This window comes from Haliotis cracherodii, unplaced genomic scaffold, assembly GCF_022045235.1.
Source record: "Haliotis cracherodii isolate W230 unplaced genomic scaffold, xgHalCrac1.p SCAF_4, whole genome shotgun sequence".
Classification (NCBI taxonomy): Eukaryota; Metazoa; Mollusca; class Gastropoda; order Lepetellida; family Haliotidae; genus Haliotis; species Haliotis cracherodii.
The window spans coordinates 4384422-4506317 of record NW_027266297.1 but is presented as its reverse complement, the minus strand read 5'-3'; the positions used below and the strand labels follow the sequence as shown (position 1 = coordinate 4506317).

At 42.2% G+C, this 121896-nt stretch overlaps 2 protein-coding genes and 1 long non-coding RNA gene across 3 annotated transcripts; 2 read left to right on the top strand and 1 right to left on the bottom strand.

The window, feature by feature from the left end:
- Positions 1-499: 499 nt before the first annotated feature.
- Positions 500-87164, top strand: LOC139480512 (multifunctional protein CAD-like). The gene is made up of 47 exons (XM_071263605.1): positions 500-580; positions 687-902; positions 4669-4938; positions 6589-6647; positions 6922-7005; positions 8485-8626; positions 11681-11852; positions 12673-12858; positions 14024-14125; positions 14519-14675; positions 15064-15195; positions 16928-17161; positions 17521-17742; positions 18285-18473; positions 18932-19165; positions 20154-20291; positions 20685-20852; positions 21942-22024; positions 22863-23109; positions 25393-25491; positions 25919-26020; positions 26780-26902; positions 27820-28002; positions 28791-29009; positions 29329-29496; positions 31412-31594; positions 32590-32694; positions 33397-33639; positions 34770-34851; positions 35714-35880; positions 36620-36784; positions 37500-37631; positions 38640-38841; positions 39780-39895; positions 40340-40555; positions 42447-42657; positions 44197-44238; positions 46157-46189; positions 54378-54532; positions 56423-56500; positions 57188-57329; positions 57628-57698; positions 58785-58910; positions 60789-60944; positions 66860-66961; positions 82950-83044; positions 86011-87164. The coding sequence occupies exons 2-47, from the start codon at positions 815-817 to the stop codon at positions 86111-86113; spliced, it is 6726 nt and encodes a 2241-aa protein (XP_071119706.1). The 5' UTR covers positions 500-580; positions 687-814; the 3' UTR covers positions 86114-87164.
- On the bottom strand, positions 86584-87393 carry LOC139478400 (uncharacterized). Its single transcript, XM_071260844.1, has one exon. The coding sequence runs from the start codon at positions 87391-87393 to the stop codon at positions 86584-86586; it is 810 nt and encodes a 269-aa protein (XP_071116945.1).
- Positions 87394-114735: 27342 nt separating this feature from the next.
- LOC139480531 (uncharacterized) lies at positions 114736-118354 on the top strand. The gene is made up of 4 exons (XR_011654423.1): positions 114736-114793; positions 115444-115574; positions 116948-116980; positions 118184-118354. It is a non-coding gene; the product is annotated as an uncharacterized lncRNA (long non-coding RNA).
- Positions 118355-121896: the final 3542 nt, after the last annotated feature.

Genomic DNA, 121896 nt, shown 5'->3' with positions numbered 1-121896 from the left:
TGGGCTTTTGCACTATTCAATTGAGTGAGTGAGTGAGTGAGTAAGCATGGTTTTACGCCGCTTTTAGCAATAATCCAGCACTGTCACGGCGGGTGACACCAGCAATGGGCGTCACACATTGTCCCGATAGAGGAAATCGTTTAAAATTGATACACTGTTGAACCATCGCCCCCAAAAGTCCAGCTGTATGAGAACATCCTTTAAACAATCGAATCCAGACAATCCAGCGACTGACATCATGAGCATCGATCTCCGCTAATGGGATACGACAAGACGATATGCATCACTATTCAGCGATCGAGTCTTACCACCCGATCATTTTCGACAGGCGAAATTTGCTGGTGAGATTTGCGGAGGCTAATGTAATGTGTGTTCATATGTTTTTATAGATGACTTATAATGTGCTCTTTATTAACATTTGAGTTATATATTATGGTTAGATACTATAATAATAGGAAAACCCGTCGGGGCGATTTCACATGAGTAACCTCCCTTCCCTGGCAGTGATGGCGGCTGTTTACCATGTGAATGTCTCATTTTGAGTAGAACCGACAAAAAAGTACTTTTTCGTCAATATCAGGTGAGGCGTTTCTTGAGATCATTACACACCTTCAAGATAGGAAACAAAGCTATAATCTGACGACATTTTTAACGTAAATAATTCGATTTTGTGGATTTTATTGTAGATATCGAGAAACCCCATTTTGTCAACAGAGGCAGCGCACTGGTTAACCACGTGCTGACTCCCGCGCTGGTTTGTTCAATCAAAACTACAAACATATTTTAGTTGTCATCGAGGGGTCTGCCTTGCAGCATGGATATGGCGACTTTACATCTAGAAGATGGGTCGTCGTTCCGCGGCCACCTGTTTGGAGCAGCTGTTAGTGTTCCAGGAGAAGTCGGTAAGATGTTTACTTGTTCTCTGATGTTGGCCTTGACTCGAGTAATAGACTTTGTCAAGTCTCTTAATGTTTTTCACAACTTGTCAGTCTCTTTATCTGTTTGTGTTTGATTTTCGTTTCTCGATAGTGCGGCTGTCATTGATTGGAATTTGAGTTTTCATATGTATGAAATGAAAAAATATCATGTTCGTCTACAGCAGTAGTCCTAAAGCGAACCCCTTTAATCTGGACACTGCTATCAATGGACATTTCGTTTATATAGGCTCTTCTTCTCGAAGATTGCTGTTGAGAGTGCCTTTACTAATAGACATGGATAAAGAAGACTATACCAATTATATTTGATAAACCGGAAACTTACTGTATGTGCAATTTGTAATGTAGACAGCATACATTAATTATTTTTATCCATTAAATTGAAAAAATATCAAGATCTTATTTGGTTTTGTTCTAACTACTCTAATACTTTGATCAGTCATATACTTTTATAGGGGAAAAGGCATATTCATGTAAGTGGAAACAAAGGAACCAAACCGAAAATAGATGTACTTTTAAAACCACTTAAAATCATACATTCGTTCGATAAATATTTTGCTTTAAAAATTATGACAAAAACAACTTTAACGAAAAATGGTCTTTTATATTCTCAGCATTTGATTCTTAGCTCTCTGTTGATGCATGCCATGTTTGAGTCTGATTGTTTGTTGCAACCTTTTTGGTTTCAAATGGATACAATGTTGAAAACCATTACATTTTTAAGGAGTGTATTCCAAACCATTACATGTTTAAGAAGTTTTATATTCTTATATTATTATATTACTGTATTACTCTTGGAACAAAAATATATTTATAAAAAAATAAATTATCCAGATAAAGATTTTCATTGCATAGTCATCAATGTATTAAATGATACCCTATGGAGAAGAGTATCATTTCAGAGCATAGGGTATCATTTCAAAGTATGAACTTAATTCTTTGCTTGTGCTGGAGTTGGTGGAAATAATCATTATTTATGCTAATATATGTCTTTTCTCTTTTGGTATCATGTTTGTCATTTTTTCCTTTGCATAATTACAAGGATTTCACACTAGTAATGGATGCTATGAGACTGAAACATTGTCAATCTTTAAATTAAACTCAGAGACTATTGGTGATGATTTGAAATTGTACGAAAGGTTGCATTCATAGTTTCCTTTGTCGAACCACATGTCCAGAGTGTGATATTTGGTTATATTTGTGTATAAAAAAAGGTTAATTCAGTAACAAAGGCCCCATGGCCAAGAGTACAACACATGAAATGAAACTTTTGCACAAATGCTATACAATCTCATTTCAATAATTATAATGCATTAAATATGCAGATATCATTTCAAATATATACCGTATTCGACGTAATAAGCGCCCCGCTCTAATAAGCGTCTATGGCGATATTTATCTTTCAACGCTGTTAAGAGCTCCCTATTTCTAATTTTGAGAGCGGCCTGGGTGCTTATTACATCGAATACGTCAGCAATATTGCTAAAGTTGCTTTGTTGCTAATAGTTATTTGAATCTTGTTCATGATAGATTTATGTTTGTTTATTTGTTGTTAAATGTTGCACTCAGTAGTCAGCGGTCTGTAAGTAATCGAGTCTGGCCTGGACGATCCAGTGATTGACGTCATGAGCATTGATCTACGCAACTGATATTCAATGACATGCATCAACAGAATTAGCGAGCCTGACCACCCGATCCCGTTAGTCGGCTTTTAAGGCCTGCATAGGTTGCTGAAGACCTATTCTAACAGGATGGATACTTGTATTTACAAGGGGTGTCACTAAAAGGAAATGGTATTCATCTTCTGTTGTATTATGGTTACGTGTCATGGCTTGATTTAGCTATGTAAGACGTATGCACCAGTGCAACCTACTGTTGAAAAATGCAACCTAGTATGAAAGTCTACATGCAACAAATACATGTCAATTTTTTGGTGTCTGACTAACCCTGTCTTGTCCAAACAACATCGACCTTTCATCACACTAAATACTTCAAATCTCCATTTACCATTCGACATCACTCACCCCTGTGTAAGCCTGTGAAAATCCGGGGTAGAATACCCGTGCTTGCTGCGAAGGGCGACTATGCTTGTCGTAAGGGGCGACTAATGGGATCGGGTCGTCAGACTTGCTGACTTAATTCATGCATGTCATCATACCCAATTGTGAAGATAGATGCTCATGATGTCAATCACTGGATTGTCTTGACCAGACTCGATTATTAACTGCCATCATGTAGCTGGACATTGCTGAGTGTGGTGTTAAACAACAAACAAACAAACAAACATCCCCTGCAGCCTGGTATCTCAGTGGGCTTGCTCTATTTATCGGCTAGTACAAGCAGACACACACAACACACACACACATGTGCATGCATGTCGCTATATAAGCGCAATTATTTTGGACATGACGTTATCTCCACACCTCATCTTTAACGTCCACATGTTCCTTTAGAACGTGACGCCACATTCTCCATCAGGTAGCAATAACTCATCAGTGTTCCTCTCACAACTTAGTATGATTTGATAAGACTGGTTTGGTTAGAATCACATTTTTCAATTCAGTGCAGTTTGTGTGCAGTTTGAAGCTTTGTTGGCGGGTATGGGCATTTATCATAATAGAGATGACATATATTTCACTGGATTATCGAGGATGGTTTAAAGCAATAACCGCCTGTCTGTGGCTGGTAACTTTTCTGTCGGACTGCATGAAATTTTCCTCCAACTGCCTGACTGTCTGGCACATGATTTTAAGCCTACTTACATATTCAGTTTTATTATAACTCCTCGTAGATTCTCAACTAATTGTTTACATTTTTTCAACTGAATCAAGATGTGATTTTTCACAATTTTGCAATGTGTATTATGTCTCAATGCAGGCAGGTCACTTTGAAGATGGGCAGGCAACATTTATGGGTCACCTGCCTGACTGACTTGATGGATTTTAAAATTATTTCAAACACTGTTCATCCCACATGAAGCTGACATGCCGTGATATGACTGGAAAACTGTTCAAAGCAGCGTTAAACCCAACTCACTCACTCTTATTACAGAATGGTGAATTGCATTGTCAGTAAACAGGGAAAGACTACATGATCTTGGCAGGGAAAGTTTTTCTCACTGCCAAGTTATAATGGCACCATTACCAAAGATCAATATAAATTTCAAACTATTAAAGTGCTTTTGGCAGGCAAAATGATTTTTAATTTTTTTCTTCTTAAATTCAGATGTAACATTTCATTCAAAGAATAGTGTAACATTCTTTCATTTTGTTGATCCAATGAAATGCTCATTCTCACTATAATAACAGTGGAACATTTTTGATACAAATTTCTGAATTTTTTATGACATTTCCTGCAGACTTGGAGTTTGGCTTTCTGAGCAAGTCTAGATAAACACCTGATTACCGTATTCAACCCAATAAGCGCCCATGTCCCAATAAGCCCCCCCCCTGACCTTTTCCCGGATGCCCAAGTAAGATTTACTCACCTGTTTTTTACGGTTGCAAATTAAGTGTTCACCAGTAAAACGTAAATAACAGTATCTCTAGCCCCCCAGCAACAGAAGAATATCGATAGGCTTACTGATGAATTTACGCCAATTTGACTCTGAATTGGTCCCAATAAGCACCCACCCCTTCTGTCTTTATTTAAAGCACCCTGGGCTCTAATTGGGTCGAATACGCTACTTCTCTTCACGCCACACATGTACATGCAGGGTATCTTTGTTTTTCAGTGTTCCAGACAGGCATGGTTGGTTACCCAGAATCCCTCACTGACCCATCCTACAAGAAGCAGATATTGGTGCTGACGTACCCACTGATAGGCAATTATGGCATCGCAGATGAAGAAAATGATGAGTTTGGACTGAAGAAATGGTTTGAATCATCAGAGATCCATGTTGCAGCCTTGATAATAGGAGACTTGACTGAGAAGCGGAGTCATTGGGCTGCTGTGAAGTCCCTAGCAACGTGGCTTGAGGAACAGCATATCCCAGCAATATGGGGTAGGTACTGACGATACGATTCATATTGCATAACTCAAGTCATGATATGATGTGTATCACAATACTCAAGTCCCTTCTTAATTTGTTCCGTTTTTACAAGTACGGTCTAGTCTTGTTAAGCCATCACTTGTTAAGCCGACAATCAGCTTTATCTGACACTGATGATAGGAACCGATTAAATCAGTGCTATTTTGACCTGTGAATCCGACAGTCTCGCACTCTGACTCTAACACACTTAATTTGCAACGAATTACCGAAATCACTCATTAATCAGCCTTGTTACGTGTTTGTAGGCCTGTTAAGATCCGGGGTAGAATAGGTCTTCAGCAACCATTGCTTGCCGTATAAGGCGACTATGCTTGTCGTTAGAGGCGACTAACGGGATCGGGTGGCCAGACTCGCTGACTTGGTTGATGCATGTCATCGATCCCAATTGCGTGGATCGATGCTCATGTTATCAATCACTGGATTGTCTGGTCCAGACTGGATTATTTACAGACTGCCGTCATATAGCTGGAATATTGCTGAGTGAGGCGTTAAACAACAAACAAACAAACAAACAAACAAAACATGTTTGTATCGTTATCTATCGTGTAGCTCTCAAATTTTCGATCACAAACATTGATACTACTTACTTTCGTTTATCCGACAACCTCGTTAATCCAACGTAATCATATGCAACCAACCATGATGGATTAATGGGACTTGACTGTTCTTGTAAACACTTTAGCAGTCTTGAAATGAAATTTGGTAGAAATAAAAACTATGGGTGGTCTGAGGTGTGCAATTACAAAGTGTTGACTCGTGTAGATCAGGTCTACAAATGATTGATTAGAATCCTGTTTCCCATGGTGCTCATCCATGATGTATCCCCACTATACAGTGTTCCCGCTGGTGGTCCTGGTGGACTGTCAACTCCAAAAATTACCATTTCCCCCTAATTTCTTTTAGTCCTAACTTTCAATAAATAAAAAACGTATGAAATTTACCCGGTTTTAATTCCCTCAACATTATGTTCAATGCAATGATGTCATCTCTGCAGTAACATAATGAGATCTACCTGCATTCACACAAATTTGAATATTGCTTATGTTTTGTTCAACAACAAAGATTTTTATAAGGTACTATATTTGCCGCTCCATGGGGACTGGCAGTCACATGAATTACCGGTCCAAGCCTAATTTTACCGGTAAAAAACTGGTACTTACCGGTAAATGGGAACACTGCTATACCTTAGCTGTGGACTTCCACTGAAGTGGTACATGTCTTCCATTGTTGTGTGCAGAGTTGTGTCCCTTGGGCACAGCGAAAACCTTGGATCTTTTAAATCCTGGTTCGCCCTGATTATGTTTGTAGGTTTGTCAGCACCATACCTGTGCTCGTAGGTTTGACCAAAGTGGTAAACGTCTGAGGTCTGCATCGGGCTTTCCTCCCACGTCAAGCTGGCCCGTTGAAATACTGTTTAAAGGGACCTGCTCACTCACTCCACTCTCGCTCGTGTCCAACATGCAGCCATAGCTGCCACTATTGTAATACCTTCCAGTCATGCATCTTGAGACAATTCACATGTAGAGTTATTTTTACAAAGCCCTTTGTTCTCACTGAATATAGAAAGTGCAGGCTTTTATCTGTAATGTTGCTTTTTTCCAGGAGTTGATACAAGAGATCTGACAAAAAAGATCCGAGAAAAAGGCACCATGCTAGGGAAGGTAGGGTTAATTCTTGAAGCAAGAGGCATTTTAAAGCAGCTCACTTAATATGTTGAACACAGTAATTATGGAGGTCACTTAATATGTTGAACACAGTAATTATGGAGGTTAATTATTTCAGTCTACTACTTGATTCTTGTTAGTTTAAAAAAAAAAAATTCATCTTTTATTATCATAGGTAAAATATGGTTGTAATAGCAGTTGTGTTGGTTTAGATGAAGTTTGAGCATGCATTTGGTTCTATTCTTCTTTTCTATTCCGTGAAACTCTTAAGGTTGTCGTGGATGGCGAGGATCCAGAATCTGTCTCCTTGCTGGACCCAAATGTCATCAACCTCGTCAAGGAAGTGTCCATCCAGGTGAGACCCATGCCCTCGATACCTGGATACCTGAATACCCAGTGACAACTCCTGCTTGTCTCCCCTTGGAGAGTCTGTGGATGAATAAGTCATGCTTGTCTCCCCTTGGAGAGTCTGTGGATGAATAAGTCATGCTTGTCTCCCCTTGGAGTGTCTGTGGATGAATAAGTCATGCTTGTCTCCCCTTGGAGAGTCAGTGGCAAGCTCCTTCCCGGCATGTGACACCTTACACTCTCGGTAACATCGCTGCCACCAGTGTGGGCACGGCCATTACAAGAATCTTGAAATTTGCGCCCTCTAACCCAATGTGTAGTAACGTTTATACTTTTGTTTCTGTCTTTGGAAATGCAATCATATTTCATTTTGAAAAGGTTTACGACTGACCATGATTTCCAGATGAATTTACTTTGTTGTTTTAGTAATCAGATTGGTTCGAGATTGCAGACTGACGGAAAATCAACCAACTTCTGCCTTACATTCTTACTATATCTACGATAGTTTTAATGAAATAGAAATTCAAATCGACAAACAAAGAAAGTAATTTATCAGCGGTAAGTGTATTTGGTGTCACGACAGTCGTCACTTGTTTATAAACTTAACGGTCATTCGGTTGCGAGTTCAACTCCAAGCATGTTTGGGGGCCACCTATCACAGTGGGGAGTTTTGACTGGTGGCAGCGATTGTATAGAGAGCTCCGCGAATGGGCTATCGCTGTGAGGAGCTTGGAGTCTGTGGATGAATAAGTCATGCTTGATTTACTTGGAGAGTCTGAGGCAGAATGTGTCCCCAGATACTAATCCATGGTTAAAACCATGACACCCCCCATCCCCAATTTTTTTATACATCATGTTTCAGAAGCCTGTGTGTGTAATAACAGGTTTTATTATATACCTGTCTGTGATATGAGGCATTTTGCACAATCTCATTAAAGTTAGATTTTAGTTAACGCTACCGCTAAACAGCAAAAGTCTAATTTTAATAAGATTGCATTTTGCATGTGCGATAGAGCCAACATAGAGACAGTTATATCACAGGGATGTAATAACCAGACCCATATTCCACCCCTGCTGGGCTGATATGGTTTGTCAATACATTTTGAATGGGCGATTGATATTAGCCCAGGTGGTAAGAAATTTGAGTTATGTCCCTTGTTAAGTCATCTGCTGGGCTGGCGTTTCCCATAACAATGTCTTCCGAACAAGCTGAAAATGTATTGCATTCACTTGCAAATAGACACATTGTACAATTTGATGATATGGTATATGAAAACTGCCATACAATGACCTCTAAATACTTTCACTTTGCAGAAGCCTGTGGGGTGTAATAACATGATATACTTTCACTTTGTAGAAGCATGTGGTGTGTAATAACATGATATACTGTCACATTGCAGAAGCCTGTGGGGTGTAATAACATGATATACTGTCACTTTGTAGAAGCCTGTGGTGTGTAATAACATGATATACTTTCACTTTGCAGAAGCCTGTGGTGTATAATGAATCAGGAGATGTGAAGATCATGGCTGTGGACTGTGGCATCAAGTACAATCAGATCCGCTGCCTGTGCCAGCGTGGGGCTCGGGTCACTGTGGTGCCATGGGACCACCCCATCAACAGTGCAGGTGAAGATGATGAACAACAGTCATATTTGTTAACTTATCCTGCATTCACTTCTTACCTTTTGACGTGAAGTGAAGCTGTGATTGATCCTTCCGAAGAAGGTGAGGTGAGGTGAAATGGGGTTTAACGTCGCGTCCAAGATTATTGCACTTATATAGCGACGTGCATGCATGTCTGTGTGTGTGTGGCTGCTTGTACTAGTCCGTACTGATGCCGATTTATAGTGCTAGCTCACTGAGATACCATGCCGCAGTTTAACATGAATACCCCACTCACAAAGCATACTGATTCCGAGCCGACCAGTCCTTGTTTTAGCCCCTTAATGCCGAGCACCAGACAGGGTAACAACAAATACCATCTTTTAACGTCTTTTGGTATGACGCGGCCGGGGATCGAACCCTGGACCTTCCGCTCTTCAGGCGCACGCTCTACCACTAGACCACGGAGGTGGTCACCTTCCGAAGAAAGAAAAGTGTTGTTCCATTCTGAAACAGGACCCTCCCAATCACTACCTGCCACGTGATACCGGAAGTGGTAGACGACTGATTTCTTCATATCATTGTTTGTCATCATGCAAAACACATGCAGCTATTTGGTCCTCAAATTTCACTGTTTCCTGTTCTTGTGGCTTTCAGCACTTCCGTCTAAACATCCATGTCCTATTCTGTCACAAACAGGAGTAGGGTAGCCTATTTGTTTTTCATTAAACTGAAGAGTGCAAGCAGCCACCCACACACATGCATTTATGTTGCTGTGAAAGTGCAATCACCTTGATCATGACGTTAAACTCGATATAAGCTCACTTCACCTCACGTGGGGGCACTGGTGGCCCAGTCGTCTAAGGCACCGTGATTCGCTGTGCAGAGTTGCGTCCCTTGGACACGCCAGAAACCTATGATTGTGGGTTTGAATTCCGGTTCGCCCTGATTATGTTTTTAGGTTTGTCAGCACCATACCCGTGCTCGTGAGTTTCACCGAAGTGGTAAAGGTCTTGAAACCTGCATCACATTGGGCTTTCCTCCCACATTAAGCTGACACGTCGCGATATAACTGGAATATTGTTAAAAGCGGTGTTAAACCCAACTCACTCACTCACTCACCGAACCGAACCGAACCAAACCGACGACCCAGGTCCAAATTCTCTCATGGGTACAATGTATGCACCTGTCCCTGGTTCCTCATGGTAGTCACTCTCTGATGACTCTTGTTCAGAAAGGATTTAAGGCAAAAAGTTCATTGAACTGAAACTTGATAATTGTGACTGAATATCCTTGCTTACATTTTGACTTTAATATTTTTTCAGTGTTTTGGAGGTTGGTCCTTGTGATGTGACAAGAAGCATCAAATTTAGTTAATGCTAACCTTTAGCAAGGCTGTCTCAGACAAATCTCATGTAACCATATGTTTTACTCTGATACACTTCCATGGCTCATCATGGCTGGTGAACTTTCTCGCATCCTGACACAGAGCTGGAGAGATCTCATACAAGGGTGGCTGAATAGGCTGAATAGGCTGTGAAGGATGTACAGTACACCCTTAACAGTTTGCAAGTCTTCAGTACACTACTTTCATGCTTGCAGGCTGCATATGAACCAAAGACACCACCAGTCAGTAAATTTACCAAACGTGAAACATACTCGATACACTCTGCATGACAAAGCCTCTCAAGACTGGGTGCAGAGATCAGAGACGTTCCAGGTTCCAGCTGATTTTGTAAGCATGGATGAGTCTAGTGTGCAAGTAGTGGAAACATCCAACTTGTCCACTGAGATAGGCATACCCTGTTCCATCAGCTGGCAAGGTGAAAGCTTTGGTTTTCTGGGATTCTAAAGGAAACCTGCTGGTGGACATCCTGCAAGTAGGTCCGACCATTGGTGGCCAATATTGTGCTGATCTACTAAGGCACTGCATGACAATATCAAGGTCAAATGTCCTGGAAATCTCAGTTAAGATATGTTGTTCCACAAGGACAGTGAGCCCGAGCACGAGTCTGTTGTCACCATAGCTGCTAGGAATGACTGTGGCTTTTAACTCATTGGTCATTGGCACCGTCAAACATTGGCACCGTCAAACATTGGCACCCAAACTTGAGAACACAACTGCCAGGCAAACGTTATGCAAATGATGATGACATAAATTCTGCTGTGGAGGACTTTTTACACCACCAGGAGGAATACTTCTTCACATGTGGGATCAAGACACTCCAGCATTGTTGGCACATAGTGTGGACCTTGGAGGGGATTATGTTGTAACATAGTTCGCAACCAACTCCATCAAGGAAGTTAATCAGTCAGGTTCAGTTAGTTCGCCACCCCTCGTGATGGATTAAAAGAACTGATTTCAATGAGAACCTGCAATGTTTCTGTGTTTCAGATTTCAGTGAGAACCTGCAATGTTTCTGTGTTTCAGATTTCAGTGAGAACCTGCAATGTTTCTGTGTTTCAGATTTCAGTGAGAACCTGCAATGTTTCTGTGTTTCAGATTTCAGTGAGAACCTGCAATGTTTCTGTATTTCAGATTTCAGTGAGAACCTGCAATGTTTCTGTGTTTCAGTTTCAGTGAGAACCTGCAATGTTTCTGTATTTCAGATTTCAGTGAGAACCTGCAATGTTTCTGTGTTTCAGTTTCAGTGAGAACCTGCAATGTTTTATGTTTTTCAGATTTCAGTGAGAACCTGCAATGTTTCTGTATTTCAGATTTCAGTGAGAACCTGCAATGTTTCTGTGTTTCAGATTTCAGTGAGAACCTGCAATGTTTTATGTATTTCAGATTTCAGTGAGAACCTGCAATGTTTCTGTGTTTCAGATTTCAGTGAGAACCTGCAATGTTTCTGTATTTCAGATTTCAGTGAGAACCTGCAATGTTTCTGTGTTTCAGTTTCAGTGAGAACCTGCAATGTTTCTGTGTTTCAGATTTCAGTGAGAACCTGCAATGTTTCTGTGTTTCAGATTTCAGTGAGAACCTGCAATGTTTCTGTGTTTCAGATTTCAGTGAGAACCTGCAATGTTTCTGTGTTTCAGATTTCAGTGAGCACCTGCAATGTTTCTGTGTTTCAGATTATGATGGTTTGTTCCTGAGTAACGGACCGGGTGACCCAACAATCTGTGGTGCAACAATCTCAAATGTCAGGCATCTTCTCACTGAATCCAATTTCAAGCCAGTGTTTGGCATCTGTCTTGGCCACCAGCTCCTTTCCCTTGCCATCGGCGCCAAGACGTTCAAGATGAAGTAAGTATAACTGGGAAACGTGTTTATTTCTTGCCACCAGGTGAAGGGAGTATCATGTACGGCTGGGTCGGGTAGCTCGGGTACCGCTGTCGGGTGGGGCCTGAGTTGGATCTTGGTACCCCGGACCCGTGGTTACTCACCTGATATTTTGTTTAATGACAATAACAATAAAACTCCATGGTTACACTGCAAGTCGATAATGTTTGCTTTTTTTTCGGACTAAGCACCAAATCCTTCTGACTTTTATATCTTTGAATAAAGATAAAGCTTCAGTCAAATTCAGAATGTGCATGAACAGATCATTTTATTCGTATGTAGAAATAATTTTTGACAATACCCAATTGGACATTTCGTACCCAACTCTTGAGACTACGGCGGGTACCCGGGTAGGGTTGCGTAATAAGGGGTCGGGTACCCGGGTAGGGTTGGGTAATAGGGGGTCAGGTACCCGGGTCGGGTTGGGTAATGGGGGGTAGGGTACCTGGGTAGTCAATTTGTCGTCTCTGCCCTAGTATCATAGTTCATTATTGGCGCCAAAAATATGGTACCTTTGAAGTGACGTTTGTCCCTTGCAATATTCCTACCATAATAGGGGTGTTGGGGTAGCCGAGTGGTTTAGGTGTTCGCTCATCACGACGAAGACCCAGGTTCAATTCCCCAAATGGGTACAATGTATGAAGCCCATTTCTGGTTTTCCCCGCCACGATCTTGCTGGAATAATGCTAAAAGTGGGATAAAACCACACTCACTCGCTCACTCTATCCATGATAATTTTTTGGATCATGGAAAAGTTGTTCATTATCATCCCCTCTCTCCTCAGATACGGTAATCGTGGTCACAACCAGCCCTGCATGTACGCAGACACCATCCGTTGCTTCATCACAACACAGAACCATGGATTTGCTGTCGACCCTGACTCACTCCCCGAAGAGTGGGCACCATTGTTTACCAACGCTAACGACAAGACAAATGAAGGGATCATCCACACTAACAAGCCCTTCTTTAGGTGCGTAGCTACTGTGTCCATGCTGTAATGGATAGAGCATCTACCCAGTAGTGGAAGTGGTTTGATTCCCTGGCCATGTCATATCTAAAGACGTTTTAAGATAGTACTTGTTGTTACCCTGCCTGGTGTTCGGCATGAATAGGAAAAGATAAGATCTGGTCAGCTTAGAGTCAGTAAAATATGTCTGAGTAGAAGATCGTTGTTAAACTGCACAACCACTGGTCTACAGTGAGTATCTGATCAAAATTACATGATAGACAAATATACCGTATTCGATGTAATAAGCGCCCAGGGCGCGCTCAAAATTAGAAATAGGGGGTTTATGCTGACACACTGAAATGTTTATATGCGACAGATACATTTTTCCAGAATTTAATTGCCCATAATTAAGAATTCATATGACACACGACTGCGTATTATACGCGAATTAATAAGTCTTGTGTACATTGTCAATAGGAAGGAGTGCTAATTGGGATTGTTCACTGGCCAATATATTAGCAAATATCGCCGTGGGCGCTTATTAGAGCGGGGCGCTTATTACATCGAATACGGTACTTTTATTAAGTACGTTTTGGCAGTGTAGTTTAACAGTATAAACTGTGTATATATCAGCTTTACTTTGTAATTGAAGGGCCAGCTTTCTCAAAATAATAATAATAATTTAATATCTTGTATCCCAGGAATATATTGTGTGTATTTTCAATCCCTCTTGACAACACTTTCCCAGTGCCTTTCAATTGGACAACATTATTTCTACCAGACTTTAATCAGAGCTGCGATACACTGTGCAGGGTTGCGTCCCTTGGGCGCGCCAGAAACCTATGATTGTGGGTTCGAATCCCGGTTCGCCCCGATTATGTTTCTAGGTTTGTCAACACCATACCCGTGCTCGTGGGTTTCACCGAAGTGGTAAACTTTGGAGACCTGCATCACCTCAGGCTTTCCTCCCACATTATGCTGACATGCTACGATGTGACGGTTAAAGGCGGCGTTAAACCCAACTCACTCACTCACTCACTTATCAGAGCTATCTTCAACAACTGATCAACCAATCAGTTCACTGAACAAAGGGATGTCTTGGGAATATGCTTTGTTGGGAGATGAAGGAAGATCAGCAAACTATACCCAGTGATCCTAATTGATGGGCTGGACTTGTCTGTTACAGTGTACAGTTCCACCCTGAACACATGGCAGGCCCACAGGACCTGGAGGTGTTGTTTGACGTGTTCCTGGAGCAGGTCAAGGCCCACAGGCAGGGCGAGGTCAGGTCAGTATATGGAGGTCAAATTCACAGGCAGGGCGAGGTCAGGTCAGTATATGGAAGTCAAGGTCACAGGCAGGGCAAGGTCAGGTCAGTATATGGAGGTCAAGGCCACATAATGGTGAGGTCAAGGTCACAGGTAGGTGAGATCAGGTTACTGTATGGAGGTGAAGGTCAGTGTGGAATTATTGTGCATTCAATCAACATGATGATGATTATAAAGCAGAATTGTTGCAGTTGCCTTTATATGTTTAAATCTTACTTGTATATCTTACCCTATATATCCCTGGAGAATATACATTACGGACTACTATTCAGTAAACACAGCTGGGGTTGCAAATGGTAAGTCTTGTGGCAAGATCTACCCCAATTTTACGAGATTCTTTTGTCTGGCTCCAGCCCAACGGTGAGAGAGAGGTTGTCTATGAAGCTAAAGAGTCCAGGAATCCCACTGAATGTCCAGCAGACAAAGTCCAGGCCCAAGAAGGTGCTCATCCTCGGGTCCGGGGGATTGTCCATTGGCCAGGCAGGAGAGTTCGACTACTCAGGATCTCAGGTAGGGATCATCCAGGGTTGGTGGAAAGGCAGTTCTGATCCTGGTGCCAGGTGGGGTTTGAAGGGGTGGTGTGTGAGAAGGGTTACGGATAAGAAGTCTAGTTCTGATCCTGGTGCCGGGGGGGGTGGTAAGGTGTCTCGAGATGTATCTTTCTGTTCCTGAAGTGAAAGGATTGGAGTGTGAGGGGGATGGGGGTGAGTTTACTTCTCATCCAGGATTCGGGGGGGTGGGGGGGGGGATGCTGTCACACTGGACAGATCTCCTCTAGGAATGGCCAACTGGAAAGCATCCTCAGGACACAGGAGATGTGTTGTGGTCATGGTGTTAGGAGAGTTGAAGTCGTGTGTTCATCAGCCATGCATGTACAAGCTCTCTCCTATCTGTGCAGGCCATCAAGGCTCTGAAGGAGGAGGGCATCCAGACCGTCCTTGTCAACCCCAACATTGCCACTGTCCAGACGTCCAAGGGCCTGGCCGACAAAGTATACTTCCTGCCCATAACCCCAGACTATGTATCCCAGGTAAGGGAAGCACTATATCGACTCAGTATAGATCTTACACGGACCTTGTATTGACTCAGTATAGATCTTACATGGACCTTGTATTGACTCAGTATAGATCTTACACGGACCTTGTATCGACTATGTATAGATCTTCCACGGACCTTGTATTGACTATGTATGGATCTTACTCGGACCTTATATTGACCATGCGTAGATCTTACACGGACCTTGTATCGACTATGTATAGATCATACACAGACCTTGTATCGACTATGTATAGATCTTACACAGAACTTGTATTGACTATGTATAGATCTTACACGGAACTTGAATTGACTATGTATAAATCTTACACGGAACTTGTATTGACCATGCGTAGATGTTACACGGACCTTGTATCGACTATGTATAGATCTTACACAGACCTTGTATCGACTATGTATAGATCTTCCACGGACCTTGTATTGACTATGTATGGATCTTACTCGGACCTTATATTGACCATGCGTAGATCTTACACGGACCTTGTATCGACTATGTATAGATCTTACAGGGACCTTGTAGTGACTATGTATAGATCTTACACAGACCTTGTATTGACTATGTATGGATCTTACTCGGACCTTATATTGACCATGCGTAGATCTTACACGGACCTTGTATCGACTATGTATAGATCTTACACAGAACTTGTATTGACTATGTATAGATCTTACACGGAACTTGAATTGACTATGTGTAGATCTTACACGGACGTTGTAGTGACTATGTATAGATCTTACAGGGACCTTGTATTGAGTATGTGTAGATCTTACAGGGACCTTGTAGTGACTATGTATAGATCTTACACGGACGTTGTAGTGACAATGTATAGATCTTACACGGACCTTGTAGTGACTATGTATAGATCTTACACGGACCTTGTAGTGACCATGTATAGATCTTACACGGACCTTGTAGTGACTATGTATAGATCTTACAGGGACCTTGTAGTGACCATGCATAGATCTTACACGGAACCTGTATTGACTATGTATAGATCTTACACGGATCTTGTAGTGATTATGTATAGATCTTACATGGACCTTGTACTGACCATGTATAGATCTTACACGGACCTTGTATTGACTATGTATAGATATTACATGGACCTTGTACTGACCATGTATAGATCTTGTATGGAACTTGTATTGACCATGTATAGATCTTACACGGACCTTGTAGTGATTATGTATAGATCTTGTATGGACCTTGTATTGACCGTATATGGATCTTGTATGGACAATGTCTGAACTTTGTATGGGACTTGTATTGAGCTTGCAAGGATCTTAGTTGGAACTTGTATCAAGCTTGTATGGGTCTTGCATAGACCCAGTATTGATGGACCTTGTATGAACTGTGTGTTACAGTGAAGACCATAATTATCTCCCACTTTGTCTACAAGGGGCAAGGCTGGTGTTGGTGTGGCTGCCTGTTGGTCACTGAGAAGGATAACACTCACTGTGGGTGAAGCCCATTCTCTACCCAACTGATAGATAGTTTGACAAGTGCTGGAAGCGGTGCTTAACACAACTCACAACTCTATGGTGTGTGGGAACCTGCCATTTTATGCAACACTAGCACTACATATTATCAGTGTATGAATGTTTCAGCGGTAACACATTGCTTTTATGTAGATTTTGAGTTTTTGATGAAATTAATAACAACCTACCTAGTGATTACGCTGACAATGTTCTGATGTTCCCTGCAGGTTATAAAGAGTGAGAGGCCAGATGGGATCCTGCTGACGTTCGGTGGGCAGACCGCATTGAATTGTGGGATACAACTGACCAATCGGGGCGTACTGGAGAAGTACAATGTCAGGGTGTTGGGCACGCAGGTGTCGTCCATCGAGTGGACTGAGGACAGGAAGATATTTGCCGAGAAGATGGCGGAGATTAAGGAACATGTGGCCCCTAGCGAGGCCGCCTACACCGTCGACCAGGTGAGTGGTGGTGAGGGGGTCGTCTCGTGTGAGGGGGTCGACCAGGTGGGGGGGTCGTCTCGTGTGAGGGGGTCGACCAGGTGAGGGGGTCGACTATGTGAGGGGGTCGTCTCGTGTGAGGGGGTCAACCAGGTCAGGTTCGTCTCATGTGAAAGGGTTGTCTTGTGTGAAGGGGTCAACCAGGTGAGGGGGTCGACCAGGTGAAAAAGAAGGCAATTATTTTTAATAAACAAGTTTACCATGATATGTGTATCAGAAGAAATGACAATCAATGTGAAAATGAAAATGTTTCTGTGAAAATTGATTATACTTTGGTGTTAGGAAAATAACGGTTGAAGATTTCCAATCATTCCATACAGGTTGTTCAAGCAGCGGAAACCTTGGGTTATCCTGTACTGATCCGAGCAGCGTTTGCCCTGGGTGGGCTGGGGTCTGGGTTCGCAGCCAACAAGGAAGAGCTGCTGGTGCTGGCTAATGCCATCTTTGCCCACACCAGTCAGGTGCTGATAGACAAGTCCCTGAAGGGGTGGAAGGAAGTGGAGTATGAGGTCGTCCGAGATGCGTACGACAACTGCATCACCGTGAGTGAAGGTCGTCAATCACCTCAGTGCCACATCATTAATGCTGGGCCCATATTCTGTGTCACTTCACCATGAGCGCTGGGTCAATATTCTCAGTCAGCTTGCCATTAATGCTGAGCCAAACTTCTGTGTCACTCGTAATAATGTTGAACCATGGTTGAATGATAGAGGAAGTGTTCATCCTTGGCTATTTCCAAACTTATCAGGGTTGGTAGCCAAGTGGTTGAAACATTCACTTGTCATGTTGAAGGCCGGGGTTCAATTCCCTACATTGGTGCAATAAATGAAATTCATTTCTGAGTCCCCCAGCCATGACAATGCTTGATTTTTGCCAAAAAACACTACAAGCAGATCCAGCATTCTTTTTGTGTCTGTAGATGGAGGTGAACGAGGCAAATTTATTGAAAGATAAGTTATCATTGCTCTTTAACTTGGAAATGTACTTGAATGATGTGGTTAAAGTTATGCTTGATTAGTGCTGGCATGTGTTGAAGTTATATTTGCTTCTGGTCATCCAGAATTGACATGTCTGTGTGCTGTAGGTGTGTAACATGGAGAATGTGGACCCGCTGGGCATCCATACCGGGGAGTCCATAGTCGTCGCTCCCAGTCAGACTCTCACCAACGCTGAATACAACATGCTCCGAACAACGGCCATCAAGGTCATCCGCCATCTTAAGGTGGTTGGGGAGTGTAACATCCAGTATGCCCTCAACCCGCACTCACAGCAGGTAGGTCAAGGTCACTTGGCATGTAGGTCAAGGCCACTTGGCAGGTAGGTCAAGGCCACTCAGCAGGTTGGCCAAGGTCAATCATCTGGTAGGTCACCAAACATTTGGAATGGTTGTGTTCTTCCCTGCCTAATGCTGGAATATTGCTGAGTGCGGTGTTAAAGAACAAACAAACAAACAAACTGCAGTGGATTAACTTGTAGACATGTCTAATGTGATTACACATAATATTAGATAGTCAGTCAATATTAGGGTGGTCAGTTGCCTGGGAGACTGGTCGTTGGGTGGCTTTGACTGAAAAATACTGATGGCTTTCGACCAGATTCACATGTAAGTTGAATAGTTTCGTATGTCCCTCACATGACAAGAATTAACTTCTAAATGAAGAATTGACAGATCATAACTTTGACACAAATTGTTGGTTTTAGATAAACATAAATGAATCAATTATGTTTCAGTATTACATCATCGAGGTGAATGCCCGACTGTCCCGTAGCTCTGCTCTTGCCAGTAAGGCCACTGGGTACCCCCTCGCTTACATCGCTGCCAAGCTGTCACTGGGAATCCCCCTCCCCGAGCTGAAGAACTCTGTCACCAACTCCACCACAGCATGCTTCGAGCCCAGTCTCGACTACTGTGTCGTCAAGATTCCTCGCTGGGATCTGCGCAAGTTTTCCAGGGTGTCAACCAAGGTGAGAAAGGATATTGTTGAAAATTACCTGACATCTGATATTTCTCTGAAGTGATTAAGATATATAGCATAGGCAAGCACAAACACCACCATTGACATGGACACTGTGTAAGTCTGAAGCCTGTCTACAGAGCTGCTGTGAAGCCTTTGTAATGACACAATGGGTGTTGGAAGTCACACACCATGTCTTCATAGCAAGTAGATTCTGCTGTCTAACGTGAGCATTAACGCTTGTTGTTTGTATTAAAGAGCCGTGTTCAATGTGCGCCCAGTTGTTTTTGTTGGTTGTGGGGGGAAACTTTGTAGTGTTCATCCTCATCACTTGAAGAAAACAATTAAAAAATCCTTCCTTCCTCCTCCCTTTTGAGATGAGTTTTTTTAATCCAGCATACATTGTTCATGCTAAGTGTGTACTGTGGTTGTGGGGGAAAACTTAGTAGTGTTCATCCTCATCATTTGAAGAAAACAATTAATAAATCCTTCCTCCCTCCTCACTTTTTATAATCCAGCGTACATTGTTCATGCTAAGTGTGTACTGTGGTTGATTAAAACATAGGGCATAGTAGTATAATGGAGATATTTGAGCTGTTAAGACAAGGAAGATTCTTTTCATTTTTATGTGATGTGTGAAGAGGAAACGTTGTGACTGTATCCCTCTATTTGTAGGACCCGTGAACATCTAGGTTAGAATTGGTATTTAGCAATCATTGCTTGCCGTAAAGGCAACTATGCTTGTCATGGTCGGGTGATGAGGCTTGCTGACTTGGTTGATGCATGTCATCGAATCAGTTGCGTGATTGATGCTCATGATATCAATCACTGGATTGTCTGGTCCCCGACTTGATTATTTACAGACCGCTGTCATATAGCTGAAATATTGTTGAGTGAGGCGCTAAACAACAAACAAACAAACAAACAAACAAACAATCTGTGTGTAGATCGGTGATGTGTCAAGAGGTAGTGATGTGACCGTACCCATCTGTTTGTAGATCGGCAGCTCAATGAAGAGTGTGGGGGAGGTCATGGCCATTGGCCGCAAGTTCGAGGAGGCGGTGCAGAAGGCCCTCCGGATGATGGACGGAAGCGTGCTGGGCTTTGATCCGTATCTCAAGACTGTGTGTGAAAATGTAAGCTATTCAGTCAACTCACAATGGAGGAATCTCAGTGGGTGTTCAGTTGAATGTGTTACACCATTTGAGATGCTGATCAGCAACCTGTGCCTGTGTTGTGAGATGTGGTGTAATGGATCAGGAGTCCAGACCTGGTAACGTGGTTAATAGGATGTCAGGGTATCCTGATCACGTGGATCTTTCCTCATAGTATCAATTACTGGTCTGTCTGATCTACCGTCGTATTACTGTGGTGTTTAACAACAAACAGTCAAGATGACATTGTTTGAAACTGAGGCAAGGAGGGTGAAATAATCTAAACAATTACCCTGTCCATTTGAGGTCTTAGTACTGAGGCATGGAGAATAGGAGGAGACTCCTGAGGGTATGATACTGACTCACTGTTTTCAGGAGCTCCGTGAGCCCACAGACGAGCGCATCTTCGTCCTGTCCGCAGCTCTGAAGCAGGGATACAGCATAGAACGTTTGTATGAGCTGACCAAGATTGACCACTGGTTCCTGCAAAAGTTCAAACACATCACAGACCACATCACCACCATGGAGCAGTATAGGGGGAAGGTAGGTCATTCAGGGGCAAGATGGGTCTTTCGTGGGGAATGTAGGTCATTCAGGGGCAAGATGGGTCTTTCGTGGGGAATGTAGGTCATTCAGGGGCAAGATGGGTCTTTCGTGGGAAATGTAGGTCATTCAGGATCAAGATGGGTCTTTCGTGGGGAATGTAGGTCATTCAGGGGCAAGATGGGTCTTTCGTGGGGAAGGTAGGTCATTCAGGGGCAAGATGGGTCTTTCGTGGGGAATGTAGGTCATTCAGGATCAAGATGGGTCTTTCGTGGGGAATGTAGGTCATTCAGGGGCAAGATGGGTCTTTCGTGGGGAAGGTAGGTCATTCAGGGGCAAGATGGGTCTTTCGTGGGAAATGTAGGTCATTCAGGATCAAGATGGGTCTTTCGTGGGGAATGTAGGTCATTCAGGGGCAAGATGGGTCTTTCGTGGGGAAGGTAGGTCATTCAGGGGCAAGATGGGTCTTTCGTGGGGAATGTAGGTCATTCAGGATCAAGATGGGTCTTTCGTGGGGAATGTAGGTCATTCAGGGGCAAGATGGGTCTTTCGTAGGGAAGGTAGGTCGTTCTTGGTGAAGGTAGGTCATGCAGGGGCAAGATGGGTCTTTCGTGGGGAAGGTAGGTCGTTCTTGGTGAAGGTAGGTCATTCTTGGGGTAGATAGGTCATTCAAGGGGAAGGTACGCCATTCAGGGGGAAGGTAGTTTGTTAGGAGGAATTTAGTTTGTTCAAGGGTATGGTAGGCCAGCCATGGGTAAGCTATGCCATTCAGGGTGAAGGTAGGCTGTTCGGGGTAAATATGAGCTGATTTGGGGAGAGGTAGGTCGTTGAAGGTAAGGAAGGTCATTGAGGGTGAAGCTAGGCTGTTCGGGGGGTATGTAGGCTGTTCAGATGGAAGGTAGGTCATTCATGGGAAAGGTAGGATGTTAAGGGGAAGGGGAAGCAATTCAGGTGAAGGTAGGTCATTTAGAGGAAGGTAGGGTGTTTAGGGGAGTTTATATTTTCTAATAAGATTTGTAAGATTTGATAACTTCTGACTTATGACTAGTGTTGTTTGATATTCAACTCTTGCGCTTACATATGTTCCAGGCAAGTACTGTCCCCAAGGAGACTTTGCTATTTGCCAAACAGCTTGGCTTCTCGGATGAACAGATCGCTGTAGCCATAGAGAGGTTTGTTGCTAATTGTTAACATGGTTAAGCATGAACAAGTTAAATATTGAACAATTAAACGTGGCCTTTAAATGAACACGGACTTGTTGAAAGGATTAATTAAACAGGATAATTATATGTTACAATCTTTATAAGGCTAGAAGTATTATCGGATACTATGAGAATCAATGGAACTGTGCAACATTTTGCTTTGTTATTCCTCTGTTAAGAATCTTGCAATTCCTTTGGTTAATCCGTAACGTGACGAAATGAAACATTTCAATGTAGACCCTGAAATCATGTGACTGACACTGACCTCAATTATAGAGTCGTCACATGATCAATATTGACCTGTCACATGATGAATATTGACTCGTCTCCTAGAAAACAAGATGGCGCCTGGTACGAACATTTCACGGTTCGCAGCTAAGTTACTATAATGAAACAGAGCTTTGTTTAATGACTTAAACTTACTGTGGACTTCGGTATAACAAAACTAATAATTACTCTTGAGGAGGTAAATATGTGAAAACCAGCACCCTTGGCGGTCTGACCGGACTTCAGCCTGTGGCCTCGGTCTGGACAAACCACCTCAAGGGTTGGGTCCACGGATCCTTGTCTTCACATATTGACCTTGTCAAGAGTAATTATTTGTATAGTGTGAAGAATATGGTAAGTTTTTTCTGTAGACTTTTGGAATCCTTGGTGATACCGGAAACTCTGAACAATAACAACTAGGTGTGGGTTTGCAAGATGGAAAGCATTTTGCTGAATTAAACTTGTTTCTATTATCTAAAACTGACATGACTGTAACTTGTATCAAAATGGGAGATATATTATTCATCTCCATTTTTTTCAGCACGGAGCTTGCAGTGCGTAAACATCGTGAGTCTTTAGACATTACACCGTGGATCAAGCAGATCGATACAGTGGCTGCAGAGTGGCCTGCCCAGACAAACTACCTTTACCTGACCTACAGTGGCCAGAGCCATGACCTTGACTTCCCTGGGGGCTACATCCTTGTTGTCGGCTCCGGCGTGTACCGCATCGGCAGCAGCGTGGAGTTTGACTGGTGCGCTGTCAACTGCATCAGGGAGCTTCGCTCTGTAAGTGAGGCAGAGTTTACGAGTTGTCATTGATCCAACTAATTGGGTGTTACATGTGGGAACCCAGTTTGGAATAGTTGGGACCCAGGTTTGATTAGTGGGGACCCAGGTTGGAATAGTGGGGACACAGGGTGGAATAGTGGGAACCCAGTTTGGAATAGTTGGGACCCAGGTTTGATTAGTGGGGACCCAGGTTGGAATAGTGGGGACCCAGGTTGGAATAGTGGGGACACAGGGTGGAATGGTGGGGACACAGGTTGGAATGGTGGGGACACAGGGCGGAATGGTGGGGACACAGGGTGGAATAGTGGGGACACAGGGTGGAATGGTGGGGACACAGGTTGGAATAGTGGGGACACAGGGTGGAATGGTGGGGACACAGGGTGGAATAGTGGGGACACAGGGTGGAATGGTGGGGACACAGGGTGGAATAGTGGGGACACAGGGTGGAATGGTGGGGACACAGGTTGGAATGGTGGGGACACAGGGCGGAATGGTGGGGACACAGGGTGGAATAGTGGGGACACAGGGTGGAATGGTGGGGACACAGGTTGGAATGGTGGGGACCAAGGGTGGAATGGTGGGGACCCAGGTTGGAATGGTGGGGACACAGGGTGGAATAGTTGGGACCCAGGTTTGATTAGTGGGGACCCAGGTTGGAATAGTGGGGATCAAGGTAGGAATAGTGGGGACACAGGGTGGAATGGTGGGGACCCAGGTTGGAATGGTGGGGACACAGGGTGGAATGGTGGGGACCCAGGGTGGAATGGTGGGGACCCAGGGTGGAATAGTTGGGACCCAGGTTTGATTAGTGGGGACCCAGGTTGGAATAGTGGGGACCCAGGTTGGAATAGTGGGGATCAAGGTAGGAATAGTGGGGACACAGGGTGGAATGGTAGGGACACAGGGTGGAATGGTGGGGACACAGGGTGGAATGGTGGGGACACAGGGCGGAATAGTGGGGACACAGGGCGGAATAGTGGGGACACAGGATGGAATGGTGGGGACTCAGGTTGGAATGGTGGGGACACAGAGCGGAATAGTGGGGACACAGAGCGGAATAGTGGGGACACAGGGCGGAATAGTGGGGACACAGGGTGGAATGGTGGGGACACAGGGCGGAATGGTGGGGACACAGGGTGGAATAGTGGGGACCCAGGTTGGAATGGTGGGGACACAGGATGGAATGGTGGGGACACAGGGTGGAATGGTGGGGACACAGGGTGGAATAGTTGGGACCCAGGTTTGATTAGTGGGGACCCAGGTTGGAATGGTGGGGACCAGGGGTGAAATAGTGGAGACCCAATTTGGAATAGTGGGGATCCAGGGTGGAATAGTTAGACTCCTGAGTTGGAATAGTGGAGACCTAGGGTGAAATAGTTGGGACCTAAGATGGAATAGTGGAGGTTAAGGTTGGAATAGTGGAGACCCAGGTTTGATTAGTGGGGACCCAGGTTGGAATAGTGGGGATCAAGGTAGGAATAGTGGGGACACAGGGTGGAATGGTGGGGACCCAGGTTGGAATGTTGGGGACCCAGGTTGGAATAGTGGGGACACTGGGTGGAATAGTTGGGACCAAGGTTTGATTAGTGGGGACACAGGGTGGAATGGTGGGGACACAGGGTGGAATGTTGGGGACCCAGGTTGGAATAGTGGGGACACTGGGTGGAATAGTTGGGACCAAGGTTTGATTAGTGGGGACCCAGGTTGGAATAGTGGGGACCAAGGGTGAAATAGTGGAGACCCAATTTGGAATAGTGGGGATCCAGGGTGGAATAGTTGGACTCCTGGGTTGGAATAGTGGAGACCTAGGGTGAAATAGTGGGGACCTAAGATGGAATAGTCGAGGCTAAGGTTGGAATAGTGGGGACTAAGGGTGAAATAGTTGGACTCCTGGGTTGGAATAGTGGAGACCTAGGGTGAAATAGTGGGGACCTAAGATGGAATAGTCGAGGCTAAGGTTGGAATAGTGGGGACTAAGGGTGGAATAGTGGAGGCTAAGGTTGGAACAATGGAGCCCCGGGGTTGGAAAAGGTCCTCAGTACTGTACTGCTTATCATGAGAGGTGATTAAGTTGGGTTGTGTGATAATACTGTGTGACTTGGTTGATTATGTGCTGCTGTACCCTGACAGCGTGCGACATTGCTCGTTTCGACCAGTGGTGTGCCTGGCCAAGACTTTATTATTTACAGGCCACTGAAATATTGCAGCATCTTAACACCACACTACATTGTTGCTAGTTTATCGATCAGCCCCACATCTACATGGTGGTGCATGTTGCAGATGGGGTACAAAACAATCATGGTCAACTACAACCCGGAGACGGTCAGCACGGACTACGACATGTGTGACCGCCTCTACTTCGATGAAATATCCTTCGAGGTAAGCTCTGATTAAAATACTGACATCAATTCATGGATTATTGGATAAAGGAGAAAATGTTGATCGTCTTGCAGCATTGTGCAGTAACAACATTGGTGGTAGGCTGGTAGGGAATCTTTGGGTATAATGCAGCGGGGAAATCAAAATAAAAAAGTAACTCCAAAAGGCTTGGTCAAATTATGTTTGTTGTCACATGATCAATATTTACTTCGTGTGCTACAAAACAACATGGTATCTGTGAGTGTCAGTTCACTGATCTTTCATTCAAAAAGGTGAAATTTATCCGTGAATTTCAGTAATGTCAGCCTCTGTCCAGACACACCACCTCAATAGTCTGAACAAGGGTCCTTTTTTTGCATAAAGACCTCATCAAGAGTAATAATGTTTTGTATAATTTCAATCAGTGTTTCCCTGTCGACTATTTCAGACTGTGATGGACATCTACAACCTCGAGAACCCTGAGGGGATCATCTTGTCTATGGGCGGTCAGCTGCCAAACAACATCGCCATGGGGCTGCACAGACAGCAGGTACACATATACGTCTCGGAGTCCATGCTGTGCTCTGCAGGACTTGTGTTTGCATGTGCTTGAAAAGAATTTGAAGTTTGAGTTCTCTCTGAAAAATTTCTGTCCTAGTTATTAATAACCTGTTGAAATATGTAAACAATTTGGAAATGATCTATGGGTGGTAACTAGAGTTATCCCCCCTTTCAATGACCATCTGCCAAACAAATTAAACAGAAGGCCCAAATCATACCATGCTTTCATATGCAAATGTAAGGATGGTGTTTGCTTTGTGTCAAGTGTGTCACATGATTTGAGGCAAAATGAGTGAAATTGGGAAGTAAATATGGAAATTGTCCCAGGTATGTTTGGGTGAAGGAACACAAATCTTGCTTGTCAAGCTTTGATATTGCATGGCCTCAAATTTGTGAAGGTTTTTAATGGAACTTGGGGTGATGGGTTATCCTTGGGTTAATATTGACAGGTGTTGGCCTTTCATGCTGAAGGCCAGGTTTCATGTTTCACGTGGGTACAATGTGTGAAGCCCATTCTTGCTGATCCCTTGCTGTGAAATGATGAATATTGCTAATAGCACTATAAAACCAAACATCACTCACTTCCTGTCCCCAAATGAAGTTGGACAAAATATTTTTGAATATATTTTGGTCACTATCTCCTAATAATTAGCAGAAGAGTCCTAGAATCGGAACACTTGCAGCAATATGTGTCGATTACTTCAATTTCATTGGTGTAGGTAGGTCATGCGATTTTTGTGTTTTCTAGGCTCGGATCCTTGGCACTTCTCCAGAAAGTATCGACAATGCTGAGAATCGTTTCAAGTTCTCGCGTATGCTGGACAACATGGGGATCAGTCAGCCGATGTGGAAGGAACTCTCCACTGTGGAGGTACATACAGTAGCCGTTATTCTGAAGCCGCATTCTGGTAATATGTCGTCAGCTAATAAGAGTGCATATAACGCTAAAATCTGCTGAAATTATCCGAAGACACAAGTATGGGCTAGAAAACTAAAAAAATGGTACTCCTTGTTGCTATGCTTGGCACTCAGCATTACAAGGAGTATCATTTTGTAATGTCCAACCAGCAACATTCTGCTCTCTGAGGAGGGAGAGTCCTTGGATGGGTGACCGCATTTCGGCAGTTTGGCTCCAGAGAGTAGTGTCTCCTTGGGCAGGTGACTTTGTTCGAAATGTGCTTCTGTTCACCCAGCAGTGAATAGGTACTCGTTAGAATGAGATGGCAATGTGGTTGTTAACCTTCTAGCGCTTAACAGGCAGCTTGGGTTGTATACTCCCCTGGGAGCTGAGAATGATTGTTGATTACACACTTATCCAGTGACCGGGATTTGAGCCCTCCTGTTGCCATATTGAAAAGGGCGGTCGGGTAGCCTAGTGGTTAAAGCGTTCGCTCGTCACGCCAAAGACCCGGGTTCGAATCCCGACATGGGTACAATGTGTGAAGCCCATTTCTGGTGTCCCCCGCCGTGATATTGCTTGAATATTGCTAAAAGCGGCGTAAAATCAAACTCACTCACTCACTCACCATATTGAAAATGTCATTTTGGCCCATTCCTCAATCATCTGTGCTTGTATTGGTATGGAATATTTTGCTGGTCGTTGTATCAAAACTATTGCTAATTTGTCACATTCTTGTTACAATTACTTTTGATCTTTTTGATCTAATGTTGCCAGTTTTTCAGAAATATTCATGTCATCTCCATGCTCTGTTCTTAAACTTCAAATTGTGGTAATTTTGTCAAACATCAGCTTTTTGGAGATTTAAGTCTCTGTGTGTTGTGATCCAGAGTGCCAAGAAGTTCTGTGAGGTAGTGAGCTACCCCTGTCTGGTGAGGCCGTCCTACGTGTTAAGTGGTGCAGCCATGAATGTGGCTCACACTCCACAGGACCTGGAGACATTCCTCACACAGGCCAGCGCCGTCTCCAAGGAACATCCAGTTGTCATCTCCAAGTTCATCCTGGAAGCTAAGGTAATGGTAATTTATTATACCCCCGACCTTTTAGGTCGGATGTATATAGTTATACCAAGGTTCCATCCGTCCGTCTGTCCGAAAACTTTGTCCGTGCGATTTCTCTTAAACTATTCAGTGGATTCATCTCAAACTTAGTACATGTAGTCTGTGTCATATGGAGGGGTGCAGTCAAAAGAAAAAAACGAAGGGCACAACAGTGTTTTATTGTACGATAAACAGACTCTACAATAAACAACGACCACGAGTCATGCGACCAAATGTCATGCATGTCATATTATGACACCTGATGTGGCACTGATAACGTTCCTCCCATAGCTTGTGTGTACTATTTCCTACTACGTCTGGTATAACTGCCAGTCTTTCTCAGAGTACAGTATTTAACTGTATTCCAGTTATATCGCGGCATGTCAGCTTAATGTGGGAGGTAAGCCCTAAGAGCACAGATATGGTGCTGACATACCTAGAAACATTATGAGGGCGAACCGGGATTCAAACCCATAATCGTAGGTTTCTGGCGTTCTCAAGAGATGCAACTCTGCACAGCAAATTGTGGCAACTGATGACTGAGCCAACCGTACCTTTTCCAGCCCCAACCCCCCATCCCCCTCCAACTCCTTTTCCACTCTTTCAGATGCTTATATGAATATCAGTCACATATATCAGTCACATATATCAGTCACATATATCAGTCACATATATCAGTCAAGGGTCTGCATGGTTTGGAAGCATGAAAAATGTATCATATTCTTGTGATAAATGTGACACCCTAAACATAACTTGTGCAGGAGATTGATGTCGACGCTGTCGCCTGTGATGGGGAAGTGGTGTGCATGGCGGTGTGTGAACACGTGGAAAATGCGGGCGTACATTCAGGGGACGCAACTCTTGTCACCCCACCTCAGGACTTGAACGATGAAACGTTGGCAAAGATCAAAGCAATCTGCTGTGCTATTGGTCGCGCCCTGGAGGTGACTGGACCATTTAACCTTCAGCTCATTGCCAAGGTAACTACAACGTGATTATTATAGCAGTAACTCATTTGGTTTCATCATAAGTTGTCAAATAATATTGTCACATGTCCTTCATTTTCATCACATGTTCAACATGTTCATTGGCAGTTCAGAAATAATAATTTATTGTTGTAATGTAAACTTGTTTGTAGAATGAATGTCCATATATTAACCATGTAATATATTTATGGTAATAAAGTTCTTGAAACGGAGCCGTCATATATAGCTGGAATATTGCTGAGTGCGGCGTCATACAACAAAGAAACCTAAAGCAGAATAAGTATGTGACTTGATGATGTCATTCTGTTACCAGGACAACCAGCTGAAGGTCATTGAGTGCAATGTGAGAGTCTCACGGTCATTCCCATTTGTGTCCAAAGCATTGGACAAAGATTTGGTTGCCTTGGCAACAAGAGTTATCACTGGGGAAATGGTTGACCCAGAAAACATCCTTCAAGGCTGCGGAAGAGTGGCAGTCAAGGTAGGCAGCAGATAGATATTCACAAAAAATATGTTTGTGCTTTTAACTGCATGATGTACTTGTCTCTACCCATGAAGATCCGAGCTAGAATAGGTCTTTAGCAACCAATGCTTTTTGTAAAAGGTGACTATACTTGCCGTTTGAGGCAACTCACGGGATCGGGTGGTCAGACTCACTAACTTGGTTGATGCATGTCATCGTATCCCAATTGCATGGATCGATGCTCATGATACCAATCACTGGATTATCTGGTCCAGGCTCGCTTATTTCCATATCGCCGTCATACAGCTGGAATATTGCTGAGTGTGGTGTTATAACAACAAACATACTTACATACTTCTCACATTAATTAACGAGGCACATTTATAGCAGTCCAACATGTTCCTTAGTCACTGTAGTCGCAGGGACTTTTAGACCTGCTTCTAAGTCTTCAGCAAATGTCAGTGAAAGACCTGAAAATGGAATTTACCAAATTCCTAATTCCTAATATTAAGGTTATACCTAATGGAGTGGCTAAGCAGGAGTGGCCACCAGATAGCAAACTTTGATGCCAAAAATAATTTTCACGAATTTATTTCTCCAGAAATTATATTCTCGGAGACTGAAACTTAGTAAGTGAGATTGTCACCATATGAAACTCAGATCTGAGTGCTTCACATTGATCTGAGGACATTCCATTGTAGGTCATGTCAGAACTTACTTTCATCCGACCAGTCAGAGTGTCGCTTTTGAGATTACAAAAACGAAGGTCCAAATGTGTCTTTCCATCATGCAACCTCAAAACGTTTAACATGGGGCAAAAAATTTCAAACCGTAGTTTCAAATTAAAATCGACATTTTGAAACTAAGCTACTTTCTAATATTGATTTCCTGTTAGTAGTTTCATTGGTCAGACCAGCTTCACGAAAGGTCGTTCTGACATGACCTGTTGCGAGATGTCCACATGGTTTTGTGAAGTGCTAGAGAGCGCTAAGATCAGATTTCATGAGATTGCTGTGGAGGGTAACCAAAGATTGATCCCACTATTCTGTTTTGCCCGATTTGATTAAAAAATAATCAGTTAAAGATCAATTTTAATCTGAAAACTAAAACAATATCTAATCTGTCTGATAAATATTGATCACTGGAACATCACTATAGACCAGCATATTAGTCAAACCATGGACAACCATTTAGGCAGATGATAGAATGTTCTTGCCTTCAGGTGTGTTGGAGTATTGTGACCCGAGTTTGAGATAAACTGCATATATTTGCGTAAAATAAGCATTAAGTAAACTGAAATACGCAGACAAATCAAATCCATGTGTATCAAATGCACAACAGAAACCATAGATACGCTATTGGCATAAAACTAATGCGTATATTACAACGATTAGATACAACGATTGCTTACATTACAACGATTGTGTATCGGCTGGTCGAGAAATTAAATTACCGACAGTTACATTTGAAAATGTTTGTGAGACAAACAAACTCAAATACCGATAAATTCCAAGCACATCGTGCCAAGTTAATGCACCTTAAACAGTCACAGATTGGTGATTAATACAATAGCGCCTTTCTTCCACTGTTTTGTAATAAAAAAATGGCTTCCCAGAGAGGGAGCTGCAAGCAGACGCAGACGGAAATACTACTACTTATATAGTTTTAAATGTTTTGCAGGGATTCTTACGAAACAGGTAAAATACCCAAATGTCAAGAAACAGAGGGGTAACAATTCTTTTAATACCCTCTGAGAATTGTGGATACCCAATCAAAATCAAACCCCTGGTTAATATACCCAAATAACCAAAAGGTTATCTAGAGGTGTGGTGGCTCTATGTGACACCCTGTTTAACAGAACAACCACTGAAGCAGGTGACGGAGTGTTGTGGTGTTGTTCCCGGATGACGGAGTGTTGTGGTGTTGTCCCCAGGTGCCGGTGTTCTCCTTCATGCGACTGCAGGGTGCTGACGTGCTCCTGGGGGTGGAGATGGCCAGCACGGGGGAGGTGGCCTGCTTCGGAGAGGACAGGTACGAGGCCTACCTCAAGGCCCAGCTCAGCACAGGCGTGAAGATTCCCAGGAAGAATATCCTTCTGTCAATTGGGAGTTTCAAGGTTTGTCTGCCGACTGTGGTGGAGAATGTGTTGATAGCGGTGGTGTTGTTATAGTTTAAGGGCGATGTTGGCCAGTAGAAGTCTATTTCTTGTATTGAGCTGTGTTAGCTCCTGTTCGTTCAATTGAAGCGATACCATGTATTTATTGACTATGCTTAATGCTCAAAAAATCTTATTTTACAAAATACTGCATCCCCTTGAGATCGGAGTGAATTATGTTTGGGTGCGCACTATAGTCAAGAAAATATAGAACAAGTTGAGGGGAAGACATGGAGGTTTCTATTCTTCTCTTCTGTCCTTTTGTTCTGTCCTATTGTCCTGTTCAATTGACTTGTTCAATTGTCCTGTTCAATTGTCCAACTGTTCTGTTTTTTCTGTCATGGTCTTCTGTTATGATCCAGTCCTATTGTCCTTTCCTGCGTTTTTTCTGTTCTATTCTACTGTTCTATTGTTGTGTTCAGTTTTTCTGGTATATTCTATTGTTCTCTTATGTTCTATTCTATCCTACTGTGTTCTACTGTTCTGTTGTTCTGTTCTACAGTTCTATTGTGTTCTACTTTTCTATTGTCGTGTTCTACTGTTCTATTATTGTATTCTACTGTTCTATTCTATTCTACTGTACTATTGTGTTCTATTGTTGTGTTCTTCTGTTCTGTTGTGTTCTGCTATTCTTTGTGTTCAATTGTGTTTTACCGTTCTATTGTTGTGTTCTACTGTTCTATTATGTTCTATTCTATCCTGTGTTCTACTGTTCTGTTGTTGTGTTCTACTGTTGTTCTATTGTGTTCAATTGTGTTCTACTGTTCTGTTGTGTTCTACTGTGTTTTACTGTTCTATTGTGTTTTACTGTTCTATTGTATTCTTACTGTTCTATTGTTGTGTTTTACTGTTCTATTCTACTGCCCTTTGTTCTGTCCTGTTCTACTGTTCTATTGTTGTGTACTGTCTATTATTGTATTCTTACTGTTCTATTGTTCTGTCCATGCTGCCTGCAGTACAAGAACGAGCTTATCCCCACGGTACGGACCCTCACCGAGATGGGCTACAACCTGTTTGCCAGTATGGGAACTGCCGACTTCTACAATGAGCATGGTTTTCAGGTATGGCTTGAGAAGGTTCTTGGTGGCCACTAACAATGCAGCTCCATATCAGCTGGGACTCACTCACTCACTCACTGTTACTCACAGCTGGTGTGTGAGCTTGGTAAACATCATCTCTTCCAAAAATACTGGATTTAGGATTCAAACTTTTTTACATGTATGTTTCTGCTTATGTTGATATCATATTTTTTTATAATGAGGATTTTGCTGTTATTGTTTTGTTGAACATGTTGAAAGTATATAAGAATAAAAAATTCACAAAACGTTAAAACAATTTATTTTTTTGCACTTAGTTAATCCATGTTGCATAAATGTTTCTTTCCATAACTAACGTTAGATTGAAGTGTAAAAACAACAAACAAAATTGATATAATTGTTTATTCTGTTTAAGTGTAAAAATCATTGTAGAAAGGTAGTTACTTGTTTCATTCTCATCAATGATGAAACAACTGATACTACTGGTTACTTTAGGTGAAGGCAGTGGATTGGCCGTACGAGGACACGGGGGATCTTCATGATGAAACAACTGTTACTATTGGTTACTTTAGGTGAAGGCAGTGGATTGGCCGTACGAGGACACGGGGGATCTTCATGATGAAACAACTGTTACTATTGGTTACTTTAGGTGAAGGCAGTGGATTGGCTGTACGAGGACACGGGGGATCTTCATGATGAAACAACTGTTACTATTGGTTACTTTAGGTGAAGGCAGTGGATTGGCCGTACGAGGACACGGGGGAGAGTAAGAATGGTGCTGAGCAGCGTACTATTGCTGACTATCTGGCAGACAACATGTTCGATTTGGTGATCAACCTGCCGCTACGAAACGGAGGCTCACATCGGGCGTCGACGTTCGTCACCCAGGGTTATAAGACTCGTAGAATGGCTGTGGACTATTCTGTTCCCCTGATCACAGATGTCAAATGTACGAAGCTGTTTGTCGAGGTCAGTAAAGTATCTTGTTTTGACATCTGTTTTTCTTGACCATTTAGTTGAATGTGTTTGTGTAGGGACCAGTCATGTATAACGGGGAACGGGTGGGGAGGGGATGGTTGAAGTTCAGAGCTTGTCATGAGTTTAAGATGACACCATCTTCCTGAGGCAAGGGTGTTAATGCCTCAGTCACATTTGCTGCGGCGGCTGTGGGGTCTAAAATATCTACGGCCAATAGCAATTATAGGGCTGCCACAGCATTCCAACGGTCACATACTGTAGTAGTCACATATGCTAGGGTAGCCGCAGAGCGTATTATGACTTTGTTTTTGACAATTACCAAGGCAGCCCAAGCAGTAAGACTGATGCTACGGTGACCGTGCGGCAAGACTGATGCTATTGCTACCATACGGCGACCGTGCGGCAAGACAGACGCAACCGCTACACACCTGGAGTATATAAGGAGGGACATTTCACAAGAAATTTCACAACAGACATTTCATTACAAAGTTTCCCAAAGTTTCCCAAGTCTTGCACCATGCCTCCGCATCTTTTGGGGAATATCCGCAAAAGTCAAATGAAATTCTTAAGACCCTAGGCAGCCGCGCGACAAGCGCAATGCCACCGTACGCCCGACATATGGTCGTCATGGAACCGCTCCACGGCATGTCTTATTGCTACGAAGTAATAAAGTTATAACTCCGTGCTATAACCCCACGGCGACCTCTACAGCCTGTAAAAGATAGGGATACACCCTAGGGCTACCCTAAGGCCACCGCAGATCATCTGCGGTCGCCGCAGGTATCTCTCAATTTTGGGGGGCTACGGCAAATGTGACTGAGGCATAACTGACTACAAACGTAGTTTCCACCCTTGCTGAACTAGGCTGGAATTCTTGAGTAACATTTTGGGAAGATGAACTTTTACAGTCAGTTAACTCCCTTGCCTTGGGAATATGGGATGACACAACACATGGCCATGACTCTCCCCAAATGTGTGTATTATTTTATTGGACGCTCCCTAATTCTTTCTGACCCGCCCACCCCTTAGGATAAATGACTGGTCCTGTATTACTATTGAATCAGTGGTATTTACTTGTGTAGTACAGACTGTTGTTGTACATGTGTTTCATGTTACTTCAGGCTCTACGGAGGCAGAAGGGGGCACCATCGATGAAGACACATATTGACTGCATCTCATCACAAAGGATTGTTAGACTCCCTGGTCAGTTAGATTAGTTAATACACAACCTGAATTACTTTTCAGAAATTTCATTTTGATGACTATATGTATTTTTATACAGTATCAATGTGTGGTCAGTCTGATTAACTGATTCCATACCTTAAAATAACGGACTTGACCAGTCTCGGGTTTTTTACCATCTGATAATGAATAAAACAGTTCGGAAATGATACATATAAATATTCTGATTGAAGAAATTCAGGTATTGCATTATATCGTGGAATGTCAGAGAAACGTCTCACTTTAATCACAATATTTGTTGTGGATGTCTGCTAATTTGGAAATATTTGTAGATTACCATTATTTCAAATAATTAGAGAATAACCAACCACTCATGAGGAATTATTTGTCCCGAGTAAATAAATGGTGCCAATCCCAAGCTTTTGGCAAGGGACTTGCAGCATTCATTCACAAAGACAGATAATTCCAAGTTTCAAGTGGTCTATTCTGTTTTCCGATATTACTAATTGAAATTTTTAGAGAGAAAAGGAAGAAAAACTGAATGTAATGTCAATACTTCAGAGAAATTTTACTGAAGGCACAATGTATTGTAGTCAATTGTGACGTCAGGACCAATGGATGACATCATATTTTGCTCAACAATGAAGCACTTAGAAGTCATGTGGTTTCAGCTGACCAATCAGCATTGAGAATTGCTAAAATGGGCATGTGCAAGGATCAGAAAGTTATTACACACGATTATTTTACCTTTATGTATGATATACCACTTAAGTCCTGAATGGTAAGAACAGCCACAGAGAGGTGCATGCTTGTCACACTAGTGCAATAATCTTGAACGCAACCTTGCACCCCATTTCATCCCCCGCACCATACTTTCACTCAGGTCTCATCGATGTCCACGTGCATGTCCGAGAGCCAGGCGCCACACACAAGGAAGACTGGTCGTCCTGTACAGCTGCAGCCCTGGCAGGGGGGATAACTCTTATTCTTGCCATGCCAAACACAAACCCAGCTACCGTGGACCAGGGGGCCTTTGCCCTGACACAGAAGGTATGTGGCACAAGGTGTATCTGTATCATCATCATTGTTGTCGTAGTCGTGGTCGTCGTGGTAATAATCATCATCTTAATAAAAATAATAATAATAATAATGATAATGTCTCTTGATTATGTGCAGTTCCATTCACCAAGTGAATGCTCATAGCACAACATTATTATCCTAGTGTTTTAGATTCGTGTGCACTAAAATGTGATTCTCAGCTCCCTGGGGAGTATACAACCCAAAGTACTGTTAGGAATCTTTTAGGATGTGTTGGTTCAACCTGTGCTTGATGTATGAGGCAATAAATGGATCAGGTAGTCAGACTTGGTTTGTGGCTTCATGGCATGTCAAGGTACACTGACGTCACGGATTGTTGTACTAAAATCAAACATCAATTTGTCTCCAGAACTCAAAAACCATGAGAGAAATCTTCACCAAACTTGGCACAATGATAGGTCTAGTGGTGAACTGGTGCCCTTTGATAGTTTAAATTATTTTATAGGGTTTATTTTTTTAGTTTCCATAGCAATGACTTTGACTTAGACTGACAATGGTGGTAGTGCCCGTTTCCGGAGGGCTAATGCCTTGCACACAACCGGACATGTCATATTGGTGGGGGATATGAGTAGTTCATGCTTGTTACCATGGTTTAAATGTATTGAAGTACCGATCCGTGTTCAACAGCTGTGTCAGATATTTGTTGTGTACATGTTGTGTTAATTCCAATGCTTTGGTTTGTACGTTTTAGTTGGCACAAGAGAAAGCTCGGTGCGACTACGGCCTGTTTGTTGGTGCCAGTGCTGACAATGCTCAAACCTTGCCGTTGTTTGGTGCAAAGGCCTGTGCCCTCAAGATGTACCTGAACCCAACCTTCACCACACTCCATCTACAGGACATGACGGACTGGATGAAGGTGAGGAGTTACCTCCCCTTGGTGCTACAATACCAAGCTCCTTCCCAGTGTGTGACACCTTCGTTACACTCTCTGTAACATCGCTGCCACCAGTGATGGAACTCAACCAACTTCTCCCTTACATTCTTACTATATCAATGACATGATAGATTAAATGAAATAGAAATTCAAATTGACAAACAAAGAAAGTAATTCTGCAGGGGGAAGTGTATTCGAGATCACGACAGTTTTCACTTGTTAGTAAACATAATGGTCATTTGGTTGGGAGTTCAAATCCAAGCATGGTTGTGGCCACCTATCACAGTGGGGAGTTTTGACTGGTGGCAGCGATTGTATAGAGAGCTCTGCAAATGGGCTGTCGCTGTGAGGAGCTTGCTTCCACACAAGAGTTATCCCCCTTGACTTTACCATATTTCAATAGCAGGCTGCTATCTTTTGCTTTGTACATCAATGAGGGCAGATTCAAAGTTCATGATAGACAAGTGCTGAATGCTTTTACCATAAAGGGGGCGGTCGGGTAGCCCAGTGGTTTAAGTTTTCGCTCGTCACACCGAAGACCCGGGTTTGATTCCCGACATGGGTACAATGTGTGAAGCCCATTTCTGGTGTCCCCCGCCGTGATATTGCTGGAATATTGTTAAAAACTTCGTAAAACCATACAGACAAGTGGACGTTTCTATCCCTGATTGCTATATCTCTAGTTTGCATATTACAGCACTTCGAGCACTGGCCCAAGAACTTCCCCCTGTGTGTCCATGCTGAGGGCACCATGACGGCCTCCGTGCTGCTCCTTGCTGAACTGTACCAGAGATCTGTCCATGTGTGCCACGTAGCTCGCAAGTCAGAGGTAGGCATCACCATTGCAGGTATCACAATGATCGTATATAGTTGCCGATATCATGATTAAGTCGTATGTAGATGCCAAAATCATTATTTAGTAATGTATTGTTACCGATATCATGATTTTGTAGTATATTGATGTCGATAGATCATTTTGTAGTATATAGCTACCAATATCATGATCTAATAGTGTTTATAGTTACAGATATCTTAATTTGGCATTATATAGATAGTGATGTCATGATTTAGTAGTGTATAGATGCCTATTTCATGATTTAGTAGTATATATAGCTACCAATATCATGATGAAGTAGCGCAAAGTTGCTGATATCATACAGTTGGCTGGGGCAGAGTTGTGTCCCTTGGGCATTTGGCTGTGCAGAGTTGTATCCCTTGGACATTTGGCTGTGTAGAGTAGTATCCCTTGGATATTTGACTGTACAGAGTTGTGTCCCTTGGACATTTGTCTGTGCAGAGTTGTGTCCCTTGGACATTTGGCTGTGCAGAGTTGTATCCTTTGGACATTTGACTGTGCAGAGTTGTATCCCTTGGTCATTTGGCTGTGCAGAGTTGTGTTTCTTGGACATTTAGCTGTACAGAGTTGTGTCCCTTAGACATTTGGCAGTGCAGAGTTGTGTCCCTTGGATATTTGACTGTACAGAGTTGTGTCCCTTGGACATTTGACTGTACAGAGTTGTGTCCCTTAGACATTTGACTGTGCAGACTTGTATCCCTTGGATATTTGGCTGTGCAGAGTTGTGTTCCTTGGACATTTGGCTGTGCAGAGTTTTGTCCCTTGGACATTTGGCTGTGCAGAGTTGTGTCCCTTAGACATTTGACTGTGCAGAGGAAGACGTCAAACGAGTGGCTGGCCTTGTGGCTCGTAACACTGAAGTCACATGTGCAGCCCCTTGTTTGTGTCTCAGCATTTTTCATTATCAGGTTTTGGGGGGAAATAAATAATGATAATTTATTCTGACGTAAAGCAAGGCTACACTTTATTGATTCATTTCAGATTCAGGTGATCAAGTTGGCAAAAGAGCGCGGACTTCCTGTCACGTGCGAGGTGGCCCCCCATCATCTGTTTCTTACTTCAGACGACCTTGAGAATATAGGGGATAACCGGGGTCAAGTCAAACCGTGCCTTTGTACAAAGGAAGACCAACTTGCATTGTGGGAAAACATGGATATCATTGATTGCTTTGCGACAGATCATGGTAATTGTTAAGTTCTGTAAATAAATGTAGCGACAGCCTCCGTGGTACAGTGGATGGGGTGTCTGACTGATGAACGGAAAGTTGGTGATTTGACTATAAAGGTGGTATTTGTTAATCTGTCCGGCACACTGCCTTGAGGGAGGTAAAACAAGGACAGGCCGACTTGCAGTCCGTATACTGTGTCTGAGTGTGATATCCATTTTTAAACTGTAGCATGATATCTCAGGGGGCTAGCTCTATAAAACTTTCACATGTCCGAAGTCGTATTAGCAGCTGTATGAGTGCAACAAACTTGAACCCCACTTCACCTCACCTCATCTCATGATAATGTGAAAAATGGCAGTCGTTCTTTAACACGACTGCAAGGAAGGCAGTGATTACTTATATCAAACTTACTAAGTATTATATATTGTTGGCGTGGATGGTTCATCAAGCTGACGCCATGCCGAAGACCCGGGTTAGTTTCCTCACATGGTTACAATGTGTGAAGCCCATTTCTAGTGTCCCCAGAGCTGAGTAAATTGGAGTGTGTCCTAATATTTATTTGTTGAACACGTTTTTAAACAGGATTGGACTTTATACTGACTGTGAATACTTTTCTTGATAAGTAGACATTTCTCACAAACCCAAATTCGAAAGGAAATGTTCCATTTGTCTTGGCAAAATGTATACTGCATTAATTATATATCAAATTTGACCGATATTTATCTTTAAACTTGGCTTTAATTGTTTTTCTCCATGTTCATTAACCACATGTATTCAGGATCACACAGGCGTCATCCATTGTATCGTGGTATGATAGCATTACAGAGTAATGTCATGTTTTTTTAGATTTGCATGTTATTAAGTATTTCATGCACAGGAAGAAAAATTATATCCTAAATATTGCTGACTGGCATAAAACACCATTCACTCACTCACTTTTCCCTTTGCTGCAGCCCCCCACTCTGTGGAGGAGAAGGATGGGGCCACACCCCCTCCGGGCTTCCCTGGCCTGGAGACAATGCTGCCTCTGCTACTCACCGCTGTCAACGAAGGACGACTTACTCTCGAGGTACGGCGATATCGTGACACACATCCGCAGATATCTGCTGCATCCGTCATTCTGTCACTGTTCTTTCATACAGAAGAAGCACACTTGTCTTTGGCCCTGCAATTTGTTGTGCAAAGTTGTGTCCCTTAGGCGAGCCAGAATCCTATGATTGTGGTTTCGAAACCTGAGACGTCTTGATTATGTTTCAAGGTTTGTCGGCATCATACCCATGTTAAGATCTGCATCACTTGCCTCCCCACACCAGTACCTTGGTGTAACTGAAATATTGCTGATCGTGGAGTTAAACAACACACACATACAGTGCACATGTCCGAGAACAAACGATTAACTATTTGTACCTGTAGTGCAGTAGTATCACAATAGTGTTTAAATGTCACATTATTTATGCAATACTAAGAATGCCATCAATGAGTGTTCTACATAAATGTCTCCCATCCTATCCAGGACATCATCAGCCGTCTCAGTACCAACCCGCGTCGCATCTTCAATCTGCCCGAGCAGCAAGACACATACATCGAGGTTGACCTTGATCACAAGTGGACAGTCCCCAAGGCCATGAAGTTCACCAAGTCTAAGTGGACACCATTTCACGGGATGAATGTCATGGGAGCCGTGCGGAGAGTTGTGTTGAGAGGGGAGGTGGCTTACATTGACGGGGAAGTAAGTTGCAGAATGACAAGCAGCCGTCTTTTATGGTAGCATTTGAGTCTCAGGGAGATGAGTTAGCCTTGTGGTTAAAGGGTTCACAAGAAACTCAGGAAGTGGTTTGATTCCATACATTGAAAGTGCTTCAGGGAGCTTGGGTAATTGACACACTTCACCCTTCTTTGAGCAGGGTTTTTCTTAATCGTAGTGCTACGATTGTCGTAGGTCTTTAGTCCAAGTTATGGCTTTGCGACAGTCGTAAGTCTATGTCATAGTAAGGGCGTTACAATGATAGTAAGTCTATGTCATAGTAAGGATATTATGACAGTCATAAGTCTATGTCATAGTAAGGATATTATGACAGTCGTAAGTCTATGTCATAGTAAGGATATTATGACAGTCGTAAGTCTATGTCATAGTAAGGGCGTTACAACAATAGTAAGTCTATGTCATAGTAAGGATATTATGACAGTTGTAAGTCTATGTCATTGTAAGGGCATTATGATGGTCATAAATCTAAGTCATAGTAAAGGTGTTATGATGGTCGTAAGTCTAAGTCACAGTAAGGGTGTTATGATGGTCGTAAGTCTAAGTCATAGTAAGGGTGTTATGATGGTCGTAAGTCTAAGTCATAGTAAGGATATTATGACAGTTGTAAGTCTGTCATTGTAAGGGCATGATGATGGTCGTAAGTCTAAGTCATAGTAAGGGCGTTATGATGGTCGTAAGTCTAAGTCATAGTAAGGGCGTTATGATGGTCGTAAGTCTAAGTTATAGTAAGGGCGTTATGATGGTCGTAAGTCTTATTCATAGTAAGGGCGTTATGATGGTCGTAAGTCTAAGTCATAGTAAGGGCGTTATGATGGTCGTAAGTCTAAGTTATAGTAAGGGTGTTATGATGGTCGTAAGTCTAAGTTATAGTAAGGGCGTTATGATGGTCGTAAGTCTAAGTCATAGTAAGGGTGTTATGATGGTTATAAGTCTAAGTTATAGTAAGGGCGTTATGATGGTCGTAAGGCTAAGTTATAGTAAGGGTGTTATGATGGTCGTAAGTCTTATTCATAGTAAGGGCGTTATGATGGTCGTAAGTCTAAGTCACAGTAAGGGCTTTATGATGGTCGTAAGTCTAAGTCATAGTAAGGGCGTTATGATGGTCTAAGTCATAGTAAGGGCGTTATGATGGTCGTAAGTCTAAGTTATAGTAAGGGCGTTATGATGGTCGTAAGTCTTATTCATAATAAGGGCATGATGATGGTCGTAAGTCTAAGTCATAGTAAGGGCGTTATGATGGTCGTAAGTCTAAGTCATAGTAAGGGCTTTATGATGGTCGTAAGTCTAAGTTATAGTAAGGGTGTTATGATGGTCGTAAGTCTAAGTTATAGTAAGGGCGTTATGATGGTCGTAAGGCTAAGTTATAGTAAGGGTGTTATGATGGTCGTAAGTCTAAGTTATAGTAAGGGCGTTATGATGGTCGTAAGTCTAAGTCATAGTAAGGGCGTTATGATGGTCGTAAGTCTAAGTCACAGTAAGGGCTTTATGATGGTCGTAAGTCTAAGTCATAGTAAGGGCGTTATGATGGTCGTAAGTCTAAGTTATAATAAGGGCGTTATGATGGTCGTAAGTCTAAGTTATAATAAGGGCGTTATGATGGTCGTAAGTCTTAGTCATAGAAAAGGTGTTATGATGGTATTTAAGTCTAAGGCACAGTAAGGGTGTTATGAAGGTATTTAAGTCTAAGTCATAGTAAGGGTGTTATGATTTTCGTAAGTCTAAGGTCTGTAAGCTATGTGAACAATATGTTTTCAAATCAAATGCATGATCATCATTGGTAGAGGCCATTCCTGGTGATTTCAGTGGTAATATTCATAAGTAAATACAAACACCTCCACCCCATCTTCACCTGCAGGTTTTGGCTGCACCGGGATATGGCATTGATGTGAAGACACTACCCCAACCTGTCACGCCCAAGATAGCGACGGAACAGTTGTCAGTCCACATCCCTGCCATGCCTTCGTCCCTGCCATCATCGGAGCCGGCGAGTCCCCGTCGGACCATCATGGACAAGTTCCCACTTCCCCCCCGCCCCTCCCGCACCTTGGAGGGTCAGCCTCAGCCAAGTATGTTTGTGTGTTGCCCATCATGATTGTTGCTTCAAGCTCATCCCTCATCTTGTGCTGCTCCTTGACATTGAGATGTGCAGAATTGATTTTGTTTCTGTTTTGTTTCATCCCAAGTGCTTTAACATTAGACATTGACTAATCCTCCAGAAAAGAGTGTGAGTGAGTTTGATTTTACGCTGCTTTTAGCAATATTCCAGCAATATCACAGCAGGGGACACTCTGGAAATGGGCTTTCTACATTGTACCCATGTAGGGAATCGAACCGGGTCTTAGGTGTGACGAGCTAACGCTTAAACCACTAGGCTACACCCCTGCCCTCTCCAGAAATGATGTGATACTGATAATAGTGAAAGTTTGTATTTATGTATATAAGTTAAATAGTTAATATCAGCTGGTTTAGATGAGGGCAAGTTTATACACTTATATTGCAAGTTTTCTCAGAGAAAAAGCGTATCAAGTAGAGCGATTTCATTTACTTCCAGTAAACAGTTGCAGTGAAACAGCTATGCAGGCTTTTGTCTAGGTGTTGTGTGAGTGATATACTGTTTGCGAATTTTGTGCATTTTTATTTTTTTTGACTTCTATGGAAACAATTTGGACATAGTCTCAATTTGGGTGGTGTTTTGTTTGCAGTGTAGAGCTAAAATAACATGAAATATTCTTTAACACAACATGCCAGGTTTATGAATTATGTCCTAAAGTGGTGCCTTTATTTTGAAATCTTTAGGAATATTTCCCCACTGTTTCCATGGAGACAAATTGGACTTAGTCAGAACTGGTCTTGGTGTTTTTGTGAGAGCCGAAATTTGAAAGCCTTGTTATATCTTTATCAAAACTTTGAAAATGTGTTTCAAGTAAAACAAAGATTCTTTGATCAGGTTGTGTGATATCTTGTTTCATATTGACAGTTATCATGAAGTGTTTTTATCATGGGATAAACATCTGAAAATCCTGACAAATGACTCCCCATGTTTTAAATATATAGGATAGTAGCTCTGTGGTTAAAATGTTGGCTACACATCGCTAATGACAGCATAAAACTGACCTGCTCTGATTGTTTAGACCGGTACCAATGTCGTCATGGTCAGAAGGAGATAAGACATATTGCTTTTAAGATTGAAACTGAAATGGCTCAACAAAAGAATATTGTCATTGGAACTCACATATATCTGTTCTGTGATATGGGATATTTATCATCTTCATTGAGGAAAATCAATACAATTCTGTTTCTGAAAACAATATTATGATATGAAATGCACTTTGATCATTATCTCACAGTACAGCATACGATGTAAAATTTAAAAAATAAATAAAAGAATCTATATCTTTAAGTTTTGGGGATAAAAACATGTTCATCATTTCTCGAAATGTTCATGAGACTATTAATTGTTTATATCTTTAATAAGTCCTTTGCATATCCTTAATTCCTGCTGTGATAGCCGTCCCCAGCCAGCTATAAATTCAAACTAACGATGTCTTGCTCTAACATGTTTGACTCCCGTGTGATGTCCGTGAGTTCTGTGTTTGTGTCCTCAGTCGGAGATTCCCCAGAGCACCTGCACAAGGAGCTGAAGCCAGGTGAGTGGTCTCCCTTTTTTCCACAGCTCATTCCACTTTGTTGCCTAGCAACAGCAGCCTAACTCGTTACCTGGCTGTAGGAAATTTACTTTTTGATATTTGTCACTTGTTATTTGAACAGCAATATGTCTCAATATGTTGCTTAGCTACAAACTGTCATGATAATTTGCTCCATCAATATTGGAAATTATTCCATTACGATTATCTATTTCCATATTTGATAGTTTCTGTATCTAGATGAAATGATATGTCTTTTTGAGGGGGCCAAATATTCTAAGGTGCCACAATTCACAGTACAGGGCTGTGTCCCTTGCGCAACCAGAATCCTATGATCATGGGTTCAAATCCCTGATTATGATTCTTTGTTTGTCAGCACCGTGCTAGTATTTATGGGTTTCACCAAAGTGTTAACATCTTAGACCCTCAATGCTTCAGGCAGGGTTTTATGACACATTAAGCTGACCATCTTCCCGAGGCAAGGGCGTTAACTGACTACAAAAGTTCAGTTTCCAACCTTGACGAACTAGGCTGGAATTCCGGAATTACAGTTTGGCTGGACTAACGAGTCTATGCAAAATCCAATCAAAATCATGTAACAAACTAGACATCTGTTTCATAAACAATATAGATTTCAATATGCTGATTTCCCTCGACTGCAGGATTTGCTGAGCATGTGTACCGTCAACTTAGCGTCAACAGATATTTTGCAAATCTTTTCATGTTTTTAATCAAGGTGCTCAAGCACTTTGTTGGGTAGGACCCGTTGATAGATCTTGATTATCAATCAGATTGTCTTCACTGGGGTGGGCGCCATTTTGTTTGAAGCGATGCAAGTGATATGACAGATGGAGTCTGATTGGTCAGTAGGAGTTACATAGTAGGGACAGATGGAGTCTGATTGGTCAATAGGAGTTTCATAGAAGGGACATAGAAGGGACATAACTCGTAATAGCCACTGGTGGTGCTACGATCAAGCCTGGTAGTATCAGCCTAGTTTGGCAAGGGTGGAAACCGGACTTATAGTCTGTTAACTCCCTTGTCTCGGGAAGATGTGAGCTGACATGACTGTAATACTGTTCAAAGCGTGTTAAGCCCAACTCACTCACTCAAACTGTGGAGACACAGGTGGAGACGGGAAAGGCATCATGTCAGATGTTAGTTATTGTATTAATGGGAGTGATGAGTTGCTGAACAGCATATGAGACATCTTGAAAAGTTCAGATTTTTTTTTATTATTTTATAACATCTTTCTCAATGTACCTTCTCTGCCTAGCTAAGTGTAATAGTTTCAGTGCACATTCAAACACAGCATGTAGTTGGATTTATTTCAATAATTTCAAAGTGATTTTAATGATTTAATGCAGATTTTTTAATTGCACATAGTTTATCTAACAAATTTCTGACATAGTTTGTTTCTATTCATAGATTTATATGCATATATGTAACCATCAAATTTAGTTCGAAGGCTAGGATAGTAGTATTGTCTGCAACCTCTCAATTACGTTTCCATCCCACTGAAGTATATTCGTAACATGCCAGATTATGATTTGCATTCCCAAATACTGTTGAATAGAGCAACCATTTTAAAGGTATATAGTGAATGCCACTGAAGGCTTCCAGACCTAGTGTGCCATGTGACTTCATTCTTATAATTCTGTTGCGCTTAATCAACATACTAATACTGCATTATGGCAAATCAAACCATTTACCAAGAAAGTCAATTGAACAAGTTGGCTCCTTTGATCTGGCTATTGACAGTATTTATTGAGGAAAAAATAATTGTTCATCCAATGACAAAGCCGTGTTTAATTGGTTGCCAGACAACACTATTTTACCCTTGACCTGGTTTTCTATTTCGTGAGTGTTGCTTTACTAGTTGGCTAAACATTTGCCCCTTCATTTCCCTTCACCTCACCAGCTGCTGTCTCTAGCCTGCTAGAGAGTCTTACAGGTAACCATGTAGAACCATGTAGAACCATGTAGAACAGAGAACCGTATTTCCTTGAGTATAGTGTGCACTTTTTAAAAAAAACCACATCTGTGTAGAAGGGGGTGTGCATTGTACACGAAATAATGAGTTTTATTGTTTTTTTCCTCATGGAAAGATATTACTGTGAGCACGTAACACCGGAAAAACCATGTCAGCAAATCCATGCTGAAGTTACCCAAAATCATCATGTAATTACACTGTCTGGCTATAAAAAGTTTCTTTGTATATCTGGACTTATGTTTGTAACTTATTTCATTCATTTTATTCAAATTCTTTTTAATAATGTTTTAATTAATTTCGGCAAATCGTGTGTGAAGCGATCGGAAGATTGCACAACTCACCGTTATTAACAGTAACCATGGTCAGATTACCCCTAAAGACGCCTTGAAACAAACTTTAGTTGACAGGGAATGGATACATATATCTTAAAAGTCATATTTGTTATAGTTTGATGATTCTATGTAAAAACATAGTTCTCGCGATCACGTGCGCGGGAGCCTTGACGGTGACTGGTCAGACTGGTTCCATGTGAAAAATAATAACCGGCAATAGCGTTCAGCTGCTTCGCTTAGGGTTATAATTATTATCTTAAATATGTTTAGTAAAAGCTGCAACTAAATTAACAAGATATGCGAATATATTATTCCTGATAAAATTTTCAGATACAATTTTTGCCAATCCTTGCATTAAAATCCTGTAAAGTTATATCATTGGGTGTGTCTTGACCGAAACACTGGTAGATTCCAAGAAAACGTGTGTACAGCTGATTGCTGTTTCCAGCTTAGTTTACGAGAAAATACACAGGGCAATCTTAATCCCTGGATGTAAAACAATGCCTAGCAGAACAAAGAATACAATTTAAACGGTAAATCATCATGTCTGGTGATTTTTTATCTCAAATTTCGAATGTGTACTGACCAAGTTTCTCGTCACCCGTTCGTTTACCGAAATTCGCTGAAGGGGTAGATCTACAGTGAAATATTTTTTTGCACTTGATATTCGAAATTATTTTTCAAAATACTGAATCCGCTAGGGGGGGTGCGCATTATACATGGGTGCGCACTATACTCAAGAAAATACAATAGCTGTTGCAGCCACCACGCTGTCCTAGCCTAGTCTTGCTTCTAGAGCACCAGCATGTCATGTTTCACTTAAGTACAACTCACATCTGTGGTCGATTTTCTGACATGGAGAATTGTCGATCTGGAATGTCAGGAGATGTTTTTGTGTTATGTCCACAGGCTGAGTTACAGTTTGTTTAAATATAACTACCTTGATGTGAAAATATAACAGACCTAAACAGAGTGAAGGGTTGCCAAGGTCTGGGATAGCATTTTATTCTGTAGTAACAAAATATGTTGCTTTTTGCTGTTTTAATCTGCAAATTTGTGCCTTCTTGTGGACTTTTTTATCTATTGATATTAGTTTTATTGGTAAAGGGGAAACAATGGGGTATTGGTAAGGGGGAAACAATGGGGTATTGGTAAGGGGGAAACAATGGGGTATTGGTAAGGGGGAAACAATGGGGTATTGGTAAGGGGGAAACAATGGGGTATTGGTAATGGGGAATCAATGGGGTATTGGTAATGGGGAAACAATGGGGTATTGGTAATGGGGAAACAATGGGGTATTGGTAATGGGGAAACAATGGGGTATTGGTAATGGGGAAACGATTGGGTATTGGTAAGATAATATTCCAAAGAATGGAAATTCATCCCAGATCCGAGTCCTGGATTTCTGTACTGTTGTCTATGTTTTTAACATCATGTAGATTCATGTGACTAATGTCCCCGGCATGAGGGAAGGTATCTGTACCGTATTCAACATCTGTAGTGTCCTTGACCTTGACCCTTGTAATGGCGATGTGGACGTGTGGTTCTTGAGTTAATGTATTCTATAAACAATACAAACAATAAGACTTTCCACCTTACTGTTTTCATATCTGGAAACTAACATTCAGTCTGTTATTAATATTACTTTATGTTGTGATGCTTACATCAAAGATGATATTGTATGTTTATTTGTCCCCAAAGACTAGGTCCCTCCCTTCACTGTTATCTTGTTTGTGCCTTGGCACCTGCGTTGGATGTCATGTATGGCTGCATGTTGTGTGATGCTGGCTTGAAGATGACTGCAGCATATAACAAACTCCCCATGGGTATTCCGGGTTACAGTAGGTCCCCTGCAACCATTGCTGGTCTCTCTATGGGTATTCCAGGTTAGAATAGGTCCCCTGCAACCTATGCTGGTCTCTCTATGAGTATTCCCGGTTAGAATAGGCCCCCTGCAACCTAAGCTGGTCTCTCTATGGGTATTCCGGGTTAGAATAGGTCCCCTGCAACCTATGCTGGTCTCTCTATGGGTATTACGGGTTAGAATAGGTCCCCTGCAACCTATGCTGGTCTCTCTATGGGTATTCCCGGTTAGAATAGGTCCCCTGCAACCTATGCTGGTCTCTCTATGAGTATTCCCGGTTAGAATAGGTCCCCTGCAACCTATGCTGGTCTCTCTATGGGTATTCCGGGTTAGAATAGGTCCCCTGCAACCTATGCTGGTCTCTCTATGGGTATTCCGGGTTAGAATAGGTCCCCTGCAACTTATGCTGGTCTCTATGGGTATTCCGGGTTAGAATAGGTCCCCTGCAACCTATGCTGGTCTCTCTATGAGTATTCCCGGTTAGAATAGGTCCCCTGCAACCTATGCTGGTCTCTCTATGGGTATTCCGGGTTAGAATAGGTCGTCTGCAACCTATGCTGGTCTCCCCATGGGGATTCCGGGTTAGAATAGGTCCTCTGCAACCTATGCTGGTCTCTCTATGGGTATTCCGGGTTAGAATAGGTCCTCTGCAACCTATGCTGGTCTCCCCATGGGGATTCGGGGTTAGAATAGGTCCCCTGCAACCTATGCTGGTCTCCCCATGGGTATTCCGGGTTAGAATAGGTCCCTGCAACCTATGCTGGTCTCCCCATGTGGATTCGGGGTTAGAATAGGTCCTCTGCAACCTATGCTGGTCTCTCTATGGGTATTCAGGGTTAGAATAGGTCCCCTGCAACCTAAGCTGGTCTCCCCATGGGGATTCAGGGTTAGAATAGGCCCCCTGCAACCTAAGCTGGTCTCTCTATGGGTATTCAGGGTTAGAATAGGTCCCCTGCAACCTATGCTGGTCTCTCTATGGGGATTCCGGGTTAGAGTAGGTCCCCAGCAAGCTGTGATGGTGTCTCTGTGGGTATTCTTGGTTAGAATATGTTGTGTGATGCTGGCTTGAAGATGACTGCAGCATGAAACAACATAAAACTCCCCATGGGTATTCCGGGTTAGAATAGGTCCCCTGCAACCTATGCTGGTCTCTCTATGGGTATTCCGGGTTAGAATAGGTCCTCTGCAACCTATGCTGGTCTCCCCATGGGGATTCAGGGTTAGAATAGGTCCCCTGCAACCTAAGCTGGTCTCTCTATGGGTATTCTGGGTTAGAATAGGTCCCCTGCAACCTATGCTGGTCTCTCTATGAGTATTCCCGGTTAGAATAGGTCCCCTGCAACCTATGCTGGTCTCTCTATGGGTATTCCGGGTTAGAATAGGTCGTTTGCAACCTATGCTGGTCTCCCCATGGGGATTCCGGGTTAGAATAGGTCCTCTGCAACCTATGCTGGTCTCCCCATGGGGATACGGGGTTAGAATAGGTCCCCTGCAACCTATGCTGGTCTCCCCATGGGTATTCCGGGTTAGAATAGGTCCCTGCAACCTATGCTGGTCTCCCCATGGGGATTCGGGGTTAGAATAGGTCCTCTGCAACCTATGCTGGTCTCTCTATGGGTATTCAGGGTTAGAATAGGTCCCCTGCAACCTAAGCTGGTCTCCCCATGGGGATTCAGGGTTAGAATAGGCCCCCTGCAACCTAAGCTGGTCTCTCTATGGGTATTCCGGGTTAGAATAGGTCCCCTGCAACCTAAGCTGGTCTCTCTATGGGGATTCCGGGTTAGAGTAGGTCCCCAGCAAGCTGTGATGGTGTCTCTATGGGTATTCTGGGTTAGAATATGTTGTGTGATGCTGGCTTGAAGATGACTGCAGCATGAAACAACATAAAACTCCCCATGGGTATTCCGGGTTAGAATAGGTCCCCTGCAACCTATGCTGGTCTCTCTATGGGTATTCCGGGTTAGAATAGGTCCTCTGCAACCTATGCTGGTCTCCCCATGGGGATTCAGGGTTAGAATAGGTCCCCTGCAACCTAAGCTGGTCTCTCTATGGGTATTCCGGGTTAGAATAGGTCCCCTGCAACCTATGCTGGTCTCTCTATGGGTATTCCGGGTTAGAATAGGTACCCTGCAACCTAAGCTGGTCTCTCTATGGGTATTCCGGGTTAGAATAGGTCGTTTGCAACCTATGCTGGTCTCCCCATGGGGATTCCGGGTTAGAATAGGTCCTCTGCAACCTATGCTGGTCTCCCCATGGGGATTCAGGGTTAGGGTAGGTCCCCAGCAAGCTGAGATTGTCTCCCCATGGGTATTCTGGGTTAGAATAGGTCCCCAGCAAGCTGTGATGGTGTCTCTCTGGGGATTCCGGGTTAGAGTAGGTCCCCAGGAAGCTGTGATGGTCTCCCATTGGTATTCCAGGTTAGAATAGGTCCCCAGCAAGCTGTGATGGTCTCCCATTGGTATTCCGGGTTAGAGTAGGTCCCCAGCAAGCTGTGATGGTCTCCCATTGGTATTCCGGGTTAGAGTAGGTCCCCAGCAAGCTGTGATGGTCTCCCATTGGTATTCCGGGTTAGAGTAGGTCCCCAGCAAGCTGTGATGGTCTCCCATTGGTATTCCGGGTTAGAGTAGGTCCCCAGCAAGCTGTGATGGTCTCCCATTGGTATTCCGGGTTAGAGTAGGTCCCCAGCAAGCTGTGATGGTCTCCCATTTGTATTCCGGGTTAGAATAGGTCCCCAGCAACCTGTGATAGTCTCCCCATGGGTATTCCGGGTTAGAATAGGTCCCCAGCAAGCTGTGATGGTCTCCCCATGGGTATTCCGGGTTAGAGTAGGTCCCCAGCAAGCTGTGATGGTGTCTCTGTGGGTATTCCGGGTTAGAATAGGTCCCCAGCAAGCTGTGATGGTCTCCCATTGGTATTCCGGGTTAGAGTAGGTCCCCAGCAAGCTGTGATGGTCTCCCATGGGTATTCCGGGTTAGAGTAGGTCCCCAGCAAGCTGTGATGGTGTCTCTGTGGGTATTCCGGGTTAGAATAGGTCCCCAGCAAGCTGTGATGGTCTCCCATTGGTATTCCGGGTTAGAGTAGGTCCCCAGCAAGCTGTGATGGTCTCCCATTGGTATTCTGGGTTAGAGTAGGTCCCCAGCAAGCTGTGATGGTCTCCCATGGGTATTCTGGGTTAGAATAGGTCCCCAGCAAGCTGTGATGGTCTCCCATTGGTATTCCGGGTTAGAGTAGGTCCCCAGCAAGCTGTGATGGTCTCCCATTGGTATTCCGGGTTAGAGTAGGTCCCCAGCAAGCTGTGATGGTCTCCCATTGGTATTCTGGGTTAGAGTAGGTCCCCAGCAAGCTGTGATGGTATCTCTGTGGGTATTCTGGGTTAGGGTAGGTCCCCAGCAAGCTGTGATGGTCTCCCATGGGTATTCCGGGTTAGAGTAGGTCCCCAGCAAGCTGTGATGGTCTCCCATGGGTATTCCGGGTTAGAGTAGGTCCCCAGCAAGCTGTGATGGTGTCTCTGTGGGTATTCCGGGTTAGAATAGGTCCCCAGCAAGCTGTGATGGTCTCCCATTGGTATTCCGGGTTAGAGTAGGTCCCCAGCAAGCTGTGATGGTCTCCCATTGGTATTCTGGGTTAGAGTAGGTCCCCAGCAAGCTGTGATGGTCTCCCATGGGTATTCTGGGTTAGAATAGGTCCCCAGCAAGCTGTGATGGTCTCCCATTGGTATTCCGGGTTAGAGTAGGTCCCCAGCAAGCTGTGATGGTCTCCCATTGGTATTCTGGGTTAGAGTAGGTCCCCAGCAAGCTGTGATGGTATCTCTGTGGGTATTCTGGGTTAGGGTAGGTCCCCAGCAAGCTGTGATGGTCTCCCATGGGTATTCCGGGTTAGAGTAGGTCCCCAGCAAGCTGTGATGGTCTCCCATGGGTATTCCGGGTTAGAGTAGGTCCCCAGCAAGCTGTGATGGTGTCTCTGTGGGTATTCCGGGTTAGAATAGGTCCCCAGCAAGCTGTGATGGTCTCCCATTGGTATTCCGGGTTAGAGTAGGTCCCCAGCAAGCTGTGATGGTCTCCCATTGGTATTCTGGGTTAGAGTAGGTCCCCAGCAAGCTGTGATGGTCTCCCATGGGTATTCTGGGTTAGAATAGGTCCCCAGCAAGCTGTGATGGTCTCCCATTGGTATTCCGGGTTAGAGTAGGTCCCCAGCAAGCTGTGATGGTCTCCCATGGGTATTCCGGGTTAGAGTAGGTCCCCAGCAAGCTGTGATGGTCTCCCATTGGTATTCTGGGTTAGAGTAGGTCCCCAGCAAGCTGTGATGGTATCTCTGTGGGTATTCTGGGTTAGGGTAGGTCCCCAGCAAGCTGTGATGGTCTCCCATGGGTATTCCGGGTTAGAGTAGGTCCCCAGCAAGCTGTGATGGTCTCCCATGGGTATTCCGGGTTAGGGTAGGTCCCCAGCAAGCTGTGATGGTGTCTCTGTGGGTATTCAGGGTTAGGGTAGGTCCCTAGCAAGCTGTTTTGCTTTTCATCGTATCCTGAAGGCTTGGATTGTTGCTTTCCAGATCAATCACTGGATAGTTTGGTCCAGAGTATGTTATTTATAGCCTGCCATAAAATAGCTATAATATTGCTGAGCACGGCTTTGAAACACAAACACAAATATATTTTGGCATGCACATAAACAGCAAGAGGATATTGATCAAAACATCCTGCTTTCCCGGTGGCGATGGCTAAACACTTCATTTGATCGCAACATGTATATGATGTTACACAATGGGTGCGCGAGTAAGACATATGCTTTGTACATGGTGTTGTGATGCTTATTGCCAGCGTTTATCATATACACAGCTGAACAAGCCGATTAGAATTGTTGTCCTTTAGTGCGCACTGACATTCCTCGGTACAAATTGTTCTTTCTTTCATATCGTGTGTATTTGTTTTGTATTTTGACCCTCATTAGTAACTTTAAATTCTTCATTTGTAACATTAAACTATCATTGCAAACTTTTGTCCTTTACTTCAACTTATGTATATTAAGCGAAAGGCCGCTCATATAATTTACCATTGCATTCAGTGCGATAACTTACACGTAAAGAGGTAGAGCTTTGTCGTCTTTACTGTCCTGTTATCAGTGAAGTACCAGTATCCTGGGCAGTGTCTGTTTGCATGAGTGAGTGAGTTAGTGAGTATAGTTTTATGCCGCTTTTAGCAATATTCCAGCAATATCACATTGGGGGACACCAGAAATGGGCTTCACACATTGTACCCATGTCGGGAATCAAAACCTGGGCCTTCGGCGTGACGAGCAAACGCCCCGTGTCTGTTTGCAGTTGAGTAACATGAATTAGGGATGGTTTTATTCCAGTTTTGGAATGTTTACTGATATTTGCTGCCAACCTGGCAACTGATGTCAGCTCCGAGGAGGTCTGGAGAAACCCCTGGAATGCATCCATCCCGGCCCCAGAGTAGAAGGACAACCCGCCCAGCCTTCCCTCTGAGTGATCTTAGGGCCATAGAGTCTGTCACTCGTCAATGTGGATGTTGTCATAGCAACCATGATGGCCTCACTGTTTGTTTGGGGGATTCAGGATTTTTATTAAATGGCCTAGTTGGAAAGTGTGTAAAAATGAAATAATATAATATTTCATATTTATGTTTTTGATGTTTCAGATTGATTTGGTGTTATTAACATATATGGATACCATACCATGGATGCATACTTATATAAGCTTGTCGTTTAACCTTGTGTGACCATTATACATGTATTGTAGAAGTTTTATAGCTGCAAAAGGAAGTATCATCATTGTGACTTTAATGTATCATGTGCAACCATAATTAGTCATATCAAAGGGTTTGGAATTTTATTTCATAAATATAAGTGCAATTACTTGTAGATATCTTTCATTCCTTTCAGACTGCATCGTGTGTTTGCATGCCAGTCTTAGTGTAACAGTGTCTTGATTCTAGATCTGTATGGTGGCCATGGTGACTTCCTCCGCAAGGACTTGCCGGTCACCCCCCGGGAACACGGCCACGCCCTGCAGCCTGTGGGGCTGCCCCACTACACCCCGGGGCTCACCAACCACCATGTGCTCTCCGTCATGGGCTTCAACAGGGAACAGGTGACACACATACAGAATCCTACTTGTCAGAGGGGTACACAAACTACCGTTTTCAACGTAATAAGCGCCCAGGGCGCTCTCAAAATTAGAAATAGGGGGCTCTTAATAGAATATTCTTTTGGGGGAAAAAACAGAGTTAAAAGGTAAATTTTGTGGTTTATGCTGACAGCCTGAAATGTTTATATACGACAGATATATTTTTCCAGAATTTATTTTCCCTTAATTAAGGGTGCATATAACACACGAGTGCATATTATACGCGAATAAATAAGTCTTGTGTACATTGATCAATCGGAAAGGGTGCTAATTAGGTTTGTTCACTAGCCAATATATTAGCAAATATGGCCGTGGGCGCTTATTAGAGCGGGGCACTTATTACGTCGAATACTGTATGTGATCTGGACTACATGTTGTCGGACTTTCATTTTTGTGGAAGCCTCGGTGGCTGAGTGCATTGGATCGCTGACTTTTTGTGCTGGCGATTAGGTGCCTCACTCTGACAGAGTGGGTTCGAATCCCGGGCGGGACTCAACCTCAAAAAGTACTAGAATCTGTACTTTACTAGGAAAGTGTTATCCTGAATATAACATACAGAATGTGGATGAAAACACTGTAATGGCAATATGTTGCATATTTCAATACAGATCAAAGTGTCGTAATATATAATACAAAAAATTACTGTTGACGAGGCCAATATGAGAAAACAAGGCCCCGAGGACCCGACTCATGAGGTGGTTTGTCCAGACCGAGGCCACAGGCCGGGTCTGAGGGTCCTTGTTTACTTTGTCAAAAGTAATCATTAGTCTTGTTGTACCGAAATTCACTTCAGATTTTAAGTCTTTAAACTGCCCTCTGTTTCACTACAGTGACTTAGCTGTGAACTGTGAAATTTTTGTACCAGACGCCATCTTGTTTTCTAGCTGACAAGTCAATATTAATTACATGACAGGTCAATACTTATCATGTGACGAGTCAATATTTGATATATATAAAGTCATATGATTTCAGGGTCTACATTAAAATGTACTGTTTCGGCATGTTTTACAGATTAACCAATGGAATTGCAAAAGATTCTTAATAGACGTATAACAATACAATGTGTATCATAATACAGACCGAGAAATTGCTGTACAAGATTTTGTCATAATGCAAATGTTATATTTACACAATGTGCTATTTTACAGATAGTATTTTGATATTTAGTCTCAGAACAAAACAATAACACCATTCTTCCCACAAATTCAGACAGAGCACATAATATCACTTTTTTTCAAATGATTATTGTAAAAGTGTATACAAATTGTATTTAGTATGTATTCAGTATGTGTATATAGGAATTATCCAGTAGTATTTCTAGGCAGTAGTCAGAGTTTGGTAATCAACCTCATACGTACAGCACATTTCAGTCAAGATTTCCAAATTGGAATTAAGACATTCCCAATAAAGGTTCATAATTTTAATTAATGTCACAAAATTTGCCTGATGCCAGAACCTAGACTGCCTGGCAAAAGAAAATATGTTTGATGGTGGTTAAAAACTGAAACAAAAAAGAAATGTTATTCAATGGTGATGTATTTGATACGGGTATCTAACTCTCACACTCACTACTAGACATTTCATCTTCAGTAACCCGTGAAGATCTGGGTTAGAATCGGCCTTCTGTAACCCATGCTTGTTGTAAGAGTCGACTAACAGGTGGTCAGACTTGCTGACTGGGTTGATGCATGTCATTGTAACCCAATTGCGTGGATCGATGCTCATGATGTCAATCATTGGATTGTCTGGTCCAGACCTCCGTCTCATAGCTGGAATATTGCTGAGTGCGGCGTTAAACAAAGAATCATCATCTCCAGTGTTTGTATTTCTTACTGAGTATAATTATGTCAACAGCTTCATCAGATCTTCAACCTTGCCCACAATTTCCGTGTTGCTGTGATGAGGGACCGCCCGCTTGACTATATCCTCAAGGTAAATTTCCACCATAGTTCTACGTCTGCATTGGAATATTGTCTCCGCCTTCAAAGGACTCCTCAAACACCACGAAGACTCTTCCAGTTAACTGTGTGTCCTATCAGGGATTAGTGCGGTAGCCTTGTAGTTAAAGTGCTTCCTCGTCACAACAAAATCCTTGGTTCAATCCTCTATCATAATATGGCTGTAACAATATGGCTGAGAATTTTAAGATCCAATACACTCCAGCATCTTGTCATCAATATGCTTTCTTGATGGAGTGTATGGTCTTGTTACCATCACCGCAACACAAGGAACCAATACATATATACCCCTGTGGCGATTCAAGGTCAGATAAGGTCCCCAGCAGCAACCTACACTGGTCAGAAGGGGTGACTGAGTTTATTGGGTGGTCAGGCTCTGTGACTTGGTTGAGGGCATATATCTTTGTGCATTAGCAGTGTTGATCGTAGCTCGCAATATTGATCTAGACATTGCTCCTTTATGCCTATGTTACAGATTAAGAAACATATATTTAGGAGGGTGTGTGTGAAGGGGGGGGGGGAAGGTTATAATTTTAAGTGCACTAATTCAGCTTGCATTCAGGACCTCCATAAGCTGTACCTTTTATGTTGTTTGCTGTTTCCCATCACAGTTTAGTTGATGATGTTGAAGTAACAAGGAGAGCATGTCACCATGTTTCAGGGCAAGGTTATGGCGTCGCTGTTTTACGAGGTGAGCACACGGACTAGCTGCTCCTTCTCCGCTGCCATGCAGCGTCTAGGTGGCGCTGTTGTCTCCCTCAATGAAGCCACTTCCTCCTCCAAGAAGGGGGAGACCCTGCAAGGTGAGACTGGTACACCTGTACTCTCGTGGGTGTTCAAAGCTCCATATGTGGGTCAAGCAGAGGATGGAGGGGGGAGGGTTTTGCTGAAGGGGGATGCATGTGTGTGTGGGTACCCCTTTGAAGCATTTATACTTTTGAAGTCTCGAAGGTCATTGATTATGTGTTTCATGTTATGATACTTTGTGTGGTGGGGAAATATGGCGCCATATGAATGGCATTATTGTATTGTTGTGGTTATTAGTATTATTATCACTGCTTGGTATAACCGATATACCAGTTATAACGTTGCTGTTTTCAGATACTGTGGCCATGATGTCTGGGTATGCAGACATTATCGTGATTCGACACCCTGAGCCTGGGGCAGTTAGTGTAAGTCCTTCAGAGTTGCATCCCTTATGTGTGCCAGGATCTGAAGATCGTTGGTTCTGAACCATTTGTGATCTTTAGTATTTCTCCCACCATGCCTGCGCTTGTGGTAAACGTCCGTGATCTACAAGTAGTAAACGGTAAAGGTCTATGATCGGCCTCACCCAGTTGGGGTCCAGATTATAATAGCTCCCCAGTTACCTGTGCATGTTGGGGTGGTGGGGTAACCTAGTGGTTAAAGAGCTCGCTGGTCATGCCGAAGATCCAGGTTCGATTCCCCACATGGATACAATGTGTGATGCCCCTTTATAGTGTCTCTCGCCGTGATATTGCTGGAATATTGCTTATCCTGAGAGGCAACCAAATGGATCGGGTGGTCAGGCTTGGTGATATATTTGAATGTGTGTCCTCGTACACCAACAATGTGAATCTTTGCTCACAATATCGATCACTGGATTGTATGGTCCAGACTTCATTATTTCCAGGATGGCCTTGTATAGCAGCAATAGTCCACATGAAACATCAAATAAATCACATCCAGACCCATGTTTTCTCCTCTTGTCACTGCATCCAAAAGAAAGCAATGCGATATTTCTAAACAAATATTGATGCATGTTGCAATTTCATACTCTGGAGGGGGCGGTCGGGTAGCCTAGTGGTTAAAGCGTTCGCTCTTCACGCCAATGATCCGGGTTCGATTCCCGACATGGGTACAATGTGTGAAGCCCATTTCCGGTGTCCCCCGCCGTGATATTGCTGGAATGTTGCTAAAAGCGGCGTAAAACCAAACTCACTCACTCATACTCTGGAGAATTTTAAAAAGATAACATGAAATTTGTATTTGACTGGGGAGGATAAATATGTCTCCATAGTTCAGCATAATGTTCACCCACCTGGTTTGGGTATAGTGTTGGTGGAGCAGTTTGGAGAATGTGTACAAGCTTGTGCTCAATGTGTGGTCAAAAATGTGTTTCTTCAGAAGTCTTGGCACGAGGAAGTCAGAAGTTAAAACTTGGTCAGAACATCAATGCAGATGCAAATTTTGTGATCACAGAATTCTAGACTTTTGCTTACAATTTCAAAATACAGACTGGAGCGAGTGCAAGTCGGAAGCCAGTCATCAACGCTGGTGACGGGACTGGCGAACATCCAACACAAGCACTGCTGGATGTCTTCACAATACGAGAAGAGATTGGAACTGTCAACGGACTCACGGTGAGAACAAGATCTCTCCTAGGATGTGACATTTTTTGGCCATCCCAATATCCTTGCTGTGACCAGTGTAGTACAGCTATTTAAACAATCTTGAAAAATATCCTCAAACTCAAAATGTATTGACGTATATTTTTATGTTATGTGGGAGGGAATGTCATTAAAGTGAATTTTGCACGATTTTCGTGAGTCTACTTTTCTCAAAATCAATTGATGTCTTGACAAGAAAAAGGTTTAGAAAGATTGGTTCGAGATTGTAGAATAATGAATACGTACTTCTCCTTAGGTGTCATTCAAACTGCAATGGCTATATGATAATTAACATGAAATAGAATGTCCACTTGACAGACATCATAACAATTAAGGGGGGGACATAAACATAATGGTCTGTTGGTTGGCAGGCAGCTCCGTACATGGTCATAGCACAGTGGCGAGATGGTACTGGTGGCGGCGAGGGTATAGAGAACTCCGGGAATGGGTTGTTGCTGTGAGAATTAGCAAGGGAGATTACTCTGCAGACCTTACATGAATCTTGATTGTCTGGAGATTGTGTTAGCTTTATGCAACCATGATGATTTATTGATTGATTTATGAATTTTTTTCATACCGATGATACCACTTAAAAAATATTTTTCAGTGTGTAATTATTCAAGAGTTTCAGTACAGCATGTGTACAGTCAATTGTGCAAACAAGCATGGGTAAAACTTACATAATTACATATTAAGTAAGATGAAAACAAGTAAGGAATAAAACTGTTTTATTCGAATAAACATGTTCACATCTTCGTTGACAGTAACGTAGAATTTCGATACCAGTTTGTCCTAAGCGTGTCCTGACAACATTCATTATCAAGCCTCCATGTTAGAATGATGAGATCTGATTGGTCCAAGTGATCTTGATAATTCAATCAATCTTTATTTGTACTTGAGACCTCAGGCCCATATACAAAGTATACAAAGTATACAAAAATACAAATTATACATCAAGGGCAATGGCAGTCTATCATATGTGTAATAAAATACAGTGTGTCCCACCTTGGAGAGGAATAAGTTTCTCAGCAGGGGAATAAATCTCTTTGGTCCATCACATGGATTTCATGTGGATGTTTGAGAGGCAGAATAAATCCTTTATACCCCACTTCAAAGCAAACGCCGGAGGGTCGTGATATGAAACCTAACGTCATCTTCCCGAGGCAAGTGAGTTATCTGACTATAAAAGTCCAGTTTCCACCCTTGCCGAACTAGGCTGGTATTATAGAGTTACATTTTACCTGGGCTAACGAGTTTATGCATAGTCCAATCAAAATTACGCACCGAAATCGAAATCCGGTTCGTAAAGTGTCATGCAGATTTCGGTCGACTGCAGGATTTGCAAAGCATGTGCACCGCTAACTAAGATATTTTCTATATCTTTTCATGTCTTTAATCAAGGTGCTAATGTGATTTGATGCGCTTCGCGATCTAAGACTCGTTTGATCACAATATAGATCTTGATTATCGATCAGATCATCTTGACTGGGCGCCACCGTTTTGTTTGAAGCAAATGCTAGTGATACGAGAGATTGAATCTGATTGGTCAATAGGAGATGCATAGAAAGGACATTACTCGTAATAGCCACTGGTGGCGCTACGATCGAGCCCAGGAATTCCAGCCTAGTTCGGCAAGGGTGGAAACAGGACTTTTAAAGTCAGTTAACTCTCTTGCCTCGGGAAGATGCCTAACGTAGGACGCATACATCCCCATGTACCCCTTGTGATCCTGCTACAACCTATAGTATTGCCCAGCTAGTGTGACATGTCATCCTTAAGTTAATGAAAGACTGTTGATGGATGTAGTAATACAGGTGAAAACACCATTGATCAGCATTTCCTGCTTGACAGATAACGATGGTTGGAGACCTGAAGAATGGCCGCACTGTGCACTCCCTGGCTCGTCTGCTGACATTGTACCGTGTCAACCTCCGCTACGTGTCTCCGCCATCTCTGCAGATGCCTGAGGATGTCCGACAGCTGGTCCAGTCACGCGGCATCAGACAGGTACAGCATATGATTAAACATTACTCATTACTGATCTAGTCTGTGAAAGTACCCTTCAATTATAATTATTTCATTGTGAAATTAGAGATCAGTGACACATGAACAACAATTTGTGTGTGTGTGTCTGTGTGTCTATCAGTGTGTGTGTATCTGTGTGGTGTGTGTGTGTGGGTGTGGTGTCTGTGTTTGTGTGTTTGTGTGTGTTCTTGGTTCTATAATCCTGAGAATATGCTGTCTGTAGCTTTTGCGTTTCCAAAGTTTGAAATTAAGTTTAAGAATGAGTGCTGACATTTGCTTGTGGACGTGTGGTAGCCTAGTGGTTGAAGTGTTCGCTTGTCATTCTCCCAGGTTTGATCCCCCACATGGGTACAATGTATGAAGCCCATTGCTGGTGTCCCCTGCCGTGATAATGCTAATCACTCACTCACTCACTCACTCACTCACTCTGAATGAACTGTGAGTCCAGCACATATTTATAGAATGGACGTAGAGAAGAAATATTGTTGGTCCCTTGGGACACAGTTATATTCATGGTAAAACTTTCTGACAAGAAATAGTAAAATCCTGTAATTAAAAAAGTTCACAACTCACTCACTTATTCACATCAGTTTTGATCCGGGTATGCGACTTATTGACATTTAAACATGAACAAGAATTTGTTGGGTCTATCTGGATAAATCGATGACCATATTAGGTGTTTGAGTAACAGATGTCCCCTATGTGAAGTGGTGACATCGCAGATGTAACACTTGCAACAGATTCAAACTAGGTGTATAAGTCATGTAAAGGCAGTAACTTTATTAACTGAAACAAAGGCAGCGTGAACCATGTTACCGGGAGTTGTCCGATGTTGGTTATATACATTGGCAAAGAGCTCGCCTCAAAGATTGGCAGTCTGGATGTCTCAGGATGTCAAGTGATATTTATGATTAATTGGATTAAACTTTTTAAGTTATTTAGTTGTTGATAATAACAATACTAAGAGTATTTTGTTGTGCCAATGGTCAAGTGGCCAATACCAACCCCATGTATTTGGACTAATGGCCTTCCATGGTGATTCAGAGGGTGCCCCAACTCCAACTCTGCTTGTTGTAAATCCCCATTCTATAAAAATAAGGGGAAAATATGGGGACATACAAAAATAATATTTGAACTAAAATGAGTGTTCCCCTATGTTAGTGGGTGCCCACAATGTGAGGTATCTTTCCCAAATCAGGGTCTGTTTCGGTAAGAAATAGTCGCATGGTATTGTGAATGATTAATTGATAGGGAAAAATCTTAAAAATGCTGTTCTATATAAAAGATGTCAGCCTTTTTCCCCTGGTTTTGTAAACGCTCTTGTGCAGCAGCTTGTATTGAGCTCTTGTGACACGTTTGTTTGAAAATGTCCCTTTTCATATATTTTTGTTTTCAAGGATCTTTTCAGGAAGATATTCTAAATGCAAATTCTGAGAATAATCTTTTCATTCATGTGCAGTCTCCATACTGGCAATGTTAGCCTATAGAACAATGAAAAAAAGTTCAATATTTTGAATTGATTAAAACACACGTGGATTGTGACACTTTGGTAGACATCTGTCAGCTTTGTTTGTATCAGGGATGCAGGCAGCACACCAACGGCTTGAGTTGATGTTTGTTGTTTGTTTGATGTTTAACGTCGCACTCAGCAATATTCCTGCTATATGATGGTGATCTGTAAATAATCAAGTCTTGACCAGACAATCCAGTGATTGACATCATGAGCATCGGTCCACATGATTGGGATACGTGTATTAACAAGTCAGCGAGCCTGACCACCCGATCCCGTTAGTCGCCTTTTACAACAAGCATAGTCACCTTTAATGGCAAGCATGGGTTGCTGAAGACCTATTCTACCCCGGATCTTCATAGAAGTTGATGTAGGCTGTGACACCTGTGTGGTACCAGGGCTATGCACACACATATGGCCCTAAAAAACTGCAGAAATCTTGAAAGCAGTGTTAAACCCCATCAACTCAACTCAACCATTAGCCAGTTCTCAAGTACCCAATGCTTGTCTCACCATGGAACAAGACAGTTCTCAAGTACCCCACGCTTGTCTCACCATGGAACAAGACAGTTCACAAGTACCCCACGCTTGTCTCACCATGGAACAAGACAGTTCTCAAGTACCCCACGCTTGTCTGACCATGGAACAAGACGGTTCACAAGTACCCCATGCTTGTCTCACCATGGAACAAGACAGTTCTCAAGTACCCCATGCTTGTCTCACCATGGAGCAAGACAGTCCTCAAGTACTCGATGCTTGTCTCACCATGGAACAAGACAGTTCTCAAGTACCCCACGCTTGTCTCACCATGAAACAAGACAGTTCTCAAGTACCCCATGCTTGTCTGACCATGGAACAAGACAGTTCTCAAGTACCCCACGCTTGTCTGACCATGGAACAAGACAGTTCACAAGTACCCCATGCTTGTCTCACCATGGAACAAGACAGTTCACAAGTACCCCATGCTTGTCTCACCATGGAGCAAGACAGTCCTCAAGTACCCCATGCTTGTCTCACCATGGAGCAAGACAGTTCTCAAGTACCCGATGCTTGTCTCACCATGGAACAAGACAGTTCTCAAGTACCCCACGCTTGTCTCACCATTGAGCAAGACAGTTCTCAAGTACCCCCCGCTTGTCTCACCATGGAGCAAGATAAGTCCCATGCTTGTCCCACCTTGTATGGGGACCCTGAGTTGGGTGTGTCTCCAGCGTCCCAGTGTTAGGCATGAGAGGCGACTAAATTGAGAACCCATGGGGAATGCCAGGTTAGAATTGGTCTCAAGCAACCGTAGATAGTCGTAACATGTCACCTAATGTATCAGGGTGTCAGACTCAGTAACGATGTTGATGACATGTGTCCGGACAGGGTGTTTTTTTGCTCATACCTTCAATCACAGGAATGTCAGGTTCAAACTTGAATATTTACAGGCCGCCATTGTATGACTTGAATATTGCTGAATGCAGAATGCAGTGTTAAACAGTCAAATAGTATGATATGTAATAAAAGCACTCACTCACTCACTCACTCACTCACTCACACACTCACTCACTCACTCACTCACTCACTCACTCACTCACTCACTCTCACTCACTCACTCACTCACTCACTCACTCACTCACTCACACACTCACTCACTCACTCACTCACTCACTCACTGTATACAATGGATCCTATTTGCCTGCGGTAACATGTATGAATGAATTCCTCGTGAACACCTGGCCCTGACAAATGGATGGAGCCCACTCAAGCTGCCAGTGTCACTCAGTGTATGCATAATTACCTATTTCCACAGAATCTATAATAGCAGTACCGTAAACAGCGCATGCGAGAGGGGAATATCATATTTCTGTATCTCGAGCACAATAAACAAAAATAATTAATGTATTCATGTAATGTTAATACATTTTATTTGCTGATGTGTGAAAGAGCTTCATGTAATAATAGGCTATTAATATTGCGCATATTTCCACACCACTCATCGGCATGCTCAAAGTGCTATTTCATAACTCAAAGTGCTATTTCATAACCAGCCCAGTGATGAAGAGCCATAGCATATGCCTACATTGGTATGATTGACAGTATATGTTTAGTATGATTGAGTGTATGTTTGATATGATTGACAGTATATGTTTGGTATGATTGACAGTTATGTTTAGTATAATTAAAAATATATCTTCAGTAAAATTGGCAGTTATATTTAATATAAATGACAGGATATGTTTAGTATGATTGACAGTTATGTTTGGTATTATTGACAGTTATGTTTTGTATGATTGACAGTTATGTTTAGTAAGATTGACAGTATATGTTTTGTATGATTGACAGTATCTGTTGAGTATGATTGACAGTTATGTTTGGCACGATTGACAGTTATGTGTGGTATGTCTGAAAGATATGTTTGGCATGATTGACAGTTATGTTTAGTATGATTGACAGTATATGTTTAGTATGATGGACAGTATCTGTTCAGTATAAATAACAGTTATGTTTGGCATGATTGACAGTTATGTGTGGTATGTCTGACAGATATGTTTGGCATGATTGACAGACATGTTTGGCATGATTTGCAGTATATGTTTAGTATGATTGACAGTATATGATTAGTATGATTGGCTGTAATGTTTATTAAGACTGACAGTATCTGTTTAGTATGATTGACAATATATGTTTGGTATGATTGACAGTATATGTTTAGTATGATTGACAGTATATGTTTAGTATGATTGACAGTATATGTTTTGTATCATTGTCAGTATATGTTAATTAAGATTGACAGTTTGTTTAGTATTGACAGTTTGTTTGGTAAGATCGACTGTTATGCTTGATATGATTGACAGTATATGTTTAGTATGATTGATGGTATATGTTTAGTATGATTGAGTGTATGTTTAGTATGATTGACAGTATGACAGTTTGGTAAGATTGATTGTTATAGTTTGTATGACAGATGTTTATGTTTGATAAGATTGACTATGGTTGGCATGATTGACAGTATATGTTTGGTATGACAAACAGTATATGTTTGGTCACATATTAGCCTAAATGTGAAATAATCTTGAATGCAACGCAAAAGCCCATTTCACCTCACTGTTTGATTGTGACAACAAGATATGTGGATTGACGACTAACTTACTTAAGCTCTTGCTGATCTGCTGATACCAATAGAGATGTGGCCAGCAAGCAGAGTAGAGTCATCCCCATTATGACCTGGTATTGCCAATTCCCCATGTGATGTCTGGGCCCGAAGAGGCTGCCAGCTGCTTATACTCGTAGCAAGAGGTGTCTTCATCGATGGGGTTGTCAGACTTGGGGTTGAATGCATGTCATCATACACCACAGGGATGGATCATACCAATCACTGGATTGTCAGGGCCTGCCTCAATTATTTACATTATTTCGGCCTCATATACATTAGCTGGAATATTGCTGACTGCAGCATTAGACAACAAACAAATGATATTGCAAATATTCCAGAAAAACTCAGGTGAGCTACAGAGCCTTGTGGTTGTGTTTACTGGCCCAGAGCGGTTAATACCCCCTGCCACGAAGTGTGCTATGGGGAAAAGTCTTCTCAGAAACTACTGAAGTTACTTGAGTGAAAGTTTGCATGCTTATCTCAGAGGTACTTGTCAAGACTGAGTTCGAGAATTGGTCCCATCAATTTATTTTTAAAAGAGTTATGGCCCTTGATCCACATTATTTTACTGTGTGCATTGTGTGTTCAGTAGGGACAAGTTTTCACAGAAACTTCTGAAGTTACATGAATGAAAATTTGCATGCTAATCTAAGAGATACTTGTCAAGACTGAGTTCGAGAATTGGTCCCGTGAATTATTGTTTTAAAGAGTTATGGCCCTTGATCCAAGTTGATGAACTTGGTGAATAGTGTCTGAAATGGGAATAGTTTTCTCAGAAACTACTAAAGTGAGCTTATCTATGAGATACTTATTGAGTTATTTTTTCCAGGGAAGGGCCTTTTGTGTGTATTAATTTCACGTTTAATCATTTTTCTGATGACATAAGGCAGCCCAAGTGCCCATCTCCTCTTAAGGCTGAATAGGACTCTTTTTCAGAGTTTCTATTCACTCCTATATGAACAAACAAAATTTTAATGTGCCTCATGGTGGGGAATAATGATATTGCTGTTTTCTTGTTCAATCATGATATAAAATCTTGTCCTTGACCGCATTTGCAGGATTAAACGAGGCCCTTAAACAGAACAGTAGGCCCTTGTGAAACAGATTTACTTATGAGCAGTGAAAATGGCTGGGGAATGCAAAGACTTTGGATAGTACACATATCATGTTTGTTTTTTCAGGCAGATTTGTCAGTCCAAATGCAAGGGACAGGTGTTTCTTTTGTTAACTGTTTTATTTCTCTCTCAGGAGGTGTTCAATTCCCTGGAGGAGGCCCTGTCTGACACTGACGTTCTGTACATGACGAGGATACAAAAAGAGAGGTTTACGTCCCTTCAAGAATACGAACAGGTAACCTGAGAATTCTTCCAATTGTCAGTAGCGGATGTCATTGTCTTTCTGACCATGTAAACAGTTCTGTTTTCTGTATTGAATTACGAGCTTAACAATATATATCAAAACTGGTTTATGGACAGCCCCCTGGATTTTTATGATTGTCCTTATTATATACAAATTGTTTATTACAGGGATGTGAAATCTCCACAAGAGCGTGGAAAATTGTTTTTTTTTTATAACAGTAGTCCTCAGAAAAAATATAATCAAAGATTTTTAAAAAATACTCTGAAAATTATCATTTTGTTTCCGGACAACCGTCTCATATTTGTATGGATTTGAGTTTTCGACCGGAAATGATATCAGCTTGTTTTCCCGCGGTTTGAATCTAGGTGCTCCTCGGTAATACGTCACTGATTTCTCAGGCAAAAACAGGGCACCCCTAATTTTAATAATGATGAGAATGATTTATGTAGTACATTATATATGCTTTATTTACAAGGTTTTTTATGTTATGTTCTAGTTTATATATATGTGTGTGTGTGTGTGTGTGTGTTTTTTTTTTTTCCTTGGGCAGGGACACAGTCTATTATCCGCAGAAACATTCTTGTGATGTTGGCTGCCGGCAGAAAGGGGAGATCTATAATATATATGAAATATCGGAAAATATCTATAAAATTGCTATTTATGTCCTACTTACTAAAATATTATAAAATATAAAATATATAGTATACCTGTAGTAATTAAAACTTCACGGCATGTAATGTTTTCACAATAAGTTTATTTGCGCATCTCAAGTCAGGAGTAAAATGGAATAGATTGCTAAATTTCTAATGTAAAAGTGTTAGAGCATTTGGCATTTATTTTTGTTTGAGCATGACCCAAGAAAACCTGCTCACATCGATCCCTGTTAGGAGCTGCATTGAAGCCAGAATCATGACGGTGTCTCATTTGCTAAGTCATGTAACCATGCATTGTTTCCTTCAAGTTGTGATTTTCAAGGGTAAAGCATGAATGTGGGTGACAGCTTGGCACTTTGATTTTAATCAGTGGCTTATTTTCAAGGTCATTTCATTGTAATCCAATAAATTAATGTTGCCAAAGTCTGATTGGTAGGCCTCCAAGATCGATCTGTCAAACAGGATTTCTAAAGATTGATCGAGTTCTTGCTATGAAGGTTATCTTGTGTATGAGAAGACGGATCCTATTCTTTGAATCAAGTGTCTGTGGGTCATAGACACACATGCTCTGTATCATGCAATGCCCCAGGCAAGGACACTGTAGCTCACCTGATAAGAAGGTTAGCTCACCTAAACCATCTGATTAGGTCAGCTCACAGTGTTGGTCTGACATTTAGTATGGCAACCATAACAGCCATATTGGATTCCAAAGTCAGGACTTTTCTCTGAAACAGTCTGCAGTACTGCCGTCTGAGCTGCCGTATTGTGGTACTGTTGTCTGAGCTGCTGTATTGTGGTACTGTTGTCTGAGCTGCCGTATTGTGGTACTGTTGTCTGACCTGCCGTATTGTGGTACTGTTGTCTGAGCTGCCGTGTTGTGGTACTGTTGTCTGAGCTGCTGTATTGTGGTACTGTTGTCTGAGTGAGCTGCCGTATTGTGGTACTGTTGTCTGAGCTGCCGTATTGTGGTACTGTTGTCTGAGCTGCCGTATTGTGGTACTGTTGTCTGAGCTGCTGTATTGTGGTACTGTTGTCTGAGTGAGCTGCTGTATTGTGGTACTGTTGTCTGAGCTGCCGTATTGTGGTACTGTTGACTGAGCTGCCGTATTGTGGTACTGTTGACTGAGCTGCCGTATTGTGGTACTGTTGTCTGAACTGCCGTGTTGTGGTACTGTTGTCTGAGCTGCCGTGTTGTGGTACTGTTGTCTGAGTGAGCTGCCGTATTGTGGTACTGTTGTCTGAGTGAGCTGCCGTGTTGTGGTACTGTTGACTGAGCTGCCGTATTGTGGTACTGTTGACTGAGCTGCCGTATTGTGGTACTGTTGTCCTAGCTGCTGTATTGTGGTACTGTTGTCTGAGCTGTCGTATTGTGGTACTGTTGTCTGAGCTGCCGTATTGTGGTACTGTTGTCTGAGCTGCCGTATTGTGGTACTGTTGACTGAGCTGCCGTATTGTGGTACTGTTGACTGAGCTGCCGTATTGTGGTACTGTTGTCTGAACTGCCGTGTTGTGGTACTGTTGTCTGAGCTGCCGTGTTGTGGTACTGTTGTCTGAGTGAGCTGCCGTATTGTGGTACTGTTGTCTGAGTGAGCTGCCGTGTTGTGGTACTGTTGACTGAGCTGCCGTATTGTGGTACTGTTGACTGAGCTGCCGTATTGTGGTACTGTTGTCCTAGCTGCTGTATTGTGGTACTGTTGTCTGAGCTGTCGTATTGTGGTACTGTTGTCTGAGCTGCCGTATTGTGGTACTGTTGTCTGAGCTGCCGTATTGTGGTACTGTTGACTGAGCTGCCGTATTGTGGTACTGTTGTCCTAGCTGCTGTATTGTGGTACTGTTGTCTGAGCTGTCGTATTGTGGTACTGTTGTCTGAGCTGCCGTATTGTGGTACTGTTGTCTGAGCTGCCGTATTGTGGTACTGTTGACTGAGCTGCCGTATTGTGGTACTGTTGTCTGAACTGCTGTATTGTGGTACTGTTGACTGAGCTGCTGTATTGTGGTACTGTTGACTGAGCTGCTGTATTGTGGTACTGTTGTCTGAGCTGCCGTATTGTGGTACTGTTGTCTGAGCTGCCGTATTGTGGTACTGTTGACTGAGCTGCCGTATTGTGGTACTGTTGTCTGAACTGCCGTATTGTGGTACTGTTGTCTGAGCTGCCGTATTGTGGTACTGTTGTCTGAGCTGCTGTATTGTGGTACTGTTGTCTGAGTGAGCTGCTGTATTGTGGTACTGTTGTCTGAGTGAGCTGCCGTATTGTGGTACTGTTGTCTGAGCTGCCGTATTGTGGTACTGTTGACTGAGCTGCCGTATTGTGGTACTGTTGTCTGAGTGAGCTGCTGTATTGTGGTACTGTTGTCTGAGTGAGCTGCCGTATTGTGGTACTGTTGTCTGAGCTGCCGTATTGTGGTACTGTTGACTGAGCTGCCGTATTGTGGTACTGTTGTCTGAGTGAGCTGCTGTATTGTGGTACTGTTGTCTGAGCTGCCGTATTGTGGTACTGTTGACTGAGCTGCCGTGTTGTGGTACTGTTGACTGAGCTGCCGTATTGTGGTACTGTTGTCTGAGCTGCTGTATTGTGGTACTGTTGTCTGAGCTGTCGTATTGTGGTACTGTTGTCTGAGCTGCCGTGCTGTGGTACTGTTGTCTGAGCTGCTGTATTGTGGTACTGTTGACTGAGCTGCTGTATTGTGGTACTGTTGTCTGAGTGAGCTGCCGTATTGTGGAACTGTTGTCTGAGCTGCCGTATTGTGGTACTGTTGTCTGAGCTGCTGTATTGTGGTACTGTTGTCTGAGCTGCTGTATTGTGGTACTGTTGTCTGAGCTGCCGTATTGTGGTACTGTTGTCCTAGCTGCCGTATTGTGGTACTGTTGTCTGAACTGCCGTGTTGTGGTACTGTTGTCTGAGCTGCCGTATTGTGGAACTGTTGTCTGAGCTGCTGTATTGTGGTACTGTTGTCTGAGCTGCCGTATTGTGGTACTGTTGTCTGAGCTGCTGTATTGTGGTACTGTTGTCTGAGCTGCTGTATTGTGGTACTGTTGTCCTAGCTGCCGTATTGTGGAACTGTTGACTGAGCTGCTGTATTGTGGTACTGTTGTCTGAGCTGCCGTATTGTGGTACTGTTGACTGAGCTGCCGTATTGTGGTACTGTTGACTGAGCTGCTGTATTGTGGTACTGTTGTCTGAGTGAGCTGCCGTATTGTGGTACTGTTGTCTGAGCTGCTGTATTGTGGTACTGTTGACTGAGCTGCCGTATTGTGGAACTGTTGTCCTAGCTGCCGTATTGTGGTACTGTTGTCCTAGCTGCCGTATTAAGGAACTGTTGTCTGAGCTGCTGTATTGTGGTACTGTTGACTGAGCTGCCGTATTGTGGTACTGTTGACTGAGCTGCCGTATTGTGGTACTGTTGACTGAGCTGCTGTATTGTGGTACTGTTGTCTGAGTGAGCTGCCGTATTGTGGTACTGTTGACTGAGCTGCCGTATTGTGGAACTGTTGACTGAGCTGCTGTATTGTGGAACTGTTGTCTGAGCTGCCGTATTGTGGTACTGTTGACTGAGCTGCTGTATTGTGGAACTGTTGTCTGAGCTGCCGTATTGTGGTACTGTTGTCTGAGCTGCTGTATTGTGGTACTGTTGACAGCTGCCGTATTGTGGAACTGTTGTCTGAGCTGCCGTATTGTGGTACTGTTGACTGAGCTGCTGTATTGTGGTACTGTTGTCTGAGTGAGCTGCCGTATTGTGGTACTGTTGACTGAGCTGCTGTATTGTGGAACTGTTGTCTGAGCTGCCGTATTGTGGTACTGTTGACTGAGCTGCTGTATTGTGGAACTGTTGTCTGAGCTGCCGTATTGTGGTACTGTTGACTGAGCTGCCGTATTGTGGAACTGTTGACTGAGCTGCTGTATTGTGGTACTGTTGTCTGAGCTGCCGTATTGTGGAACTGTTGACTGAGCTGCTGTATTGTGGTACTGTTGACTGAGCTGCCGTATTGTGGTACTGTTGACTGAGTTGCCGTATTGTGGAACTGTTGACTGAGCTGCCGTATTGTGGAACTGTTGACTGAGCTGCCGTATTGTGGAACTGTTGACTGAGCTGCTGTATTGTGGTACTGTTGTCTGAGCTGCCGTATTGTGGAACTGTTGACTGAGCTGCTGTATTGCGGTACTGTTGACTGAGCTGCCGTATTGTGGTACTGTTGACTGAGTTGCCGTATTGTGGAACTGTTGACTGAGCTGCCGTATTGTGGAACTGTTGACTGAGCTGCTGTATTGTGGTACTGTTGTCTGAGCTGCCGTATTGTGGTACTGTTGACTGAGCTGCTGTATTGTGGTACTGTTGACTGAGTGAGCTGCCGTATTGTGGTACTGTTGACTGAGCTGCTGTATTGTGGTACTGTTGACTGAGCTGCTGTATTGTGGTACTGTTGTCTGAGCTGCTGTATTGTGGTACTGTTGACTGAGCTGCTGTATTGTGGTACTGTTGACTGAGCTGCTGTATTGTGGTACTGTTGACTGAGCTGCCGTATTGTGGTACTGTTGACTGAGCTGCCGTATTGTGGAACTGTTGTCTGAGCTGCCGTATTGTGGTACTGTTGACTGAGCTGCTGTATTGTGGTACTGTTGACTGAGCTGCCGTATTGTGGTACCGTTGTCTGAGCTGCAGTATTGTGGAACTGTTGACTGAGCTGCTGTATTGTGGTACTGTTGACTGAGCTGCTGTATTGTGGTACTGTTGTCTGAGCTGCTGTATTGTGGTACTGTTGACTGAGCTGCCGTATTGTGGTACTGTTGTCTGAGCTGCTGTATTGTGGTACTGTTGACTGAACTGCCGTATTGTGGTACTGTTGTCTGAGCTGCTGTATTGTGGTACTGTTGTCTGAGCTGCCGTATTGTGGTACTGTTGTCTGAGCTGCCGTATTGTGGTATTGTTGTCTGAGTGAGCTGCCGTATTGTGGTACTGTTGACTGAGCTGCCGTATTGTGGTACTGTTGTCTGAGTGAGCTGTCGTATTGTGGTACTGTTGACTGAGCTGTCGTATTGTGGTACTGTTGACTGAGCTGCCGTGTTGTGGTACTGTTGTCTGAGTGAGCTGCCGTATTGTGGTACTGTTGTCTGAGCTGCCGTGTTGTGGTACTGTTGACTGAACTGCCGTATTGTGGTACTGTTGTCTGAGCTGCTGTATTGTGGTACTGTTGTCGGAGCACTGAGAACATGCACAACTTTCCAGTGGTTTAGGTAAAACTAGAGGATGATTTCTTGGCTTCGTTCAAATCATCTCCCTCCAAATAATAGTTAGTTTTCACTGGTAACCATATTCAAACTTTAATTTTTAGCATTTGTCCTTCATTGACAGAGATTGTTTCATAGAATTCCTCATGTAATTCCTGCAAGTGCTCTCCCGGGGATTGTCACTCACTGTATCAAAATTCAGTCAGAGGTGGATGAGCTACTGGCCCAATTTCTCGAAACAAACTCAAGTTTTTTCTCAAATTACAAACTGAGTTTGAGTAAAAGGTTGAACTGAATTGTGTTTCTCGGAAAAAAGTCAGCATAAATTCAGCATCTGAGATCGATCTGTTTGTTTTTTGTCGCGATATGCACTGTATTTGATTTCCATGACTAATGTAAACACGGAAGCTGTGAGCACATTTGGTCATCTGCTGAAGTCTGCTGACATCCACACAATTACTGAATCAAACTGGATCGAGGAGGAGAAGGTTGTACCATGTCAACAAAATTCAAGATCGTCTGTTCTGCAAGTTCAAAGGGTGCTGAATTCAGAAAGGAGGAAGAATTAAAGAACAAACCTGGGACGAGATCCTGGAGGCCTAAAACGAGAACATCACAAGTAGCCGATCAGATATCTTGCTTGTACTGTTAATAATACAGGCCTATTCATGGCAGCTTTGTGATGAAACTTGAGGCGATTAAATAAATAAATTTCGTGTAACAAAACTTGCACCAAGCGAATTGAAGTGTCTCGATTGCCTTGATACGAGGGGTGTTCATTAAAGATTTCCCCTAAACCACTTAGGGTTATCATATTTGGTTGAAATTTCACATGTGTAATGATATATGTATCTATGGGTTATGTCTGAATTTGCAGCACCGAACTATTAATCTTACCACTTTTACAGGTGTTATGATCGAGTAGGGTGGAGCCCGTAGAATACCGAGCAGTGATTGGGTTTTAATATTAGAAAGGTCGCACACCAAAAGAAACTTTCGATGAAATGAAAGCAACTTATGGGGAAGATGCCCCATCATATGACGTTGTTAAACACTGGCATAGCCAGTTCAAGTGTGGTCGGACATCTGTGGAAACAGCTGCCATTCCTGGTCGCCCCCATTCAGCCATTGATGAGGACACTATCCATCAAGTGGAGACCGCCATTTTGGCAGACCGATGTATAACTGTTCGCCAGTTAGCACAAGATGTCAAGATCAGTGTAGGGTCTGTGGAATAAATTATCCATGACAATTTGAACATGCATAAGGTGTCTGCACGATGGATTCCCAGGCTGCTCACACCTTTCCAAAAGCAGGAACTAGTCAATTGCTCAAAGGATCTTTTGGACATGTGCCAAAATAAACAGGCAAACTGTATTGACAGACTTATCACACAGGATGAAACATGGGTCCATCACTATGATCCTGAGACTAAAGTTCAGTCGATGCAATGGAAGCATGTGGAGTCCCCCCCCCACCCCCCACAAAGAAGGAACGTGTCCAACCCTCTGCAGGCAAGGTCATGCTCACAGTGTTTTGGGACCAGCACGGAGTAGTGATGATGGATTACCACAATTACAGGAGCTTATTATGCTTCACTGCTGCGGAAATTGTGGGACGCTATCAAGCTTAAGAGGCGTGGCATGCTGAGCAAGGGTGTCCGTCTCCTGCAAGACAATGCTCCAGTACACAACTCTCATGTTGCCCAGACAGAAGCGAGGTCCTGTGGCTATGAAATCCTTCCACATCCTCCTTACTCTTCTGACCTTGCACCATCTGACTTCCACCTCTTTCCAACCATGAAGTCAGACGCCTCTTACGACAAGCATAGTCACCTTTAGGGCAGGCATGTGTTGCTGAAGACCTATTCTACCCCGGATCTTTCAAGAAAATAACAATCAGGGAAAACAGTTATCAACATCATAGATAGGGAAATATATTTGTGGAATGTCTAAGTGGATGAAAGCAATGCGCCATATTTATCATAATTATGAAAAAGTTAAATGAAAAATGAAAAAAAAAACAGGTTTATATGATTAAATATGTTAACAATTCAAGAATCATAACAAAAGGACGGATATTCGTTTATAGCTATTCCATTTTCATTGCATCAATATGATTTTTAGAATTCTTAAATAATTGGGTGAAATACAGCTACAAACATGTATCTATGATGGCCAATGTTGTTGGGTGTTGCACTTCAATTACAGGTGCCATGATATAACTGGAATACTGTTTAAAGCAGGGTTAAACCCAGCTCACTCACTCACTCACTCACTCACTCACTCACTCAGGTAACACTGAGACGAGTGGTATAATAGTGGACCTTATTTCCCAGCCTTATCTTACATATTATTACTCGTTCTCTATTATAGTCGATGTCCATAATTAAAAATTTGATTTATCATCAACAAGGATCTCTAGCAATTTATTGTGAAACCAAAAGAGTGCACCTGACGAAGGCCAGGAGGCTGAAAGGTTGAGATCACATATACTTAATTAAAAATAAAAACAATCAATTTCCTGCCTATGAATTACACAGCAGCAGCTTTATCAAATAATTGCATGACCTGGGGACATGAAACATTCATATATATTCATACATATTGATTTAGCAACTGAGTAAGACATAATGTATTAAAAATATGGTGGAGCATATTTCCAATTTCCAGTGACCACCCGATCCCATTAGTCGCCACTTACGACAAGCACAGTCCCCTTTAAGCCAAGCATGGGTTGCTGAAGACCTATTTTACCCCGGATCTTCACAGGTCGGGGAACCTGGGGAAAAAACATAGTTAAAGTGATATTTATTATACTGAAGATTCATATGATGCATTATAATGGTATTGATTTTAACTAAAAGAATTTCATGAATCGTGTGATATGTTGGTAAAATTTGTAATGTAATCAATTTTCATTTTGGGGATTGCTTTGTTTTTTAAGATTTAACTGTTATGATAATTATCTCAGAAAATAATTTCTAAAATAAGTTTTTTATCTTTGATTTATTCCTGTGTTCAAGTTTCAGTGGGTATTTTCATGCACTTTTGCAAATGTATTGGGAAATTTGAAGTTCATTGTATATTTTTAACTATTTTCAGTGTATTTATTTCAATTAACAAAATTTAGGCTTCCATCAACAATTCATGTGTTTTCATATCACATCTCGTGAAAGAAAGGGACTATAAATGACAACGTAACTATCTACCATACTTTCTTTTATGGAAAACATGCTGCAAAACTATAGTAATTTTATTGCATGCTATAAATGAAATATAGTATGTTGTTTCATATACGATGTCAAAGTTTGTATTTGTTCATATGTCAAAAGTAAATGCAGACTCATTAAAATGTTCCTGTTTCGGTGTCATTTCTTAAATATGCATGCTAATCCTACTTACTATTTGAGGTTTTTGTCAGTGTATCATGTTGTATACATGATCTTATGTCTTTTCATTTCGGAAAAAGAAATGTTTTGACAAAATAACAAAGTTGCCTCCCCCTATTTAGCGGACATCGAAACTAACAACACTGAAATTGTCGCGAGCTGAAGATCATTCACAATCAAACACACTCATGAGCGATTTAGAAAAACATTTTTTGGTCTTGTTAGGAACATGTTTACTTGGCATTCGTACAAAATATCGGAGATTTTCAATCAGACAAAAAGGGATACTGCTCTGACGGACCGAAACACTTATGAAGTAAAAATAGACGTGTACGTTCTGCGATTAGAGAATAAAATAACCCTGTAGCTAGAATTGCAGGGCTGCAAGAACCTGTGTTTAAACATCGCAGGGGCTGCTTCTGTGCTTGAGAACCGTTCAAGCTTCACGAAAACGAGGGAAATAACAAATACAATGATCTCCACATGGAAACGGAAGCGCATAAACAACTTTTCGGATGTCATGAACTTGAGAGCATTTTGTCCGTCATCCTTAACATGCCTTTTTTGTTTCTCCCACCGGTGTCTGTCCTATTCATCGGCACGATTTTATGACTGACCTAAAACTGAAGTAACCTACCCATCTAAACAAGATTGTCCCCTCAGTTTATTTCGAGAAATCAATTTTCCTGATTTACATCAGGATTGTAAAAACTGAGACTTAAGTGAAAATGTAGACTAAGTAAATATATAGACTTAAGTTGGACTTGAGAAATCAGGGTTTTACGCCGCTTTTAGCCCTTTTCCAGCAATATCATGGCGGGGACACAATGGGCCACACACATTGTACCCATGTTGGGAATCAAACCCAGATCTTCATCATGATGAGGGAACGCTTTAACCACTAGGCTACCTGAAAGCCTCTGTATGCATGAATGAATGTCATGTGCTTGCTTTCATTATGCTCGAGTGGTTGAAAGCACACGCATATTGTACACGACCGTTTTGACAGATTGTTCCATGAAGCTTCAGCGTTTCATGGGGTGCAGTCAGGTAGCCTAGTGGTTGAAGCGTTTGCTCGTCAAGCCGAAGACCCGGGCTCTATTCCCGACATGGGTACAAATGTGTGAAGCCCATTTCTGGTGTTCTCCGCGCCGTGATATTATTGGAATATTGCTCAAAGCGGCGTAAAACCATACTCACTCACTCATTCAATGCATTCATGTAACACGGCAAATTCTTTTCACAAGCTATATTATTATTTTTTCAATACTACTTTTCAGTATTTTGTCGATTAATACATTAGTTACAACACATCTCCAATGTTTTGGTTGAAAATGTAAAACCACTAGCCAAGAAAAGCTCACTCAAGGTTTTACATTTTCTTAATCCTTGGACTACCTCAGTGTTTGGCTGCAGTGAGTGAGTGAGTGGAGTTTTATATCCTTTTATCAATATTTGGTTTATGTACCGAATTTCAGCTGTACGTGGGAGGAAAGCCCGAAGTGATGTGTGTCCTACACATTTACCACTTTGGTGAAACCCATGTGCAAGGGGTGATTCTTACAAACCTAGAAACAGTCTGGCTTTCGAACCCACAATCGTAACGATGTCATATCCTAGTGCATCACCCCCTTGTTATTGCAGAACCAGTGTACGAGTAATACTCTCACACCCACTTCCACCATTGAAGAAGTAGATATTTTTATGAACCAGTGACATCAATTTAATCGAAAGGAGGCTCACCTGTTGAGCCAGGTTATGCAAACAGGTTGTATACATTTCACATAGTAAAACTCAGTCACCAAATTAATGCAAACTGGTTTCTCTTTAGCTGATGACACTGCAGTTTCTCAGTGACCTTCACCTTATATATATCTATCTCAGGTGTCAGTTACGATCAGCTGTGAGTCGTTGCATTCATACAAGATGAAACTCGTTCATCTGAAAAGAGTAAATATATTCTTTAAGAAAGTCATTCAGTAACAACTTTTAATGGCAAAAAACCACACATCTACTTAAGGAAATCAGTTTTATTTTGTTCAGAGGCAGAGATCAAGTAGCAAGATACTTGTGAACATTCTTTGTCTGAATTCTAGATCAAATAAGGTAATCGTGGTTGTAGCGAAGGTGACTTTGTATGTGTTGATTCTCAGTCATGAGAGAAAGTCGATGTTGTGTGATGTGTGTCAGTCACAGCTGATGCACCCACACATCAGGGGGGCGGGGCTTATACATAAAGGCAGTGAAGATTAGAGGGGTGTCAAATTAGATCCGTGCACAACAGGAGTATTGTTGGGGGACCTTCCTGCTGAAATAGGCATGTGGACAGTGATGGAATATTAGAAGAGTAAAGATCATAGAAAACTGTTGTGTGGAATATAAAATTGTTAAAAAAGGAATAAATTCTTGTTTACATGTACATTTTTTTTACTTCAAGCTGACAACTTGAGGTTGCCACTGTGTTATTGAGTGTGAAAGGATGTTTAGATGTAGACTTGTTGGAAAAGATGGAAAGTAAGGTCGACCTCATTGTGTTGTTGTGTTGTAAGGTCGACCTTGGATGGGTGGAATTCCCGGTTGTCTTGAACACACTTTCCAGTCCCTGAGAATTTCTACTATTTTCATCACCATTTATACTCAGATCTATATTTTATTATTTGTTGCAGTATGGTTATCAATGCTTAAACGTAGTATGAGACCAAAGATGTCCTGATTACATGGTCCTTCATAACGCAATGTTTGGGGGAAATTCACTTTGATGGTCGTCCTGAGCCCCAGATAATTCCAAGGCCGGATCCAGCATTTTGAAAAGGGAGGGGTCCAAAATATCAAATCTACTCTCAGATAATAATTACGGCCTGCAACATACTAGTCTGTCTTACAGACCCTGATACAAATATATATCAAATACAGGTCATGCAAGTCTATAATGTTTGGCAAAATGAAGAGAGTCACTGGGCTCCTTTTTATTATATTTTTATTAAGATAACTGAACAACTGTTTTTTATGTACGATATGTTCATTTCAGAGACTATATGTTAGTCTAGCAACATACTACAGTTTCTATTTAAGGGGGTGGGGGGGGTGGACCCTCCCACCCCCCCACCCCCCCCTCTGGATCCACCTATGAATGCCATCTTTTTTCAAGGTCCCCATGAGTTTGACACAAGGTTCGACTGTAGTAAAGTTTGTTTTCATTCATGCACATAGAATGACATCAGTACAGAACACAGGTCTGTCTGTGTGGTTTCAGCGGGGCTGGGTGATGGTTCTCATTTGTTGGTCATATTTCAACTGTTGCCCCAAGGTAAACAAAAAGAATTATATCAGCCCATTTGACTACAATCCCGATATACTCTGTCAATAATTTCTGATCTTTTGAATAAAGAGTCAACGGCTGCAAGATCGTTTCCAGTGTGTGCATTTCATACCTATTTTTCAAGACTAGTGCAAGAGTGAGTGAGTGAGTTTGGTTTAATGCCACTTTTTCGGTATTTCAGTGATATCAGAGCATGTCAGCTTTTCATGAGGAAATAGCCCCAAATGATGTCCAATGTTTTCACTTTACTGAACCCACAAGCACAGGTATAGTGTCGACGAACCAAAAAATATGATAACACCAAAGTGGTGCAATTCTACACAGTGAATTGTTGCACCTCAGATGACAAGGTCCCCCCGTGCCCCCCTTGCCCCCCCTGCCCCCCCTGCCCCCGGTGTTCAGACAGCATCTTTTATCATATTACCCTTGTATGCCTCAATCTGAGATTGACCAATCAGAAAGCAGAACTACTAACACCATATGAGCCCATAAATCCAAGATGGTTACTGACTGAATAGGAGACCGTATACCATCAGTAACAGCCATTTTGGATTTTCCAACACCCACCTTACATATTTTACATAAAAATTCTGGTACAGAAATTTGTTATTCGACACTGTTTTGTGTTTTAATGTCTTTAATTGTAATACGCAAAGACATTAAATTTTAAAGAAACCACTTTCGTGACTTTATTAATAAAAAATATTTAGAAAAAAAGCTCACAATGGAGGTCAGCAACGTCATCGAACATAATATAATATGACGTCACAAACTAGAAACGTTGTCATAGCTATAGAAAAGGTATCGGGCATCTTAAGGGAAAAAGTAGATTGCAATCATGACACAGTGGCCCACAGAATTCAGGACAAGATGTCACACAAAAAAGATTATATTTGTGTAAAACTTGAGATGAAACTATTTTTTTAATATTTTATGAACAAATTATTGTCTTTTATACAATCCTAGCCTTACTCGGAATGTCAAATAGTTGGTCCCTAAGAGTGAAAATGTCTTACATTTTGTACAACCTTTTTGAAATCTTGAAATCTTTCTGTCGATGTAAACAGAGAAATAAACCGTTGATATCAATAGCCAGATGGTTACTATTGATGTAAGAGTCCATGATATTGTCAGACATTATCAATAGACTGTACAGGAGATTGCCTATGCACACCCAGTTGAGAGAACTCAATAGGCCTTAAAGGCAGCTCTACTGTAACTAATGTGTACGTTGAGTGTGAAGCAGTCACAATAAAATTGGGTCACATTTTATTCAGCTTAGTATTCGTGTGAGAGAAAAAAACGTCACGCAAGAAGGTTATATGTGTCTTGATCTTGTACTATAATTCACATACAATTAATTTACTGTCTGACCTGTGTGAAAATGTTGTATGAATGCACTCATAACCTCTTGACTAAGTCTTGGCTTGACTTGCCAATATTGTGAAATGTGGGAACTTTTTTAAGACTTGTATTTTGATTTGAGGACACTATAATTAATTGTCAAGATCTAAATAGATTCCTTTTTATTTCTGCTTTTAATTACACATGGTCCTCCCATCATATGAGCTGGGAATCACAGATTTTCCCCGTGATTGACAAGAGTGATAACCACATTGAGTTGATACACAGGGATACTGTTCAAAGCAGAGTAAAACCCAGCTCACTCACTCACTCACTCACTAAAGACAAAGTGAAAATTCGTGGAGAATTTGCAATAGAATGAGTACTGTACTCATGGGTACCGCAGTTTACCTTCTCGCAGAGGATCAAACTAGTGTTGCCAGCTTGAAGCATCGGCTGTTGAGACTATCTATTTGGCTATACCAGGGGACCACGGGCACTAGAGTAATTTGTGCTCTTTCATCTTGTGATCAGCTCCCAATTGTTTACCTTGATGTGGATCCAAGGTAGCCATTTCATTTCTCAAAACTTAAAAAAAATTGTATTCATTTACCTTCACAATTAATGCTTTAATGTGTGTGATATAACCAATATCTTGATACTTTAATGTGTGTGATATAACCAATATCTTGATGCTTTAATGTGTGTGATATAACCAATATCTCGGTGATGTAACTGATTTGAGTCTAAAAGATATGATTTTTGTTCCATGTTTATAACCAACATGTCCATATAGGTGAGCTACATAGATCTCTGGACCTTTTCCATAACTTGAGTTCGTGGTTTGGGTGCAACTTAACTACTTGAGTGTGAGTTTGGTGTTCTGGCAAAATTTACAAGAGTGTGAGTTTGGGATTCAGACTGAGAATTACTTGAGTGTGTTTGGGATTCAGACAGAATTACTTGAGTGTGTTTGGGATTCAGACTGAGAATTACTTGAGTGTGTTTAGGATTCAGACTGAGAATTACTTGAGTGAGTTTGGGATTCAGACTGAGAATTACTTGAGCACGTGTTTGGGATTCAGACTGAGAATTACTTGAGTGAGTTTGGGATTCAGACTGAGAATTACTTGAGTGAGTTTGGGATTCAGACTGAGAATTACTTGAGTGTGTTTGGGATTCAGACTGAGAATTACTTGAGTGTGTTTAGGGTTCAGACTGAGAATTACTTGAGTGTGTTTGGGATTCAGACTGAGAATTACTTGAGTGTGTTTGGGATTCAGACTGAGAATTACATGAGTGTGTTTGGGATTCAGACTGAGAATTACTTGAGTGTGTTTGGGATTCAGACTGAGAATTACTTGGGCGAGTGTTTGGGATTCAGACTGAGAATTACTTGAGTGTGTTTGGGATTCAGACTGAGAATTACTTGAGCACGTGTTTAGGATTCAGACTGAGAATTACTAGAGTGTGTTTGGGATTCAATCTGAGAATTACTTGAGTGTGTTGGGGATTCAGACTGAGAATTACTTAGGCGAGTGTTTGGGATTCAGACTGAGAATCACTTGAGTGTGCTGGGGATTCAAACTGAGAATTACTTGAGTGTGTTTAGGATTCAGACTGAGAATTACTAGATTGTGTTAAGGATTCAGACTGAGGATTACTTGAGCGTGTTTGGGATTCAGACTGAGAATCACTTGAGTGTGTTGGGGATTCAGACTGAGAATTACTAGAATGTGTTTAGGATTCAGACTGAAAAATACTAGAACGTGTTTAGGATTCAAAATGAGAATTACTAGAATGTGTTTATGATTCAAACTGAGAATTACTAGAACGTATTTAGGATTCAAACTGAGAATTACTTGAGCGTGTTTAGGTTTCAAACTGAGAATTACTAGAACGTGTTTAGGATTCAAACTGAGAATTACTATAACGTGTTTAGGATTCAGGCTGAGAATTACTTGAGTGTGTTTGGGATTCAGACTGAGGATTACTAGAATGTGTTTAGGATTCAGACTGAACTACCTTGATGTTGGTTGTGTTTCAGGCATGTGGTCAATTCATTGTGACTCCTGAAGTGATGACGAAGGCCAAGAAGAAGATGGTTGTGATGCATCCCCTCCCTCGTGTGTTCGAGATCAGGTACGTCAAGGGGTGATAAGAAACAATCAAACTTTTAACTGTATTTACATCAAAGTGCTTATGTGACACAGAAGACGATGACACTAGAAACACCTAGTAATGGTCACACGGGGTTACAGGTGCTGTACTAACACCATGACACCAGGAACACCTAGTAATGGTCACACAGGGTTACAGGTGCTGCACTAACACGATGACACCAGGAACACCTAGTAATGGTCACACAGGGTTACAGGTGCTGCACTAACACGATGACACCAGGAACACCTAGTAATGGTCACACAGGGTTACAGGTGCTGTACTAACACGATGACACCAGGAACACCTAGTAATGGTCACACAGGGTTACAGGTGCTGCACTAACTCGATGACACTAGGAACACCTAGTAATGGTCACACAGGGTTACAGGTGATGTACTAACACCATGACACCAGGAACACCTAGTAATGGTCACACAGGGTTACAGGTGCTGTACTAACACGATGACACCAGGAACACCTAGTAATGGTCACACAGGGTTACAGGTGATGTACTAACACCATGACACCAGGAACACCCAGTAATGGTCACACAGGGTTACAGGTGCTGTACTAACACCATGACACCAGGAACACCTAGTAATGGTCACACAGGGTTACAGGTGCTGTACTAACACCATGACACTGGGAACACCAAGTAATGGTCACACAGGGTTACAGGTGCTGTACTAACACCATGACACCAGGAACACCTAGTAATGGTCACACAGGGTTACAGGTGCTGTACTAACACCATGACACTGGGAACACCAAGTAATGGTCACACAGGGTTACAGGTGCTGTACTAACACCATGACACCAGGAACACCTAGTAATGGTCACACAGGGTAACAGGTGCTGTACTAACACCATGACACTAGGAACACCTAGTAATGGTCACACAGGGTTACAGGTGCTGCACTAACACGATGACACCAGGAACACCTAGTAATGGTCACACAGGGTTACAGGTGCTGCACTAACACGATGACACCAGGAACACCTAGTAATGGTCACACAGGGTTACAGGTGCTGTACTAACACAATGACACCGGGAACACCTAGTAATGGTCACACAGGGTTACAGGTGCTGTACTAACACGATGACACCAGGAACACCTAGTAATGGTCACACAGGGTTACAGGTGCTGCACTAACACGATGACGCCTGGAACACCTAGTAATGGTCACACAGGGTTACAGGTCCTGTACTAACACCATGACACTGGCAACACCCAGAAATACATTTATGACAGATGAACTATAGTCATATGAAAGAATCGGGCGGTCCTTAACTTCTTTTTGGTGGTATATGAAATGATACTGACAGTCTCTCCAGTATGCTGGTATTGAGACTGGAAATGCACCACACTGTCAGCAGCATGTACCCAATGCCCTGGGTGTAGCCATGTCAATACCTCCACTCCACCATTGCGTTATTGCTGTTATTAATGCACAAGAGTACTATAATCAATTAAATTGCAAATTATTTCATAAATGTATTTCTGGCTCAGATATCATAATGCTGCACTTACGACCCTGGGAAAGTGGGTTCGCTCATCCTGCCTGGGGTCAGAAGTACGGAATCTGTATATTGATACGTGTATGCCACAGAGAGGATATATAGATGTTAGATGCTATTTGGCGGATAAATGTTATGAGTGATAAACCAAAATTTATATAGCTACATTTACTTATTAAAAAGGTGAAGACCACCCAATTTATTAAAGGTGCTGCAGTTCATCTGTCGTGGCAATATGCTTTCTCATTGTTGTGCCATGACAGGTCAATTATAGTAGTATAAAAATATTGGGGGGTCTTTAACTTATTTTAAGTTGTATATTTAGTTATGGTTTAATATTTTCCACTTTCAGTTCACCTTAACCAAAGATTTATGTTATGACACATTTTCTTTCATTTAACATTTGTCCTCAGTTCATCTGTTAATATACATAGACCATCTCTGAAACCATAATACCTATCAGCTGAATCTGTCACCTGATCCGAGCAGTGCTGTCTCTGAATCTTGTTCTCGTTAGTCCGATCTCATTTAAACTTGTGTTCTTGTTAATCTTTCTGCTGTTTCTGCCATTGTTAAGCTGGGTATATGCAGTAGGCATGTGGTTTGTCAAGACACTGTAAATTATGACCGGATTAGTCCACTCACAGCAAAGAGGTTGGAGGTCTTGTCTTGTCATGAACGCAGGGGGATGTATTGCTCCTAGCTTTGTTTATCTGTGTGGGGTGTTAGTCTTGGTTTACACTAAATGTTTTCCTGTGTGGGGCATTAGTCTTGTTTTCCTGGGCCAGACTCACGTATTTACAGGCTGCCATGATACTTGCTGAACATATAGAGAATCTCACCCGAGTGTCCTTTGATATCAAATATATCAACATGAGTTGAAAAAAGTGGGAAATCTCCGAGGCTTGCCGAGGATTTTTTTCCACTTTTATCAATGACTGTTGATATATTTGATATCAAAAGACATGAGGGTGAGATTTTATTTATCATCCAACATCATTCTTCCAATTTTTCAGTTTGTAGAAAGTAATAAGCAGTGTCTTAAGTGTAAAAAGTACTGCTAACAGCTTCAGTAGCAGAGCCATTAGTGATGTCATTTGATTGTGACGTCATGGTAACCAATGACGTCACAATGGTCTGCAAAGCACTCACTCACTCACTCATTCACTCATTCACCCACCCACCCACCTTCTCACTCACTCACTCACTCACCCACCCACCTTCTCACTCACTCACTCACTCACTCAGCCTACCTCCCACTCACTCACTCACCCACCTTCTCACTTACTCACTCAATCACCCACCCACCAACCTCACTCAATCACTCAATCAATCACCCACCCACTCACTCACTCGCTCACTCACTCAATCAATCACCCAGCCACCCTCTCACTTACTCATACGTAATTACCATTCTGTGTTGTAGCTCCAGCTTTGACTCGGATCCCCGTGCCGCTTATTTCCGCCAGGCTGAGAACGGCATGTATGTCCGCATGTCTTTGCTGGCCCTTGTCCTGGGGAAATGCTAACATCGGATCACCATCAACACATTGAGACAGACCTCGGACCACCTTAAACACAGTGAGACAGACCTCGGACCACCATCAACACATTGAGACAGACCTCGGACCACCATCAACACATTGAGACAGACCTCGGACCACCATTGACACACTGAGATAGACCTCGGACCACCATCAACACATTAAGACAGACCTCGGACCACCATCAACACATTGAGACAGACCTCGGACCACCATTGACACATTGAGACAGACCTCGGACCACCATCAACACATTGAGACAGACCTCGGACAACCATTAACACATTGAGACAGACCTCGGACCACCATCAACACACTGAGACAGACCTCGGACCACCATCAACACATTTGAGACCTCTTTGGAGATGCAATCACCAAGCATCATACATTTACCATGAAGACAGCACACATATCACCACAGATGAGGATGCAGTTGAAACCAACTTGAGAAGGGATTAAAGTTGATTTGCTTTGTCCATACCACTCACTCGGTCAGGTTGCCTTATTGCCAGGGCCTTATTCCGTACAGCTGTGTTGCCATTACCATTACCATTGCAGCTACCAATGTCTGTAACATCATCGTTACCTCTTCTGCTATCACTGCTGTTACCATTGCCATTGCAGCTACCATTGTCTGTGACGTCATCGTTACCACTTCCGCTATCACTGCTGTTACCATTGCCATTGCAGCTACCATTGTCTTTGACGTCATCGTTACCACTTCCGCTATCACTGCTGTTACCATTGCCATTGCAGCTACCATTGTCTTTGACGTCATCGTTACCACTTCCGCTATCACTGCTGTTACCATTGCCATTGCAGCTACCATTGTCTGTGACGTCATCGTTACCACTTCTGCTATCACTGCTGTTACCATTGCCATTACAGCTACCATTGTCTTTGACGTCATCGTTACCACTTCCGCTATCACTGCTTTTACCATTGCCATTGCAGCTACCATTGCCTGCGACGTCATCATTACCACTTCCGCTATCACTGCTGTTACCATTGCCATTGCAGCTACCATTGTCTCTGACGTCATTGTTGTTACCATTTCCGCTATCACTGCTGTTACCATTGCAATTGCAGCAAACATTGTCTGTGACGTCATCGTTACCATTTCCGCTATCACTGCTGTTACCATTGCAATTGCAGCAAACATTGTCTTTGACGTCATCGTTACCATTTCCGCTATCACTGCTGTTACCATTGCTGCTGCTATTGTTGTTGTCATAGCTGTACTCTGTACTGAAGTAACTGGCCATGGTTGTCGAGCTAACATGCAGGCCCTCCTATGTATTTGAATAAAAAACGTTGAATGGGTTAAAATTGAAAGTGTATTGATAGAAACGAGTGCCGTAAAGCTTCAGAAAGCTGCTTTCTAATTGGCTGTTGGTTGTCAAAGGTTGGTCAAAGTTTGCGAAAGGTCGTTCTGACGTGATCCGTAATGGGATGTCCTCAGATTTTTTTTAAGCGACAGTGAGAACTTAGATCTGATTTTAATGAGATTTGTCAGTTTGAGACTAGCAGCACTGTAGGTTTGAGATCTCTGTAAATTTAAGATATGCAGCATCTCCTTCGGTTTGAGATATGCAGCATCTCCTTAAGTTTGAGATGTGCAGCAAGGAGTATTGCAGGTGAATTTCTTTAAGCGCCTCGATTTTTGTTAAATGAATTGACATACAATATTCTTTTTCCTAAGATCACTTTGAGGAATGAGGACTAGGTTAATTTGATCTTGTCATAGCAACTCCCCTGCTTGTCTCACTGCATGTCTCAATGCATGTCTCACTGTGTCTTAACGCGTGTCTCAACGGGTGTCTCACTGTGTCTCAACGCGTGTCTCACTGTGTCTCAACGCATGTCTCACTGTGTCTCACCCCGTGTCTCACTGTGTCTCAACCAGGGGTCCGGAAACCGTCATATGCGCCGGACATGTCCGATTGGGAATCTCAAATGTCCGGTCTAAAATATTGCTTACCGGACATTTAAATTTTTCTGTCCGGACATTTTAAAAAGTATTGTCCGGACATTCTTAAATTTTGACCGGACATGATCAACAGTTAGGACTGAGCAATTTCTGTCTGCAGTTGTAACACAATGAAGATTATCTACACTGACAAGCTTTGTTTGTTTTGATTGCTGTAAATACATCGTACCTAGAATGATAGTCCAATCGGTCAATCACTGTAATAGGCAATAAACTGAGTTGACACTGATTAATCGAGGATTTATTACTGAGAACATCTTGTTAATTTGAGTAAAATGTATTTACAACTGTACATAAATACCTTGCATCATCGATGTACCTCATTATCCTCACAATGCTACGATACGTAACCTCAGTCAAGAAGCGAAAGCGTGACGACAGCCAGTCGACCGATGCAGATCAGTCGAGCGGATCTGCCAAACCCTCAAAGTCTGAATGATCATTTTGTAAGTCGTGGCTAACGACTTTCACTTGGTTGACATACAACGAGGATTTGCAGATTTTATTGTTTTCAGTAGCTAGTCGTATATTGAATCTTGATTGACCGCCATTTTGCTTTCTGTGACGATCGATAACAAAAAATTTTATGGTCAATAATTAAGTGCAGATGAAAAAGTATTCAAATAACTACTGCTATCAACGATAGTTTAGGATTTAGGATTATATTATCTGTCTTGTTTTAAATAATCTTTAGTTTAAAAAAACAAACTTTTCCCGTGAGGTCACGTGATAACCAAATATGGGATAATAGTCTCGATCCAAATGTTACAACGCGTACACTCTAGCAGACTCATGAATATTAATTAGACCGTTCACAACGTTGACAGATCGTTATTATAACAGAAACAAACGAATGTTTTCCATATATATCTAAAATGATATTATTTGTTATTAATTGTCCGGTGATTTAAACAATTTAAATTGAAACAATTCATAATTCATCATATTATGAATACGTAACAACTTGTAATTTGTGTGTAAAAAGTCGTACTAAAACACGCTGTTTGAAGGGGGCGTGGCATAAATGTAAATGTCCGATTGGGATTTTAAATTTTCCGGACCCCTGGTCTCAACGCGTGTCTCAATGCATGTCTCACCATGTGTCTCACTGCATGTCTCATGCATGACTCGCACATTTCTCACCCATGCCGCATGTTTCACCATGGCAGTGTGTCTGTCACTGCCTGTCTCGTTCTTCATGGCAATTTCAGAATCTCAAAGATGTAATGCATGTTAAAGATAGATATGTATATAAGTGAAGGCGATGTGGTATTGTTGTGTATTTCAGTATTTGACATGTGAAGTGTGTTTCGTTTGTACAGCCAGAACAGAAAAAAAATCATGCATTACACCAAAATATAGCATGATATAATTTCATAATGACTTCACTGTTACCAGCGTTAACATGTAACGCTGTTGTCTTCCTGCATGTATACTACTCAAAACAAGGTAAGGAACACCCACCATTGGAAGGATGTGTGTCGCAATCCCCCCACCAGCCCTGACAGATAACGATAGACATAGGAAAAAAACAGGGGTGTTCTTTAACTTCTTTTGAGTGGTATATGCCAACTATTGATGACATAAATATTCTTCTGTTCTGTTGCTATTTGTTACCTTATTTTTCCCCATCAGTATATTAACTGCCACAGCTTAACATGGATACCCCATTCATAGTATTCTGATGTGGAGCCGACCAGTCCTTGTTATATCCTTTAATGCCAAGCGCCAGGCAGGGTAACAACAAGTACTATTTTTTAACGTCTTTTGTTGCTCCATCCATAAGGTGATGGAGGCTGAATCTGTTCAGGCCCAATTCGTAGCCTGGTGGTTACAGTGTTTGTTCATCATGCTGAAGACCCGGTTTCAATTCTTCACATGAATACAATCTGAGAAACCCATTTCTGGTGTTACCCACCATGATATTGCTGGAATATTGCTAAAAGCGGCATAAAACCATACTCACTCACTCGCTCACTAAGACCCCGTTCATGAATTATATGGTTACATATTGTTATTCAGATAAGACTTGAAGAGCAACATTTCTAATATTTCTAATATTTTCCCATGACATCTGTAAAACAAAATATTAAAAATGTCTGGCTTTCTTTGTTGTTGTCAAATTTATCCTGTGTTTTATGTCGACTGTTGGTGGTGTTTATGTACAAGTATATTCTCCTGTATTCCGCAGTGCTACTGCAAGTGTGGGCATCATGTTTGTCAGATCATTTCGATTCTATTTGAGGAACCAGAGCTCTACATGAGCTGCTTTAACTGGCATGGTAACGTGACTAAATATATACTACACTGCCATGCAAAAGAAAGTACCCACCTTTGTTTGATGGTGGCTAAAACTGAAACAAACAAGATTGTTATTTGATGGTGATCACATTTGTGTTTTGGACCTAAGGTTGCAGTGTTTTCGGGACTATTTTCAGCCTAGTAGTGAGTTATTGAGTGAGTGAGTATGGTTTTACGCCGCATTTAGCAATATTCCAGTAATATAACGGTGGGGGACACCAGAAGTAGGCTTCACACATTGTACCCATGTCGGGAATCGAACCCGGGTCTTCGGCGTGAAGAGCGAACGCTTTAGCCACAAGGCTACCCGACCGCCCCTTCAGCCTAGTGATGTTTTGATAACATTTGTAATGTTTGGGTCAAGTCCAAGTTTCAAGTATATTATACCTGCTTTGCTTAGTCTTTTGAATTGAATGAAATCAATATATTTCACACAAAGATAATAAAACATGACCAATGTGTTTCTGTTAAGTTTATCTGTAAAAAAAGCAACAAAACACTTTCCATATCCAATTGAAATCTCTGCATTAAACAGTCCATAGTATGATTCCGACTATCAAGAGCACGCGTTTATGAGTCACTATCAAATAGTGATGAAACCAGGTGTTCACGTAAACTGCCCAACCGGTGACACCCATCACAAACACATGCAAAGGCAAGTCAATTGTTCAACTGAAAAAAACGTGTACAAGTCAAAATAGGGAATTGCATCGGACATCATTTTTGTCACTGACACGTCAAATTTGGAAATGTCCTCATGTCTACGATAAAACTTTTTGAAGGCTTTACTGAGGCCTTGAATGTTGTAACCTTGATCAAACAAACAGTCGTATGACGCACTTGGAAATATACCTTTTAGAAAAAAACACTCAGTGCTTGCTTCAGGCCTTAAACATGCCAGCAAAACAACCATGGGATTCGGGATAGAATATGTTCCCAGCAACCTATGCTATACTAATGCCATTGTTGAAATCATCAAAACCCCAAACAATGAAATAACCCAAACGTAAATTTACAGAAAAGTAACCACCAGTTGATGCACGTGCCTATAAAAGTTCGTTATCACACCACTAACTGAAGCACAACGATTGCAGGAAGAATGACAATCGGCGGCTGTAGCCATGGTAACTGATGTGTCCCACAGCACCATCTCCAGTATCTCTTTTACACACACACACACACACACCCCACTCACACACACACACTATTGCCATAGAAGCGAGGGAAAACTGTTTGGTTCCCCGTGAACGTTACACCACTTACACTTTGGGAGGTCGGCACATTTGTCGGTGGCAGCATAATAATGTGGGCGGGAAACTCACATACGGATTGCACTCACCTGGTTCGTCTTTACGATTGTACAGCCTCACGTTGTTCGTATTATGAACCATGATAACGCCATCTTTCACCACCATGATGTATCACATTCATCACGGGTAACAAATCACTTAAACAGGTTTACAACGTACAGATGCGCCCGTTGCCCTCTAAGTCGCTTGAACATCTATGGGATGAGCTGTATTGCCGTGTGCGACAGCGTCATCCTGAACAACAGTCACAACAACAGCTTGAACCTGCAATAGAGACCGAGTAGGCTAACATTACCCCGTGTGATCCATACTCTCATTCCTTCCATGGGCAGAACACCTGTCCATTGTCCTGTTTGCAAAATGAGAAGATGGTGAAACTTTCAACTGTGTCAAGTCCAGTCTTCAACGGTCTCATCAGCTGCAACAACATTTACTTGCTCTTCATCTTGCCAATGATGGCAACACATGTCGAACTGGTTCTTATCCGTATTCGTTAAACAACATTCGCCCTGGTTTGTATTCTTGGTCATCTGGGAATACATCGAGTTTTCCTTATAGTCACCCCAGTGGGGATCCGGGTCAGAATAACTACTAGTATTCCAGACCCGTAAAGGCCCGGTTGGTTGGTTGGTTGTTTAACGCCGCACTCAGCAATATTCCAGCTATAAGACGGCGGTCTGTAAATAATCGAATATGGATCAGTCAATCCAGTGATAATATCAGGAGCATCGATCCACGCAGTTGGGATCGATGAGATGCATCAACCAAGTCAGCGAGTCTGACCACCCGATCCCGTAAGTCGCCTTTTACGACAAGCATAGTCGGGTAGAGATGGTTGATGGTGTATGTCTATCGGGCAACAACAAATTGATCAGTTCTTTGGGCTTTCTTGTCACGAGAGAGAGAGAGATTGCTTGACGTAATTTGTTTTACATTTACACAACGTTTACAAGGCTTAAAACTGTACCTTTCCAACTTCTTCCTTTAATTGAAACTCTTTTATTGTATATGTTCATGTTTCCACCATCTGCTCATCTACCGTCGGACGAGTGGGTTCTTTTGAGTGCAAAGGGTGTATGTCATTTACTCTGAAGGGAGTGACAGCACTGTAAAGACCTGTAAACATTGTTGGTCCCAAGGCTGAATAACAACCCGGTCACTAGCGGTAAACGATCTCAGCACCTGACACTTATACCTCTGTTAGTCTTCGTTAATCCCCTGGCGTCACAGGGACATATACAGTTAACTTTTATTCAAGGCGAATCAGACGAATTCTTTTGTCATCATTTGATAGCATTTTTGTTCATTGCCTCCGTTGTAGTCTGTGTCCATGTGATGAAATCTAATATGAATATAAAACTATCCACTCCCCAAAGTAGTTTTTTGTTTCTGCACAGGGGGTATACGTATACGTTTTTGTTAAGAATTTTCAAAACACGTGCAATGTGGGGATTAAAACCTTTCTTTTCACAAACAAAATTATGAAAGTTTTTTTGTTGGTTTTTTTTTGGTGTTTCGTAATGGTTGTCGATATCGGCTAGTTTGGAGAAGTCATCAGGTTCGCTTCAGTTAGTCGCAGTATACGCCACAACTTGATACCTCTTGATAACTGAGCCTACCCGTGAGTCTCAGTTCAAAAGTAAGACATGGGGTCAAAACCGCACGTATGAAGCTGCACGTGCCTCGCGTTACTTATCCAGCCGTCGGATGAAGGGGCCCATCTTTAGGCTACATACAACGCCAGATGGTGAGTAGTGACCCATATTTAGGCTACATTCAACGCCAGATGGTGAGTAGTGACCCATCTTCAGGCTACATACAACGCCAGATGGTGAGTAGTGACCCATCTTTAGGCTACATACAACGCCAGATGGTGGAGAGGGGCCCATCTTTAGGCTACATACAACGCCACATGGTGAGTAGTGACTCATCTTTAGGCTACATACAACGCCACATGGTGAGTAGTGACCCATATTTAGGCTACATTCAACGCCAGATGGTGAGTAGTGACCCATATTTAGGCTACATACAACGCCAGAAGGTGTAGAGGGGCCATCTTTAGGCTACATACAACGCCAGATGGTGTAGAGGGGCCCATATTTAGGCTACATACAACGCCACATGGTGAGTAGTGACCCATCTTTAGGCTACATACAACGCCACATGGTGAGTAGTGACCCATATTTAGGCTACATACAACGTCAGATGGTGTAGAGGGGCCCATCTTTAGGCTACATTCAACGCCAGAAGGTGTAGAGGGGCCCATCTTTAGGCTACATACAACGCCACATGGTGAGTAGTGACCCATCTTTAGGCTACATACAACGCCACATGGTGAGTAGTGACCCATCTTTAGGCTACATTCAACGCCAGATGGTGAGTAGTGACCCATCTTCAGGCTACATACAACGCCAGATGGTGAGTAGTGACCCATCGTTAGGCTACATACAACGCCAGATGGTGTAGAGGGGCCCATCTTTAGGCTACATACAACGCCACATGGTGAGTAGTGACCCATCTTTAGGCTACATTCAACGCCAGATGGTGAGTAGTGACCCATCTTCAGGCTACATACAACGCCAGAAGGTGTAGAGGGGCCGATCTTTAGGCTACATACAACGCCACATGGTGAGTAGTGACCCATCTTTAGGCTACATACAACGCCACATGGTGAGTAGTGACCCATCTTTAGGCTACATACAACGCCAGATGGTGAGTAGTGACCCATCTTTAGGCTACATACAACGCCACATGGTGAGTAGTGACCCATCTTCAGGCTACATACAACGCCACATGGTGAGTAGTGACCCATCTTTAGGCTACATACAACGCCACATGGTGAGTAGTGACCCATATTTAGGCTACATACAACGCCACATGGTGAGTAGTGACCCATCTTTAGGCTACATACAACGCCAGATGGTGTAGAGGGGCCCATATTTAGGCTACATACAACGCCACATGGTGAGTAGTGACCCATCTTTAGGCTACATACAACGCCACATGGTGAGTAGTGACCTATCTTTAGGCTACATTCAACGCCAGATGGTGAGTAGTGACCCATCTTTAGGCTACATACAACGCCACATGGTGAGTAGTGACCTATCTTTAGGCTACATACAACGCCACATGGTGAGTAGTGACCCATCTTTAGGCTACATTCAACGCCAGATGGTGAGTAGTGACCCATCTTTAGGCTACATACAACGCCAGATGGTGTAGAGGGGCCATCTTTAGGCTACATACAACGTCAGATGGTGTAGAGGGGCCCATATTTAGGCTACATACAACGCCACATGGTGAGTAGTGACCCATCTTTAGGCTACATACAACGCCACATGGTGAGTAGTGACCCATCTTTAGGCTACATACAACGTCAGATGGTGTAGAGGGGCCCATCTTTAGGCTACATTCAACGCCAGAAGGTGTAGAGGGGCCCATCTTTAGGCTACATACAACGCCATATGGTGAGAAGTGACCCATATTTAGGCTACATACAACGCCACATGGTGAGTAGTGACCCATCTTTAGGCTACATACAACGCCAGATGGTGTAGAGGGGCCCATATTTAGGCTACATACAACGCCACATGGTGAGTAGTGACCCATCTTTAGGCTACATACAACGCCACATGGTGAGTAGTGACCCATCTTTAGGCTACATACAACGCCAGATGGTGTAGAGGGGCCCATCTTTAGGCTACATACAACGCCAGATGGTGAGTAGTGATCCATCTTTAGGCTACATACAACGCCACATGGTGAGTAGTGACCCATATTTAGGCTACATTCAACGCCAGAAGTTGAGTAGTGACCCATCTTCAGGCTACATACAACGCCAGATGGTGAGTAGTGACCCATCTTTAGGCTACATACAACGCCAGATGGTGTAGAGGGGCCCATCTTTAGGCTACATACAACGCCACATGGTGAGTAGTGACCCATATTTAGGCTACATTCAACGCCAGATGGTGTAGAGGGGCCCATCTTTAGGCTACATACAACGCCACATGGTGAGTAGTGACCGAACTAAAAGAGTATGCACATGTTCGTTCCTGGAGACGTCAACGTCCCCAGAAAATACAACTAGGATAGATAGGGTATCAACCATTTCTGTATAATCTGTATCACAGAAGACAGAAACAATAAAAGCGACAAAGCCCTTTCCATAGCCTCAAAACATCTATGCTAAAGGCAGTTCATTGCCTGATTCCGACTATATCATGAGCATGTGTTCATGAATCACCATCAGATGTGATACCAGGTATTCGCGAAAAACTGCACGTATCCTGCCTCCCCGGTGGCACCCGCCACAAAGACATGCAAAGGCAAGTCAATTGTTCATCTGAAAAAAACAACAACACGGGAACAGATGATACAAAGGAATCGTGTTCTCAACATGTCAACCATTATACCTGAAGAGTTCACTAAAGGTTTACTAATAGTCATCTACGCCCAAAGCACTATTCACTATTCAAGAACTCGTTTTTACACTCGACTCAGTTCTTTGGGGGAGATTACATATACATGTTACACAAAGAAAATCTATGTACATGTACTGGTATTTGGACCGTGGTATGGACACATTTCTGAAGACCTTAGTCTATTCAGCGTTTGAATTAACAAAGAAAAATTACTCCATAAATCCTTTCACGCGAATATAGCTTTACGTGCCACATTGTCAGACACTTGAGTTAAAACTCGAGTCTGTCAAGGTGTTGAGTGAGTGTCAAGTTCACGGTAGCCCAGATTGGACCGTAAGGCGCCGGGGTCTGAGGATCCGCAGGTCGAAGGTTCGAATCCCTAATTTGCCGTGGTTAGGATCCTTGATTTGTTGCACCATACCCTTGTTTGCGGTTTGACGAAACTGATCACACTTTGGCTGACACCAAAGACGTTTGCAACTTGACGTTGTGTTGTCCCAGTATCAAACATGTCTATGCATCTGCCTAATTTTTCTTTCGCCTTTGACACTGAGAGGATATAAGTGCCTTTATTTGTTGCAATCTTCAGAAGCAAATGTCGTTGTGCTCTCTGATAGTAACCCTGTCACCGCACGTCCAAACACAGGTTTTCGTAGAGGGGAATGTCCGAGTAACGCTCCATTCCTTTAAAATAATGGAGCAGAGGCCCATTATTTTTAAGGAATGGAGCGTTACGAGGATATTCCCCTACTTAAAACTCATCCCTACTTTTACACTTTGACAAAATATTCTGTATTTGAAAATATTTGAAAAATTCAAATGCTGCTTCAAGATAATGTACAGTTGACAAGCAACTCTCCATTCCTGAAAAATAATGGAGCGTTCAAACAATAGAATGACGTCACAGATGTGTTTTAAAAACATCTCGTGCACATGGTGTATAACTGTATGCCTCTGTCCGTTCACTGTGAAGTTGATGTCCTGTCGGTTTACCCAATGATTCTGGGCCGGGATATTTCAATCTTTATTTGTTGAACTAATTTTTGATATCATCAAAACTTTGCCCTAAGCACACTTTGAGTGGTATGAATCGATCCATAACAACGGGGCACGATGATATGCACAGCCAAGAATTGTTTTGGCCAATACCATACGATATATGTCCTCTAAGTATTCGCCAGGGCGTTGCACGACGACAACTCTAACTCGTCGTCATGGCAACGTATATAATCTCCGATTTCTGCAATATCTAGAAATCAAGCTCCTTAAACGTCGTGAAGTATCATATTTATATCATATTTTGCTGCCATCCCCACATCTCATTAAATGTAACATTTTTACCGCGTCATAACAAAAGACGTTAAAAGATGGTACTTGTTGTTACCCTGTCTGGCATTAAGGGGCTAAAACAAGACCTGGTCTGCTCGGAGTCAGTATATCGTGTCTGAGTAGGGTATTCAAATTAAACTGCGGCATGGGATCTCATTGAGCTATCACTCTAAATCGGCATCAGTCCGGACTAGTACAAGCAGCCACACACACACACACACACACACACACACACACACACACACACACACACGTACATACACGTCGCTATATAAGTGCAATAAACTTGGACGCGACGTTAAACCCCATTTCACCTCACCTCAACACACCTCAACCCGATGAAAAAAAGCCAAAAATGACGTTTATGTTGCGAAACATGTACTCCAAACAACGTATATCTTGAGGAGACAGCACACGCAAGAAGGAACAAAGAAATTAAATATTGTCTCTGTGCTCGTCTTTAAGTATTTTAACTGGAGCGTTTTGTTACCGACACTGATGACTACGTTTGCACAATGTCCGTCTCATGACTACGTCCGTACATATGATACCCATCCTCCACAGTTTAAATTCCCAAATATGTCGTGGTAGTAAACATCATTATACAATAGGATACCCCCACTTTGTCGGGAGACGTAATTCAGTAATTCTGTTATACCTCATGTATAGACAAATGCACTGATCAAACTCAAGGTCAAGAAACTGTTAGCACCTGTTTATAGATTATTTACTGTTGTACAGTTCACAATCCTGTCATGCGTCTGTACTGCGAGTCGGCGACGTGTTTATCCGTATAAACGTCTTTTGTGCGCATACCTGTTTTTGTCATGAACAATCTTTCGATCACTATAATTAATTTTGGGTTGGCTGGAGGGATTGGTCAGGACAAAAGGAAATTTCTTAGTGTTTACCTTGGAGACAATTTGATGTAATATACAACTGAGATGTTTTGGTAACAAGTTTCTTAACTCATTACTTTTTCGTGTAGCGAATTGGCTAAAACATTGCTGTACGAGGTTGAATGTATCTCACTCGCTTGACGTGTGCAACCTACCGGTGAAGATCCGGGTTATGCCGCCATTTCACTACGACCACGAATCTCCCGAATCACCCCGAATAGGAAATTGTTCATGTTCGTAGCTAAATCTCAATCACGCCTTGAAGTTCTTAAATGAATCTTATTTGATTCCCAAACATTAGTACAGTTCGCGGGAGTTCGTCGAATCGGCAAGAAAGTTTTGTTTGTCATTAGCTTTCGTGGAAGGGTCCCGGAATTGCAATTTCGTGGATGTATCGTAATCCATTCGTAATGAATTCTTATGTTCCGTAACAGCTTCGTAATAGATTCTTTTGCATTCTTGGCTATTCTTAGCGATTCGTGGCTCCCAAAATTTCTTGTCCTCGAAAACATCCCGAAACAGCCACGAATGTCCCGAGTCAACTACGAATCATGTAAGAATTAAGTCAGAACAACACGATTTCCCAAGAAACGGTGGAAATGATGGGATGGCCAGCGGCCGGGGACTTTTTAGCCTTTCAGGACCCAAGAACATGCCGAAGTGTCAGGAAAAGTACTCGTAAATGTGTCGTATTCTTATGCATGATCCGTTCATGAATCTTGTAATTCGTACATGTTGCCAGACCCATTCCTGGCATTCTTCATATTTTTCAACCCGATAAGCCACGAGCCTCCGTCGCACGTTTGTCGTAACTGCTTCGTACCTCCTACCGATTCTCCACGAAAGCTTGCATTATTGGCCGAATCATCACGAATTTCGAAAGTTTCCGATTCGGGGTGATTTGGGATAATCGTGGTCGTGGTGAAGAGGTGGCTTTTGAATAGGTTTTCAGCAACCCATGCTTGTCCTCCCTGAAGATCCGTGTTAGAATAATAATATAGGTATTCAGCAACCCATGCTTGCTGTAAAAGGCGACTAACAGGATCGGGTGGTCAGGCTCACTGACTTGTTTGATGCATGTCACCGATATCCCAATTACGTAGATCGATACTCATGATGTCAATCACTGGATTGTCTGGTCCAGACTCGATTATTTACAGACCGCCGTTATATAGCTGAAATATTGCTGAGTGCAGCGTTAAACAACAAACTAACAAACAAATGATGTGTGCTACACTTTTACTGGTCTGTTCGATTGGATCATCAGTCTGTTTAAAGCGGTAATATAGTCAGCGTCATTATTGATGGGATATGCATAGAACAAGAGAGACCAAAATACATCGCATTTTCAAATTCCACGAGTGCAGTTTAGTTGCATCTGGAATGAACCATTTTATACCCATGTGAACTGTTCCTTGTCATGTTTTGCACGTGCATGGGCCAAACCAGTGGCTGCGTTCAGAAACGGGTTTTGGGTAGCTTTTCCCATCTCCTACGATCTTGCACTTTTCATTGTTTATAATAGCCATTGTCCATTTTCCCACTTTCCTAAAAGCATATAATCAGTGTGACATAGGCATTGACAACATGTTCTTCAACAGTAAATCGTATTGTCAACATACTCAGAAAAAAGACCTGTTGACGCATGTTGGCATATGTGTTCATGTTTGACACCCTACATACAAAGGTGACCCTTCTATGAGTGAGTGAGTGAGTTGGGTTTAACGCCGCTTTTAACATTATTCCAGTTATATCACGGAGTGTCAGCTTAATGTGGGAGGAAAGCCGGAAGTGACGCAGGTCTTAGACGTTTACCACTTCTGTGAAACCCACGAGCACGGGTATGGTGCTGACAAACCTAGAAACATAATTGGGGCCAACCGGGATTCGAAACCACAATCATAGGTTTCTGGCGTGTCCGACGCCATAGACGACTGGGCCCCCTCAGTAACCGATTTTTGACGGCTACATCAACCAGAAATGAACTGTTTAGGGGTAGACTGAGTGCGCAAACTGTTCGAAACCGTCTGAGAACTGCTCACCTTCAAGCACGACGGCCATACTGCGGGCCGATTCTGACTCAATTACACAGACGTCAACGTCAATTGTGGGCACAGCGACACTTACGATGGACTCAGAGGAATTGGAATCAAGTCGTTTTCAGTGATGAATCCCGATTTAATCTTCGATTTGCTGATGGTAGGGCGAGGGTGTGGAGGCGCCGTCATGAACGTTACGCCCAGTGTTGTGTAAGGAAGTTGACAGATTTCGAGGCGGAAGTGTCATGGTGTTGGGTGCTTTCTGTGGCAATGCACGTTCCATGCTTCTTGTCATCCGTGGCAACCTCAACGCTGCTGCTTACCGCGACCAGGTACTGGCACTAGAACTCCTTCCTTTTATAGCAGCACATGGACCCGGTTTGATCTTCCAACACGACAATGCCAGACCCCGCACAGCAATTTTGACAAGGAATTTCCTTCAGAATGCGGGAGTTAACGTTATGGACTGGCCGTCAAGGTCTCCCGACCTCAAGCCCATCGAACACGTCTGGGAAACTCTTGGCAGAAGTCTGCGCACTCTCCAGAACCAACAGAATTTGCAAGATCTTGGCACCATTTTACAGCAACAGTGGCGTTGTCTTCCCAATAATGTGTTCACAAGCATCACAAGGTCAATGCGGAGGCGTTGTGTGGCAGTTGTCAACGCACATGGTGGCCATACACGCTACTGAACTTGTGTGCCATCAGATTCTCGTGCTTGGGACTTATGAGTTTATCTGTTTATGATATTACCGAATGCCGTAGGTGCTTAGAACAAATGGTTATGGGCCGGGAAGGCGAAAATCAATCCCTCAGAGTTAGAAATTACGTTCGCCTTGCCGGTCATCACAAAAATTCTTATTATGGCAGATGATCGCCTTCCCGGTACTTGTTAATTACAAAGAAAACACCAATGAAATGAGGACACTATTTAATCTGGGCAACAAAGTCAATATATAATAAGTATAGTATAACATATCATATATCATGCATGTATTTGAAGATGTATATAGACATACATTTTATCATTTATATAACAATTCAGTTCATTCCCAGTGCAGTAGATATGCAACATCGTCAGTGTAGTCCATTGTTGTCGTCAATTGGTTCAACAGATCTTCTTTCAAGGCACGGAGTCTAGAGTCAATCTCTCGGTATTTTCTCTTCCGAGCAGGTGCTCTTGGGTGAGCGCCTAGCTGCTCAACCCTCACTTCTGTTAGAGATTGTTCACATTTCAGAAGATTCACTACCTCGAAGATGTTAGGGTGAGTCTTCTGGGCGCTCTTGTTCAGGTGATGATGCCATCCTTCAAGGTTGTTGTTTGTTCTGCGTCCCTGGTTTCCGAAATGATTCCACAGGTCCTTGCTCCAAGATCCTTCTACCAATGTAGTGGTAACGTAGTCCATGAAGCGCGTCACCTTGACGCCTTGAGGACTGTCTGCAATCGCATCAGCCCACACGTCTTCAACCATGTCTAGTGGCACCAAGGGAAGGGCAGAAGCTCGTCTTACAACCTTCTTCACTTCTTCAACGCTAGTGTATTCTGTTGCCAGTCCTTCCTTCTGTACGCGTCGGGCTGTTCTACATGGTTGTGTGCCTGTCCTTGTGACTGAAGGACATCATCGGAGGTGATGAGTTTGGCCTTGCACTGGCTGGTGATACACTTCCAATAAGTCTTCTCATCAGTCTTCTTGTTAATACGATACTTATGACCACTGTAGTAAAGATGCTTGCCGCCACGAACAGAGTCGATGAAAATCAAACGTACCTTTGCATTAGCCATCGTTTTGAACGTTAATGATCTTGTTACTTACTTACTTACTTTGGAGATTTAACGTGCGCTTTCCGACTGATGCGTATTTCGCGCACGGGCCAGGCCAGGCCATTTAATGTGTTTCCGAAAGGGGCGAAAGTGGTCTGTGCAACCCAAGAGGGGGGTTTAGGGGTTTCTTATATAGAATTTGGGAATTTTGAGATTTGGAATAGACGCCGATGGGGTTGGGGAGGAGAACTAAGGGAGCTGGGTATGGTGGATGTTTGTTTGTTTATGTGATTTTGACTTGGAGGTTATTGTGTTTTTAGATGCGTTTTATTAGTTCCGTTTTTATTAAGAATACGCCTAAGGCCTTGAAGTTTTCTAGTTTATTTTGTGGGTTTATAGTATTGCTTCTAGAGTGAGAGCCTTGTTTAGATTGAGGATGGTTTGTAATGCGGTTCGATGTGTTAGGTAGTGTGTGCAGTGGATGAGTGCGTGTTCTGGGGTTTCTGGTTGTTTGCAGTGTGGGCAGTTACCTGTAGTGTGTTTTTTAATTTTTTTTAGGTGGTTATTTAGGTTGGTGTGTCCTGTTTGGAGTTTAGTGATTACTCTGTCGATTTTTTTTGATGGATGGAGAATTTTTGGTTTGGTTAGTGGTTTGCTGAGCACTTTTTTTATTTGGCTATTTGAGTATAGATATAGGTTATGCCATTTTTGTGATATTTTGCTTGTTTACACTTTTAATTTCTGATTTTGAGATGGGTAAGTTTAAGCTTATTTCTGGGATTTTGAGGGATAGTTTAGCTGCTTTATCGGCGTTTTCATTACCGTATATTCCTACGTGGGCGGGTATCCACAAGAAGGTTATTTGTTTGCCTGCCTTAGTTAGGTCGTTGGAGCTTTTAAGTATTTGATTTATTAATTTAGGTCGGTTTTTGGTATTTTTGTTTTGGAGGGCTTGCAGTCCACTTAGGGAGTCGGTAGGTATTAGGATTTTTTTGTGGTTTTTGGATTCTTGATTATGGAGGGCTGAGGCCATGCCCATTAGTTCTGCCGTGAATATTGATTGGTTGTTTGGGAGTCGGAAGGATTGTGTGGTTTTAGTTGGTTGTGTGGTATGGACTCCGAAACCTGTGTGTTTGGAGGTCGGATCTGAGGATCCGTCCGTGTAAATGTGACACCAATTTGGCCAATTTTCGTGTATGTATGCTAGTGTGGTAGTTTTAGCTATGTGTGGGTCGGTTTGTTTATTTATTTGGCTAGCTAGTGTTGTGTCTATTTTGGGTCCCCAGTCCTTTACCCCTCCATTCGCCTTTCCGGTACTACTGGTAAATAGATTTTCGACTTCCCGGCCCGACACCGAACAAATTATGGTTACCACCGTTAATTAAAATCCTTCTTTGGACATTAATGATTAAAAATTACCTTCTCTGATACATTTGTCCGTTGTATATCATATATGGGATTACTTTTTAAAATGTGAAGTTTTTAATTTTACTCAGTATAGTAAGTTGAAATTTCAAGATACGTCAGTTGAAATTTCAAGAAATTTCAAGAAATTTCAACTTATATTCTTGAAATTTTAAGATACTAACTAACATTTTAACACTAAATTTGTTTTAAGAATGGCCCTAAAAGGCTTCCGTTGTAAAAGTCACCATATTGTTTTCAAAAAGCCGTATCGGTTTTCCATCTTTATCGGCACGCCACTTTAAATCCTGCGCATCAGTCACTTCTATTGCCATAAAAATACATTTAATGTCTGGCGTCTGGCGTCATGCGAAACATCCTCTGTTTTCCATAAACAGAGCTAACATATTCGGGAGTCGAGTTCAGTGTGTGCCCACGTGTGTGTGCGTGCGTGCATGCGTGCGTGCGTGCGTGCGTGCGTGCGAGCGTGCGTGTGTGTAATGAGATTCTTGGTGAAATGAATTCCCCTTTCGTGGTTATCAATATAAATTAACAAAATATTTACTTACGCCCTAACTTTTCCTCCTCACTTTTAAGGAAAAAAGAAAACAGAAACTGATGTGTATACTAAGCCGCCGGGCAAAAGAAAGTATACACCCATGCTTTCTGGTAGATAAAAATGAAACAAACAAGAAATGTTTATTCGATTGGTATGTTTTGGACCTTAAGTTCGCAGTGTTTCGATGACTGTTTTCAGCTTATGGTAACGTTTTGACAACGTTTGTAATGTGTTTGTTAAAGCCAATTTACATGTGTATTCTTTCTTGTACCAGACATTTTAGGTTCCGTTTGCCATTCATTTCACTTCACAAACAATGGATCCGTGAAGATCTGGGGGAGAATAAGTCTTCAGCAACACATGCTTGCCCTAAAAGGCGACTATGCTTGTCGTTAGAGGCGACTAACGGGATCGGGTGGTCAGGCTCGCTGACTTGGTTGATGTATCATTGTATCCCAATTGCGTGGATCGATGCTCATGATGTCAATCACTGGATTGCTGGTCCAGACTCTATTACTTACAGCTGGAATATTGCTGAGCGCGGTGTTAAACAACAAATAAACAAATTATAAACAACGACTGATGGGTTTCTTCACTTTAGGGAGCAGTGCAAAAGCTCCCTTTTGGAAAATAACAAATACAAAATGTAACCCATCGGAACGGGCGGCCCCAACCTTACGCTACAAAGACGTTATGTTGTCACAACGTATGGTTTGATGATCATTAACTCAAATGTGACGATCTAACGTTTACTTATTGACTTAAACCTAAAGAATGGACTGTGTCGGTAGGAAGGCTAACCCTCATCCCCCAACCTAAAAAAAACCCAAACAAAACACAAGACCACCGAAATATATAAAAGTAACAATAATTATTTATGAACCATGTTGTTCAAATTAAGCAATTTAATAAAAAATCCATATTAAGCACACGTGTGATAATGTTTTCACTCGCCCAGTCGTTGTTTATGTAACGGAGACACCATTGTTGACGTAAAACAGACGTCACACAATGTTCAACTGTTGAACGTTGTGTATATATCCACGGCGACATCTGACGTGTTTCAGAGTAAACATATGTGTCATATAATAATATACGTACCACAGATCGATCAAACGAGAAAGGGTCGTGTTATTGATATTTCACCGAAACGCCACTTTATAGGTAAAACAGTCAACGTTGTACGAACGTCCTCCTACGAAATCTATTTTTTTATTGCTGGCTGTGCTATTTTAGCGTTGTGAACAAATTTCAACAAATAACCGTCCGCCCTTATATAAAAAATGGTTCACATTTGAAAACGACTGCAATTAGTTGATTATATTTTCGATGTATATCCAATGAAAACTGCATTTACGTTTGGGTGTGGATAATTATTCAACGTCACATGTGACGATAGTGCCCCCTCATCGAAATCACGTAGGTTTTAAAAAAAAATCTTCGAATTCACGGCTGTCAAATTGCTTAGTTATAAAACTGTATTTGTGTTTGGGTGTGGATATCAATACCACGTCATAGAAACTATGACGTTAGAGCCTTCTCATCGGAATCACGTTTTAAAAAAATGTAACCGAATTGAAAAATTATTATAGTTATAGTTACAGTTTTAAACCTGGCGATATTTACGAACTTCTATATGCTGTGTCACTTAACAGAGCTTGCGTTATTTACCGATCGATGACTCAAAATCAGGGCTCATTAGTTGCTGACATTATCGATTATGTATTTTTTTTAATATATAGCCTTAATATTCGTAACAGAAAATGTATTTGTCGGGTTTTCGCACAAAATGGGAATATTCTTCAAGTATTGACAAAACACGTATTATATTTGCTATTGTTCTTTTTCTCTGGTCCAGATTTGTTATTTGATTTGGTTGGTTGGTTTGTTGTTTAAGCAATATTCCAGCTATATGACAGCGGTCTGTAAATAATTGAGTCTGGACCAGACAATCCAGTGATTAATATCATGAGCATCCATGCACGCAATTGGGATCGATGACATGCATCAACCAAGTCAGCGAGCCTGACCACCCGATCCCGTTAGTCGCCTTTTGCGACAAGCATGGGTTGCTGAAGACCTATTCTACCCCGGAATCTCACGGGTCATTTGTTATTTGAAGTAATCATTCATAATGTGCCATATAAAACAGAAGAAGCATTTCGTTTCTGATGAAACAAGACGTAGTATTAATCTTAAAATTATTAAGATTATTAACAACATTTTAATGTTGGGTTTCTGTTTGTTCTCAGTCGGTAATGTTTTCAGAGTGGTCTCCCTTTGGTGTCGGTTCGAATCCATGGAACATCCTTGAAAATACAATGACGTGTTAAACTCACTTGTTTAGGGAATATGTATTTTAACATCTAAATCTCTGAACCTAACAGAGGGAACATTTCCTGACTTTCAACAAATTCTTCCTTTGCATTTTTCACAAAGCTCTCGTAAACATTTTCAAATATGTCGGTTGTTGGCGGCCATGTTGGAAGACTTTGTGTTATTGGTTCAAACTTACAAATGCAATAAAAATGTACTCACGTGTACATGGAAAACAGAAGCTTGAAGACCCCATCTACATTTGGTGCTATTTACATCACAATATAAGAAATATACACTTCACACGTAACGAAAGGAAACTAAGGCAAACACTCTCTGAATCGCTCATTGACGTCTCAATTGCCTTAACGTTATTTCTGCACCCAACCATTAAAATTGCTCACTTAATCTAGATATACATCACATCTCTACATTATGGTCGAGTAGATGATTAATGAGGATAAATAGTGATTCATACTCCATTATAATTTCTCATGCCGTTATATAACTGACAAAAATACCCTAATCAAAGCGGCGTTAAACCATCTTACTCACTATAATGTGTCTGGGAAGGGTTCAGCTTCACATCAATTGCAGTTGTTTTCAATTGTGATTTTTCAAACTACCCAAATTTTGAAATCTTCACGTTAAGATAAAGTAAGATGACACCTTCTTTTTATTTAAATGCACTTGGGGTTTTCATTCCAGGGTCTTGAATTGACAAGCCATAGATGAATACACAAGCCAAGACGTTCTTGTCCTCGACCTGACAACTCAAGGACACGCCTGTCTCAAGTACCTATTCAAACGCGGGAGTCAATAAGAACACATTATATTCACGGAGGAAGTTTTATGCCCCAGAAAGTGAGCACCCTTTTTAAATAGTTACATACGTACTACATTATTTTCTATGAAACCGTTAACTAGTAAGCTTTTGTAGTTCTGTCAGTAAGTCTAGACAGAGACGGTTCCAAACCTGTTCCTTGTAGGAATCCAAACAGAGATGTGTTTTCTTTATTAAATCGTTATACACTCGGTGGGGGGTAGAAAGTTCCTGATAATATCAATATAAATATTATAAACAGTTCGTGTATAAAATGAATGGATAATATGATTTTGAAGTGGCGAACTCTGAATGCACGTTTCTAGCCACGTGAGAGAGTACTATTGACCTATGTGTCATGCTGCACTATCTATGGGGCGTCCTTGACAGTAGTGACTGTATTAGTTGTCAGTATGTCCGCCAGGTTTCTTAAGAGTATTAAACACATTCTAAGTAAAGTATTTATAAAACGTATTATTAGTTGATTTGACAAGCCAAATTAGAAAAAATGAAGTCAGGGAGTGAGTGAGTTTGGTTTTAAGGCCACTTTTAACTCTATTCCAGTTATATCACGACGGGGGCGGTCGGGTAGCCTTGTGGTTAAAGCGCTCGCTCGTCCCGCCGAAGACACGGGTTCGATACCCGACATGGGTACAATTTGGAAGCCCATTTCCGGTGTTCCCCGCCGTGATATTGCTTGAATATTGCTAAAAGCGGCGTAAAACCATGCTCATTCACTCACTCACTATATCACGGCATGTCATCTGAATATGGGACATATTACCGAGGAAAGAGTGATAACTGAAATTGGACTGAAATACAGTCAGTTAACTCCCATGCTGCGGGAAGATGAATGTGGGAGGAAAGCCCGTTGTGAAGCTGGTCCAGTCGTATGGTGCCAACAAACTCCAAACATAGTCGGGATTAGAAAACGCAATGTTAGGTTTCTGGTGTGCCCAAGGGACGCAACTCTGCACAGTGAGTGAGCTTGTGATTGAAACCCTTACAGGCGCCTCAGACTCGAGCCAATTGGCAATTCAAGCAATATGGATTCAAATACGTTTTTGTGTGAATCAAATTAATCTATAACACTTATCAGTTACCTTAATTAGACAAAGACAATTTCACCAAGCCAGTTTCTCTCTGAAAAAGAATCAGTTTCCAATAAAATAATGTTTCGCTGACGCCTAAAATGCCTTTTAAAAAATAGATAAAAAATAGGCTTTCCTTGGTGTTTGCGTGTCGGCACACATTCTCGCACAAACATATGTACTTTCCGAAGTAAACATTAAAGCGTTATCCACGGTACAACGCTTGCGATATTTGGTATATGATATTGGTATGTAGCTGCATAATTAACCAATATAATAAGGACGACTCCTAATGTCCCTGGATTTATGACTGCTCTAATCTTATAATGTTTTACCCATAACCATTCAAATGAAAGTAACACGAAATTATGAAATTATTCTTTTATATTCACCGTATCAAGGGTGAATCCATTTGAAACTGTGCCTTTGAAGTGAAAGGCTCAATTGAGAAAATCGTTCCAGAAATGGCATTCCTTTTAGCTAAAGACGGTGTTTATGTTGCTGCTTTCAAAAGCATATGCAATAGGCGTTCACTGCTACAAGTGAAAAGTAGCCAGCGCTCACGTTAAAGGACATGATCCATTCGTGACCAACTCGTGTTATACCGGGACAAGCCAAATAGCGACTCCTGCCCCTCTCGTGGCCATTCTTGCGACCGGGTTCCGTCTTAGCGCAAACGGGCATACCTAAAACAATTGTCACATATTTTCCCTATATATTATATATATTTCAGATGCAATTTAAATCACATCGGGACGTGCGGAATTATACAGTATGATTGAACACATTTAACTGTGTCTTTTGTATATTTTTAGATGCAAGACATATGTGAATTCAAAAATTATTCCTGACGGATTCTTTGACGAAGAACTTGAAATCATACGCGCATTCTGATTGGTTTGTCGTATTGTCGCACATAACATTGATCGATAGGGGGACGAGTCTTCTTGCAGGTTACGGAAAGGGGCGAGTGGTGACGAATGGGTCGTGATCGAATATCAGTTATTACGAACAGGTACTACGATGTTTGCTGGAAGAATGGGGTAAGTTCAATGACGATGTTACACAGCTGACCAGAACAGAAAATGGATTCCACTGTGCCGTATTTAGGGCACGTGAGAATTTAGGTCTTCCAGCCTTTTGGTAGGTATCGATGATTATCTTTAAAGCTGGATAAACTTTTCGCAAGAAGATTCAGCTGTCAAAATTAGAAGTACTTAAGAAGTGCTTTATAGCAATACCTAACAATCTCATAAAGAGTGTTTGCCATACACACAAAACAATGACGTTACGCTTTGTGGTGCGCCTCAGTAAATGATGTTCGTTGTACACACGAATCAATGACGTCGAGACAAAGATGTATCGAGTGATGGTAATGTAGCGATAAGAATAGGGAAAGGCTAGGTGTAACATGACAATCAACAGAGCATGTTGGCGGTGTATTGTAAGAATGCAAACAACAAGCAAAAACGACAGGGGTGTGGAGTGAAGTATAAGAACGTTTGAGTTGTCTTCATCAGTAAGGGGCCATACCCCCACAATTAGTAAAACATTCCTTTACATGGTCCGAAATACTACGGATAGTTACATACATACTGCATTATTTTCTATGCAACCGTTAACTAGTAAATACTCCGAGTCAATCACGCAAAGACAATTTGAGAGGATCCACCCACTTTTCTTGCAGCGCCTGACCCAGTTTGGTCAACGTAGTGATGGTCTTTGACGTCAGCGTACACGTCTCCCGATCATGGCCCAGACGTGCATTTATAAGGTCTTGAAGGACACAACGTTGACCAGCATGGCGCGCACATGGCACAACCGTCTTACTAGTACTGCAGCAACCCTTCCATGGACAAGATAGAGATCTCGCCCCATATCACTACAGACCACCCCCATATCATCTTCCCGAGGCAAGAGAGTTAACTGACTTTAAAAGTCCAGTTACCACCCTTGCCGAACTCGGTTGGAATTTCTTGGCTCGATCTTAGCGCCACCAATGGCTCTTACGAGTTATGTCCCTTCTAAGCCTCTCCTATGGACAAATCAGATTCCACCTCTCGTATCACTTGCATTTGCTTCAAACAAAATGGCGGCGCCCAGTCATGACGATCTGATCTTTAATCAAGATCCATACTGTGATAAAACGGGTCTTACATCGCGAAATGCAGCTTATCAAAAACATGAAAAATATTGGAAAATATCTGTTGACATCGAGTTAGCGACGCACATGCATTGCAAATCCTGCAATCGACAGAAATCTGCACGACACTTTACGAACCGGATTTCGATTTCTTTGCGCGATTTTGATTGGACTATGCATCACTCGTTAGTCCAGCCAAAATGTAACTCCATAACACCAGCCTAGTTCGGCAAGGGTGGAAACCTGACTTTTACAGTCAGTTAAGCATCTTGCGTCGAGAAGATGCCCCGAAATCTGCCATGTTGCCTAACGTTGACGTTTGCACGCACCTATCCAGAACGTCCAAGGAGACTCTGGACTGAACTGAAAACATTACACGAGACCATCGGCCATCACCAGTTTCTACCCTCTAAACACGATTGGTGTCTGGTTAGAATGTGTCGATTTGTTAACCGTGGTACAACACGTGGTCGCTGAGCATACAGATGATTTCTAATCTTCTGTTCAGTAACTTGAACACTGGTGGCCTGACGCAAGTGAACTGAGGTTTGGCTATCGATTTCTTAAAACCTGGTTTCTGATAAATCGGTCCTGGACTTGTGTTCTTGATCTAGCGGGGCCGATCAGTAACAGTTTGTGTCCGTAGAAATCTGTTACAAAGTCCACCAACCAAAGGTTGAGACACAATAAACATATTGGTTACCTGTCGTTGAAGTCTACCAGTTTGAAGCAGGCCAATAGTATTCATCACGTTGTAGACACCGTATTCCAAGTCTGAACACGTGTTGACCTTACGTGTTACTGTAAATAACATTAATCACCAATACTAATGTTATAGAGCGATCTGACGACCATTCAATGAAGTGTCCAAATCAAGATCAATGAACCCTACGCACGTGCACGGAGGAATTGCATAGTCCACGTGCAAATTTTTTGAGTGTGTTTGGGCCGTTAGGTTTTGGTTCCTAAACCATTCTACCTCTGGTAGTCATTTTTCAAAGCCGAATTCATCTGACGACCGATCATAACATATATATTTATATCCTCTACTATTTTGAGGGAATATATGCTTTAGAGAAGAGACGAAATAATTTCCTTAAACAAATAAAATTAAAATGCAAATTTGAGCACATCAATGCGAACAAAACAACGGCAAAAGAACGTATAACGAGTTCAACGTATAACATATTTATTATGAAACTGAAATTTGATATAACCCTATCTCATTCCTGTAACAGCTTGTTAAAGTAAATTGTGGCTGGGTAAGCTTGTGTAAAAAATAATTTATTCAAAGAACATTGGGCAGTGAGATGAATTTGCAACTGTTACCACATGACTCCTGTGCAATGTTTGAAAAGTTGATTTCTGCCAAAAAAAAGCAAAATTATTTCATTTGAAAGATAAGATATACATAAGCTGTTGTGTATTGTGCGATATTTTCTTTTTAGTTTTTAAACGTTTTTCGTTTTGTGACTAATAAACTAATAATGTCCAATTAAAATCAATCATATGACAAAATCCACTGAGAGGTATAGTTTCACTGCTACTCGCTATATATCATAGGCAAGGCTGGGACCTATGGCATTACGACATGTCCGGGGCCGACAGCCATATTGGAGGCAATACCTTAAAGGTTGCTTCTCTGCAGCTGATGTCTTGCTAAAGGATTGCATAGAAGGCAGGTATATATTCCTGTCATGAACATTTATCTTAAGTTGATTTCTATGTTTATCGCCGAAATCCCGGGTTCGATTCCCGATATGAGTACAGTGCGTGAAGGCTATTTCTGGTGCCCCCTCCTCTCATATGGCTGAATATTGCTTAAAGCTGCGTAAAGCTTGACCCACTCGCAAACTTTTTTTTACATCTTTTTTCTGTTACAGTAAATTCAATCACAAGAAACCAATGGCAGTAGCGGTGTTTTTAACTAACTGTGATAATGAACTTTCGCTTTGCCTCGAAGCTTGACCCAGCAAAGGCTGGGTACCCGGTAGGGTATGACGATGAGTATTATTGCAAATATGTGGTATAAGTAGTTTACTCCCTAGAAAAGTTAACATTATTATTATTATTAGTAGTAGTAGTAGTAGTAGTAGTAGTAGTAGTAGTAGTAGTAGAAGTAGTAGTTTGCTTGCTTGTTGCTTAACGCAGCACAATATTCTACGTCTAAGAAGGCCTATTAGCAGTATTTATATGTAGTATTAGTATTATTGGTATCGGATGATGATGATGATGATGATGATAGTATCTGAAAAGTTAAATACAGCCAACTGCCGTAACTGACACCCGGTGTCAAAGAAATTAGTGACTACATCATGTGTGAAGTCCTCGACGTATCGCGCTGTCCCCTCAACGACATCGCCAAGTGCGTCGCAAGCATAGCGTTAACCGTTTTACCGAGACTATTACACCTATGGCCCGTGTTGATATCGTCTAGCGTACACCTGTATTTCATCTATGGACCGTTGATCTTGAAGTGTGTATTTATAGGCTAAGCAAATTAACCTTACACTGTACCCCGGGTCGGTATATACGTGCATGTGTGCTTGTTCGTGTGGAGACCGTGGTCAATAGGTTATGCAAACATATGAAACCAACAAACAGATTACTTGGTTTGGGGGAAGGTTCGCTCAAATGTGGACATGTGGGTTCAACATATATATTTTCTCAATTGAAAATATCGTAATTTAGCGATGTTATGTCCCAGAAATGAACTGTACTGGCGTTTGGTCAGCACCCAAAGAATCCTTCTACATGGTTTTATTTCTTAACATATATTTGACTTAATTTTTTTTAAATTAATAAAGAAATCGTATATTCACAACTGCTGATGGATATCTAAGACATCTTATCTTTGAAAATAAATATTTGCTATTTTCAAACATTGTTGGAGTCATGTAGTTGCAAATTCATTTCTTAACCAATTCTTTATTGAACCAATAAATTTTTACACCAGATTACTTTTTACAAACGGTTGCAGATATCACTGGTGGTTAAACAGACATAATCAAAGTTAACAACACTTCTTTCAATGTTTAGTTACATAAAAAACACACACAAAAAAAACACGGTACACTTTCTTTTCCCCTTATTTTAGTTGGTATTTTACTGTGTTGGTATCATGCTTGTGGGCAACACGATATGTTAGCGTGTGTGTTTTTTCATTTCGTATAAGGACAGGTGAAGATCGGGGTAGGTTTTCAGCAATCCATGCTTGCCGTAAAAGGCGACTATATGCTTGTCGTAAGAGGCGACTAACGGGATCGGGTGGTCAGACTCGCTGACTTGGTTGAATGCATGTCAACGTATCCCAATTACGTGGATCGATGCTCATGATGTCAATCACTGGATTGTCTGATCCAGACTCGATTATTTTCAGACCGCCGTCATATAGCTGGAATATTGCGGAGTGGGGCGTTAAACAACAAACAAACATTTCTTATAAGATGGACGCAAAATAGTATTCATTCATGTTATATTTGCATTTTTCACACGAACGAAATACTCATAACGTGGCTTATACATCACGAATCAACTGAGGTATGTGTCTTTTAGATCTTACTGATCATAATCGAAAACTACAAGATATACATATTTTTCTCGTGATCTGCTTCATACTCTTGGCACACATAGCGCTGACATCTGTACAGTTACACTCTATAATATGTACACAACATTATAATGTAATCAAAATAAAATTAGCAACAATGTGACAAGGATTTACACGAACCAAATTAGGCTAGGCGAGAAATGAATATCTGTGTGCAGATTCTGTTAGAGGAAATCGCAATGAAGCCGAAATTCTGATCGAATTAATTTATATAAGTCTTCATATACATCTCCATATATATGGTATTCATAAGTAAAAATGCGTCTGTCACAAAAAGTAACATAAACATGTTTTCTTAACTATACTCCTTAGACAGAAATTAGGTAAACTTTCTGACATACATCGTTACGGTTCAAGGGTGAATTTAAATGTTTCGTATAGTGTCTATATTGCATTGTACATGCGTGGCCTAAATAACGACCCATGTAGCAAAACTAACACACTAATCTAGATTACAACTGAACCAAACACTACTGGCAGAAATGTACTTGGCTGGTGAAGTAGGCTCCGATTGGACGATGCCATATATGGATACGATTATTTGACACGCCCCTTCTACTTTTCTATAAAGACCGACTGCTGTGCCACTCGTGCAGAACATCGGCGAGTCGTTCACACATCGTTTACTTGCTCTACCTCAACACGCTGAACCATTCATCATGATGGTAGGTGACGACGATCTATCCATCTGACTATCTATTCATCTATCTACGATCTATCTACCCATCTATCTACGATCTATCTACTCATCCATCCGTCTACGATCTATCTATCCATCCTCCATCCATCTATCTTCAATCTATCTATCTATTTTAAGTAAGAATTTGAGTTCAAAAGCAGTTTCAAGAACGTTATGACACGCTTCATTCAATAGCATTGTCTTGTTTTCTCTCCACCGGGGCAAAAAACAAATTTATCACTTTTTGAATGGCTAATTCTTCATGTAAATCGATAGTCAATAGTTTCCTAGGTTTACTCGTGCATTCTGTACATAAAAAGCACAAGGTGACTGTAACTAAACATTTTCCCTTTATCGACATTCATGCAATTTCAACATTGGTGCAGAGAGGTTTCCCTCGGTTGTGTCAGGATTCGCTGATGGTTTGAATCTAGGATTTGCATTGATTTTAACCCTTGAATTGTCAGCACCGTGGCCGTGTTTTGTGGGTTTCAGCAAAATGATAAACCGCAGCCTGCATCTCTTTCTTTCTCCACCAATGACATGACAGGCTTTAATGTAACTGGAACATCGATCATAGCGGTGACATACCCAGGTTATTCAGTCTCTGTAATGCTGTTTCCTGGTTGATTGCAGAGTCTGCTCCGGGTAGCTGTGACCCTGCTGCTGCTGTGTGTCATGGTGGAACTCAGTCTGCAAGGAGACCCCTGTGCTGATAAGAGTGGCTGGCTGTTACTTAAGTGTTGTCTTCAGAACCCGGTATCACCGTGAGTTAAGAGAGAGAGAGAGAGAGAGAGAGAGAGAGACACACAGAGAGAGAGAGAGAGAGACAGAGACAGAAAGAGAGAAACAGAGAGACAGAGTCAAAGACATATAAAGAGAGTGAGACGGGGAGAGAGAGACACAGAGAGAGACATGTATAGAGTGAGACAGAGCGAGAGAAAGAGACGGAGAGAGAGAGTGGGACAGAGAGAGAGAGAGACATATATAGAGAGAGTGAGACAGAGAGATACAGAGACGGAGAGAGAGAGAGAGAGACAGAGAGACATGTAGAGAGTGAGACAGAGACATGTAGAGAGAGGAAGAGAGAGAGAGAGACAGAGAACGAGAGAGAGACACAGAGAGACATGTAGAGAGACGAAGAGAGAGAGAGAGAGACAGAATGAGGCAGAGAGTGAGACAGAGAACGAGAGAGAGACACAGAGAGACATGTAGAGAGACGAAGAGAGAGAGAGAGACAGAATGAGGCAGAGAGTGAGACAGAGAGAGGCAGAGAGAGAGACACAACAAAGAGAGAGACATGTAGAGAGTGAGACAGATACATGTAGAGAGACGAAGAGAGACAGAGAATGAGGCAGAGAGTGAGACAGAGAGAGGCAGAGAGAGAGAGACACAGAGGCAGAGTTCGACGAAGAGAGACAGAGACAGAGAATGAGGCAGAGAGTGAGACAGAGAGAGAGGCAGAGAGAGAGAGACACAGAGACAGAAAGGCAGAGGGCGACGAAGAGAGAGAAACTCACAGAGACAGAGAGAGAGAGAGTCATATATAGAACGAGTATGACAGAGAATGAGACATAGATAGAGAGACACAGACAGAGAGAGAGTCATATATAGAAAGAGTGTGACAGAGAATGAGACACAGAGAGAGAATGGGACAGAGACACAGAGAGAGACACACAGAGAGAGACACAGAGACAGAAAGGCAGAGGGCGACGAAGAGAGAGAAACACACAGAGAGACAGACACAGAGACAGAGAGTCATATATAGAAAGAGTGTGACAGAGAATGAGACAGAATGAGACAGAGAGAGAGAGACACACAGAGAGAGAGAGAGTCTTATATAGAAAGAGTGTGACAGAGAATGAGACAGAGAGAGACACACAGAGAGAGACAGAGAGAGAGAGAGAGAGAGTCTTATATAGAAAGAGTGTGACAGAGAATGAGACACCCACCAATATTCCAGATTTATGGCGGGTGGTATATTATTGAGTCTTGACCAGTCAAGCCAGTGTTTGATATAATGGACGTCGATGAAGTCACCGATCCCGCCCACTCGGTCCAGTTAGCTACGGATAAGGAAATGTACTGGGGAGTTATTCCTTCCAAGAGAGGATAGTGACACAAGTACCTTATGTTGCAGGTCATGCCGTACCAGTGATGGATAGCGAACCCGGTAGGTGAGTCAACGTCTCTTGATAATATGATTAAGGCCGCACTGTTATGTTGTTATGTTATGTTATGTCCTAAACACCCTGAGCGCCATGGTGGTGAGGTGAAATGGGGTTTAACGTCGCGTCCAAGATTATTGCACTTATATAGCGCCACGTGTGTGTGTGTGTGTGGCTGCTTGTTTTATCCGGACTGATGCCGATTTATAGTGCTAGCTCACTGAGATACCATGCCGCAGTTTAACATGAATACCCCACTCAGACACAGTATACTGACTCCGAGCCGACCAGTCCGTGTTTTAGCCCCTTAATGCCGAGCGCCAGACAGGGTAACAACAAGTACCATCTTTTAACTTCTTTTGATATGACGCGGTCGGGGATCGAACCCTTCGGGCGGACGCTCTACCACTAGACCACGGAAGCGGTACCTGAGCGCCATGGGATCTAAACCCGAAAGGGTTACCATCGAGGGTATATTTAATTTCGATGTGGGATATATTTTGTTAAGATCAAACCCTCTGTAACGTGGTGATAAGGACACGAAGCCGAATCGATTTAGAAAGCTGACATCTGGTTAAATAACCTACCCAACCTTCATTTAGATTGGGAGGTCAAAGTTCGTTCAGGGTTCACCTGACTCGACCTTCTAGTCGAGGATCATAAACAATCGGTTTGGAGTTTGGAGCGTACACTGAACGTGTACTTACATTATATGCTTTCCTGTACCGATTAGTTTAATGTCTTCCCAATCCCATTACGGGTCACGTCAGACCGACCTTTCGCGAACTTTGACAGACCTATGGAATGACTAACAAGAGGTCGACAATAGCCAATCAGAAGGCAGCTTTATCGAGCTTTACGGCACGAGTTTCAAACTGGCGACTACGCTTCGAAACATATTTTGCCATATACTCGATTAAAAATTTAAAAACTGAACAAAAGAACATTCTGGAATGGCTAGTAGATGGTCTAGGTTGTATGAATACAGACATAAAACCCGTAACTGTCGTTCGGAATATCCTGTGTGTGTTTTCTCGAGGTTGCACGATCAAACATCACATTTCAACTGTCACTTTCATGATCTGATAAGCGATGCTCTGATTGGCCAGATGAAAGGTCGCAATGGGATGTCCTCAGATCTTTGTTTATCTTTAATGAGATTGATGTCTTCTACCCTTGTATCCATAGTTTTTCCCTCTTTATTCCAGGGTCTCGTTGCCATTGGTATCCGAAGCCAGTTCTGGTCAAGAATAACACCATGCCTAACTGCTACCGGTGACGAATAACCACCAGTCTTGTCACTACTGTAGCGAATTGGAACATATTCAGCAGAAATGGTTTCGTTTTATCTGCTCCGGAATGAATATATTTTTTATGAACCTGGCTCAATGCTTTCGATTTAATCTTGAATTGAATAAATCACATAGAGTTCATGTTGTTTGTACTCATCGATACTTGGTCATCTTCCATTGCTTTCAACATACGGACAGGCGTGAGTGAGTGAGTGAGTGAGCTAAATAGCTGAGTGAATGAGGGAGCTGTCTAGAGAGGACTGTTTACTCTATCAATGGAAGGACTCCTCTCATTTCACTGAGGTATTCTGCATGTCGATCAAACACACCGCAACCAACTTACACATGCGTTTATAAATGACGTTACACATGCGTTTATTCATCAACTTACTGGGGGGGGGGGTCCCAGACCCCCTGGAGGTGAAGCGGCCGGGGATCGAACAACCGACCTTTCACTCTCCGGGAAGGCGCTCTGTCCACTACACCACTCGCGCGGTCCAACTGAACGAGACAAAGAGGTTACTGCTGCACAAATTACAGCATCGACATTTCAGCGATACCCAATGCTGATAAGTCCGTTTAAGCACCATCACGTATAAGTGATGAAGTCATCCGTTGTTCGGGGCGGTCGGGTAGCCTTGTGGTTAAAGCGTTCTTTCCTCAAGCCGAAGACCCTGGTTCGATTCCCGACATTGGTACAATGTGTGAAACCCATTTCTGGTGACCTCCGCCGTGATATTGCTGGAATATTGCTAAAAACGACGTACAACCATACTCACACACTCACTCCATTATTCATGACGTTACAAATTGATAATACTACGCTTTTCTTTCTTTTTTTCCTCATTAAATGGCAATGGGTATTTTTTAGAATATCCTACTAGAACTCGGAAGTACGGACCATCGCCGTAAGGCTCGGGGCTCAAAGATTCATTCACTTGCGGCACAAGGTCGCGGAGATTCCTGAGATAGATGACAGTCTTCGGCAGCTTGGCCCCTGAGAGTTTTTTTAGGGCTTCTATCAAATCTCATTAAAATTAGACCTTAGTTCTCGCTACCGCTAAACAAAGATCTGAAGACTTCCCATTTGGGGTCAGGTCAGAACGACCTTTCATCCGACCAATCAGTGCGTCGCTTACCAGATTATGAAAGTGACAGTCGGAATGTGATTTCTAATCATGTAATCTCGAAAACTTTAACATGGGGTATTCCGATCGATAGTTACGTGTTTAACGACTGAATCCTTACAATTTAGACCATTCCAGAATGTTTTTTTGTTCAGATTTTAAATTTGTAATCGAGAATTTGTCAAAATATGTTACAAAGCGTAGTCTCCAATTTGAAATTTGTGCCGTAAAGCAAGAGAAAGCTGCCTTCTGATTGGTCATTCCATTGGTCGGTCAAATTTCGCGCAAGGTCTGTCTGACGTGGCCCGTAATGGGATGTCCTCAGATCTTTGTTTAGCGGTAGCGAGAACTAAGATGTGATTTTAATGAGATTGGGCTTCTATTCTGCCCTACCGAAGCACGTGTGGTACATTCGGAGTCTCTTTTGGCAAGTGACTTTGTTCGTGAACTGACTATTTATCAAGCAGTGAATGGGTACCCGGAAGGCTGAGATGGAAATATGACTGTTAATGTTCTAGGGTCTCACAGGCAGCTTGGGTTGTATACTCCCCAGGGAGATGAGAATAAAATCCGAGTGCACTCTGACCGGGATAAGAATACCGTAGCTCCATCAAATCTCACTTGGTGAGTGGAATTGGTGCCTTGTAACTGCTATTATTATTATTAATGTGTAATTAACCGTAACGCGTTGGGTATTCTCTTATTATATTGTGAAAACGGTCAAATTGATTTAACACTGATAGCTTCAAGACTGCAATTTTGGCTCAGTTGGTATTCCGGGTTAGAATTGTCCTCAGCAATTCATGCTGGTCGTAAGTGTGTAGTAAGCTCGGCGACATGGTTCAGCGAGTCGTATCCAGACGGCGTTGATTGTTGCTCGTCATATCAACCATTGGATTGATTTTTAATTGGACCCGAGAACTCTCGCAAGAACACTTTGACCATTCATCCCGACGTCCCGATCATTCGAAAACGTTCTCCGTCAAGGTCATGGGACATTTTTCTTGTAGTTTGTTGTTTTACGCCGCAGTCAACAATATTCCAGCCATATGACAGCGGTTTGTAGATAATCGAGTCTGGACCAGACAAACCAGTGATTGACATCATTAGCAACATCCCACCACGTCGGGTAATTAACACAACATATAAGCCAAGCCAGCATCACCATCTATCCCCTCCGGTCGTCTTATACAGTTCTGTGAAACTTGTCTATAGCCCCATAGGGAGCACTGCTTTCCCCGTTCCATAGTTATGGCTTTTGGTACCCATTTTCAAAGGATATTTGAACATGCATGTACTTTATATCATATGTACTGACTGGCCTAATTAAAACACAACGAATACACTAATGATAGTTTATTACCTTCAAGTTATAACAATTAATAACATAAACATATAACGGTACACACAATTAACATTAAAAACATTAGACGACAGTGTACGAGAATATTATGATCCATGTAGGCGATGATCCGGGGGAACCTCTACACATAATATCTGAGCGTGGAAAAACTGCGTTTTGGAAAAGTAGGGGTGCATTTAGCATACAACATTGTGAACGAATGTACATAACTCGAGCAAAAAATCCGTTTAGTAATAAGTAAATATGGGCAATTAAATGTTAATTGTGTTGAAAATAAACCCAAAAGCTAAAGAAACTATACCTCTCAGATGATTTTATCACATGTTTGATTTTCAATTTAAAATATCTTAAGTTACCGACATCATATAAAGAAAACTGTACTGGCCCTTAGTCAGCACCCAAAGAATACTTCCACATGGTTTTATTTTTAAAAATATAATTTGATTTTAAACTTTCAAAATTTAAAAAAAGCTGATTGATATCTTTGTCATATCAGCTTTTAAAAACAATCAAGTTGCAATTTTCGGAACAAATTTACATTTCAAACATGGTTGAGGTCATGCGATGGCAAATTAATTTCTTACCCCAGTCTCCAGTGAACCATTTATTTTACACAAAATTACCCAGCCACAGATTACATGTTACAAATTGTAGCAGGACTGAGTGATTATTAAATATACATAATCAAATTTAAAAACAGTTGTTTCAAGTTTCATTACATAAAAAAACAAACTCGGCATACTTTGTTTTGCCCCTCAATTTGTGTCACCCATATCATTCAGTAGTTTGTTTTTATACTTTTTAATGCTTAGTATGCATAAAAAGGAATTAGGGACACACTACATAATTGAAAAATATCAATTTAGTTCATTTAAAAAAACTTGAAGATTTGCACCTTTTCAATTTATTCAGATCTGGCTAAGGGGGTCAGTATCATACTTTGACGTATTATGAAGGGTGGTGGCGGGAGGTGTGTGGTCGTGTGATTATGTGTGTGAATGTGCGTGCGTGCGTGCGTTGTCCTTGAATCCCGCCTTTTGCGGCCCTTTTTTGGGCAGCATGATAACGCGATCAGTACGATGGTGATTTTACGCGAATGACGCTTCTTTCAATATATATTTGTGGCCATAATGCGTGGA

Bases quoted from the DNA above. Each gene is read 5' to 3' on its own strand.
- LOC139480512 (XM_071263605.1), top strand. From the start codon at position 815: ATGGATATGGCGACTTTACATCTAGAAGATGGGTCGTCGTTCCGCGGC. The intron at 29,010-29,328 runs GTAACTACAACG...TTCTGTTACCAG, and splicing joins ACCTTCAGCTCATTGCCAAG to GACAACCAGCTGAAGGTCAT. The intron at 66,962-82,949 runs GTAACCTGAGAA...GTTGTGTTTCAG, and splicing joins CCCTTCAAGAATACGAACAG to GCATGTGGTCAATTCATTGT.
- LOC139478400 (XM_071260844.1), bottom strand. From the start codon at position 87,393: ATGGCCAGTTACTTCAGTACAGAGTACAGCTATGACAACAACAATAGC.